Below are 137,703 nucleotides of genomic sequence, written 5' to 3'. Positions count from 1 at the left end.
AAACCCTTCAGTGCTATCGGTACATGTTTCATCCGTTAGGGCATCATGACTACCGGGATAAAGCTAATGAGTTGCCATTAGTTCCGGATCAAAGGCGTATTAGGAAGAAAGGAAGGCCTCGTGCATCTCGGATACGTAATGAGATGGACCGGAGAACCCCGAGCAAGAGCGATTCGCGTAACCATTGCACGAACTGCGGGAAATCAGGGCACAACAGGCAAACATGTGCGCACGGATCGGCTCGGGATTAGATGCCGGTTAGTGCCAATTATGTAAAATAGTTTGTCGACACTTTTGTAATAGATCGCGTAACCATGTGTAATTTTTTTTTGTGACATTACCATATCTCAATTGCGCGATATTTCATCATTTATGTGTACATATAATTACTTAATTAATATACGGCCAATAGTTTCCTACTTTGTGCACATATAATTGCTACATGTAATTGCACACATACACGTCGTCGGAGTATCCCTTCCCACCTCGTATGGAGCCAAAAAACTTGGGCATCATGGACTTTTCAAATGCAAAAAGAGAATACTTCAAACTAAATTACTCAAACCCGTGAATGGCGCCGCAACGCCCCCGGTGTGCGACGCAATGCGAAAGCTACGTGCCCGCACACAATAAGGTGTAGGGCGGGCCTCCCATAAGTCTTTGCAGTGCCATTGCCGGCACCGCAACGTACTACCTTTTTTGTTTATTTTTTCATGCGGTGCCATTATTGGCACTGCAACGTACTTGGTTGAGGGAGGCTCCCCCAACCAAGTACTCGGTTTTGTGCCAATAATGTAGCATGACCTCTCCCTCTCACTCTCCCTCTCTCTCTCTCTCTCTCTCTCACTCTCTCAAATTTGAAGTGACATGACCTCTCACTCTCACTCACTCTCTCTCTCTCTCTCTCTCTCTCTCTCTCTCTCGCCCGTATTTGGAGGAGGGCCCCCCCGCCGCGGCGCCCGCAGCCCGTGGGGGTGCCGCAGGCGGGCCCGCCCCGCAGCACCCCAAGTCTGCAGGGCGCCGCGGGGGGGGGGGCCTCCCCCAAATACGGGCTGCAAAGCCGGGAGGGCCTCCCCCAAATCTCGCAAGATAAAGTGGATGGGAAGGAATTCAAAGTTGGAGCGCAAAAACGAAGTTAGTCCCAGTTATTTTTCTCTCATTCTTAAGTGCTTCGTGAAAAAAAGGAAGGATAGGATGGATTCTCTCGTCCAACAAGACCGACCCGCCGAGCGTGGCGAGTACCCCTCCCGCCACGGCCAGGACGGGGATTCTACGTTCGTGGCGGTGAATCCAAATAAGGAAATGGTACGCATACTCCGGCCGTCCTAGACTTTTCGTCGTTAATTTCTCGTAAAGGTTCATTCATTATCGCTGTTTTTCACAACCATCACAATTTTGGTTTCCATTTTGTGTGAATTAGGTTGATCGGTTTTAAAGGCCGTACATTTTTAAATGCCTAAAATTCCAAATAAGGTTTGAGGTCTACCCTGATTTTATGTTCGTGCGGGCGATTGTGCGCCTCCAATGCGGAGATACCGGTTTTGAGGAAACTTTGATCTACCGTAACGACCGTAAGGAATACGCTGTCCACCGGTAAGTTCGCCCCTCACACCCTCTATAATTACATCACATAATGATACATGTGCATTCTCGTATGCATGCATGCAAGAGAATGTTCGCTGTTATAAATTTGGAATGTCGGCCTCATTTTTTTTTATCTGTTTTTCAGTTATTGCCTAGAGACCGTAGTTTTCCATGGGGACGTTCTTTGGTTCTGCGAGGATTGTCAACCCGAGATTGGAAAACCCGACACGAATGGGGAAGGCTTTACTCCCACGGGGCAGAAGAAGAAGAGGAGGACTAAGAACCAGAAGTGGACGAGGGTGAAGAATGGAAGAAATAAGAAAATGCTCAAACCATGAGCATAAAAGGGATGAGCAAAGAGACGACCTCAATAGCCCCAAATCATTATTGTCTATCTACCTCGGGACTTTTCTTGTCCCCGCTTTCATATATTCCAACCATTAACTGAAAGCATTTATCTAACAATTTCTCTAACAACATCTATTTTGTTCTACCCACCCTACGCTTTCTAATCAATTTTAAGTGGGAAGAAGAGCGGTTCTAGTCGTTCCGCGGTCACTAATCTCCTCAAGATTCTTCCTAAAACGTAGCAAACATCGTATTCGGAATCCATCTTATATCGCTCCACACCCCGATCTGTTGTTTAATACGAGATTACTCCAATCCACGTAAGCTAGACAATGACTTGAACCCTAATGAGCTTTATGGTCTACTCAAAAAGTCAACATCGGCTCGCGAAATTTGCCTCTTTCCAAGTACTAAAATGAACTTCGACCAACCCCCCAAAAAGATAAAAGACTGCCTTAATGTCCTTTCGATGTAAATTAATCTCTTCAATATCATGTACATTGAACTTTTCGGTTTGTTCACCAGCCATGTTTTTTTTGCTCCACTTACACAAGAAAGTACTTCGGTAACTATTGATTGACAAAACATGATTAAAATAAAATAAAAAAATTGCAAATTGCATGTTCTGAAGAAGCCATTCTTTGAATAGCCTAAGAGGCATCTTTTTTTTTCTTTTTCCTTTTTTTTTGGGTAATCCTTTGCTTGGTTTCTCGGAGGCTCGTGCAAGTGATGAGAGTCTCATTCGACAAGAGAATGCCTTTTTATTTTTTTATTTTTTGCGCCCCTCCTCATTCAAACATGAGGCATGAATATCATATGCTTTCGTGTGATATCGGTGGCTACATACACATACATAATTATAAGAATTCTCGCGACGCGCCGAAATCGCTATCCCCTTAATCCACGGGTTGTTAAATCAGCCGATTGCTTATGAGACTTCTTAGTTTGTCGCGTGATTTTTTTTTTTGTTCAAATGAATTCAAGCTTCATCCCTAGCTAAGAGTTTGGTTCCCTAAGATTAGTCAATTACACGTGAATTTTCGTAATCACCTAGCCCTTTGGAGTGCCAGGATACCCCCGACCCAGCCAAATGCATGCACATACGAAAATTACCTTTTTGCCCATTTAGCTTCCATCATTCACATATCAACCCAAGCTCACTTCTCGGGAATGACCCCATTTTCGTCTTTTTACTCTCGAATCATTCCCTCTCTGTGAGAGAGACGTTTTCCGTAAACGGGGGATATTTCCATATCATCCACTGTCAAGACAATTGCACCCCCTAAAATTTGTCCCAAAGCACCAACATATGTTACGTTGTGTGCCCAATGTGTGGGGTGGGGTGGGGTGGGTGGGGGGTGGATTGGGCACCCGCTCGGCACCAAAAATGCCGAGCGGCGGCCGTTCGGCATCGACAATGCCGAGCGGGAGCGGCTCGGCATTTTTGGTGCCGACCAGCACACCCGCTCGGCACTATAAGTGCCGAGCGGGTGGCGGGCCACCACTGCTCCCGCCGATCGGCGGTGGGACTGCCGAGACGGGTGTCGCTCGGCATTATGACCGCCGAGCGACACCTGATTTGGTAAATAAAAAAAGTCAACACCCGATTTGGTATTTACTTTGTTTTGGCCACCTGGTTTGGAAAAAAGCCCCATTTCTGCTCGGATTGACTTCGAAAGCTTAAAACCACAATCCACATGTATAGTAACATCACTTTTCTTAAACAAACTCTTGGTGTAATCGAAGTAAGTCGTGGCAATACTCGTATATTCATAATTTGCACCCATGACGAGAAACAACTCATTTTTTTCATGCCAAAGCAAACAATTGACATATATTATAAATCGTCATTTGAGCGGAAATTATCCAATTGGTCCTAATCTTATTGTGTTGGGGTGTGATTCATATTCCCTAACGACAGGAAAGCACGTGGTTCATACTCCCCAACACCAGAGGGCTTTTACGATTTAAGCCCCGTATTTTTTCCATTAGTAGTTTGAGTTTGGGCTTATGAATAGCTGCTACTATATATATTGTTTTTCTATTGTAATTGAGGGATGTAACGAGAGGTGCGATGTGCTAATTATAGTGAAATCATCTGTTGAACGTAACTCTAGTTTAAGGGTGAACCATGATAAAATCTTGTGTTTCGATTTCTCTTTCTCGTTTTTACACTTTACTTTGTTGCAATTGTGCTCCAAATCCTAACACATTGTATGAGTGTCAATTGAGAAAATTACTAAAATAATCGTAAACCTATTGCAATTCCGCCAATTCAATCCTAAACTTTTTTTGTTTTGCGAGTTGAACCTTTTGCAATATAAGTAGCACCAACTAGACATGGCCAAATGGAACCATGGACCCGGAACCGACCCGTTGACCGGGCCCACGGTTCCAACTGTTTAAAAAAAAAAAAAAAGGGAGGAGGCCCGGGGAAAAAGAGACTTGGGCCTAGGAACCGGCGGTTCCGAACGGGAACCGGAACGGGAACCAGCGGTTCCACCTTTTATAGGAACCGGAACCGCCGGTTCTCGAACTGGAACCGGCCACCTCGAGCACCAACATCGACACGCGACAAGACACGATACATCGACACGTCATTTTCTAAAAATAACGAATTTCGAAATGTTGGAACACGTTATATATTAAATGTGCGTTTTTATATAAAACTATCAATGGTGAGTTTCTTTTTCTTCTTCTGTAAGGGATTCACAATTAGGTTTTTTTTTTTTTGCTGGCTAGGTATAGTAATTTTGGCGTGGCTAGGTATGGGAGTTAAGTATATATATTTTGTTAAATTTACATTTTGACCCCTAATTTAATACTCAAAATTGACCTCGTATTTGTCGAAATAGCGTATCGAGATGCTAGACTTGCATGTTACCGGTATGTCCGGAGTGCCGACCACGTATCGATCGTATATAAGAGAGTGTCAAACACAGCACACATTGTGCCAATTCAGTCCACTTTATCGGGCGGTGCTACATGGCGTCACTCTTTTTTTTTAAGTGGCGTCGCCCTTTTTTTTATAATAAAAAATAAGAAAGAGAAAATTAAAAAATATTCACGTTAGTGCTAGCCGACAAAGTAGACCGAATGTAAAAGGTTTAAAACTCAACTGACAAAAAAAATTAGAACTGAATTGGCATAATTACAATAGGTTTAGAACTGTTTTGGTAATTATCCCGTGTCAATTCAATCATAAACTTTTCAAATTTGTCAACTTAGCCCTAAAAAGCTTTTCGAGAAATTTCAATGTATTCCTTCAAGCCAATTCTCCCCAGAAATTGCTAACCTTGCAGTTTGTCACGTAGGATAGATGGCGATGACTACACTGCCACGTTTGTGATCTCCTGCGAAAATTGACCAGAATGATTGTATTGAAATTTCGTGTAGAGGTTTAGAACTAAATTGGCAAAACTGAAAAATTTAGGGCTGAATCGACACTCATACAATTAGTCTAGAACTAATTCAATAATTTTCTCCGTAATATGACAATCCTCGTGCTCATTGACAACTCATTTGTACATCGACCCTCTAACTTGCTTATGTTTTTATCCATGAGTTGATTAAACTTGCAGCTAATCCTCCAGTGAGAGCATCCTAGAGGTGTCCAAACTTGACATCTCCATGCAAACAAATATCTGTGGAACTACTACGACACAAAATTTATGTTTATAATGAAGAAGATATGGGATCTTTGCATCAATTGGGACATATTACCACGCGATTCAGTATTTTAATCCTGGGAACATGCAAAATGGTACGGTAGAAATGAGCCTGGACTTGGAGAAAGAGAGATCCTCCAACCCCAGTGAAAATGAGAGATTGCATCAGAAGGGGAGTAGGTTTGTGGGGTTTAGACAAGCAACAGGAAGATCAGTCGGTCCAACCAGGCTGTCCATTTCCTATGTATCGTGGCGATCCATGAAAGCAAAGTGAGACCTCCTTCTTCTCCATGCCAAACAATGCTTTTTGTCTGCAGATTTATGAAGTATATGATACCCTTGGCATGTAAGCTACAGTAGTTCGCTCGTTTGCTTGAACTAAACTTGCGTCCGCTTAGGTGTTCCCACTATTCATCCTTGACCTGTTACCCTATGAAGACGAGAATAGACTACACAGAAACCTCCCAGCTAACTATTAAAACGACAGCTTTGATGGTTTCAATCTTATAATTTCTTTGTGACCAAGTTAAGCCGCCCCTTGAACTCCAAAAATAAAAAAGTAAATGTTAGTACATGTCCCAATCCGATGACCTGCCGGTGCCATGCATGCTTCAATCTTGATCCACTGAGTTACATTGAGTAAACAGGCTGGACTATCCACATTACCCCTCGAAGATAATGACGGCGGTAAAAAAGAAAATCTGGTCGTAACTATGTCGACGTGAGGTCGGTTTTGGCATCTCGTGCGCAGGTTATGTTCGTTCTCGACGTGGGATTTGTGCCGTTATGTCAAATTTTCTCTTGATGTTGATCTTCACCATCATCCCCACCTTAAGATTTTCATCTTTGTGGTTCTTTTATGGTGTAATATAGCAAGTTTCTTTAATCTCAAGAAATGTCTAATTAATAAACATTGTATAATACTATTTATGTAACTAAGAAAACATTTTTAAAAACATTTCTTACCCCAAGAAAGAAACTTCCTACTGATCAACTAAAGAGAATATCTCTTGAGAGTGAGTTTTCTGCTGCAACACATGGACTTTGGAAGGAGATATGACAACAATAAGAACCTTCTACAGAAAACAAAGCAGCAACCTCAACTTTACTAGTTAGATTCAATTGGGTGCATAATAATATTTGCTCACTGGCTCTTGCTAAACATGAGACTGAATAAATTTGATTGTTTTCATCACAACTCAAAAATGTAATAAATAAATAAGAGTGCTCTTATTAGAAATGCCCCGTGATCTTCGATCAATTTTGCGCTTCAATATAATTAACAGGAGTAAACGCTATAACTTGTTTCCAATACTTTTAGTAACGCCACAATGTGATTGAGCATAAGACGAGAGTAACATTACTTTGCCCAACATGGGAAGCTCGACTTGAAGGGGAAGGAGGTCAAAAGTGGATTGTCTTTGACATTACTCTAAAGTTGTTCTAACAACCGATGATATGGAGCTGTTCCAGCTTCTCTATGCAATAAACTATGCATTTTCACTTCCACATTAGATAGGAACACTTGCTTATATATACTCTAGGAGATTGGTCATGCTGCATCCACAAGCAGTTCAAACTACATCCACAAGTTTTCTCAACCTTTACACCCATCTGTCTCCTCTGTTCTGCTAAAAGAGAAGTGAGGTTGAGCAGAGAGAAAATGGGTGCTTCTTTCCTCCAGTCATGTCCGCTCGCCAGTTTCTTTCTGGTCGCAATTTTCGCCTCATGCTTCTTTCCTGAGCCTGCTTTTGTCGCCAGTGAAGGCGTGACCAGGCATTACAAGTTCAATGTATGCACATGTGGCATCCCTGAAACCATTTTTGAAATGAGATTGGATTCCACACATGAACCATGTATACGATCTGTACATGGACTCGCGCGATGATTATTCCTGTGGAGGTTCTTTCTTTCTAACCACGTGAAAATGTGTTTGGCAGGTCGTGTTGCAAAACGTGACGCGTCTGTGCCACACCAGAAGTATGGTCACTGTGAATGGGAAATATCCAGGCCCTCCAGTCTTTGCCAGGGAAGGTGACCAACTTCTAATTGAAGTAGTTAACCGCGTCCCAAACAACATCTCAATTCACTGGTATGACAAATTGCACTGAGTCGATAGCCTACAAGCCATTATTAATTGATGTAGTCAAAAGAGAGGCAATTTCCTAGTCTCCTCCCAGGCTGTTGCTCAACTGAGAGGATTAATTTCCTTTGGTGTGTTTTCTACGCAAAACAGGCATGGAGTTCGACAACTTCGGTCAGGATGGGCTGATGGTCCTGCATATGTGACTCAATGCCCGATACAAACTGGCCAGAGTTATGTGTACAACTACACCATTGTAGGCCAAAGAGGCACTCTTTGGTGGCATGCGCATATATCGTGGCTACGGTCAACTCTCCACGGTCCTCTGATCATCCTTCCCAAGCATAATGCTTCTTACCCGTTTGCCAAGCCTCACAAAGAAATCCCCATCATCTTCGGTAATGCATTAGAGATGAGACTGATCCAAGCTCCACATTACTTTCACATCGACTTTTCTGAGTACCGGGCATCTTACTAGGAGTACAAAATTTCAGGTGAATGGTTCAATACAGATCCTGAAGCAATCATCAGCCAGGCCCTGCAAACTGGCGGTGGACCTAATGTTTCCGATGCCTATACCATCAACGGACTTCCAGGACCATTGTATAACTGCTCTGCCAAAGGTATCACATCTTGCATTGTGGATTATATTTCCTGAAAATTTCATTTCCTTAGAAATCCTGGAAAACATACAATTGAGAATCGATATTCTTGCAGATACATACCGGCTCAAAGTGAAGCCAGGAAAGACTTACCTTCTTCGCCTAATCAATGCTGCACTTAATGATGAGCTCTTCTTTAGCATTGCAAACCACACACTCACTGTGGTCGAAGCAGATGCTATTTATTTGAAACCCTTCGAGACCGAGACACTCCTAATAACCCCTGGACAGACCACAAATGTACTTCTTAAGACAAAACCCCACTACCCGAAGGCCACTTTCCTCATGACTGCGAGGCCTTATGCGACTGGTCTTGGTACATTCGATAACTCTACCGTCGCCGGCATGTTACAATATGAACGACCACTTAACGAGCCTCATCAATCTTCTTCAGTTAAGCAACTTCCACTCTTTAAACCAACTCTCCCACCTTTGAACGACACAGCCTTCGCCACGAATTTCACAAATAAGCTCCGGAGTCTAGCAACTGGACAATTTCCCGCCAATGTACCTCAGAAGATTAACATGAGATTCTTCTTCACAGTCGGTCTCGGAACCAATCCATGTCAAAGCAACCAAACTTGCCAAGGGCCAAATGGGACAAGGTTCTCTGCTGCTGTTAACAATGTATCTTTTGCATTGCCGACCACTGCTCTCCTTCAGGCCCACTTCACTGGTCGATCAAACGGAGTCTACCGCCCAGACTTCCCGAGCTACCCGAAATCCATATTCAACTTTACTGGGACCCCACCCAACAATACAAATGTGGGCAATGGAACAAAGCTGGTGGTCTTGCCTTTTAACACCAGTGTTGAGCTTATTATGCAGGACACGAGCATTCTTGGTGCTGAGAGCCATCCCCTTCACTTGCATGGGTTCAACTTCTTTGTCGTGGGCCAAGGATTTGGCAATTTTGACCCAAATACGGATCCTACAAAATTCAATCTTGTTGACCCAGTTGAGAGGAACACTGTGGGTGTGCCTTCTGGGGGTTGGGTTGCCATAAGGTTTTTAGCTGATAACCCAGGTAAGAAAAACAATCTTAAGACAAAACATACATAATCATGACTAGAAAACATCTCCAGTGGCATCATTAACTGTGAAGAAACGTTGGCTCCTCCAATGTATGCAATTTGCTCTTTCATTTATTTAATCTTTTTTTGTTTTCTGAGGAACATGGTAGAATCATAAGGGGTTTGTTACTGTCTCAAGGTTTGCAGTTTGTATTTTTAATGATGGATGCTAATGAAAGTTATCATCATACAGGGGTGTGGTTCATGCATTGCCACTTGGAAGTTCACACCAGCTGGGGCTTGAAGATGGCATGGCTTGTCTTAGATGGGAAGCTACCCAATCAGAAGTTGCTTCCCCCACCTGCAGATCTTCCCAAGTGTTGAGATTGACATCTCATTCTTACTTTCGGATTCACTTTTGACTGAATGGTTTTCTTTCCTTCTTTTTGGGTTTTGCTAATTCTGTTGTGATATTGGCTTTTCTTAATGGGGTGGGTAATTGGGATAGGCCAATTCTTCAATAACTTTGGGTTTTCTTGGTGTGGGATGGAACTAAGCAAAGAGATGAGTGGAGAGGAATATTTTTTGTAACCATCCCATTTTGAAGTTGCATTGCAAAGAGGCTCAATAAGATCTTCAGATTATCAAACATTCCTGCTGCTCTCTTGCTCACAGTGAATTTCAACTATATTATGGCCCATTGGGTCAGAAAATCACAGCTGAATTTGAATAAAATTTTCAGAATCAACGCTAAACGGCAGTATCCTTTAAACCACGGACAGCCATCGATACATTAAGCCAGCACATGACCCAGCTTCATCCCAAATGGAACTGTGTTTTTCACAAGGTTTTCATAAATTATTCATAGCTCATCTTTCAGAACTTTTTGCTCAATGTTGCCCATTCAATCCATCGTATAGTTCTCCCTCCTATCTTTTCACTGACCCCTCTTAAATGTGCTCCAACTTGAACTCGGATGGATGAGAGTTCAAACACTTTTCAAGCGAGTGAAGCTCTTGTAGAACGTATCCTATAGCTTATAATCAACTTGATTTAACAAACATTAATCCACCAGATTTTCTACGCGTCACTGTACAATCTTTTGCTGCTTCCTTTTGAAGGATTCTAGACTTGGAATAATATTTCTTGTTGCATTAGGTGGGTGGTCTTGTTGACTCCCAAAGACTACATAATCCTGTGCCATTTTGAGTCGTCCGAAATAATTGGCGTTTTGCTTGTGGAACATGCCATACAAAATCTGGCCTGCAGATTCTTGGAACAACACAGCAAGACAAGACCACAGGACAAAGTCTTGAACTTTAGATCTAAAAAAGACTTTGAATTATGCATTATCGCAGTAATAAAAGAGAAAACCGTTTCTACATGTCAACAACAGATTGCATACTTTCATTTGACTAAAATGACTTGATGCACCTTTCCAAGAAGCTACATTAGCAAGCCATAACTAACACCCGTAAAAAAAGGCATCATTATCCTTATGTTCAATCCATCTTGGCCAGTCATTATGCCGAAAGGCACGAGGTTTGCTTCAAATACATGGTGCTTGCTGTCCCATAACAAGGCCCTGTGCAACACTGTTCAATCCATCTTTGCCGGTCATGATGCCGAAATGCACAAGGTTTACATCAAATACATGTTACTTGCCGTCCTATAACTAGGCCCAGTGCAATACTCTATGACTTTGTTGTTTCTTCGTCTTTCACAAAAGAGAAAATGAAATGCAGTTTCTATAAGAACAAGCATACGTCCGAAACCGAGCCCGTCCGAAAACGGCATGATTTTGGAAACAAGTGGTCAAGTTTGGCATCTATAAAAGGCTAGGGGTCCAATACAAAAATGCCAGAGAGTAGATAAAACAGAGACGAGGTACAAATATGCATTTCTCACAATCAAACATGGGAAAGAAACTCAAACAGCAAGGAAGAAATCCCTATGCGCGAAATCAATGTTGAAAGGCACAGGTGAACAACTCGATGAGAATCTAGCCGTCGAGGGGAATCCTGAATCTAGTCGTCCTATAGGCATCAAAAGACACAAGCGTGAAGACAAATCCTCCACGCCATTTTGATTGGATGAATATTCAAGAACATCAAACAGTGTTGAATGCATTGACAGACAAAATTTGGATTCTAGAGATAACAATGTGACACCACAACAAAGCCAAGAATGTATTGTTGGCAGATAATTATTCTAACCTTGCTTGTTTCTCTACATATATGCCCATCAGAAAACAGAATGGCCTCATCTGACATCCATGGAAATGGAAAAAATCCTTCTACTACCTCTCATTTTTCAAGTTTTTCTCTGCGCAATCCCAACAATCCATGCAGCCCCAGGAAACTCAAAGCTCTTCAGGGAATACATTGGAGCAGAGGGAAACAATGTCAAGTTTTCCGACGTTCCAATTAATTCTGATGTCAAATTCCACTTCATTCTCTCTTTCGCCATAGATTACGCAACCTCAGTATCCCCTACAAATGGCAACTTCAATGTCTACTGGGATAAGCAAAATCTCGGCCCTTCTGCCGTTGCCTCCATCAAGGCTCTTAAACCAAATGTCAAGGTAGCTATGAGTCTTGGAGGGGACACCTTAGGTGGCAAATTTGTTCACTTTGCTCCGAAGTCGATCAATTCATGGGTCAGCAATGCTGTAGCTTCACTCACAAGAATTTCAAAGGAGTATGATTTGGATGGCATTGACATTGACTACGAGCACTTCAGTTCAGATCCAGATACATTTGCTGAGTGTATTGGTCAACTTTTAGCCCACCTAAAACAGAACAAGATAGTGTCATTCACGTCAATAGCCCCTTATGAGGGTGACTCTGTGCAGCCATATTATCTTACTCTGTGGAAGAAGTATGGACATCTCATCGACTATGTCAACTTTCAATTCTATGCTTATGACAAAGGAACTACAGTTTCTCAGTTTATGAAGTTTTTCGAGGATCAGAGCTCCAACTACAGAGATGGAAAGGTGTTGGTGAGCTTCAGTACTGATGGAAGCGGGGGTCTATCGCCAGCAAATGGTTTCTTTGAGGCTTGTGGCCGACTTAAACGCCTCCGGAAACTTCATGGAATTTTTATATGGTCTGCAGATGACTCCAAGAAGGCTGGTTTCCGCTTTGAAGAACAATCACAGAACCTTTTGACCAGCATACAGTGAGATGGAGGAAAAAGCGAAGGGGGGAAAAGTGCTTGCTAGCTAGTAGGATAACTAATTTATGGAGATGTCGGTTTGTATTCAAGGAGAAGCTATAATGACAGGTTTGTGAAGGATGAGCCTTGGTTTCGTACCTGTTTCTCATTTTGGCCAGAAGGATAGTCTCACCCTTAGAACGTAGAATAGATGAAAAAGAAATAGAAATCAAGTCCAGATGCATGGACATAGCATATTTGTAATGAACTTATGGCCCAATGAGGTCACAAAGTTTGAATCGGATGATCAATGGCCCTCTTAGTCATGAACAACTGCATAGTTGATGATAGTCTACCAAGCAGCTTGGTCAACTTAATTAAAGCTCCGTTTGTTTCGCAAAAAATAGATGATTTAACAAATATCTTCCTAAAAGTGGTTGTTTGAATCGCTTACAAAAATAAATGAACGAAAAATACTTCTATCATCCTTGAAAATATTTAGACACAAATTATTGTCGACAATAAAGACATTTTCTGCAAAACAAACGGAGCGTCAAAGTGGCAAGAAGTGCCCTCAAAGAATGATGACAACAATTTAAGGACTGACTGAGAGAATTCAGAGAAGTGGACTAAATGAACATTGTTTGTGAACTCCAAAGATCAAGGTTGCCACTAACCCAGATTGAGGATTATAGAACTTTGATAAACCTGGCAAGCCTACTCATCTGCTATGGAGTATGCCAAGGTAAATACAGCACAACACTGTCCTTGCTTCTAAAAGATGTCTGCCAATTCAACTTCCGATGTGGTAATAATGTGAAATTATTCTCAGCATCATATGTATCTCATCTAAATCAAATTATAGGCAAAACAGACATGGACTGAAAAAATTGCATGTACAATTGATTCCCTGTGGCTTTATTCAGTTTGGGTATCCACATACAGCAATTTGCAAATGAGAATTATTCAGTTCAGGCCCATGCTGCCTTATGAAAGCTCTTCTCCACCAAATCTCAAATGCCTTCTGAATATCGGGACAATCATCTCCCTTGTTTAAGTATCTATCAAACCAATTGAGAAAAATAGCTTGCTGTTGTGGCAAGGGAAGGGTCAGAATCGTTTGCCCGAGACCATCTTCAAGTAGCTTCTTATCCATTGATCTTGAAGCCCTCCTCATCCATCCAAAATCTTCATAGAGGGCTTCAAGCCACGTAGAGAGCAAAGAAAGACGAGTGTCCTTTGGCACCAAGATAAGTCCTTTCCCCATCGCAACACAAAGTTGTGCTGTTATTCGGCTAATTTCATGTCGATAGACAGTAGGTATTTTTGAATGAAGAATGGCAAGTTCCTTCTGATCTGCCCATAACTTCACAAACTCATCTCCCATACTTTTGTCAATTAGAATTTCAACAATCCAATGCATATTGTCAGCCTCCCGGGCTATCTCTGCCATCAAAGTCCCTCTATCTCGCCTGTTTTCATCAGGCCCTGCAGCTTCAGATAGGCATAGAATAAGAGAACTAAGACATCGATGGCAAAGATGATAAAGACTGTCTCGAGAGACATCAAGACCCCTGATGCAATCAGATGCCTCTTCCCTCAGCAACCGCGAAATTATGCTCTTCATTTCTCGGCGAGCTTTATCATCCTTAGCCTGTAAAACCCCACTCAACAGTCTTAACAAGATATCATCAGCTCCTGAAGATGTGGATGGCTCAGCTGACACTCTCTGCAGAACTTCAGCCGCTGAGTCGTGAAGCTGAAGTTGCCTCAGATGAGATATAACTCTCTCTTCTTCATCATTGGACCATGGAACAGCTTCCAAATACTCCAAGCACGCACTTATCCCGATGTCAAACATAATAGCAGAAGATACCTGCAAGAGAGCAGAATATCGAAGGCAGGTTATCAGAAGAAAGAAAGAAAGAAGTGCTCGTGCCCTGCTTTAAGCATTTTAAATTGAATGAGCTGTATGAAAACAAGCCTTTTGCAACCATTCCTTTCTGGTATATTTCTTAACATCAACAACTGTCAACTCAAGTCTGGTTAGGATGGCATCAATCGAATATCAGATCTTCCGATATAGTCTTAATTGAATGAGCTGTTGAATTTACTCGCGTGTGTTTTCATTTCTTAAGACAAGCCTTTTGCAACCATTTTCTTTCCAATATATTTCTTAATATGAACAAATGCCAACTCAAGTCTGGTTAGGATGGCATCCATCGAATATCAGATCTTGGGATTGCCCCTCTCTCCCCCTCCCCCCCCCCCCAAACAAAAAAAAAAAAAAAAACAAGACACACACAATATTATAGTCTTACATAGCATAGGTATGCTTCTTCAACCACCCAACTGAACAGGATAGTTATATATGCTGTCTTGCAATACAGAAACCCGGGGATAGTCAGAACAGTCAAGGAAGAGTCAATGAAAACAACTAATGGAACTTCTTGTCTTTGAAGATGATCTCAAGGATGCATTCTTCAGCAGAAACAAAATAATACCATTCAAGCAACGGAACACAGAGAGCATGATACAAGAAAATGGGAAAAAGGAAACAATTTTTTTAAAACTACCATGGACACTAAGCCTGACACAACTAAGTGGCTCGCACCATCTCAATGGGAATCAAACCCAAGAAGCCTAATTCAAAACCACTTCACCACTTAAAATATAATCAAAGTATTCTGCACTAATCCAACATTCAAGATATTGCTAAGTGGTGAGTATGAAGGATCTCACCTTGAGCAAACCCAAAACTTTATCAACACCCTCCCCAATCAATCTCTTCTTCAAATCCTCCGAGTACATCAGAACCACTGTCTCCACATACGCCTCAAGATCATCACATTCACTAATCTCAATGTCCACCGAATGCGAAATCCCTCCGTCCCGCCTCAACTTCTCGGCGAAGTATCGGCTCTTCTCCGACAAAACCCGCCTGTGCACGTCCATGGAAACCCTAAACCCGTCCCGGGAGACAACCGTGAGCCTCACATCACCCGATCCAAACCTCAAATCGCCATCACAATCGACACTGTTTGCCACAATGTTATTGACAAACGGCGCATTGGATAGGATTTTTGATAGTCTGGACTTGAGGGCATTGGAGGACTCTAGGCGGTGCTGCTCTTGGGACATCATGTCGAAGAGAGTCGGGCGAGTTAGGACCTGTTGAGCCGTCTCGGAGGAGGAGAAGTGCGGGGGCGAAGGGGAAGAGAGGGTCTTGGAAGGAGAAGAGGAGGGAGAGTAAAAGGCTCCTCTTGCGAGAGAAGAAGCACTGGCCGTGGCCCTTGAAGGGGAGAACGAGAGAGCCTGGCTGGGGATGAAACCTTGCTTTATCATTGCAGAGACCTCTCTTGATCTCACCACATCCTCTGCTGCCATTGAAAACGCCAGACAGAGAAAGAAACAGAGAGGGGCGCTGAGACTTTCTTGGAGAGAGAAGGAAGATGAAGAATCAGTAGGACCGATCCAATCAAGAATTGACCGAGTAGAGTAAGAGGAAGATGAGTTCAGGAAAGTCGCTCCGTTGTTTCGCAAAAAAGCAAGAAACTCGGTGATGGATAGACAGTATTCTTTACCTTTTCTCTTCTCTCGTGGGCAGTGGAGAGAGACAGTGGAACTGAAAATTGAAATGTAACAATGGCAGAGGGAGGGGGAGAGAGAGGGAGAATCGAGAGAGAAAGAGAGAGTTCTTGGATCCGAAACGAAGCAGTAGACACCAGTGGAAAGGAGGAGAGAGATATGATTGCTGACACGTGCGTTGCGCGTGGGTTTCGGACTTCAGCTAAGGTGTGAGCCAAAAAAAAAAAGCGGGCGCTAAAAAAACAAACCATCGAGCTGAATTTAACCAAACCGTTTTTCATGATTCAACGAAATCTCAACTCCGGAAATTTGACTCGCCAAGCTATATCATATCACATGTTATTATGGCTTCATTATTTTCTTTGCCACTTAGGATTTTGGAGTCATGTACATATTGAGATATTTTGAAATTAATCTCAATGAAAAAATTGAAGAAATTTTCAAATAAGAGCAAAGTATAAGGGCTTAAAGTGAAATTTGTTTCAAATAAAGAATCGAAGTGATCATGTCGATCTTAAAGAAGGGTTTGACCTCTCCGACGACCAATCTTCAGACCGGTTAAGGGCATTTCATCTTTTATGTTTTTTGAATTTTTTTCTTTTTTTCCTTACTTTTTCTTCCTCTTTTTTTTTTTTTTTTTTGTATTTTGCCTCCCTTTTTGTCCGTGGCCGGTCTCGGTTGGTGAAGGATGGGTGAGGGTCATTCTTGCCTGCGATCGGCGAGGCGACCCTCGCCAGTATTTGGCAAGGGTCACCGGCTTTAACAAAGAAAAAAGAGAAATGGGAAAATAAAAAAGAAAATAAAATAAAAAAAAGTAAATGACGAAAATAGCCTAAATAAGCCGATGAGGTAATGCCCTTATTTGAAAATGGTCACTTTAGGCTATTATGGAAAATAAGGTCTACTTCAAGTTCTTATTTGAGAAAATTACAGTACTTTAAGTCCTTATTTGAAAAAATGTCAACTTCATACCCTCATTTCAAATTTTCCCAAAAGATTGCATCTCACGCTCACCTCTACTTGAACATTTTGTTCCATTTGTGAAGAGTAGACCATTCCATTCATCGGACCAAACCACCTTATAATTCAAATGCTTAGAATACTTCGGCAATTGCGGTTCGGTTTGATTCTCCGAATCTTTGGGCCCACTAATTAATCGATTATCGACATCGTTACAGACAACCCTCTACTTTTGATCCTGAAACGTGAGAGAAGATTCTCTCCGTTCATGTGATGCAAATGGTGTCTGAATGGAGCTGCGTGGCCCTAATGCTGGGAAAGAGAGACAGGTAATTCAATTCCAGTGGAACTTGTGATGACATCGAGCAATCTAATAGCCAAACTTAACCCCACGGTTCAAATGGGTGTAAAAGGTCCGGACCAAGCCCGTACACGCGCTCGGGCCAAGCACGCCCATTCGTGGGCAGAACGCCAAGCTTCGGGCCTCCCGGTCAAGGATCAGATCCATTCAGTGCAGAACCATTTCATGCAGACTCCGTTTCCAAACCCAAATGGGTCTCTCTCCAGATGCTTCGGGCCCAAGTCAAATCTCTCTCTCTCTCTCTCTCTCTCGCTCTCGCTCCCTCCCCGTGATCCGAACAATTCTCTTGACTAGGTCCAACCTCTATTCCCGCCAACTTCTCTCTCTTTCACCACCACTGAAACCATGGCGAGCGAGCAACGACATCTTCATCTCTGGTAGGCTTTACTCGTGAACAAATGAATGCCAAAGATTGATACTTTACTCATGAACAAATGAATCCCGACACCGCCCGACAACAGCATGAGACCTCTAATTGGCTTCAAGACCCTCCTCACCTCCTTCTTCCTCATGATCTCTATGCTCTACATCCTTTACTCCTCCAATCTCCTCCTCACCAACGACCACCATGGATGCTCTCTCTCCCTCGACCTCTCCTCGGATGAGAATCTCGCTGCTGTCAACAATTTCTCTTCCACTCTCCGCCTACACGAAGAAGACACAGGAGGAGGAGGAGGAGGAGGAGGAGGAGCAGAAGAAGAAGAAGAAGAATCCTCGAAAACGGTCATTAGTCTCCCCCAGAGGTCGCAATGGTCCGACACCGAGCTCAAACACATCGTCTTTGGAATCGCCGCGTCGTCGAACCTGTGGGAGAAGAGGAAGGAATACATAAAGCTATGGTGGAGGCCTAAGGAGACCAGAGGTGTGGTTTGGCTGGACAAGCGGGTCAGGACTAGGAGGAATGAGCCGCTTCCCGAGATTAGGATCTCTGGGGACACGTCCAGATTTAAGTACACGAACCGGCAGGGGCAGAGAGCTGCACTGAGGATCTCGAGGGTGGTTTCAGAGACGCTGAGGCTCGGAATGAAGGACGTGAGGTGGTTCGTGATGGGGGACGACGACACCGTTTTTATAGTGGACAATGTGGTGAGGATACTTTCAAAGTATGATCACAGGCAGTTTTATTATGTCGGGAGCTCTTCGGAGAGTCATGTCCAGAACATATATTTCTCCTACGCGATGGCCTATGGAGGGGGTGGTTTCGCAATAAGCTATCCGCTGGCGGAGGAATTGGCCAAGATGCAGGATAAGTGCATTCAGCGGTATCCCGGGTTGTATGGTAGTGATGACAGAATGCAGGCTTGTATGGCCGAGTTAGGAGTGCCGCTCACCAAAGAACCCGGATTTCACCAGGTACTTTTATTTTACTCTGATTCCATTTTTATGTAGACAACATCAATTTGCCTAGTGATTGGATCCAGGGGCCTTAAGAACCGTCTTCTCTGATGAGCTAGCCATTAGGGAATGAAATGATGTTTGAACGATGCTGAAATGAACCTCAAGGAAGGAGTGAAAAGTGGCACTGCACTATCTCTGCAGAATTGCTATTGCTGTCGTCTGTGTAAGATAGATTCAAGAATAAAATGTGCATTTCTAGGAAGAGTGATCCAGCAATCTGTTAATTTTTTGCAGTACGATGTGTATGGAGATCTTCTAGGCCTTCTGGGAGCGCATCCAGTAACACCGCTCGTGTCAATTCACCACCTCGATGTTGTAGAACCGGTATTCCCACGCATGACCCGAGTCAGAGCTCTTCGGCACCTATTCGAATCTGTCAAGCACGACTCGGCCAGCATAATGCAACAGTCCATTTGCTACGATAAGAGACGATCGTGGTCCATCTCGGTTTCATGGGGCTATGTGGTTCAAGTAATAAGGGGAGTAATTTCTCCTAGAGAGCTAGAGATGCCCACGAGGACATTCCTCAACTGGTACCGGAGAGCGGATTACACCGCATATGCTTTCAACACAAGGCCAGTGATGAAGCACCCATGTCAGAAGCCGTTCATCTATTACATGAACAGCGTTCGGTATGACAGAGCTAAGAAACAGACTTTCGGGGTTTATTCTCGACAAAGGTCACGGCAACCACATTGTAGGTGGAAGATGGATTCCCCAGAGAATGTCAATTCCATTGTAGTCCTAAAACGGCCAGATAGTAATCGTTGGCAGAAGGTAAGGCAGACTTTGTTTTTTTGGCTGTCTAAATGGAAGCATGAGTGTCTATATGGGTATCTCTAGAACTTTTATCATTGAGTTCATATGTTAATTCAGTTGTATCTTCTTGTGCAGTCACCTCGGCGGGACTGTTGTAGGATTCTGCCATCACGCAAGAGCACAGTTCTGTATATATGGGTCGGCAACTGCCGAAATGGCGAGATCAGTGGTACATAGCAGCTATTAGAGAAGAAATTGTAAACTTCTTACCTCTGCATTCACTTTCAATCCGCACAAGATTTATCGAGGCATTTGGGAATAAGATCATGGAAGACATCCCTCAAAAGCAACACCATAGCAATCATTCAATAGTCAACACAGGTTACTGCAATTTGTGTGCTGATCAGAATTCAGAAAGACCGAAAGAGCGTGAAATGAATTCAAAAAACTCTATGGTCATGTTTTTCCCTAGATGCAACATGTATACCTTTCTAGATCCTCGGTTATTTGTTTTCTGAACCAGCTCAAAGAATCACATTTGCAGGTGAATTTTGAGAGAGAGCAGTCTGATGTATTTTCCTTTGGTAGGCACAATAGCTATAGTAAGTACCTTCGGTTGGCCTTTGGAGCTTCAGTCTCGGTAGTCCTGGTAAAATTCCGAAAATTCGATGCTCTAGGCAAAGCAGCCAATGCCGGTAGTGCAGGATCTACGAGAGTGTCATTGAATCCCCGTGAAATCTCGACTCGATGCGTCAAGGCATGGCTCTTCTGTTGTTGATCACCAAATCCACTGTCGATGAGAAACCATTCAGTGGATAATAGAAAACCCATGAAAAGCAAAGGGATTTTAATGCCTCTTGAATAATCTGGAAAATATTCCTCACCAAAGAGAACAGTTTCGGATTGGGCCATTTGGTACCTAATTTGACCGAATCGATACAATGGAAAATTGGTACCTTTGGTTGGTGTTTGGAGTTTCTGTCACATCAGTCCTGATAAATTTCTGAAAGCTCCATGCTCCAGCTCCAGGAGAACTGGCTGATGCAAGCAGTGCAAGATCCATGCGAGTCTCATTGAGTTCCCGGGAAATCTCGATCCGATGTATTGCCGCGACACTCTCATCTTTGATCACCAAATGCACTGTCAATGTGAGACGTGTTAGTGGAGAAACAACTAAGTAAAGAATAGGAATATAACCCCTCTTGTTCTCATGAAAAATAAAAAATCAAGCAAACATTCCTGATCATGAAAACAAATCAGACTGAGCCATATTGGGAAAGAAAATTGACAAGAACATATTACACAGCTCTCTGTCACTACCTAGACCATTAAGATTCTTGATATATCCGTATCCTCAACGGAGTTAATTTCGGCTTCTCTTCAGTTGCATATCAATAGAGGAAGAAGAAACCTGCCCCGAACGTTTCGCAGGAAACATGGAGAAGCAAATGAAATCGTTTGCGGCAACTGAATATGGGAAAATTTTGGGAAATAGAATGAAAGGCATATTCCTTCGGAAAGTGAGACAAAGCAATTGCCTTATCACAAGAAATGCGACATAGCGACACAAGAAACTGACGAGATCGACACCTAAACAGATCAAGAAAATCTCTAGATATAAAAGTCCAAGGTTAAAGAACCCAACATTATGAATATCCAAAGGGATTAGAATACTGGACCAGTTCTTGAAATTCGCGCTGAGATTTGAAAGCTTACCAGGGTAACTGAACCACCAGAGAATGAAGAAGCAGAGCAACACAAACAGAGGAATCACATGGAGCCAGTTCTCTGCGAACCGGGATTTGGCGGTCTCCCTCTTGCCGATGTTGTGAGGGTCGCGATCTGAAATGGGAAGTCCGTGCAGGTTTATGTTTTCCATTCTTCTCCTCCAAGAAGACTGACTTTGCTTCGCTTCTGGTTGTGCCTCGACATCGATGAAGCTGTCGTCCCAATCAGGTCCTCGAGACGAGCCCATGGTTCTCTGCTGCATTTTCTAGAGAGAGAGAGAAGCTTAAACAGTGGATATGGAATGTGGACTCAGGTGTTGGCGCGACTTCTTTGAGAACTGTGGTCAGGTAGGTAAGTTGGTTTCAGTTCGTTGCTTTCATAAAGCGTTCCTCTGGCGGGAAAGCTCTTGAGCGTGCCGTGCACGTGATCTTGAACAGTATTTGAGCTTTGAAGGTTACTTTCTGTTTTTCCTTCGTTGGTTGGAATGAGAATTTATCTGCAACGTATCTACATTTTCGTGGGCTTCTATTCCGGACAAATTTCAATTCAATCGGTGAGATAATGAACTGATTATTCTCAGTAAATTAGATAAAAAACGACATCTAGTGTGAATTTTTGTAGTTATCTTCCAAATTTTTTTTTTTAATTCCCACATTTAGCAATAGTTGGAATCATGGAATGCGACTTGAAACATGAAAAACATTTGCTTGGAAACAGAGTTGCGCGTGTGAACTCGTTAGCTTGAGTTAGCTCTGAATTGCTTGTCCACTTCGATTTAACACGTAGCAATAGCATTAACATCAGTTGACTTTTAATGGTGTAAAAATTTACTCACAAGTGATTTCAAGCCTCTCTGATTATGATTGGACCCTCTAGTTGCTTGCTTCCAGACTGCAGGATGCCTTGATTTGATTGGAGCATAGGTTTGACCGTGTCATGGCGGAGGATCACTCCTGCTCTACTTTCACTAACACCGTAATGGGCTCACTCAGAATGAGCAGTAATTATGGCTTAAGTCGAATATTCGATCACGAATGTAAAGCTCTTACGGTAACATTCAGAGATTTATCAATGTCGATCGCCTCTTTCAGCTCTTTTCCCAATAGAAAAAGAACAATGTTGATGATTCCCACAGGACTAATCATCGGCATCTGCAATCCGAAAGTTTCTCCTGATCAAGAGGCACTTGAAAGGGCTCAATGCCTTCTCAAATTGAAGATAAAAGTACCAGAAGGATAGAAGTGAATTCATAATGAATTAACATAGGAACCTGTTGTTACCATAAGGCGTCTTTAGACAAAACCGAACTCGACTCAATCTACATTGGATGCGAAGCCGAAGGGAAACAATTCCCTTGAACCTAAACAACAAATAATTATGATATTGTTACCACCTGTTATCTGCACAACTGAAAATCGATAACCGGGTAGTTTTCTCATATGGACATCTCCAAAGTTTATGCATTTATTTTCTTGCTTCCACCACCTTCTTCATCCCTCCATGGGCCCTCTGTGACCTGTGCTTATGTCCTCGCTGCTCTTGGTCATTATTTTTGAAGAATGAGGATTCTTGCAAGTGTTTTGGATGTTGCGGCTACTAGGATCATATTGCTGGGACGAAAGGTAGCTTAAAGCAGTTACAACATCAGCTATGGCAGGTCGCATAGTAGGCTGTTCTTGGACACACATTGCAGCAATAGCCAGCACTTGGTACAATCCTCTCACGGGATACCTGCCTTCAAGCATTGGGTCAGCCATCAGCGAGAATTTCTTCCTGTCTCTGAACAGGGGGCGCGCCTGCAAACATTTGCAAACGTAGCGTATTAGTATTCTTGCCTTATCCGTCTTCCTAGAACAGACTTATACAGATGAAAACTGAGGAAAGCCATGATTATTCCATGAGGATGCAGATATTTCCAACAGTACAAGTGTGTTGCCAGCATCATGATACTTCTTCTTCCAATAAGAATCAGATTTAGTCCCTGAAGTTATAATGAGTGAACTTTAGCAAACATCTTCTCTGCTGGATTCTTTTTCACAAATCAAACATACATAAAAAAGGCAAAAATAACATTCCATGTTTTCTTGTTTTGACTAGTGTAATATTGACCTGGTGCACATCCAGTGGGAAAAGGGTGAGATGAAGATGAAATTACAGAAATGATGCATGGTTAGCTGATTAATGAGAATAAAAGAAGAAATCTGCAGGCACACATTTCCAGACTGGGGCTACTAAGAAGAGGGGGCTGCAGTACCTGAAATGCTTAGAAGATGCTCTGAGTATGGACAAGAGGTACTGTGGGAATTCTAGAAGTGTGAAGGTTCAAAGTTGGCTACTGACGGCAAAGGCTTACCTCTATTTAGACAAGGACACCAATTAATAGAAAAGACATGTTATCGACACGACGAGCAAAGGAGACATCATTGTTCGACAGGAAAGTCAAGTCGTAAGAAGGAAGTTGTTTGTGCTATTAGGGATGGAATAATGCTTTCGATATTGCACCAGCAGAAAGTAAAGTTTTCCACGCAGTTTAAGTAAAACAATAATGACAGTGTTATCTCACCCATGCAACAAGGTTTTGCTCCTTGGGATCTTTAGTTGGATCAAATGCTTTTCTCCCCGTGATGAGCTCCAAAAGAACAACCCCAAAGCTGTAGATATCTGACTTGAATGTCAATTGGCCTGTCATGGCATAGTCCGGTGCGCAGTATCCGTATGTCCCCATAACCCTCGTAGAAACATGGGTTTTGTCCCCACTTGGACCCACTTTAGCTAAGCCAAAATCCGATAATTTAGGATGATAGTCCTCGCCCAGTAAGATATTCGAGCATTTTAAATCACGGTATATGATAGGCGGTTTCAACTTGTCATGCAAATACTCAAGACCTCTTGCTGCACCGGCTGCAATTTTCATCCTCGTATTCCAATCAAGTCTCTTTCTATTGGGTGGAAGGTCTGTAAAATATTAATCGAAATTGGAAGAAAAAGGTCGTTCGTAAAATACTAAGATAGCTGGTTAGATAGAAAGCACAAGTTTCGCGTCATGGAACATTTACCAAAGCAAAGAGGTGATGTGCAAGCTCTTACCATGCAAATGTTTGTCCAACGATCCTAATGGCATGTATTCATAAACCAATAGCCTCTGATCCCTCTCAGCACAAAAGCCGATCAATTTAACAAGATTAGGGTGGTCGACTAGACTTAACATTGCCACTTCCACAACAAATTCCTTGGTGCCTTGAAGTCCATTTCTGTCAAGTTGTTTGATTGCTACAATCTGCATCAACAGATTAAATTGACCAAATTCTCATTTTTGCAGAATACACCCATAAAGCTCCAGCTTAGTCAAAGAGGTATTAAACTTCAAAATCTTTCTCAAACAACATTCTGCACATGATGCGTGATAAACATGAGATCAGTGACCCTATCGAATGCAACAAAAAAAAAGATGGCATGGACATCATTCTTTGTCCAATTATGAACCGTGATAAAATCTCAGTACCGACCTGATTAATTTTCTCCAAATGCCCTTTGTAAACTTTGCCAAAGCCTCCTTCCCCAATAAAGCAGTCCGACCTAAAATTGCCAGTCGCAGCGGCGAGCTCATTGAAAGTAAACGTTTGAGCCTGTGTGCTGCTGGTTTTCTCATCCTTACTGATATCACTTGAATCCAATCCATCTGTCTCTGAATTTGACTGTTTTCTCTTAGTGACGTCCTCATTCTTGACATCCAAAACCTTTCTGCTTCCACGAGGACTGCTTTTGGCTTTTCCTGCCAACCCAATAGACAAGCATAAATCAGAGAGAAAGGGTTGGAGGGAAGTGAGAAGATAAACCAAAAAGGAGACAGAAGCAAATTACAGAGTACTAGACAAAAAAAATCATGCTGGAGATATTCGAGTATTGAGGAACGGTAAGCAATTAAAGGACAAAATGCAGTATGATAAAAGATCAATGACAATTTCTATAACTTTTAAAAGAAGGATATCTCTACGAGATTGCTTTATAAACACAATAAGCAGTAAGCACCCAGTGAAAAAACTAAGAAATGGAGATTCCAATAAGTAAAACTCAGCCAAATTCGGGTATGAGTGTACCATTCGATGACTTTAGGTTTAGCAGGACGATCAATCGCTATCTGGACCAGGAAATGACCACTTCTTGATCAATTAACAACACCACAGCTCGATAAACAATCAAAACAGGACATTGAATTACTGATCAAGACAATGCCAAGCCCAAGAACGCAAATTCATAACGGAAAATCGAAACAAAAGCTTCAATAACTCAGACAGAGGTTGAACTAGAGCAGAAGGATCGCCGAAATACGTCAATGCCGGCGATCAATGCCGACGAAATTGAATTAGATCGTCGCCGGAAACAAAAGAATGATACCTGGACGAGGTTGATCATTTGCTTTTGTGAAATTGTTGTCGGTGTTTTCCTCCAGAACCGTTGTCCCATTGCAGCTAAAACAACCCATCAGCGAAATTGGAACAGAACAAGGACCCCCCCCCCAAAAAAAAACCAGGTAGAAACACAGGGAGAGAGAGAGAGAGAGAGAGAGAGTCAAAGAAGATTTCGGGCTGGCTTTGTGGTTTTTATGTTCATTCACGTATTGCTGATTTCATTTGGGGTTTTCGCGGGGTGCTACACGGAAACAGGATTACCTCATTGGGCAGCCACTGAGACCGAGCCACGTCAGACCCGTGTCCCCGATCAACAACTGTGGACGACGTGGCTCGAAATGATTGCATCGTCATTGTCCTCCCGCGAGATAGTCGGCACCAGACCTTTGTCCCTTGCGAAGCTTCCGTCTCCAGGTTTTGCCCCCAAGTGACGAACGTGCTGGACATAAATCGCCCCGCCGCTCGATTTTAAACAAAGGGCTCATCGCTGTCGCCCGCTAAACGACCCGCGTCTCGCTTGATGAATAGAATTAAGCAGCATCTACGAAGGCGAGGGGATGTTCGCGATCCTTTCGATGGACTCGCGAAGCAGGGGATCCAGTCCTGAGAAAACTGCCGTTTCATTTTTTTGTTGTATTTTCGCTTTCCTCCTAACAATTGTCCGTTCGATTCTTTGACCAAACGCGCTTGCGCGGGCAAGTTTTAACAGCTGAACTAGACTTTCGGTGGATCTCTTTCAGGTTGTTGCCTCTTAAATCAGCCTCTTTGCATCGAGAACCAAAATTCTGAATAAAGCAAATATGAGATTTAGCCTTGAAAATGATTCGAGCTAAATATTGTTGCTTTTCATAATTTTAAATGGATTTCATTGAACAAATATGAAACTGGGCCTGTGTGTCACTCTTACAAATAACACGATACGATGTCATTTTATAGAATCATTGTTTTATTTCAAAATCCTTATTTCGCAAGAATTGACCCTACAAGAAATATTTTTTTAAAGATTTTTCGAACTGCTTCATAGCACTTGCAATAGAAAGAACATAAATTATCTCATGCCACATCAACTTGAATGGCCTAGTCAATTTTCAGAAAGTAGTTATTACTGAGTTCATATTCTAGGTCACAGTTGGGATTTAAAGAGAGACTTCGGCTTTCATTCGTTCGCGGAAAATAATTTTCAGGAAAATATTTTCTGGATTTGCTGACGTCCCGTCCAAACGAGTCAAGGGAAATATTTTCCTCTCATAGAAAAACATTCGATAGTGGGGAAAATAATTTTCTCTCTTTAAGAAAAGTAAAATATTTTCCCTCATCTTTCCTTCCTCCATTGTTTCATATTTCCTTTCTTTTAAATTATTTTTTATCTTCTTTTAATTACTAAAAAAATCAAAATTCATATTTTTCTATTTTTCTTTTTTGTTTTTGTTTTTGTTTTTGTTTTTGTTTTAATTTTTTTCTTTCTCTTTTTTTTTTCCCTCCTTCTTCGGCCACACCCACAAAAGACGACCGCCGCAAGAAAGAGAGGCCAACGAGCTCGACCTCACCGGCTTGTGGGCCGTGGCGAGGTGAGGCCACGTGTGACCGGCCACGCCGGATCTAGTAAGGTCGACAAGCTCGATATCACCTGCTTGTGGCGAGACTCAAGCTCTCTTACATCCACGACTTGTAGAAGAGGGGAACAAGAGAGAAAAAATAATAATATCATAATTTAAAAAATGGAAACTAAAAAAAATTAAATAAAGATAAAAATTAAATTTACTAAAAGAAGTGCATGATGGAAAATTAAATATGATTTTCCATCCCGAGCGATGGAAAATATTTCTCAGATTATTTTCAGGTTTTAGTCTAACACCAAAAATATTATCATTTTCTTGAAAAAATAACTATCTAGAAAACAGTTTTCAAAAACGTCTTATTTTCCATACCAAGGGCCGTGGTCCTCGCCCAACCTCGCCTAGATCCGGATGAGACCATCGTGGCCATAGGCAAGGCTGCGATGGTCTAGGCGAGTGCCGCAAACATCGCCCGCGGACGATGAGGGCGTCGCGGCCCTTGCCCCCGATTGACGAGGGCCAAGCAACCCTCGCCCAACAGCCGATGAGGGCTTGATAACCCTCGCCAACCATTGAGAAAAAGAAAATAGAAAAAAAAAACAAAGGAAGAAAAGGAATAAAGTAATAAATTAATTAGAAATTCGAATAAATATTAAAATTGTCCACATTTGCACTAATCGTGCTACGTAAAACATCCACGACTACATTAATGATTTTCGATTAAAATTGACCGGACGAATTCGATTGGCAAAAAGTGAAAAGGTTAAAGACCAATTTGACAATTTTATAAAGTTTAAAACTAAATTGACAAAAGTGCATTAGATTTATGATTTTTTGGATAATTTTCCCACATAGAGATGGTCGTAGAATTTTATCATCCAAGTGTTATGTTTCATATGATTTTACAACATTTAAATCTAAATGAAAAATGGATTAATGTGGATCGAAAGAACAGCCTTGGATTTGACGTCTGGCGCAAGGGGGTTAAACATCGTTACATTGGTGGTCATGAATTTTCGCAGTTACTTATGATCTTTTCCTAATCTGTACACTTGACAGTTCGATTGCACTATAATTGACACGTGGTGTCTATTATTATCATTAGCTTGTCGGCCTCGCCAACTGTCGGAAGCCGGCGAGAGCTTCTGCTGATTGGGTCCAACAAATCTTAGCCCAACAAATCTTAGCCCGTCTGCACCACATATCTGTGGCCCATTGCAAGAGAACAGCGAACCATGTTGCTGATTGGGTCTCAAAGACGCACCGTTGATTTGGTATTCCGACCCACTGGTGCTCTTCCCCACCTCAACCCTTATGGGATTTATTATGTGTTGATGCTCCTCGTTTAGCCTCTTATGTACGAGACTCTATTTAGTAGCAATGCCAGTCTTTTTCCGACACAAAAAAAAAAAAAAAAAAAACTGTCGGAAGCCGGCGATCGATTTTGCGCGGGGAATTTTCGAATATGCGTCGTCTGTCGTCTCTCTACTTCTGTCGGATCAATTGTGGGACGGGCCGGGTTCACGGGCCGAAAGGAGGCCTTAGGCTCCCCAAGAATGCTAGCTCACGAGTCACGAGGTCATCAACATATTATTAAGTTTTGACCAAAAAAAAAAACAAAATATATTAAGTTCGACCCAAAAAAAAAAAAATATATATATATATATATATATATATATTAAATTACCCTTAAAATTGTGGACTTAGTTTTTGGGAGACAATATTGGGTATGATAATTGTGCAACTCGCATTTAAAATAGTCCATTCAAAGCAGGACATGTATTACGTCGAGCCCACCTCATAGAAATTTTGAGATCAGTTCTCTCTTAATCTCCTTCTCTCTAGGTGTGTACATGTTTAGCAGTCTCTTTTCCCTCATCTTCTTCACTGCGTTTTTTCAAGGAGCATCCATAGTCACATGCCCGAAGCTCAAGCGGCCATGGCTTTTGCGAGTTTTAGCTCAAGTGACACCATTGCGGCAAAATGTCAAAGCTCGACCACGGCGGTAAACTCAAGAAATGGCAGCCATATTCACGACCTCGTGATCAAGCGTCCATGAACTTTGGGTTCAAGTTCGAACTTCGTGGCCATGGCAGCTGCGGGTTTCCTTATTAAGTGTCTGTATCCACGAGCGTCTTGATCTAGTAACTATGGACGGGAGTTTAAACCTTGGACCACCATGGTCACGAGCTTGAGGCAAAACTCGAGCAACTAAGGCTACTCTAATGCTTTGTTTGTTTCGTGAAAAGTATAATCTTTCCGAAAAATATTTCCCGGGAAGTCATTTTCCAAAAAAATGACTTCCTTTTTCGATGGTTGGCAAATACTTGAAAAAGTTTCGAAAAATGTTTTCCGCCGTTTGGTAAGGAAATTGACAAAATTAGAGTAAAAGCAAGCTATATACTTCAGGTCATATAGCCTGGTCCTTGACGGTGTTAGAGGATTTTCCTAATTTGTATCATCGATGACAAATTCCATGAAGCAATAGCACTACAAGTGCATTCTCAAGATAAGTTTCTGTACTTTCAAACCTTCCTCGTAGTTCTCTCGTAAGAGAACATGAGAATAGCCTAGCCTACGGTGATATCACAAGAATCATGTTGCGAGGAACACTTTTTGTCCCCGTCGACGGTGCTCGGAGCTCTGGCGCCGCCCTGGCCCATGATGCTGCCAACATTCACTAGGAAGCGGGTGGTCCCCATCGACTATGCCGCGGAGGTCTCGTAGCGCCTCTTGGAGGCCATCCTCGGTGGCAACTTGCAATCGGCCATCGAGTGCCTCGCCGACCCACTCGTCGACGTCAACTATGTTGGAGTGGTGAGCCTCAAGACCGAGAAGGCCGACGTCGTCTTGTGTAGCAAGTCCGCCGCCGAGCTCTACGTGGAGCACGAGGAGTTCGGGATGGACGGCACGGCTACGATACTCGCTATAGCTTTCCTTGCTCTAGGCGGGAGCCACCAGCTTGAGCCATGGCCGGTGACCGGCCAAGGGAGAAGAAGGAATACTAAAAAAAAATAAAGAAAAAAAGACAAAAAAAGAAAATAACAAAGAAAGTAATTAAAAAATAAATTTTATCCGAAAAATAAAAAATAATTCTTTTGAATTTTTGAAAAAATAAATAAAAAAGAAAAGAAAGCAAAAAAATAATTAAAAATGAAAAATAGTTGAAAGAGATGATGAATGAAAAGTGTGAAAAATGTTTTCTTCTTCTTAAAATGAAGAAATCATTTTTTTTAGTTTTAGAAGGTTTTTTTTGTTGATCGGAAAATATTTTTTATTGACCGTTCATTTTCTGCCTCTCAAATATCGAAAATTGAAAAAAATATTTTTTACGAAATAAACGAATCCTAAATTTCGGATTCAAGGTCGAGCCCCATTGCCAAAGCGGCCACAAGCCTTGGGCTCGAGCTCAAGCTAGAGTTGACGCAAGAGGAAAGAAGAAAAGTAAGTGATTCTGCAAGGTAGGCTCGACGCGACAATTGTCTTAATTTGGATGGACCATTTTAATTACGACAGAGCACAATAGTTAAACCCAATAATTTCTCGTGGAATTCAAATGGATATTGCCATTTACAAATATCTAAATTTGAGTAAGTAGAAACACTGCCGTCGCTCGAGTAATTAGTTCTGGAACTCCAGGGCGGTTCCGACCGACCGAAACCCCGCGCCAAATGGACACTTCTGGAATTTGATAAGGGACGTTACATCTGATATCCTCCTCTTCCTCCTCCTCCTCCTCCTCCTCCTCCGTTCTCGTTGATGTTGCGAGGACTGGTACAGACAGCGAGCGAGTTGATCTGGAATAGCGAGCGAGAGAGTGGGTTGATCAGTGATAGCGAGCAGGAGAGCGATGGCGTTAGCGAAAGCTATAGTGTCTTCGAGAACGCTGGCTAAATCACTGCCCCTGCTCAGTCACCTTCCAAAGCTCTCCGATGCTCCGCCTTATTCGGCCCGAACCCTAGGTGTTATTAGGGCCTTCTCCGCCCTCGTCTCGCCGCCGGCCAAGGCGGTGGTTTACGAGCAGCATGGTCCCCCGGACTCCGTCACCCGGTTCGAGGGCTCTGCTAATCACCGATTGAGTGTGTGTGATTCCGATTGCGCGTGCTCGTGCATTGTGCTCGCGTTACTGAGGAGCTTCGTTTTTTTTGTTTTTTTTGTTTTTTTTGCTTTTCTGTGGCAGAGTGATCGAGCTTCCGCCAGTTTTGGTGAAGGAGAATGACGTGTGCATCAGAATGCTCGCCGCGCCTATCAATCCTTCCGATATTAACAGCATCGAAGGTTAGCGTTTCTTCGTGTTTCTGCTATTTCGCTCGTGGTTGACCTGTCTTGAGCTTCTATTTGATGGTTGGCTGGACATGTTATGGAGGAGTTCAATGTTTGGGAGACTTAAAGGCTACTGACGAATCGGTGATGGCTTCTGTGTTTTAAATTTGAATTTTACGCTTCAATTTACCCCGAGAGAGTAACCTAAATCCATGATAAAAATAAAATAAAATGATCTGCGATTAGTGTCCTATTCATGCCTTATGTGCGATCCGTGCCTTCTTACTCATTATTCACCCTTACACTCGATCTACAAGTGGATTATATGTCAGGTGAGGTGGACTTTATTGAGTTTTCCTTTGGTTGCTCACATATTATAGGAGAATAAAAGTCTAACTGCGAGTTTCCGAGGCGGCTGATGCATCTTTTCTCGCTTCACTGTTTGACTTTGACAATTGTTGCTCCAGTTTCTGAGGGATAGTAATATGTAGTCGCAAAATTAGATCATAGTTCATCCATGTACTATTTATTACTTTGTATGAGGTTCATTTGCTGATTCATGCATAAACTGTGATCAAGGTGTGTATCCGGTGAGGCCACAAGTGCCCGCTGTTGGAGGGCGTGAAGGAGTTGGCAAAGTACACTTAGTTGGCACTGCAGTGAAGGATCTTTCTCCTGGTGATTGGGTCATTCCATCTCCACTCTCTTTTGGTAAAACATTCTTTCAGTATCACCTAAGTCTTAAAATGATATCAGATTAATAGAGCACCAGCCATGCTCACCTAGTTTATGACTTCTGAACTGTTTTTTATCCAGCCAAAGGATACTCTTCTATATTTGCAGCAGTATGTTTAACATTTTCAACCTGGCAAAAATTTGGTTGGGTGCCGAAGAGAAACGAGTGAAATATCAACCAAAAGAAAATTGAAACTGTTATACCCATCTTAGTGTTCGTCATCTTAAGTAGAAGATAATTTTGCATCGTGTAACTACCGGCTTGTGCTGTTATGTGGAACATCTGTGTCTAGCACAATAGTAGCCCATTGTAAATTTGAGTCTGTTGAAAGGTGAAATATTTTTTGTGCTTAGGGACATGGCAGACTTACATAGTGAAGGATCAGAGTGTGTGGCAAAAAATTGATAACGATTCTCCTATGGAATATGCTGCAACAATTTCAATTAATCCTCCGACCGCTTTGAGAATGCTTGAAGACTTTACCTCTTTGGAACCAGGTATATAGACAGTATGGGAGTCTCTTAGCTGTCCTCCGGCTTTCACCATATGCAGTTTATTCTAAGTCATCCTAATCAGCTGTGATCACTAGGGGATTCTATTGTGCAAAATGGGGCTACAAGTATGGTGGGTCGATGCGTCATCCAAATTGCGAAATCCCGTGGCATCCGTAGCATCAACATAATCAGGGACAGGTGCTCTTTTGGAAGCTTTTAGTGACCTTAACTCCATATAACTTTTGTCAAACTATTGTTTATTAAAACTTTTGTGCAGGCTTTAGATGTGGTGAGCTCTTGTCTACTTAGCTTCTAAAGTAGCTTTTGATGCTTACACAGCCCTAATGGTATCTGACATTTAAGCTCTGTGATGACAAGTTGGAACTCTTTGCGGACTGACTTGTGGCAACTCTGCCTTTTCCTGATCTAATTATAAACGTTGCTGATGGACTAAGATTTATGAACAATTGCCAGATGCATGAATATGTTGATTATGTTTGGCTGTGGCAGTGGCATATCATTTCACAAATTGAAAATGTGCCAAAGTATTTAGCATTCTGGTATCTCGGGTTTGTTTTGTGGAAGGTGGTGTTATTGATCAAGCTCTCTTGCATCAAATAACAGGGAGAAGTTGATCTAGAGCTTGTGTTGCTGTAGCTGACCCTTTTTACCGTGAAGTAGCACAGAGTGTGATCGCTGATTCCAGGAAATAATGATCTTTGGCTAGGTGCTACTATTGGCAAGAAATAAGACAGTACTTTAGGATGGTTTAGGTACATCAACTAACATCCTTCAATCTCCCAATATAAAGATGAGGTTTTGTGATTAGGTAAACATGTATATGAAAGGGTTAGAAGGACTTGTTTTCTAATCTATTGAAGGCAAAGCTGCAAAGGCAGTTAATTGTAGTGACAAGGTGAAAAGATATGTTTCTGCATTGCTTATCAGAAATGACTTGTTATTCTACTATTTTTGCAGTCATCATGTGTTTTAGATGTTGATGCTTGTACAATTGGATCATACTGCTGGGGCATTGGTAATTCATCTTTATCGGTTGCTTGTGGAAACTTCCTTTTAGTATATCTGAGATCTCTCTCTGCTTTGCAACTTCCTTTGGAGTGAAATTTTCCTCCCTTTTTTTTTAATTCTGTGATGAGACATGAAAGAGGTCAGAAAACAGTTTGTGGTGCTTGACACATTAATTTAATAGGGCTCTCGTCTGCCAGCTCATTAATTTATGCTATGACATCTGAGGATGAATTTGGTGGAATTCTTACTTTTCTGACTCAGCAGTTAGCACTGCTTATCAGTGACTAAATTTTGGTTTTACTGTGCTTTGATGACCGTATTTTTACCGTGACAGAGCTGGCTCTGACGAAGCAAAAGATACGTTGAAGAAACTTGGTGCCGAAGAAGTGTTCACAGAGAGCCAATTAGAAGTAAAAAATGTCAAGAGTCTACTGGTATCATCCATTAACCCCTTCTACCATATCCTCATGCATGGAACACATCCATGTTTGGCCATCGGCACTTGAATTCTTTATTTTCATCTTATTGACTTGCTAATAGGGTGATCTAGAAGAACCTGCCCTTGGATTAAACTGTGTTGGTGGCAATGCTGCTTCCTTGGTGATGAAATTTTTGAGGTGCAACAAGTGTTAAATTTGTATTGAGTGCTTCCCTCGTCTTTCTGAAGAGAGCTGATTGTGTTTTGTTCTCAGGCAGGGAGGAACCATGGTGACATATGGTGGGATGTCTAAGAAACCAATTACAGTGTCAACTTCATCTTTTATCTTCAAGGTAAATTAAGAAGTGGCGAACTAAATTTTTTGTCTATGGTTACGAGGTTATTGCAATCGAGCCTTATAATTTGACTTGTCTATGTTTCGGTCTCGGTCAAGCCCCTATATTAATATTTTTGTCTAAATTGGGCCAAAAATCTCAATTTCAGTATTTGACGCAACCAAATTTGAAGTATATGGCTAACCATGAGAACTGGGGGAAAAATGTAATTACCTGTTAAGAAAAATTATCTGTTCTCCTTTTTGTAGTTCATTTGCTAGAAACGAAGCGAACTATGCATCTGTGAGAAAATTGTGCTCATGCAATCAAGAGATCATCGCACGAATTTCTTAGGGCCTAAGAATCAATGTCACTTGATCCCCAAAATCATGCTCATGTAATCGAGAGATCATCCACTTGAATTTCTTAGGGCCTAAGACTCCATGTCACTTGATCCCCTAGTCCAAAATAGTAATTGTGGCACAGCTCAGGCATCTTTAAGCATGCAGTAGGTGCTGAACATTGAAAGAGAAACTTGTATCCATAGGAGGTGTTTTAGTAAGATCTAGAGTAAAGAGGAGGGCATAGAAGCAATGGTTCTACTATTGTGTCCTAATCGATTTCACTGTGATGTGTCATGCTGCAGTTCGATTATTATTATTTTTTTTTTTGGGTCGAAATGCTGCAGTTCGATTGAACAGCCAGTATTGCTGACTTCCAAAATTAATTCCTAAATTGTGGCACACGGCTGGACTGTACGGTAATGGTTGTTGTGATTTGCAGGATCTTGCTTTGAGGGGATTTTGGCTGCATAAATGGATGAGTTCAAATGATGTAGGAGAGTCCAGAAGAATGATAGATCACTTGCTGGGACTAGTGCGTGGTGGGAAGTTAAAATACGAGTATGTCTTCCGTAACCACTACTCAAATTCCCATATTTAGGTCTCCACATCTTTTACGTATCTATCAACATTATTTATCTTCAAGATAGTGTATTTGGATTGTGGATGCATGAATTTCCCCAAAACTGCAGGATGGAACTGGTTCCTTTTAGTGATTTCCACATTGCACTGGACAAATCACTTGGAAAACTTGGAAGCCATCCCAAGCAAGTCCTAAAGTTCTAAGGCAACTGAATATTTTGGGGAGGCAAAAAATTGGAATAGTTATGCGTCAAATGCTTCAGACGATTAGTTTGTTCTGAAATTCATATGCTTCAGACGATCAGTTTGTTCTGAAGTTCCGATGCGCATGTTCAACCGGACACATATTTATGCATCTTTCCCATCATGTCATGCTGTTCTTTAGAGGTCCCCTTTTCTTTTCCTGCTTATTTCAGCATTTTCCATTCCATTCTGAATTTGTCTTGCATCAGCATTATCCATTCTGAATTTGTTTTGCATCATACCGTCCAATATAAAACTAATCCCATGCTCTGCCAAAACATGAGGTCCGTCTACTATGGCTGAATTTGGAGATCCAAATCGGTCCCATTTGATTAGAAGAGTCCGTAAAGTTTTCAGATTTGTCAATTTTAATACTCATACACATGTAAGAAGGAATTTTGGGACATTTCCGAAAGTCAAGTACGTCATCAAGATCGGATGCGCTGAGAAAAGCGCAAGAAGAACCATGGATTGTTTAATTTGATTCTACCTTATCCAAAAGGGCATGGTGACCGCCTTTGGGGAACGTCTACATGAAACACCATAAGCAAAATAATACATAAACGACTAGCAAATGGCAATTACTTTTTTAAGATAGGGAAAACACGAGATGGAAAGATTGTATCAGCTTCCAAAGAATTGACGATCCTTGAGGTACCACAGAAAGAAAAGGCATCTTTTCATCTAGGCAATGTCAAGAACGGCATTCCTTTCTCAAGATGAAGTCGACAGCGTCCTCAACAGTATCCACCACCTGCATAGGTAAACATATAAGAGTTCAACTAGGATGAGATAATTTCGCACTCATTCGAAAATTTAGAGAGAAGACAAATTCCCCACAAAATGGCTTTCAGTTATGCACGGTTTTGAAATACTGACATTTTGCTAGGCTGTAGAGGGAAAGGGTTCGCTCAGACACGTTTCATCCAACCAAGTTGGAATTCCCACATCACCCAGAGCATAGCAAATCAAGGTACATAAGTATGGGAGGATTATCCAGGCTGACACCTCCAACACTTGAGTTCATGGCCATGGAATCATGAAAAGGAATCCTAATCTAGACAATCAAATTCCTCGAAGTGGGATTCTTTGTGTTTTTTTAATTGTTTGGTTTCAAATTATTAATGAAGAAAGAAATCTCCAATGGGAGTTGCAAAATGACGTAAAAGCACGTAAGAAATGGAATACGTCTCCTATCAACATATACAAAGCAGATAACGAAAAACTAGGGATGGAAACAGAATGAAGAAACACATCAGATCCCTCAGCAATTTCCTGATTATTGTCCTCTAAGCGATATTACAGTTCACACAAGCATTTTGGCACACCCATTATATACAACTCGTCAAAATGTCACATGTCAAGCATTTCACACAAAATCTGCAGCGATGAAGGCCATTCCCATGTAACTTCAAACTACTACACCAGCAGTTACCTCAAGCAATTGTGATATTCTTATATCCTCGTTGTGTTTTGAGTCAAAGACCCAATCACGAGAACAAATGGAGTAAGCAGCTGAGCCGAGTTTGTAGACGGAATTTTATGTCCCCACCCAAGCCAATGTGATGCTCATAGCTGACGTCTCCATAAAGAATCCAAACAAGTTTCACAATGTCGAGAGAGAAATGATTTCACCTAGTAGAGGAATGTGAGGTCTATGGAATCAAGAGGCAGGTGAAATTCACGTGACAAGGATTTGAAGATGATGAATGGGGAGAGAGAGGGAGAGAGAGACAGAGACAGAGAGGTCTGGTTTGTAGGATTTGAAGATGATGAAGCGCAGACAAATGAGTGGATTGGGATCACGAATATTTTTCTTTTCTAGGAATTCCAGTCCCACCTCTACCTGAGCAATCCAATTCTGCATTTTTCGGAGAATTCCTTTACCTAGGCACTTTGATTCTGCGATCATAAATCCATCCAAAGATGAGTTGCAATGGGATTCCATTTCCTGTTTTTTACTCCAAGGCGAGCCAAACAAGGACTAAGTGATTACATGGTGTACTCCCGAATCCTTTCCTGGTGGAATCAAAGATTTGCAGTCTCCACCATGACTTTCCACTAGCATCACAGATATAAAATCTCTAAACCAAAGAAGTGGACATGCTGGAATGCACACAATCCGCGTACTTAGGAAACTATCATCAACTTGCCCGAACATACATTGTTACATACGAGGAGAGAAAAGAGATAGAGAGATGTCTGAATTTTGATTAAGAGTACAACTACCTACCAAGTCTGCAGGGAACTCTGAATGATTGTCTTTTCCCTTGAATACCCCTGTCCTTGTTAATATGGAAAACCAACGATCTCCTGCCTGAAGGGGTTGTTAGCAGTATAGGTAATGATGTTCTGAAATAAAATTACTGATATGATAAAGTACGATTTTTAGTATCAAATATACCCGTTGTGCGCCTCTAATGTCGATTTTTGGATTATCTCCTATCATGTATAGTGTTTTGAACCAACCAAGTCTATGGTTTATAGAATTCTCCCCGTATTTGTTAAGCAGCATAAGATTCCTTAACAAGGTCTCAGCTATGGCCTCAGCATTTGCATAGACAAACGGATTTGGCTTCCCATATGATGTATATGCCAGTGGAATGGGATTTATTCTGCAGAACAGGGACAAGTAAACAATGCACAACATAAGATTGAAGATTAATGCATGTCGCTATGCTGCAGGGAGTCAAAAGAGGCCTACATAAGGATCTTATAGGCCACTCTTTAATTTTTCTGTCGAGAATATTTAGATCAAATCAATGCAGAACGAAACATTGAGAAGCTGAAACCTCACTATCTTACCTATTATAGATTGCTTCTAACGCAATCCTGAAAGCTCCCATACCCAGACGTTCAGCAGGAAAAGTGGCCTGCCTTTACACTTTGTCAGCTAGTCATCAGCCAGTCTTTAGTTCCACTAAGGCTTCAAAAACTCAAGATTGCAGCTAGTAACACAAATGGCATAGCTTACCTGGTATTCGAGGTCATCATTTGCAAAAAACAGGAGAGGTTGTTTTCCAGACTCCCTTCCAGGAAGCCCTCCAGTTCTCAATATGTCACAGAGCACCTAAACCCAAACTTGGGTATCACGGAATTATTTTATTGTACACAGACAGATAGCTAAATGATAACACTCCATTTATTACTTATTTCAGACTATATTTCAGCGCCCACTAGAATTCTAAAAAGATGACGACTAAAGTTGCAGAGCACTTACTGAACAAACAAGCAAAGCCTAGTCTCTTGATAATCAGTTCAAAGATTTAGAACTTGCATTAGTAAAAGCCCACTATGGACTCAACAGCCGAATTAGATAATCTAAGAAAGGACAAGATCCATTACAGTGGTCACGACCTGAATATCTCTGCTCCAGTCAACAGGATCACTGACTATGAATGCTGCCTGAACTCTCTGTGTTTGTACAGAAATTTTTCTCTTCGCCGTCTCCTTAGAAGTGCTATTCTGGTCAATGTCTGGCTTAGTTGTCCATTTCTTGTACGGTGCCAGTGGATCAATGGCATCGAAGTAGCTAGTGTACTCATCAATTGACAGAACGTTTCTGCATAGAAAAGATATAAGCAGAAAGAGGGTCAACTGGAGAAAAAGAGAGAGAGAGAGAATCAAGTTATTGGAGTTCTCAGTGCAGGTGACAGTACTGAACACAGGCAACTGATGATTTATGGAGAGGACTCCTCTGTGATTAATCAAGTCCCTGAGAACTTGAGTGATTTTTATTGACTATGCTTGCTCCTATGTATTACATAGACATTATAGTAATATCCGTCAATATCAGTTTTATTAAAGAAATGTATTCATCCCTATAGCCTCTCTCTTCCCCCCAGCCCCCCACCCACACACCTGCATGCACAAGCAATTGAGACATTGCCGGGTACATTCGCAAACCTAGAGAAGTGGTCAAAATATTTACTTGTATCCATATTCAGACATCACAGCAGCAGGTTCTCCTTTGCCTACAGCAACGACAAGTTCGTTCTCAAATCTGTGCAAAAACCTCAATTAGGAAACAAACGAATAAAATAGAGAAGCATATTCGTGAGTAAAATAGAGGAGCCTATGCAGAATTCTTTTATAGTTAGAACATGCATTGGCACTCCTGTGTGTCTTTCTATTCAAATAATATAGTATAGGCAGTGCATTTCCCTTGTTTCCAAGAACAAAGCACGTGAGATGAAGAAATGAGACATGTTCTCTGATATTCACATACAAAATTTATGTACATTCAATAAAATCTATTTGCACAGTTTGGAACCTACTAATTTGTGTGCTCATACTTTTACATGGGAATTTTTATTAAACTAATAATACACAAACACAATGTTCTATTGTGTGATCATAGATTTTCCTAATCATGGTTGAGATACATGAAAAAAGTAAATGCTATAGAAAATGCTCGGTTCTGATTTACATTAGCATGCCGCATTTCTCGTCGGAAATTGGTCATGGAGACAATCCAACAAATCCATACCTATTCACCAGTTGTTTAAAAGGTGTGTGGCCTTGTATGACCTGCAAAGTATCGTGGTCAAAATATGAGAGACAAAGGAAACACAGTAATTCTGGACCTTATAACAAGCAGAATCGTGAGGTCAAGAAGATGTCGTAACACACGAGACAAACTACCTGTGAAGGTAAAATGTTGACTCCTAATAGTTGACCTAAGTCCTGGGCTCTTTTGGATTCAGAAAAGCCACCTCCTGCATCAGCCATTTGTATTAGCCGCGTGCAGTAGAAAGTAAACGTCACTTCTTTAAGAATTAACATGCGAAATCTCTTATTTCGAGCGAGTAACATATTGAAAAATAATAGGTAAGGGCATCTCAAATTGTGTCACAGATCAAATTGCTTGAATGATTTAAACATAAGATAGCAGCACTCGCAAAATCATTGAGAAGATTACCATTGGATCTTTAAAATACCAAATTTTGCTGATAAATGAATAATCAACCACAATACGAATATGATGTCCAGCCTGCAACTCGAAAACTTTAGTTTGAACATCATATCATGGCAATTGCTGATGATGGTTCTATAGAATGGTCACCTTCGCTAACACATATCGAAAGCAAGGAACGTAATAGTAAAAGTTACTAACACATTAGAGCAAGTACTAGGACCTATTGAAGTTTACCAATCACGAACACTCACCATTTGTTAAGAACACGAAAGGTATCTTCAACTTTCCTGAAAAAATGTAGAACAGAAAGTAAGTGATAGCTGGTTCCCAAATAGCAGATACGAATCCTCGATATCCACCGCCCTCATATTCCATCAGAAAATTCGGCAGCAATCACCGAAAAAAACATGCATTCGCAGCGTAAACATTGGAAAACACGTCAAACAGCAACATCACCAGCATGACATAAGCCTCGCAGGTATATCAGCAAGCGGTAGCGATAGCTCACCAGAATCATCGTATAATCTCCTGAGCGCGCGCGGAGAACCGCCGATGGGAGTATCGCCGAGGAGAACCACGCCGTCGATGTCGAAGGCAATGCCAAACGGAGGCCTGCAGTGAAACCACGATCGCCGATTCGATCACGGACGAAAAGAGAAGAAAAGATATCAGCAATCACAAGCGCCAAAGCATGGCCGAACACACCGATCCGATTGCGAGCTAAGTGGCGAGAATGAGCGCGAGACGAGCAGAGGCAGTTGCTTCCTGCTGCGACTGTGCGAGGCGACTCTAAAAAGCCGGTGCCTCATTTTCTGGTCGCAGCGAATCGCTTCGGGAGATTGGAGAGCTCGAACCACTGACAATGAAGCTCCGAGAAGAACAGAGCGAGCTTCGACTGTCCAGACTCGATCGATCGAGAGAGAGAGAGAGAGTGGCCCAATTGCTCAGAGTCTTCGTGTTCGATGTTCAGGAGCCGCGAATTAGGCCCGTTGAAATGACGGGCGGGCCTCGACGATGGATCGTCCTTTCCTTCGGATCCGAGCTCAGCTCTTACGCTGGATTTCGTTCCGGTGAATATTTTTGGGCTTTTCTTTTCTTTATTCGTTTTGTTCTTTTCTAATGTTCTCCGCTTTTTTTTTTTTCCTATTTCCTTTGAGCGTAATTCAAACGAGTTGCGCAAATACTTCCACAAATTTTTAGGCACGCCCTGACTACAGAACAAAGTCGCCTTGTCTGTTTTTACCCCTTTTCATGCTTTGGCCTCCAACTAATTTAAGGTCACGTTCCCTCGAATAGATTGCAATATGTTGCTCTTAACACGACCAAATGGACGTGAAGAACTGACATATCGAGCGCCTCCGGCACCATGGCTCTAACATGTGTTTGACGGTTCTCACGGTCTAATGGGATAAGATTTCGGGCGAAGGGCCAAGAAAAACAATCCGGCGTGAAACAAGAAATTATTGCATGCTCCATAAAGATATGTGAACCAATATGGCTTCAATCATTAATCAGGTAAATCTCGTTGTGGACCCACGCAATCAATTATTGTAACGGGGTTTTGATATAGAGCATACCGTAACACCTCTCTTTCTGAGTGGTCTAAAAACATCGGAAAATGTTCTTGACCCTCCTAAACTTGTAGTACCTGTCTATATTAGATGAACTGATCGAAACTTCTAATCTCAATGTCCTGTTGGTTTATCTTATCTAAATCTCTCTTATGGTCACGTGATCCATGTCCAAACAATGTAAAAAAATAATAAAAAACAGCCTGTCGCCAACTAATCAGAACGATGGAATCAAGCGCTTGAAGTAGAATCGTGCTCTTAGAAAGAAGGCCTAGACCGATGGCAAAAGAACTTTTTGCTTAATGGGGAAGCAATTGGGCTACGACCAACGCTGAAAACAAGAAGCGCCATGAGCATCTAAGACTAGAAGCATTAGCACGGTGAGGCAGGGTCCGAAATTCAAAGACAACGTGGAAAAAACAACTCCACTGTCTCGTCGTTGTCGGCCATTATCGTGTCCGTTAGGAATTCTAATTCCCTCTGATTTGATTTGCCGTCGCATCATTTTTTTTTTTAAAAACCCCTTTTTCTCTCTCTTTCAACCTCGTGGACTCTCGAGTCCGTCGCCGGCCACTCGCTAGTCGCCACGACGATTCCGATGGCTTGAAAAGGAGACTGCTTCTCATCGGACGGACGTGACCATCTCGGGCTTTAGGGAATTGTCCCCAATATGTCACGGAAAGCAAATGGAATGATAGGACGCCGAAGTATTCTAGGGGGAGGCATGTTGCTTCCTTCGATTTGGATTTTTCGGGGGCAAACATCGCCGCTGGGAAATTTACACCGATGCTATACATTACAAAAATCAATGAAAGTTTTTGTCTGAAGATTAATAAATAAATGAATAAAAAAACAATATTATGATCTCGACTGGCTGGGGAGTTGATTATCGAAGACGACAATTTTAGGTTGTAAAGGGAATGAAGAAGAACACAACAAGAAAATGGTGATTTGATCTGGGAACAGTGAAGAAAACAAAAGTCGGACAAATGTCGAACAAGGAAGTGGACAAACATAGCCCTCGTCCTGTTTCCTTTATTTGAGAATGTACGTCATCGATGGTAAAAATTGAGTCTAATCTGTATCTCATTTCATTTTCCTCGAGACTCGACAGGAAATGTTTTGTAAGGGCAATTTTATGCGTGCTTCGTCGATGTTTAATTTAGTTATTGAACTTTTATCTGGTTTAACTTAATGTGGTTGTACCATTCGAATCGAATCAATTGAATTCTTCCGGTCGGTTAGATCCGACTAGCATTTGATATGAGAGTATAACTCGATCACGAATCCACGTTTGCTTATATGGGTATACACATTAGTAGCGACATTGGCAAAATCTAATGAAAATGATGATCGGCTAAGTGGATGCAAAATAATAATCAGTTGAATTGGTTGATGGCACAGTTGGATTACGTTGAATTCAAGATGAGTCAGTGATTTCATTTTCATCTAATTATTTCGTACCGCACTTGTGCCAAAAAAGTGAGTTGGACTTGTTGAATGTCCAAAATCATTTGACGCATCCGCATGTTCCTTAGGTGGAGTACACCGTGGTATACCAGGAGAAGGCGGCATAGCAGATGACGGTAAAGTGCTAAAGTGAAAATGATTCTCATTGAAAGTCACGTAGTGGGAAACAACCATTTTTCTTGTCTCGGGAGGAGGAAAAAAAAGCATTAATACTTTTTGTGCTCATCAATATTTGCCTTTGGAGGTAACTTTTCGCTCGCTCTTTTATTCACATGAAGAGATAATTAGGTGACTGACCTATATCCAGACAGACAATTAGAATTCGCACTCGTTGGCAACATGTTGATCACAAAGATCGATGCACGAAAAGATTTTCCTCGACGAGTTCTTTAATGTTTCACTCCGAAATATCAAAGAAATTCCCAACTCCTTAACGAGTCTGTGCTTTTTAATAGCAACTCCCATTTGAGGAACAGTATTAAGGAATGATGAATGCTGCTTCGTTTCAATAAACGAGCAAGGTGTTGATAACGGTATGTGGAGCAGAATTCTCTGCCATTATTACTCTGGGAACCTTAATTGGTAATCAAATAGTGACGGGTCATCAAAAGTCTAAAAGGACTAAAATTAGCACAGTAGCTTTAGACCTCAAAACAGAATCCATCAACAAAGCTGGAAAGCAGCGAGACCCGGAAAGAGAAACTAGCACAGGAATCCCCAATAATCAGAGGCAAAGTACCATAAAGTACTTCCTTTATTTCTTTTCAGTGTTCTGGTGAACGAGGATCGGTTTTCCACCATAAAAAGAGCAAGCTTCGTTACCCGTCTTCCATTTAAGCCTTTGACGTTCTCTGAATTAAGTCGCCGTGATGCAGTGAAATGGAAATGGTTAGATTAACCGGCAAAAATCCTAGAAAAACAGGTCAAGTCTCGACTGAAAGGAACAGGGCAAAAGAAGAGCTGCAAACAGGCGAAAAAGATGGTAATCATCGCCCATTCACTTCAAGGTTCAGAAGTATTCGGAGCGCTCAAAACCCAGTCAGGTCCGTCTAACCTGAAGCGATTTCGCCGCCGGCAGCAGAAATTGAACCGGGAAGTGAAAGACGAGAAAACAGGGCAAGTCACGCAGAAGAGGAACAGAGCGGGACGACGCAATTACAGGATGGTCGTAAGTCGAGTATCGCACACTATATTCAATCCGAACCCGAATGCTGTACAAGGTGGTACTAGTAAGGTACACCGCCAATCCGAGTTATTCTCCTGTATACAACCCCCCGACTCCCTCAACCCACAAGACCCAATTCGAATCGATTCCCCAAACTCGGAGTTCCGACCGAAAACAGGAGAAAAAAAAAATAAACTAATTAATCAAATATAGATACCACAGGAAAGAACGAGCAGTTCTTGCAATCTCGGTCCTGTTCTCTACCCATCTGCACATCTACATCATCAGCTCAACTCGGAGACACGAATCTCTCCGCTACGAGTCCGAATTGTACCCGCTCGGGGGCGGGGTTCCGGAGCTCGCACTCACGAGACCACCATCTTCCCTCTGCTTCTCTCCGGCCGCAGCGGCCGTCGACGCGCTGCCCCTCGCCAACTTGATTAAGCTCGCTAATATCTTGATCTTGATCTGACCACGCCTGGGAGGGAGGCGCTGGTTCGATCGCTTGGGGGACTCCAGGCCTTGGTTGTTCATTGCTTTGAAGGATTCTTCGTCGATGGAAACAGAGGAATGCGAGTGAAGAAAGAGAGCAGAAACAGAGCACGAGAGAGGGGGAGCGCTTGAGACAACAGAGTATTGAGTATGAAGAGGATGAGCTGCGACAAATGAGAGCATTGGATCTCGAGCGAAGCAGGCGGGTGTAATATAGGCCCACAGGGGGAGCTACAGTGCAAAACTTGCTCCTCACGATTGTCGGGGCTACCTGAGTCGAGCGAGTCGAGCTTGCCTACAACTCGGAATTGGAATTGGAATCGGATCAGGTAGTGCGGCGATCACCGTAAGAGCGTAGTTTTGCCCTATGAGGTGCGAACCCTCTATTGCAAGAAGGAACGAAAGTTACACGTGTCCTCTTCATGTTTCTTCGATGCATCTGAGTAATTGGATTGGAGCAAATTTTTCTTGCTCTTAGAACAAGCGAATCTACAGTATTCCTATTTGTTAAATTACGTGGATGCCGCGGGATACAATGGCTAAAATCAATTACGCTTGCATCCCCCATGAGCTTGCAATTATACCTCGTTAGTTTTGTATTTCCTTTGCGAAAAACGTGTGATTTGACATCTCACCTAAATTGAGTTCACATAAATCGAAAGCATACATGAAGAGAGCTTGAAGAATTGTTTCGTTTCATTTCATTTAAATTCCTTAATGATATATCGAGTAATTAAGCTTAAATGTTTGTTCATAGTGCTATGCAATAGATTTTGTACTTAAACCACAACGATCCTCACTAAATGTCAAATTGGGGGCTGGACACTTCACTTCCCAGGCAAACGCTTCACTCCATATGAATGAGGGATGGGGTGGGTTGAGCGGAGCTACGTGCGTGGAGCGGTGCATATTAATCAAGTCGGGAATGCTTTTGTGAGCTTTAGAAAAAAATTAGCTTTTTGAATACATATTTTCACAAGCAAGTTTAGACTGGTTTTTACTTTTTATTTTTCGCTTAGCATAAATCATACACCTCGCGCATTTAGATTTTATTAGATTCGAAATTCCTGAAACTTTTACGAGTCGCAATTTTTAGGTTCAAATGATGTCCTAAATTTTGGAAGGACAAGACAGTGAATGTACATATGTTCTTTTTATAGAAAATCCAATCATTTTCCGTCGAGATGGATGAAATCGCGACGGCTATGTGGATGAGCGTGCTCTCTTCGTGGCTTCTTCCTACTTTTTCTTTGGGCTCCACTGTATCGTCTTTATCTTCACCCGATCCCTCCAATACGATGAAAAGATGCGAATCTCTCGTCGGAACAATTTAGGAAACGCCACTAATGACACCACGCGCTCCACGCGCGCTGCGAGGGCGTGGGACTTCTTACACCTTGGCAGTTTGCAAGTGGGCCCGGGACATTGGCGAGGCACAGACAGTCTACCGCCACGTGTGAACACGTTGACCGGTAGTTAAGACGGGAAGGAAAGGAGAGAGAGAGAGAGAGAGAGAGAGAGAGAGAGAGAGAGGAGAGGAGGAGGAGGGCTGGCACTCGCCACGTCAGCAGAAATTGATGATTACGTGATAGTGCCGTCGTTCCTTCCATATTCTTTTTCGGAGCTTCTAGTAACACGTGATCTTTTGCCCTTAGGAGTTTTCGAAAAGTCGGGCTGGTTCTTTGCAACTTATGGTAACTAGCCATGCTACCTTTCCTTTACAAATATATTTTCCCCTAGCAAAGGCGAGTTACTTTTAATATTAAGAGATTTTCAAAACAAATAAATGATTCAAGATAATTCTAAGTATTTAATATTTAAACGTGCTATTGAAAATCAAGTTGTTCTCTACTGAACCGAAGCCACGTTTCAAATACTTAATATAGAAATACCAAAATCAATCCATATTCACATTTATAATATCATGACAAAACTAACCATATTGAAAAGAGAGAAAGAAAGATGGAAATAGAAGGTAAATTGTGGGACTCTGCATAATTATAACCTCTACAAGGTTCCATGGAAGGAGTGCAATACCCACAGCGGGAAATTTCCTTTCAATGTCGAACTACATCGCAAGTTCGATGTTCAAAATTTATTTTGTCCTTCTTATTTGATATTGATTCGATCACACTATAAGATCATCCCCGCATCAGAATAAGAGCACGGACAAGTCTTTTTGCAAGAGCAGTAGGGTTGGTTTTCGGGAAAATCGAACTAAACTCACCGGTCAAAATAGTCCTGTCCATTCGAATTCGAAAAAGAAAACAAGTAAACATGTTTTCCTTTTAACGTGGCAAAAGCTCGAGCTGATCAATATATTTCCAGTAGAAAAACAAATAGATCTCTCGTTTCACTTTATTGCTTCACGAGAATATATATATATATATATATATATATATATATATATAAATGAAAAATTCAACGACATATTAAATAACTAAAAAAGCAAATGACATGCTAAATATGACCGGTGGGCCATCGATGACGCGAACATATATTTCATTAATCTATTTGCTGCCTCGATATTTGGCGTTTAACTTCCGGCGGGCACCTAGGGGTCAAGTCAACGGGTTCGCCGTAGCCCCTGGTTTAGCCAAAACCGCCGTTGCCTTTCAGCCTTTGGTCCATTGACCGGATCTCGTCAGTCAAGCTCCCTTTCCATGTCGAAGTTGCTTTTTGGTTTTTTTCTGACTCCCCTTTTTGCCTTCTATTTTTTGGGGAGCTTTTATGTGCGATTTCACCTACCTTTGCTTTTGCCCAAAGGGGACAAATAACTCCACGAGCAGCAACTAACACCAATATACTCTATACATAGCAGGTGGCCATCACGTACCATCTAGCAATTTCGATCCGCAATTTATCTGGGCGCCTCGAGCCGAATTTCCAAATTGCTCGTGTCCAGCACTGGTGCCTGACTTGAGGCATCGATTTTACACGTGTTAAGCTCGCACGCACGAGATGCGGGCACGATCTTCGACACGGGTTAAAGACTTGAATGGCTCTGGCTCCTACAGCTCAGGCTTTCGAGGAACCAAATTCAGAGGATTTCTAAAAGACCTGTCTATGTTAGCGTCCCAAATTATTCTTTTGTTTTCCCCCTTTTTTTTTCTAGAATTCTCTCCGATAACGTGGGATCTAGAAGCGTACAACCACATCTGTCCTGCTCATGCTTTCTTCAACGAGCAGCAGCAAGTCGCTCTCCGGGAAAAACGCGTAACTTGATAACATATGCCCCGTACCCCAAAGAATCTCGCACTTGCGACGACTTAGAAGTGAAGAAAACGAGGAATTTTGAATCGTGCGAATGTCGCGTAGCGTTTGCACACATCGTCTCAAATATCAACGAACTAAATATGTGATTAAGTGTTCAAAAGATAGCTATGATTTATGTAAGTAAATGATGGTTTATTCGCTATGTACAACATAATCACACCTTCAAATTAAGGACCATCTGTTTAAGGATTTTTTTTTTTTAATGGGGTCCAACGTAAAACCCACCAAATAAAGTTGAATGTGAGCCGAGTGCCATCAATATTTGTTCGCGTAACTTGATAACATATGCCCCGTACCCCGAAGAATCTCGCACTTGCGATGACTTAGAAGTGAAGAAAGCGAGGAATTTTGAATCGTGCGAATGTCGCGTAGCATTTGCACACATCGTCTTTAACATCAACAAACTAAATATGTGATTAAGTATTCAAAAGATAGCTATGATTTATGTAAGTAAATGATGGTTTATTCGCCACGTACAACATAATCACACCTTCAAATTAAGGACCGTCTGTTTAAGGATTTTTTTTTTTTAATGGGGTCCAACGTAAAACCCACAAAATAAAGTTGAATGTGAGCCGAGTGCCGTCAATATTTGTTCGCGTAACTTGATAACATATGCCCCGTACCCCAAAGAATCTCGCACTTGCGACGACTTAGAAGTGAAGAAAGCGAGGAATTTTGAATCGTGCGAATGTCGCGTAGCGTTTGCACACATCGTCTTTAACATCAACGAACTAAATATGTGATTAAGTATTCAAAAGATAGCTATGATTTATGTAAGTAAATGATGGTTTATTCGCCATGTACAACATAATCACACCTTCAAATTAAGGACCGTCTGTTTAAGGATTTTTTTTTTTTAATGGGGTCCAACGTAAAACCCACAAAATAAAGTTGAATGTGAGCCGAGTGCCGTCAATATTTGTTCGCGTAACTTGATAACATATGCCCCGTACCCCGAAGAATCTCGCACTTGCGATGACTTAGAAGTGAAGAAAGCGAGGAATTTTGAATCGTGCGAATGTCGCGTAGCGTTTGCACACATCGTCTTTAACATCAACGAACTAAATATGTGATTAAGTATTCAAAAGATAGCTATGATTTATGTAAGTAAATGATGGTTTATTCGCCATGTACAACATAATCACACTTTCAAATTAAGGACCGTCTGTTTAAGGATTTTTTTTTTTTAATGGGGTCCAACGTAAAACCCACAAAATAAAGTTGAATGTGAGCCGAGTGCCGTCAATATTTGTTCGCGTAACTTGATAACATATGCCCCGTACCCCGAAGAATCTCGCACTTGCGATGACTTAGAAGTGAAGAAAGCGAGGAATTTTGAATCGTGCGAATGTCGCGTAGCGTTTGCACACATCGTCTTTAACATCAACGAACTAAATATGTGATTAAGTATTCAAAAGATAGCTATGATTTATGTAAGTAAATGATGGTTTATTCGCTATGCACAACATAATCACACCTTCAAATTAAGGACCGTCTGTTTAAGGATTTTTTTTTTTTAATGGGGTCCAACGTAAAACCCACAAAATAAAGTTGAATGTGAGCCGAGTGCCGTCAATATTTGTTCGCGTAACTTGATAACATATGCCCCGTACCCCAAAGAATCTTGCACTTGCGACGACTTAGAAGTGAAGAAAGCGAGGAATTTTGAATCGTGTGAATGTCGCGTAGCGTTTGCACACATCGTCTTTAACATCAACGAACTAAATATGTGATTAAGTATTCAAAAGATAACTATGATTTATGTAAGTAAATGATGGTTTATTCGCCATGTACAACATAATCACACCTTCAAATTAAGGACCATCTGTTTAAGGATTTTTTTTTTAATGGGGTCCAACGTAAAACCCACAAAATAAAGTTGAATGTGAGCCGAGTGCCGTCAATATTTGTTCGCGTAACTTGATAACATATGCCCCGTACCCCGAAGAATCTTGCACTTGCGATGACTTAGAAGTGAAGAAAGTGAGGAATTTTGAATCGTGCGAATGTCGTGTAGCGTTTGCACACATCATCTTTAACATCAACGAACTAAATATGTGATTAAGTATTCAAAAGATAGCTATGATTTATGTAAGTAAATGATGGTTTATTCGCCATGTACAACATAATCACACCTTCAAATTAAGGACCATCTGTTTAAGGATTTTTTTTTTTAATGGGGTCCAACGTAAAACCCACAAAATAAAGTTGAATGTGAGCCGAGTGCCGTCAATATTTGTTCGCGTAACTTGATAACATATGCCCCGTACCCCGAAGAATCTCGCACTTGCGACAACTTAGAAGCGAGGAATTTTGAATCGTGTGAATGTCGCGTAGCATTTGCACACATTCTTTCACATCAACAAACTAAATATGTGATTAAGTATTCAAAAGATAGCTACTTATATCACCCAATGGGGAACTGATTTATGTAAGTAAATGATGGTTTCTTCGCTCTGTGGGACATAATCACACTGTCAAATTAAGGACCATCTGTTTAAGATTTTTTTTTTTATGGGGTCCAACCCAAAACCCACAAAATAAAGTTGAATGTGAGCCGAAAAGGTCAATATTTGTTCGCGGGTAGAACTTAGATTCAGAGAAAGAGATAGAGTTTATAGATCATTATCGGTTACTTGAAAATTTCTCAAATGAATCTTCTTAACGGATGCAAGTTAATCGTATATTGTAATCGAATGCTTCTACTTTCAATTCATTGATTACACATAACACGGGAAAGACGGTGCATTGGTTGTTTATAATTTTTTTTTTTCAGGTATTAATCATTTGTTACAAGATTTTTTGTTAAATTCACGACAAGGATGGAAGATCTCTACGTAAATAAAGGGGCGCACGAGTGGACAGCAAAATTAATGGGGAAAAGCGAGAATTCCCAACGCAAGTTTAATTAGCGAATAAAACGGGTGTCCGCCCAATTCGGGGCCAAAAAATTGAAAAAAAAAAGAAAAACGCGTTCCTCGAGGAGAGCTAGAGTTGATTTTTCCTGCGACATGAATCGAAGTTGCTTAAAAATGGAATTGTTTATCTACCGATACTACATTAGAAAAATAGAGTACTTACGTTTGGATTTTTCATACTTCAATTTTGCTTTAAAAAAATTTGGCTTGTGTCTACCGTAAATATTTGTATATTTGGCAAAAGCGATGGTAAAAAAAGTTCCGTATCGGGACATCTCTATAAATAACGTGGCCAATTCCGAGGCCGCTCTTCCTGTCATGGAATTTAATTATTAGTCGGTGAGTTTAATGAACGAGAAGGATTTCGCGATTCGGTCATAACGTGGCAAACGGCTTGTCACCAAAGGTTTTTTTTTTTTTTTTTTTTTTTGGGTTGAAAGTCCCCAACGATTTTTTTTTTTTTTTTGGTCGAACACTAAAGGATTGAAAAGCCATAAAATCAGCATCTGTCATTCCACCAAAGTTTAATTATAGGTCATGATTCATTGATCATGACCATGATAATGTCATCGTCATGATATTTTGACTTTTGAAACACTCCGGCCAATTCGCGCGAGGTTGTTATATAGCTCTCATTACATTTACATCTATGTACGTCCTCCTGATTGGCTGTCACCAAAGGAAAATCTGTTTTTTGGTTGAAGTCGCCAAAAGATTAAAAAGCCACAAAATCGGCACCTGCCATTCCCCCAAAAGTTCAATTACAGGGTCATGATCCGTTGATCATGACGATGATAATGTCATGATATCTGACTTTTGAAAGGTGGTCGAACACATAGAGAACAAATTTAGGGTTCGTCTGAAAGAGAACTGATTCTGAAAATTATTTTTCAACTTCTTATTATTTAGACAACGAAAAACTAATCGGTCGAAGAAAAATATTTTGATAGATTAAAAGCAATAAGTTTGTATTGGGAAAAACAATTCCTTTCCCAACAAGGAAAAAGTCATTTTTTTTCTACGGTACTAAATAAATGAAAACTAATCATTTGGTCAAAAGATGCAATTGTAGAAAAAAAAATTGTAAAGAAGCCAGTCGATATGGTAAAACGCGTATCTTTGGGAAGGAACTCCTGCGGGAGATATTACTTCTTTTTCGTTCGTAGATAATGTTGTCATGTGATTGTCAAGTCCTACTTTTATCGACAACCAAGGAAACGTTTCGTTATATTTATCTTTACGCCAATCTACCATCCTTGCAACAAACAAAAAAAAAAAAAATTGCACTTTAGTTCCGTTCATTTCGCGAAAAATGTGATGTTTCTGAAAAAATATTTTTCAGCAAGTCATTTTCCAGGAAAATGACAATAATTCAAGGTGTTCGATTGAAATCTGAAAATGACGTGGAAAATAGTTTATGTGATTTGGTATGAGGAATCTCATTTGATTCTCCTCCGTGCACTAAATTTAAATTTTTTCATTTTGCAATAATAAGTTTTCTATTTATTTTTTATTTGTTTTCTTTTTCCTTCTTATTCGGATGGTCATCGGCCATGGCGACGGCTAGCTACCAACCACAGGCAACGATGACCTCGCCGGCTTGTGGCAAGTTTGACCTCACCAGATCGGCGAGCTTGTCGCTCATCTATGGCCAGTCTCCCGCAATCGGCCAAAGGAAAACGAAGAAAAGAAAAGAGTAAAATAAAAAAGTAATTGAATTTTTTTTTATTTTTTAAGGATAAAAAATTTAAATAAAATAAGCAAATAAAAATAATTACATGCATGGTTTGGGTGAAAGAAAGAGGAGGAAAAATGATTTCCTCTCTTCAATAAGAGAAAATTATTTTCTCCACCTTTGAAGGTGTTTTTTCCATTAGTGAAAAATATTTTCATCAACTAATTTATTTTTTGTGAGCCGAACGTTAGAATAACCGAAAAACATGTTCCCATAAGTTTTTTTTTTTTTCGCAAAACCGAACGTAGCCTTGTATTTTTTCTTCAAAACTCACTTTCGTGCAATTTTATCTTTCTGGCACTAAGATTCACAGAATTTCGTCACTTTATCCAAACCCCATTTGTGCACTTTGTGCTCGAGTGTGGAATCGAGAAGCGATCTCGATCACTCTCCAATCGTATGAATTTCGAAGATATCTTGCATTACGTCAATTATTGTCAACATCTCTTTGGCACGGTTGCCGATCGATTTTACCTTATAACATGTGAACGCATTCCTTAAAGATAGTCATATTAATTGAGTGACTTTTGCTTTGTATAATTGACCCGATAACACTAGCAAAATTGAGAGCGATCTCTTTTCCTAGAAACCTCCAAAACAAGGGACCACTTCGGGCCTGTTTGATTTGGTTTCGGGGAAATGTCTTTGGAGAATACAAAGGACTTTGGGCTAAAGGGATTTTTCGAAATATAAATAATGTTTGGTAAATCGTATTTTAGAAATATATTGGGAAGCAACTTTGACCTAAACAACGTTTGGTAAAAACCACACTTTGTAAAGCACTTTTGCTAATATATTTTTTTTAAAAATAAATCTCAAATTATTTGCCAGCAAAACTTAGCCGTTGACGAGCCAAATCGGCCACCAATCGACCTCGGGCGGGGTCACCTTGGGTTGTGCAACTCTAGGCAAAGGTGGCGGCGATTCATCGGAGGCTCGCCAACAGCTGACGCCTTCGTCAAGAAATTAGGATTTTTCGAGGGCAATCCCATAATCACAAAAGTTGAGCGAGGCCAAAGTTGGAAGGGGAAAAAAATCTATTTGCATTTTGAGAATGTTATTTTCCAAAGTACTTTCGGACCCGCCTTGGTCTAAAGGCCTTAGAAATGCAATTATATTTCCCCAAAGTTCTCCAAAAAATGAATCAAACGTTATTTTCATTTGGCCAAAGGACTTTATAACCCCAAAATACATTTCAAATATCGAACCAAACAGACCCTTCCCCTAAAACTATACCTCGTGTCGATCTCCTTTGTAAGTCAAGAAGTCATGTCATTTGCTCTTTCTATTTACGAGACCAGATTCGTTTTCAATTTACATGACAAGGGGTAAATCTATTCCGATTGTCGCCGTCGTAATCTTTTTTTTTTTTAATGAGATATCGTCCGAACAGATGCTTCCGACAGATGCTGTCGATCTAACAAGATCTTATCATAGATGCTGTCCTCAACCCCATTTTCAAGAGCGAGGGTCGGGATGGAGTAAACAAATTTTCGGTTTTAGACTAAATTTGATTGGCCATTGACACAAGGCCAAAAATCTTATTTTAAATCACAGGACCCGCTATATGGGATGGTCCGGCGTGCAGCAGGCTCGCTTTGACCTCGTTTTCGTCCCGGTCGCCGTGCCAAGATGCGCATGTGGTTTTTAAAAATTAGTTAAACTTGAGGGACTAGTGCGCAAGAAAAGCGTCAAGAATAGCCGCCACATCTCAGCTTTTTGCCCGGAAAATCAAGATTTGCTCGTACTCTCACGTCTCTCCTTCTCTCTTTGGTTGAGTCAAGAAGGAAAGCCACCCCACTTTCCTTCCCCTTCCCGTCGTCACCATCAATAATGTGAATAAAATATTCGAAAGCTTATCTCGTCCCAAATGGCAGAAGCTCCGGAGCTTGCCATTTTGTCATGCATTGCGTCATCAAGCTCAATGCTGCTGACGATTCGTCACTCCCATGGCGGATACAGAAGAAATATTAAAAGAATTCACAAACCAAAACCCAAAAAAAAAAAAAAATAAGAAAGAAAAACACAAAAAAAACTAAGCGACGACGATGACTAAAGAGCAAACACGCAATAGGAGTTCGATAAAGACTAAATTAGGACGCGTTAAAGTGAGCCACATCCATGTCACGCATTTTTGGATGGATGGCGAGAGTTGGTCCATTTATTATTTAACTAACTGGTAAGCCATAAGAAAGGTACTTTGTCTTTTTTTTTTGTCTGTTTAAATGACACGTAATGTAGTGCATAATTGTTTTTTATTTTTTGGTCAGATAATGCATAATTGTTAATTAAGTGCTTGTCCGCTATTGGTCACCTTCCGCTTTCCCCCGCTAGAGAAGAGGTGCACTTTTGCACATCTTGCTACGTAATGTGAATCCGGCTTAAGCTATCCACTTTCGTGCATCCATGAAGAATATTATCGCGCTAATAGAGCTAGTTCGTCTGATGGCATAATTATTAACGATTGAATCTAGATGTCATAAATTTCTCAAAAGTCACGTAACTAGCGTAATTTCGATTAGCTATCCACGCGTAAGTCCAAAGATGGTGGTACGATGACGTAGAGGAGGGCTAGAGAGAGGGAGGTGGTAATCGAGATAGGCGACACATGGTCATGAGGAGAAGCCGCAAATGGGTCAGCCATGGCGACGGACCTCAAGAAAATGCACACGCAACTAGAATGGCATGAAACCGTGGAGCAGAGAAGTTCGACGAGTGGTTCCGGGGGGCCATGGTGGCTAGGGCTTTCCAACAGGAAGAATTCTAGAATGTCAAGAAAGCAGTCCGCGGCTCCGTGCGAACCTTTCTTGATCGATTGACCCGAAGCCACTAGCCCAGCAAAGGGGCGAATGTCGTTGTAGCCTAAGCCACATCAACAAGGAAGCCGCCAGGGGACTCCAGCTGTGACCCGTCGCAGTCATAAAGACAGCTTTAATAACGTTGTGGCCGCCCAAAACTGGGATGACGGTCAACCTGTGGGCCCGAAAAGCAATGCCCTGCGGGATTAAGAAAAATACCTTTTCATTACCGAGTCACGGATGTTCGGCACTATCATCGAAACTGTATGGCCCCTCGCCGGGAGACTTCCATAGGCCGATGATGATTCGATGGATTCTTAGATGCCTCCCCCGTCAATTTCTCGTACCCAGGTTCCAGTAACTTTGGGGTTTTCTAACGAAATCAGTTTGCCCTGATTCTTTCCTCCAGTTTGCTGGTCTGCTTGATTATGGAACTTTTTTCTTCACACCCTATAGCCTAAACAGATCCCACCCAAGACTACTGGTTGGTTCGTCGCACTGACTCGTTCAGAAATCGCTACTGAGTCCGAATTCGCCGGCTCGTTAATGAGCGAGTAGCAAGTAAACCCCGCACCCCTTCTTTCGGCGGTCGAAACAACACACATGCTGATCCACAACAATCCACCAACAATTTGGTGGGCATTAATTACAGGGCCGAAAAGGTCCTCGGAGCAGTTTATTGTCCTTTGCTCCTTTCCGGCAATAAAGAAAGAAAGACAAATTTTTTACAGGTCCACGAGTCCTGCGGCTCACTTGCAAAGGTAGAATTCAATCTTTACCATAACAATGGGCGTCGGGTTGGTTTCAAGATTCGCCAACAATGAAAATATCAAAAGGCAAAGCAGATCGCGAATAAACAATCGAGAGGCCGACAAAGGGTAAATATAATACGAAGAGTCGCTGCACTTTTTATTATAATATCCTCGGATTTTACAAAGGGAGAAGAGAAAGCTAAACGAGAACGACGGAAAGGAAAAAAATTGACCATCACGCTATCTCCGCAAGCCGTTTCCTCCCTCTAAAACTTACAGAAACGGCGACCGAAGAGGCCCTGATCTAAAAAGCACACTCAAATCCAAGACAAAGCAAACTTAAACACGCCTAAACTTAGAGCTGAGTCATGGTACTGCGACGACCGTCTAAAACCTACGGTCAACGCAGCCTCAACCCATTCTTCAAACAAGCTCGAAACAGAACACCACCAGAGCCGTGATCTGCACCTAAAACAACAGCAGATCACAGCTTCTTATTCAAACCAAGACGACACCTGGGAACAGAACTTACACACAGACCCAGACTCAAACAGTTGCAGTGCAGCGACTCGCCACGTAACCCTCCTAACGGTCTAGGAAGGGTTATTGGCATTCCCGTCGGAGTTGTATCCGCTGGGAGGAGGGGATCCGGTGCTGGAGGACCCGCCGGTGCTTCCGAGGCCAATAGCGTTACCGACCTTGGCAGCGGCGGAGGATACCGTCTTGACGAGGCCCTCGAAGATCTGGGCCTTGATCTGTCCTCGCTTCGGAGGCAGCTTCACGTTACCGTTGCCGCGAGGAGGAGAAGGAGCAGTCGCCATCTCAGGAAGAGAGCAGGTCAGAGTCTCTGTTTCAACCAAGACGTTGGAGGAAGAAGAGAGATGTTTCAGGTGAAAAATCAGAAGAACAGAGCAGATCAGGGTCTCTGTTTTAACCAAAAAGATGGAGGAAGCAGTGGGAGATTTCAGGTGAAAATCAGAGAGAGAGAGAGAGAGAGAGAGCGAGCGCTTCCAATCGAAGGATCGCAGTGGACGAAAGAACGAAAATCGTATCTGCAGCCTGCAGGTACTGAAGAGAGAGAAGGAAGGTGGTGAAGATCGGCGGCCTCCCGCCGATAGGGGAGAGGCTATCGGATAAATGTTTCGGTAAGAAAATGGAAACGGGGCAAGGGCCCCTTTATATAGGAAACGAAATCGATAAGTTCGCTCACTCTACGGAGCGCATCGAGTCCATGTGAACGAGGGTCACCCGAAATGAAGGGCCCGACCTTGGTCATGGCAGCGCGGGGTTAGCCAACTTGGGAGTGGCTTCAGCATTTCCTCTTCTTTTCCGATTAATGATGTTCATAATTAAGATTTGTTCATGTAACCCGACGTCGCATGTTCTAAGTAGATTCTTAACTAATGTGTACAGTAATAAAACCTTCTTTTTGATTTAATTGACTAATTTCGTGAATAATTTAATTGTCCGGACCCCTAGCCTACAGCATGCGGAGGGATAAGATTCGGGAGTGAGCTTGTGTCCCAAGATTCTGACTGGGTCAAACAATCTGCACTTGCATGACGTAAGAAGTAGGCAGAACAAGAGTGGTTTACGTTTTTTTTTGGTGAAGTAGAAATAGGCAACATAAACCTTAACCCTTCTTTTGGTTAACAAGAATAAATAATCTTGCTTTGTTGGGTTTACAAGCGCTTGCCATTTGATGTAGTTTTAAATGACCAGCATTCACCACATATCGTCAAGTCTTTTAAACAATCCGACCTCACATACTAATTAAAATAAAAAGGGCGAGATAATACTAAAAGTTTCGCTAAATTCGTAGATTTTCAAAATTCTCGAGTCTCAAAGGTGCTTAAATATAGGGTGGCGCGCATTCTTTTGCGAGATTTCGAACATATGTAATACTCGAATTAAGCAAGTAGTTTTTTTTTTTTTGGTTAAGATCTGGTGTTAATGAACTAAGTGTGCATGCTATGCGTGACATAGACCTATCTATGTATGTTTGTTTGTTTGTATGTATAGAAATTGTATGTTACAGGCACAAGATGCGAAATAACGTGGAAGAGAGAAATATGAAATTTTATATTTATTTCAGTGTTACTTAATAAAGAGCATACAAACCAATTTATAAACTTTTTGTTAGACTACTTACATAAGCCCTAGATGACTATTTAAAGTAATCAAATTAAGTATGATCAACTAACGATGTGCATAATCGGAAATACGGAGAATCTTTAAGATATATATGCGCGATAACAAAAAATACGAAAAAAAAAATTATATTGGAAATATCTTTAAAAAATATGGGATGTTCCGCTAACAATAAATGATGGAATGTTTATATCGTTGATCCGCGCACTTTTCCAAATAGTAATCATTAAGTGATCTTGGTGCTCGCAAAGTTAATCCTCTCCTTCGAGTGGTAGTGACCCCTGGGCCCTGGTGAGTGCACAGCCGCCCGCCACCGGCCTGGTCAGGCCGTGCCCGAGCGGGCCCCAACGCGCTGTCCCCCTTTTACCGCCATCGCAGGCACGGCTCCTGCGCTTTATTTTATTTGTACTTTTAGTATCCTGGGGCCCAATTCTTATTTTTGTATATATATATAAGAGTCTAAAATCATCATTAGGCTCGTTTTATAACATTGTTTATCCTGACAAAAAAAATGTTATTTATCCCTGCGCTAGCTTGAGTTTTGTTTTGTCTTTTCTCCACTTGTATTGGAAGATTTCGAGGCCAGTTTGGCTATATCTATTTTATAGCGTTTTCAGATTTCGTTCTCGGATTCTATTTTTTTCCCCATGAGATTAAGCTCTTGATTCTTAGAACTTGACCTATGTTTGTATTATCAAATTCTTGAAAAAATTCAAATGTCAAAGTAATAATTTCTTTTTTTGTTTTTGTTTTTTTTGGGTTTTGGTTTGTGGGGGGGGCCAAGGGGGCGGGCGATTTTAATACTACCAAAATTGATGGCCACGAAGCCAAGCCAACAAAACCTGACTCCCCATCACTTCCATGCTTGTTGGGGAGCCGACACAGACTTGACTTTTGGGTTTTAAACCAGACCGGACAAGCCGCAGCGTCGTTAGTTTCGAGCAAGCGAGCGACCGAGAGAAATATACAAAAAGCACGTGACGGAAGAAAAACACGACAAAAGCTCAACGGGATTGGCACCAAGTAGAAATAGACAAGCAGCAATCGTGCCAATTGTCAAATCAAACGACGGCGTAACTTGTTAACAATTACGACATTTTGGATGAGTCCATGATGTTAATCTCGCCAAGTCTCAACCTTTGAGTTGTTAGCACTTGTTCTTTGGCAAGTATGGAAGGCGAGAAACAATTACATCTTCGGGTCCTGGAATCCAAATCCTGAACGTAGAGTCGAGAAATCTCACTCGATGTTGAGTAATTGCTCGCGTTGGTTTCTTGGGAAGAGAAAAATCCAACCTTTAATAGTAAGCCCTGTTCGATTATGGCGACTACTGGCAAGGGATATCTTGAAAATAAATATTGAAGAAGCTTACTTGGAGGGTACGAACGAAGGAGCCATTACCGCCGTGAATCTAATAAGCCGTCTCTCAAACACATGATAGATCACGTGGGACTTGGATGTACTTATTTATGAAGCCCGACATAAGCAGAGAAGCTAATAGAGTAGCTGATTGGATTGTGAAAGCAAAAAAAAAAAAAGTATTTACTAATTAACTGGGTTCTCTATATTTTTTCGGACCTTTGGGATTTACTTTGCTCTGACTCTTACGGATTGTAATCATTGTATCCACGTACTTTATCCTAGTAAATGAATATGTTTTTTCTGACCAAAAAAATTAAGTCTCAACCCTATTTTTCAATTTTGACAGCAATAATGGTGCGACGACACCGCAGGAGCATCACGCAAGCTGACCAGGCCGAGTTCACGCGTTCTCCTCCTGCTTATCTTATCCGACCTGTCATGAGCTGGAGGATTTCGACATTCTAGAAGGGAAGTCTCGGAAATATTCTTAAAAGAGGCGACTCACGTAGGTGAAACTTCTTCTGTCCACTCCAGCTCACCAACCACTAAGGAGTGCGATATCGATCTACGTCATGGTCATGGGACATTGAGTGGGCCCAATGTCTATGAGTGGCTTGAAGCTGATGGGCTTTGCTCACGGATTTTTTGTTCCGGCTCTCGCGGACTTGGGCCTTGGGTGAATCTCTAGTTCTCGACAAACGGTGCGAGTTTTTAGGGCTTTTCTGATTTTGGCGGGAAAGAGCGTGGGGGAAGGGGAAGGGGAAGGGGAAGGGGAAGTGCGCGAGGATGGCGAACCAGCTGATCAGTGAGATGGGACTGCCTAAATCGATCGCCAACGTCTTCGCCGCTCGCAACATCAGGACCGCTAAGGTGGATTCCGGCTCCGAACGCTTTATCCTTTTTCCGTTTCGTTATGAATTGGGAGTTCGAGCTGTGGGCGGAAACTTTGGGAAGAGCTGAATCCTAACTCGATCAGTTCGCAGATGTCGTGTTTTGGATAGGGCCAAGTATTAGTCCGTCCATGTAGGTGTTGGTTTAGTATAAAGTAGCTACGATCCATTGAGCCTCATCACTGTAGAATCACAGTGGTATAACCATGGCGATCGCGTCTTCTTTTCACTGATATCTCATTGTGTTTGAACCGATATCATTGTTGTAACGCCGGGTTACTGTCCCTGTGGGACGGACGTCTTTGATGGATTCCTTTCTTCGTCCATGTTATCTGGTTGGATTGATTTGGCGCTCCTGTGAAACTACTCCTTGTTTTTTTCCTCCTTTTCTGGATTTTGGGCAAGTGGCATTTAAATTACTTGGTGTGTTTTCAGGATGCATTGTCTTTAACTGAATTCGATCTGATGGAGTTGGTGGACATGGGGTTGACAGAAGTGACATCGGTACTGGTGCACATCAGCGAGAGAGTGTCTCCTCCACATCAAACTGTATGGCTCTAAGCATTTAGCTTTGTTACATGATGAAATGTTCTATCTTGGCTTTGAGACTTTCGCCTCACTTTTCATTTCAGTTAATGTATTGGTCTCGTTTCTGTGATTGTAGGCACGGTCACTTTTACAGCAACGTATTCAAAATGAGCAATTGGCTGGTCATCTTCCAACAGGACTCAAAGGTTTGGATGAAGCCTTATTTGGTGGAATTCCTTTTGGAGTTATAACAGAGTTGGTCGGTCCTGCTGGAATCGGCAAAACTCAAGTATGATTACTTGAATGGATGTGGAACTTCATTCATCTTCTCATTTTTTCTCTTTTAGTCCCTCCTTTTTGGAATTAAGAAGGGAAAAAACCAGTTCGGTGCGGTGTTATATCCGTCTACATGTAATTCTAAACCAGCCATCTAATGAGAACTTGCTGTCTTCTCTTCGGAGCAGAATGACTTTCCATCCCATGAGAATGTTTTTATGCTTCTTGTTAACATTATCTGCTATTTTTAACAGGTAGAGAATTTTGCACCGGTTCATAATTAATGAGAAACTTGCTAAACTTTTCTTCTAAACTGGCTTATAAAGTTGGTAGAGAGAATAGGAAGTGTCTAGCTATTGCCTATTGGTATGACTTGCTTAATTTGACTTCCCCTTTTGTCTCTTTTTCTCTCTTAGTTTTGCCTGAAGCTCTCATTATTGGCATCTCTGCCAACGCGTCATGGAGGTCTAGATGCCCAAGTTATATACATTGACGTGGAGTCCAAATTTAGTTCAAAAAGGTAATTTAACGATTTCTTTGTTTGACTTGGGGATTTATAGGACCTGTATCTTCTCTAGAATGTGAGATATGATCATAATTGTGAAACTCACTTTTCTCAGGCTGATAGAAATTGGTGCACAGAGTTTTCCTGAGATTTTTCACATGAGCGGAATGGCACAGGAGGTATGCCTCATCATGCAGCCAATTTCTCTTCCCCTTTTCAATTAGTTGCTTAATGTAACTATTGTAGGTTTTCGGAACATAATGTTCTTAAAAATTCAGCAGATGGCTGGTCGGATTCTTGTCTTGCGGCCAGCATCCCTCGCTGAATTTACTGAAAGGTGCAAACTTAAGCAGCATGGAAATGAGATGCAAGAGTAGTTGTTTTCTTGCAATGGCTATGAAGTGTATCACAAGGCAGTGGGTGGTAATATGCAGTGAATCAGAGAGAGTCAGATGAAATACGTGCTTACAAATATGAAGACCAAGAAAGATGTCTCATATTATTAACTGTTAGCGACGAAGTTCTTGCAGATTTTATCCAAAAATAGAATAAAATAAAGAATGTCAATTCATAGCTTGAGTACTTTCTTTTACATTGAAATGAGCTATTTGGATGTTCCTGGAAATCAAAGTAATGGTTCTCGATTTTGTCCACCAATGTTGAAAAATTCTTATGTTGTCACTGTGAGAATTCACATCTGATCGATGATCTAGCTTCTCATATTTCTTCAACCAATATCTTTTTCATTTCATTTCTTTTGGGTCCTTTTCTTTTTCGAGGAATGAGCCGTTTTAAATATTGTTGCGTTTTTATTTGCTTCTCCCTTCAAATCTCTGAAGAGACTTCTAATAATCAATCTAATATTCCATTGCCAGTCTTCAACAAATTAAAATTTTGCTGCTGGAGCGCCGTGTGAAGCTGCTAGTTATTGATAGCATGGCAGCTCTCACTTCAGGGTAAATATTTTTCCCTTCGGCAGGATAGACTATGGAATTCATCCAAGACAATCGTCTTTCTTTTGTCATGCATCCTTAAACCAGGTTTTGGGTTTCAGTATCCTATGAAGTTTCTGAATTCTGATGCTCTGGTGTCCAGAACTTGTTGCACCCCTAAGGGATTGTGGAGGAGGATGGAGGATTTTAGTCTGTAATTATTTTTCCAAAATGCGATTTTATAGGATGAAGAACTATGTGGAGCTTAATGTTGCTTGAGTCCTATAGCCGTCTCAGGATCGCCAAAATGCAGAAAAACTAAGCATTGGGGACTTCATTTAATTGTCCAGCATTATTAGAGCGCCTTTTTGTCTCTATAGTTTATTATGTATTGGCGTTCGATTGAGGCAAGCGCTGTTAATTCATTCAGGGAATTAGAGCATGGAGCTTCCAAGATAAACCCATTGGGATGGCACATATCTTTTCTTAAGTGAGTTTTTCTGCGCTGGTTTCATTTCATAATTTCTGGTCAAAATTCTGCTTAGTTGCTAGTTGTCTTTCACATGATCACTTTAGGTCAGTGGCTGAATTGTCGAGAATTCCAATTGTAGTTACAAACCAAGTCAAATCTCAAAGCAGTGATGAAGCCTGGCGCTATAATTTTCAAGGTATAATGATAATTTAGTACATGAAACTACCGCATAAGTCTTTTTATAACTAGAGCCGCTGGGTGTATTATGTGCAGTGGGGACCAGACGCCAAGATTTAGAGGACACTTCTAAGTATGATTCCCACCTAATTGCTGCTTTGGGTATTCACTGGGCACATGCTGTGACCATTCGTCTCATACTTGAAACAATATCAGGTTTGCCCAACACTTGATTATCGAGTGCTAGCCTACGGTGCCAGGAGTCCCTGGTCCCTCTCTTTTGATGAGTACTCATAAAAGTTGCTGCAGTGGCTGTATTTTCTGAAGGACTTTTTTTTTTGGTTGGACTGGAGGACTATGTCGATATGCTAATAATGTGAGAATTAGGTTTGAAAACCTTGTCGTGTTCTGCTGATAAAATTTTTGTGTGGACAAGATCTTCGTTGAGATCCTTCTGCCAACTGTGAGGAGCAGACACCTCAGAGTCTTTGAATTGATTAAAAGTCGCTCAATTCCACCCATCTATTGCTAAAATGTTTATCCTTGTTTTGTCATGGAGGCGAAAGGTTTATAAAGGTGGCTAAATCTCCGATGTCCCCAGCGCTGGCTTTCCCGTTTAGCATAACTTCATCCGGGATCTCATTACTGAATGATGATGGAATAGAAGTGGTGGGGCAAGAGATAAGCACAATACATTGCCATGGTGAGTAACCATGACTTATTTCTACCTTTCAAAACCATCCTATGTAAGAGGCTCTAGGTCCATGGTGAGTCACCTTTACTTATTTCTCCGTATAGACGTTTGCATGCTTTAAGAGCTTGCAGTTACTTGAAAATAAAACTTGATCCTCAAATGTTACAAGAACGTAAAGCGAAAGGTAAAATAGAAGTTGTCATCTTCTTAACAGTTGAATGCACATTTGAACCATTCTGCAGGCCACAGTGAGATTATCCATTCCGATACTCTGCAATTTCACAGACAGTGATGGATGTACATTGGAAGCTGACGATTGGTCTGCAGTCTGCAGGCATGTCTAACAAGAAGATGTCTGTGCTCTTTGCTATACTGTTGATGTGATTTGCTATCCATGTTGACTTAACAGCTGTGTAAAACCAATTGATATCTGGGAGCAGCATTTTTTCTCATCTCCTTATAACCTTATTTACTTGAACCTAAGTTAAGGGAACAGCATGACAAAGAAAATCAACTCTCATGTAGAGGCATATTAGCTAGCTCTATGGTAAATTTGTGTTCCTAACAAAAAGGGGTAGCAGTTTGTTTCTCAAGATTAGCTTGGAAAGGACTCTAGCTTCCTGGCTATGAAGCATTATCATGTTTCGATTTATAATGTGTAGATATTTGGTAGTAACTGGATACAAATTTGATATCCTTAACTTCTATCCTTTGCAATCTCATCCTACTCGTATTTGGTCATTTGTGACACCATGCTCTAGAAGCATGGCTATGAAGTGTTTGGAGCTTGAGATTGTCTTTGTGTAGACCTAGTTTATGGCATGTCATATCAGTCTGCAGTTTCACCATCCATACTGAATACAGCAGTGCAGATACAATGCGTATGTACCTGATGGCGCATAAGGATCTTGACATATTTGCTAGCTCAATGGTAAATTTGTGTTCCTAACAAACAAGGGTAGCAGTTTGTTTCTGAAGATTAGCTTGGAAAGGACACTAGCTTCCTGGCTATGAAGCATTATCATGTTTTGATTTATAATGTGTAGGTATTTGGTAGTAACTGGATACAAGTTTGATATCCTTAACTTCTATCCTTTGCAATCTCATCCTACTCATATTTGGTTATTTGTGACATCATGCTCTAGAAGCATGGCTATGAAGCGTTTGGAACTTGAGATGGTCCTTGTGTTGGGCCTAATTTATGGCATGTTGTATCAGTCTGCAGTTTCACCATCCTTAATGAATGCGACAGTGCAGATAGAATGCATATATACCTGATGATGCAGAAGAATCTTGATGTTGGTATTTGTTTTGTGACAACCATTCTTCATTAATATGTGGTCGTCTGTTGGACTCCAATCCCACAGCTTTATCGCTTTCTCAAGATCTGTATGCTACTTAATTGATTAGGTATAACTTTGTTATCGTGTATTTGTTCTGTTGCCGCTTGTGCATGGATTGAATGTAGACCTAATATTGGTTGCAATACATGGTTGTATGTTTGTCATGTTCATTTGGGCAAAGATTGAGGACTTTCATGCCCATTGTTGTCATCATGCTGTTTTGGGGCAAGTCTCCCTTTTTAGTTTCATTTTCACTTGAAATTTGAGATCTCTTGTGCCAACGAGAACAATTATATGTTTTCTGTTCTATGCGAGAGTTGGAAAACCTAGGTGCGGTTGAAGCCTGTTTAGCATCGTCCTTTTTGGTGCTTTATAGTGCTGTATCCGTGTGCTGCTATCTCCTGCTTGTCTTGTTTACCGGCCAAGCGTTGGGCACACGCGAGCATCGAGGCCCAGTCCAATGACCTTTTACCATTTCTTGACTTCAGCCTGTCGATGTGTCGTGGCCCTAGGTACGGCAACTAATTGTTGACAAAACCAAGGCCTGTTATACGTCCCAAGCATTCAAATTTTTTATACGATCTCTTGATCTATTAGCAATGTTACCTCGGCATGTTCTCCACCTAGATTCAGCATGAGCCAGCACTTTAATTTGTTGTTTGTGGACACCAAGGAATGTGAGCTTCACATCGTATTCCATTGTTGTCTACTGAAGGAGCGAAGGAAATAGTCAACCTTCTCTTAAACAAGCACGAATACAAAGAGAAGCAGCCAGGCATGACTAGCTTCTTGAGGGTTTTTAGTCAGCATTTGGGTACGTTCTGTGGATTTTCTTGCCGGTGCCACATTAGGCAACTTGGAACCATTTATTGTCTTGGTGAACCATCGATTTGCCAATAAGCCAGGCCTTTTCTAAGGTAAAGGACAAAGGAGAAGCAACACTAGACCTTGGATACAGTCGAGACAATCTAGGATTAAATAATCGAACCATGTGCTGACTCGACTCTAACCAATCGGTCTCATTCTGTTCATCGTCTAGCGTTGGCATCTTAATCTTCTCGAACTTCTTGTGCTTTTTATATACAGCTGGAAAAAAAAGTTGGTCGCTTGCCCCCACTTATGCCATTTATAAAATATTAGCTTGTGTGCTTGGCACCTCGCCAAATCGCATGATATGATGTTTTTCTCCAGACCCTTTTCATGGTAAACCACGACATTATTATGTTGTTGCCTTTTCCTTTAATGTGACTTTGTTGTGATGGCAAGTGGAATCGATGTTCCGTTGATTTTTACACCCTCTTCCCCTCCGGATCCCCATTCTTCTAATTGATTTTAGCAGTGTGGATCCGGTTTTGCACGCGAGACTCGGAAACGAAAATGCTGGAGATATGAACGTATGCCAAAAGCGATCATGCAAAGGTCTAAATGAAATTCTTATACTGAAATCTTGTTGCCAAAATTAACACTATACAGTCGATCCATCGAAAGGTGGACTCGAAGTCATGGCCACGCGATGATGTACCGTTCTAGTAGCCTCTATTCTCAAGAGTTGAATTGAACGAAGTGCTAGGACCCAGCCTAACATTGTTCTTTTTCGTGCCATTGGACAAATCCTTTATTTTATTTTATTTTCGGCCCCCTCCCACTTCTTTTCGGCCATTTCTTTTTCCAACTTTAATTGCTCGCATTATTTTAGTTCTCTCGAGAGCATGTCTTTCTCCCAAGTAACGTCACTCCTTTGGTCACTGGCTTTGATGTTACGTGTTCGGAGTGATCTTCGTGAATTCCGACTTTACAAAGGTTTCTTGAAATGCATTCCTAGGTAGGGCATGCGAGAACAGTGATAAAAAGGAGGTCCTGTTTGGTTTTATTTGGAAACGCATCGCACAAGACAACGGCCCGAGATCTTCTTTGTTTCCCTTTCAACAAATTTGACTCTACCAAGACGGCAATGCTCGGTATAACTTACTTTAATGTTCTTATTCATTTCACCTCTTACAATATTAGTTTTTTTTTTTTGTTCAGACCTCTTACAACATAGTTAACCTCGTTTAAAATGACCATCTTTGAGACGATAAGAAATATCCACAATTCACGTGAACTTTCGAGTACATCAATTAAAGTATAAAATCTTAATGTGGACTTTCAAAGGCATTAATTCGAATGGGTTAGTTGCGTAAAACGAAAATTAAAACCCTGCACCTCAAGAAGCGTAAGGTCTCTAGCTTTCGAGATTAACTAGATCCAATCAGTCAGAGTTGGAAGAAAGTAATTTTCTTGCAAGTCTATCATCCCAAAATCCATGGCTCGCCTCGATTGGACCGAAGAAATGAAATTAATCTCGAAAGTAATTTTCTTGCAAGTCTATCATCCCAACACCCATGGCTCGCCTCGATTGAACCGAAGAAATGAAATTAGTTTGCGCAAAAGCCGGCAAAGAGTACTACTCGATTGTCCTCCCAGGAGAGCAACTTGCAAAGGATGGAAATTTCGCCTATATTTCTCAAAGCAAGGAATCAGCAGATTATTAATGGAGATAGAATATAACTTTTAATAAACCATGGGCGTTGAGTGCAATGGAGTCCAACCAAACAAATGGACCGCTCCTCAACCCGTCTTTGCACGGCATTACTCCGAAAAGCAATAATTGCAGTCGAAGGAAGAGGAAAATCCCTTCAAAGAGAAACTCCAACCACCTTAATAATTTACAAATATAATATAGTGCTAAAAATGGAGTGCTGGGGGGAAAGGACAGAGATAAGTTTATTGAGGGACGACTTTCTATGAATGGAGGTGGATCGTCCACGTCTCCCTAGGCAGGAAAAACCTCGTACACAGTTGCCGACAGTGGATGTACCAGATAAGGGAGAGAGGAAAAAAATAAAATAAAATTGGCGACTCGTCTAAATTAAATCAACTTGCATGGATTTATCCACTATAATAATGCGCCTCGTGGGATCCACGTAGGAACACAAACCATGATTAGCTATGATTTAAGGCAGATTAATCATGTCGCATGTTGAATGAGTTGAATCATAGGACAAGGTCAGGTCCTGCCCTTCTGGTTTGACTTGCCAACCCAAAAGCATCCGCATTTAACACCCCAACCTTGCCATTGGTTTATCTCGTCTTTTGCTTTCTACCCTTTGCCATCTTTGTCTGTCAAAAGGGAATGAGCGAATTTGACATGAAATGAGGACTTCCGCTCCAGATTTTGGATTGTTTACCGTCGCTTTCTCTTTAACGAATTATCTTTCAACTCTCGAATCGTAACTTTCGAATCGTAATAAGGACGTCTTTAGATGACATTGTATCGTACTATCGTAAGACTAAACATTTATTAATTTTTCATTCGTCTTTGAAGCGTTAATCCAATATGAAGCTTCGATTTTTATTGATTGTGCATTTTGATCTCATTTCGACCTTTAGGATATTTTATGACCAAATTTTTTTTTCAAAATGAAAACTGCTGAAGATTGTGTGAATCAACACCAAACGAAAGAACTACACTTCTTCTTTTGAAACGGACATGCGTTTGTAATTTAATCAAATGGGTCTTTCGTAAAAATTGTTCATATAAATTTCATCACAGTAATATAAAAAAAAGAGTTAAATGTTATATAGAAACTTCTCGTTTCATTAGTATATTGGTTTTTGTATTTCGTTTTAGACCACTCAACTTTAGAAAAGTATGAATTTCGACAAGTTCTCAATGCATACTAAATTTTAGGTTCTCAAATCATATTCTTTGGACCTTGATTCATTTTGTATGGTCACCTGAGGTGTCTAGGAAGCCAAGGATTCGAAAGGTGATAATCTCATGCAGGGACTCCTCAAAGAACAGATGAAAGAAGGCCAACATGTGAAGGCAACTGGCAATTTGCAAAGAAACAAACATAAGCGAATTTCGGGAAAAAATTTCAAAAAAATTTAAACTTATTGCATTGTTATCATCTTAGTCTTAAACATTTTAATTGTGCAAATTAAGTCCTAAGCCTTTTTAAGTTTTGCCAATTGAATCTATTCGGCAAATTTTGATAAAAAATAGCTGAGGTGGGTGTTGGCCATCTTCCAGTCAAAATTGAGAAAGGTTAAACGACTAAATTGTCACAATTAAAATATTTATGATTGAATCGACGAAAGTGTCACAAACTTAGCACTTTTTGAATAATTTTTCCAGTGATTTTCTCCCCTAGAATGCTTGTAATTATTACCTCCGTTGGATGATATATTACTCATTTAGTGCTCCATCCCAATACTTGGTCGAGGCTATATTCATTAATTATGGTAATCACAATTCCGTGATCCATTTTTTTTTTTTGTTGCTTAATTTGGCTTTCAAAACATGCTTAAATCATTGGGTTTCACGCAATTGAATTTTATGTAAGCGTGAGAAGGGACTCTTCATTAATACAATTCCCAATCTCTCATATTTAGTTGGATAAATTTTGTTTATGAGGATTATCGTACATATTAACCAATGACCATTCGTGTCGACTTCCCCAAATTATCTTTGATTTTGTCGTCTTTGGCTTTTAGTGAAAACCGATATTCACAAATATAAGTAGGAACATGGGATATAAACAGGATTTGATTGACGTTTATTTGTATAATTATTATATATATGAATTTCCAGCTTTAATTGCACAAAATCTCAAATGCAAATGTCATTTTTCGCATTTGATAAGATACAACAACAACGCACTCATGGGATAAGAACATGACATAGTGGACAAACTCTTTCGATCATAACCTTTTTGAATGAACACATCGAGACATATTTTAAGCAATTAAATAAATGAAGCTTCCACTTATCAATACATGATTTTCGTTGATTGATTGTTCTTCTCCCCATTTATGAGATGATTTTTCTATTCACGGTGGACAGGACCTCTGCTTCGGGAAAGTAATTCCAATTAAAATATGGATTAGTGTTCTCCTCAGGATAATCCGAAGCAACAAGAGACGTTGGATCAGAATAACGACATCAGCGACGTTGACCGTGGGGAGTAGGTGGACGGGTCGGATGGGAGTTCTCAAAAGGCGGAAGACGCAAGTACGTGGCCGGTGAGAATTGGCAGGTGAGCTGGCCAATCGGAAGAAAGCTCCTCCGAGGAGCGAGGTGGCTGGTGCGACCGGCTGCAGCCGGTTGCCAGGCGTCCCAACCTTAAATCATGGTATTGGTGGTGGGGTTAGTGAGAGAAGTAGTTAGGTCTGATGTTACCAGAAGCGGAAAAATATGGGTTTGGCAATAGCTTTTTAAGGTAGGAGGATTACCTAAATAGGTAAATACTAAATGAATTCAAATCTCTCCCACTCTCCCTCCACAATTTTTTTAATTGGAGATAATAGCGGACGGCTTATGGGTAATACTTGTAATTTTTGTTACGTAACGGTCCATAACATAGATTCCCGTTTATTGTGGATTGGATGTTGGTAATAGCACGTGTTCAAAGTGACTAAATGCATTTGTAATTGTATCTCCCTCATTCTATTCTCACTTTGTCTCAGCATCTTTTTCACGCAAAGTATATAGCCAATGCCTTATTAGGTTGCGCTTATATCTTTGTGGCCTTACGACGCATAACATAGCTAGTAACAAAAGTCTCATTTATCGTGGCTCGAATGCTAGTAAACCGCACGTGCTCAAGCGATCTCAACGGTTAATTGATCCGATGTCAAACATAAACACGTTATACGGATATACATGATATGCTTTACCACATCATACAATATTTGGGATGATTGTTCAAAAAATCCTAAACTTATTGTATGGCGGCTAATTCGGTCACAAACCTTTCAATTAAGCCAATTTAGCCCAAAACCTTTTGACTATTTGTCAATTTAGTCATAAACCTTTAAATTGTGTTAATTTAGTCTTAAACCTTTTGAAATTTTTTCAATTTAGTTCCAAACATATTATTTAGATAACTGGTTAAAAGGACTTTGGTGAAAAATTGTTAAAAATGTTTATGACTAAATTGACAAATATGTTGGAATATATAAATATTAAACCACGTTTTTTCTATCATCTTAAACTTTTAGAGCAGTTAGCTGTGGTTCTATCAAATCTTTCATGGTATCAAAATATGAGGTTCTGAGTTCAAATCTTTCCAGGTCCCTATTTGCCTCATCAAATGAATATGTCCACGCTTAGTACTAGGCAAAAGACCAGAGTAAGCGTGAGAGGGAGTGTTGGAATGTATAAAAATTAAACCACGACTCTTTTATCAGCTTAAACTTTTAGAGCGGTTGGTCGTGATCCTATCAAATCTTTCAAAATCAACAAAATGTTTTGGATTAAATTGACTCAATTGAAAGGTTTGAGACCGAATGGACTGCCGTATAATAGATATAGGACTTTTTGTACAATTTTCCCGATAATATTTAGTTATGTAATCTTGTTGGTTGACAAAAAAGATAAAGCATACTCAGGAAAACAAAAGGGTAGTTGGGTTGGAACTTGGCAATGGTGGGATATCGTGCCCCCTTTTTCACATGCTCCTATGCCTCGACAACAATGAGAAGATGTATGTACATAAGATGATGAAACAACTCATTAGAAGAGGCGTTATAATTAAGGAACATCTGGGCTATCATCGATCAATTCATGAGAGAGAGAGAGAGAGAGAGAGAGAGAGAGAGAGAGAGAGAGAGAGAGAGAGAGAGAGAGAGATTATGATTATGATTATGATTATGTCTGAACAAGATTGATTCTCTTCGGTTGTATTGTTTAAGTTTGGAAACTCATGATTCATGTCATACAAGCATGAAGATCTCTCTCTCTCTCTCTCTCTCTCTCTCTCTCTCTCTATATATATATATATATATTTGCCTCTTTTGGCCGAGCAATTCGAAGCAATGCGATTCGAAAAGAATAACAAATTGCTCGGTACAAAGCTGTAAACAAGCAACGAAAGTTTTTTTTTTTCTAGTTATTATATTGAAGTCGGCAATGAGAAAATGACCACCTGTTGTCGCACGATTCTGGTCGGCAGGAACGTGAATATCGTGGAGTGTCGGTTATGCATGGAGCCAGTGTTTTTCTTCACACGTGTAGTAAAGCAGCGAAAGGCTTGCATAACACTGGCATCTTCCTTCACTTATTTAAAGCTCGCAAATCATCGTGTGAACATATGATCAAAACGTTTGAATCATTCTTCTTCATTCAAATATTTCCATGCTTCTAAATAGCGAGATGATACCAATCACCGATTGATCGGGTTGTTTCGACGAGGCTTTCTACGTAGAAGTGAAAGCAAATGCGAAGTTATTAAATGCAATGGGAGATTTTTTTGGGAAAAAATATCCAAAAAAGTCATAAATCTATTGTAATTATGTCAATTCAATCCTAAACCCTTTTGTATTTGTACTAATTCAGTTTTTCCGGCCAACTTTGCCGGAAATCACCGACGTTATCAATTTTTAATAGTATCTTAATATTTTTTGAATTTTTTATTTATGTTTTTCTCTTCTTCTTTTTTTCTTCCCTTCTTCTTCCTCCAGCCAATAGCAAAGGTCCGGCGATCGGCCAAAATGCTGAGATCCGGCAGCAGGCCGGAAGAAGAAGAAGGGAAGGGAAAAAAAGAAAAAAAAGATTTAGAACTGAATTGGCTCAATTATAATAAATTTAAAACCTTTTTTTTTTTTGTAATTTTTCTGATTTTTCGGTCAAAGCGAGTTCTTTGCTCGGTGTCTACACACGAACAAGATAACGAAATAAAGTCTCTCGAACAGATGATTGCGATGTCACGTTCTTTAACAAGATGCTGCGTTTTGCCAGAATCTCCTGTTTTTTTCCCAAAGCACGACATCGATGAGACAGTTCAAATCTCGGACAAGGCCGAAAGGGGAAGAAGCAGGAATCTCTCGGTTATGGCAGCCAACTAATTCGAGGATTTTTCCGAAGAATAATGTTATTAAAATAATCAATATTCCGTCCTCGGTTCAAAAAAGAAAAAGGAAAGGACAAAAAAAAAAAAACCCCCCACCTTTTATTTTGGACAAAGCAGGCGCAAAATGTCACGTTCTTCGATAGATTCTATGGGTCGAGAAAATCCCAGAATGGTCAAAATTTGCGACAGCTATGTTCCCTTGGGATTTCATTCATCCGAGGAGAACCACAATGTTTTCCACGGTGCCTTTTTCGCGCCCCTTACGTAGCTCGTGCTTAACGAGGTTGGCGCCTAGGATAGAAACATCGTATCCACCTAATTTGTTTTGTCCAAGGTTTGATTTTGGTTATCTCTTCTTCCTCATCTTTGACTTCACCCACTTCTTGTTTCTGTTCATCCGTCGAACATAAATAAATACACATACGGATTAGTTTCGGGGGGCCTCGTGGAAAATGTTGTGGAGGTAATTCCAGGGCCAAATTGAGGGAAGAAACACAAAAACGCATGGCGAAGCTTGCTCTATTGATTCAATGATAGAATGACAGGACTTAGGTTTGAAGATGTGATTTGTCGGTAGTGAACAACTCATGAACTTTAGGCTCTGTTTTTAGAAAAATATTTTTCAGATTATTCATTTTTCGTGAAATAACTGTCCCCTATTCTCATAAGGAAGATAGAACTAAAGGATGCAGTATCGACTCTAACTCATACATCTCCCTCGTGTCATGGTGTTGAATGTTGGAAGTCTGTTTCTTTCGTAGCTATTCTCGGGACACAATCAAGCCAATGAGTGACTTTTAAGTTGCATAAAGGTGTTATAAACTCGAATTGCTTTAAATGATCTGAACTTTGCTCACCATAATCGGGATGGAGATCCCTTGACGTCTCAATCCGTGTGATTTATGCGAGATACTTATTTAGGATGATGACATATGTCACTGATTTTTTGATAGACATTAGTTGAGAAACTAAATAAGGAAGCGTTATAATTTTCATTACACCCCATTGATCTTGTGTTATGCTCAATCGATGCCTTAGAAATCGGATGTTTTCACATTAAACGTGTTTAGCAAGTACACTTGAGGCACTAGTTAACAAGATCTTTTTCTTTTGGAAAAACAAAATCGATGTGAAATTGAGTAAATCTTGAGATGCGAAAAGAAGATAGGAAATCCGTATCCGTATTAACATGTAAGCCTCGAGGGCATTAACGAATAAATGTGTAATGAAGTTTGTTCTGATTGGAGAAATAGGTTCCCTAAAAGAAAGTGGTTCATCTCACTTGAGGATGCCATTGAAATTAAAGCAGTCGGGATCTATGCATTCAGATAAGCCGTTCATAAGGCGGTCCATCTAGTCAAACAAATAGGGCTAACAAATCGTAGGCGGCCATGAAAACTTTGGACTCTACAACCCTTTTGTTTCTATATTTCTACCATGCCTAGGACCGCCCTACCTTGAAAGTCGAAATGGTGGGACAAGAAAAAGAGAACATAGAACTTTCTTTGATTGTTCTCATGCCAACAACACCCAGCAAAAAAAAAAAAAAACAACAACAACAACAACAAAAACAAAAACTATCGCATTTTTTCGCCCTATTCTACAAGTTGACATTTTATTCCTGCCCAAGATAACTCATTTGGTTGGGTTTAACCTCCACATCAATGGGGTTTCCCTTTTGCATTTTATCTTAGCCAAGTTACTTGACCTGGATCCATGTCTTAGCCTCCCGTTCTTGTTTACTTCGTTATCTAGAGCATACAAATATTGTAAACAAGTGATGCGAGATACTTTGGCACCCTCTCTCAAAAGCCGAATGAAGAATTATAAGTGGAATTCGACGAACGGGAGATTGCACACTCGAAGAAGTTAGAGCAAAACCCAACTATAAAGCTATGCTAGAAAACTCGACCCAAAAAGCAAGGTTTACAGAATGAGAAGGGCCTATGTAGATAAAAATAAATAAACCTCGTTAACAAGCGAGGTGTGATACTTTAATATATGAAAAATTTTCAAATGAGGGCTCCAAGTGTTCTCATTTTCTCAAATAAAGGTCCGAAGTGGACATTGGTTCAAATAAAAGCCTGAAGTGACTATATTAGTCTCAAAAAGGGTCTGGATCACTTTAGTTAAGGGCATTTTGGTCATTTACTATTTTATTTTATCTTTTCCTTTTCTATTTTTAAGAGATTTTGAAAAAAAAGTAAATAAATAAAGAAACACAAATGGGAGGATTGAACTCCCGTTTGTGGCCATTGCCCCACTATCGGGGTCGCCGGCACCTCAACGAGGGCTTGTTGGCATTCACCCGAGCTAGGAGAGGGTCGCGGCCATCGACCGAGACCGGGGTTGACGGAGGGCTCGGTCCGTGGCTCTGTCAAACTCGGTCCCGACCGACCTCCCTCTGTCAACCCCGGTCCCGATCAATGGCCGAGGCCCTCGGCCAGACTTGGGCAAGGGTCGTCGACCCTCTCCTAAGTCAAGCCCTCGCCTGCGGTTGGCGAGGTGGCCCTCGACCGGTTGTGAGGCGGCGGCCACAGGCCAGAGGTCCGACCTCCCGCATGATTTTTTTTTTCTATTTTTTAAATTTTTTAAATTTTATCTAACAACAAATTATATTAAATTTATATTTTGAAATTTTTCCTTAGTATATTGTCACGACAAAAAGAAAAAAAAAAGACTAGCCAGTAGCAATCTAGTTCTAGACAATAATAAGGTGTGGTGACTCACTAAGCACCACAGAAAAATTAAAGAAAATTAAAAACCGTCGAATGGACGCTACATTGCTGTTCTGCTTTTGCTTGAGGGGGTGCAAAAGGAAAAATATCATCGGACCAATCGGCTGCTAATTGGTCCGCTTAAAATTAAAAAAAAAAAAGGGCATCCATAATGATTAAAAAAAAAAAGGATTGAGGAGGAGGAGGAGGAGGAGGAGGACAACATGCAAAACATGATGCCTCCTATGTGGGTGGGGCCCACCCATGGATCTACAGTAAGTGTTTTAACCTTTTCCTCTGTTGTTTTGTTCTCTGCACTTGCCTCGCTACAGTACGCATAAATATACAGGAGCAAATCTTCGGTACGGTACCGTTTTTCCCTTCTTCTTTTTTTTTTTTTACTTTACATTTTATTTTGTCGGCTATGTTTGGATTTCCGGTTGAGTAACGAGGGTTAGCTCGGTTCGTGTGAAGAAGATGAAATCGTAAAACTACTAGTTACACAACTTATTACCAGATCAATTCCCGAGTTTAAGCATCGTTTTATCGAATAGCATCGATCCGATTGTGAAAATTACGTGTCGAGCCCAAAACAAAGAGGATAAAATAGCTATTATCACGGTTCTATATATAGCCGGCCTATGTTAAATTCATGGGTACACGGGAAAAAAGGCCTCGTCAAAAAATTAGGCTTGTTTATTTGTGCATCCTTGTAGCTCTTTGTAACATGTGCTGTACTTTTTTTTAGTCGATAAGTAGATACTTATACATCAGCTCAGATTTCAGTTTTTCAAAACTAGAACCTCTATGGTTAATTCCATATTCCGACCTCGAAACCGACTCACCTTAATTCGTGCACTCCTACCGTCCACTTATGCATAATCACATTTTACTTTTTACCTCATGTTCTATCGAATACAAATGCGTCAGAACTAATCTTAAAAGAGGCAAGACCGATGAGTTGTATCCTAATTTGAATTAAAACAATCACACAGATAATAGAAATATAGATGAAGCACGGTTTACTCGGGTTCATCTCAGAATAGGACTACGTCCCGCAAAGAGATTTTACTATGATTTAGGTTTTCAGCCGTACAACTCATTACAATGATATCTCATACGAGCATAATATTTATGATCTAAAAATGGATCTAAAATCTAAACCTATCCAAATCCCTTTGATCCCACAACAAACGGGCCAACTTAAATTCAAGCCTAAATTCGTTGTTCATATTTCAATTTTTCTAAACTCATGTGGGTGTGTCCGGTATGAGAAACAAGGGATTCCGAAGTATTCGCCAACTCCAATAAAGACAAACGAAAAATCAACAATCAAATTCTCTTGAGAAAATCGATATGGTATGGACAACGAACACATGAAGAATTTACGAGTATTATTATTTTTTTTAGGAAAGAATTTACGAGTATGTTGAGTCGAGAATAAACGCGCAAATAGCCATTGAAACAGCTCGTTGGGGAACTTTCCTTATGCGGAGTCATACCAAAATACATGGGACGTACGGTTTGGAGCTCACAAAATTAACGTGAAAGCTCGCCATGATTGGCATTGACCGGGACTTGCCTTTTTCAGAACATCGTACGGCCGCGCCCGCACTAGCCCTGCGATCTGTCCTGAACGGACGGTCTGTATCTTTCCCCGAATTCGGTACTCGGGTAACAGCGGGAAGTAGCGGTGATTGTACAAAAGGGGAAAGAACATAATAGCATGATGGGTCGGTGTGATTGTGAAGGGAGCGACCGGCCACCGCCCAAGCCGGTTTCGTGCAAGAGAGAGAAAATCGCTTATATATTCTTCTCTCTCTCTCTCTCTCTGTAAAATCAGAGTCCGAGTTGTTCCTTCCTCACGTCGCATCCATTTCTCTCTCCCTCCCCACCTCTCTCTCTCACTCTCTCTCTCTCTCTTCCCGACGATCATTGCCGTCGGGGAGTGATCGGGGAATGCAATTAGTTGGAAGTCATCGACTCTTCTTCCGCAGCTATTCGCCCTGTGAGCTCGCTTCCTCTTGCATCCTCTGGCCGCCGGGAAGTATCTCCGGCTGTTCGACTGACAGGAAGAAGCGGCAGAGAATCGGCGACCTGTCTTCCTTTCTCCGGTCATCTCCCTCTCTCTCTCTCTCTCTCTCTGTGTGTTTGCTTTCGAACTCCAGTACATTTAGGTACAGGTGATCCTTACATGTTCGCCGTTGAATCGATCGACTATCAGATGATTAGCATGAGCTGTTGAAGCAAAAGCCAGTTCGAGAGTACAGGAGGAGACTGCCTCTGCGGTTGTGGACGATCGATTGGAGCAGCGATGCTGGATCTCAACCTCAATGTCCTCTCCACGGAGAGCTCTTATCAGGACGAGAAGCTTTCCGACATCTCGGCGAATCAAATGGACGAATCGGGGACATCGAACTCATCGATCGTCAATGCCGACGCCGGCGACGACGAGTCGTCCTCTGCACGAGCCGGCGACTTGTACACCTTCCAGTTCGGCATCATGAAGGTCGACGGAGGACAGAACGACTCCGTCGAGACGAAGGAGTTGTTTCCTCTGAAAGGAGAAGAGTGCGCTCCTCTAGAGAAGCCGATGGAGCTCTCCTTTGGTAATGGCGGCAGTGGACGTGAAGGGAGTCATGCGCGTGTAATGCCGCAACAGCAATCGCAGCAAGTGAAAAAGAGCAGGAGAGGTCCGAAGTCGAAGAGCTCGGAGTTTAGAGGAGTCACGTTTTACCGGAGGACTGGACGATGGGAATCGCATATTTGGTTGGTCGATTCACTTGTATTTTGTTTCACTAAATTGACTCTGCTAATTTTCTTTGGACTTGATCCACATTGAATCCGGAATTTCATGGAACCACTGGCTTCTGTAACTGGAAGCTCCTTATTGTTCTTGAATCACTGAGGGGATGGATGGAGTTTCTAATTGGGGGAATTCTCTGTGCTACGTGGCTTTCTTGTGCCGGTTTGGAGCGAGGCTTTTGATGCGTTTAATGCTTATTTCCGTTCCTGAACTTTTGGAAGTTTCTCTACATTTTGTTATCTTGAATTTTTCTTTGCGAGAATTTGTGAAAAGAGCGAATATGGCCATTTTAGTTGCTTCAGTTGAAATCTTCGGTTTGATTTTATTGTTGACTTTTGGTTTTTGCCTGTTTCTTTCGGTGCAGGGACTGTGGAAAACAGGTATATTTAGGTAAGTACGTGATATGTTATCAGATGTCTATGAGTTTGACTTCTTTCCCGTTAGAGATGTACTTTGCTTCTACTTTAATTTGCTGGATGATTGAGTGATACGAGATGGTTTTTCTTTAGGTGGATTTGACACAGCTCAGGCTGCAGCCAGGTATTTAGTGTGTTATGTATAGAAGGTATTGCCGTTTCAGTTTGTTAATTTAACATTATCTCATTTTCATGCATTCAGAGCCTATGATCGGGCTGCCATTAAATTCAGAGGAGTTGAGGCAGACATCAACTTCCATATGAGTGACTATGAGGAGGATCTGAAGCAGGTATTCACAGTTTTATCCGTTTCATTTGACAAATCTGTTTATTCGTGTTCTTTGTTTGCCTTTTTCCTTTCTTCAAAGATATTATGTATTTGCTTAGGGTCTTTCCTTGATTGTTGTATCGGCACAGATGAAGACTCTATCCAAGGAAGAATTTGTCCACATTCTTCGTAGACAGAGCACTGGCTTTTCAAGAGGGAGTTCCAAATATCGAGGCGTTACATTGCACAAGTGTGGTCGGTGGGAGGCGAGGATGGGACAATTTCTTGGCAAGAAGTAAGATGCTGGCTTATGCTGTTTTACCTTGCCTTTACTTTTATCAGATAAGCGTCTGCTTCGACTTTTATCTTCTAACTGCTATTTCTCAGTGGACATGCTTGATCCTGTCCTTGAGAAATAGTTGAAAATCCTATGTCAAATAAAAATGATTGGATGGGGTTCTTTTTATGCTTATCTAGAGAAAGACATGGCATTTTCATTTTGGAGATTGCAATGCTTGCATGCAGGTATATATACCTTGGGCTATTCGACAGCGAAGTAGAAGCTGCAAGGTCTTAAAGATCATGAATTACCTGATCCGAAATTTGTTAATAGAAAAATCTCAACCTCATTACAATTCCTAATTCTATCCAACATGTCTGTGGTCTGATATTCTGGACATCAGGGCTTATGACAAGGCAGCAATCAGATGTAATGGAACAGAAGCTGTCACCAACTTTGAAACAAGTTCTTATGAAGGGCAGATGATTCCTGTGGCCATGAATGAAGGTATTATCTGATACTATCATTTCCTTTTTAGCTTGATTTGAATAGAAAGTGCCGTCTTTCCAAGTGATGGACTGTTAAATCTTAAAACATCTAACGCAGACAGTGACCACAATCTGGAACTGAACTTGGGAATATCAGCCCCTTCTTTTGGAAGTTCACTGAAGGATACTGATGAGCACCTACCATTCCATGCTGATACATTTTCAGGGGTAATCTTATGAGCAACATGATTTTTTTCCCTTTTTTCACTTAACCATAATTGATCCTCTTGTTAGTAGGTGCTCCCATTGAAATTAATCCCTCGGCTCTGCAAACCTTGTTGGATGTTGACAAAGAGGGATTATCTTGTGGTGTGACAGCTTTTATGTAGCATGCTAACTTGTTTGCCATACTTCTGCTGGACGATGGAAATTTCATGGTTGCCAGTATCAAGAGTTGCTCATATTCGTAATATACTTTTTGGCAGATCCCTAATTTTGCTTCAACAAAACTTGGTGACCCGCCACTCAAAGGGTTAGCAATGACATCCCACCATCCTTCTTCACGGAACTTTGTATACCCTCGTTTCTTCTCAAATGAGGTAAAGATTCTGTTTGACTTCTCTAGAAAATATCTAAGGATTGACTCTCTGAAAAGATCTACTGCGTGTTTCGTTCTCCGAAATACCATCACATTTGTTGTGACCAAAGTTGTGCAGATAGCAATAGGACCTTGTGCTACTTGTCAGGTTGCAAATTTCAGGTTTTTTTAATGTTTGGCCATTGATCTAATTGAACTGCTCGACAGTGCATTCAGTATACAAGAGACTATTCCCAATTTTTGTCCATTCATGAGCTCAGATCTTCTGGTGGTAAACCTGGATATCTGAGTACTTGGAATGATGCCATGAGATAACAAATTGCAGAGTCAAGGACCAATGGTGATGAAAAGGCTTCTCGAAATTTCTGTCTAGTCCTAATCATGATGGAATTTGCACTGGTCATGCAGGATAGAGATATTGAGCAGAGAAATGAAGTCCCTTCCTCACAAGGATTGCACTGGGTCTGGCCAATGCGTGACCAAGTCAGTACCAGTGCCGCTCCAATGCCACCGTGCTCGACTGCAGCATCATCAGGATTCCCATATTCAGTCCCTCCTTGCTCCGCTGCCATGCTTGCATCACCACTGTCTCGTCTCCCTGCTTCCGATACAGTCGCCTCCAATTCCTCTCGATGCAACTATCAGCTGACGTCTCCATGGCCACCGACATAAGTTTCTTCTCTATGATGAACCTAGGGCAAAAACAACTAATATCCCGGTCTTCATAGTTTCCTCTATCGTTTGGGTTGACTTCGCACTCATGGGATTTGTATTCTGACTCCTTAACACGCAATTGTTTTGCGAAGATATAGTGACACGAAAGGCAAAAATCATTTTGATTCCCCTCGTAATATCATTCATGCTTAGACGTACTATTTGCTCCCCATGTTGGACCAAGTTGATGTCGCCCCGCTGGTCTCTATCTGGAGAGTCAGATAATTACTGTTCCACTTTAGTTGCAAGCAGTGTGCCACGTTACGATTTAATCAACTTACTACAGGAGTGGACGCCTACAAAAACCAGAGTGCAATTTTTTAAAGCTATTAGGCGGGAATATTTTCGGTCCTCATTTCCTGGAGGTACTTATTAGGCGGGAGAGAAAGAACAGCGCATACTCGTACCTACCCTCTCGAAGAGTTTTAAAGCTATCGTTCGCCAGAAAGAGCGATTATAGGCCGGATTTGACTTGATAACTGGGTCTAACGAAGGAGTCACGAATATATATGCACACACATTAGCGTGGTCACTCACTCCCAGTTGAACTGAACATTCCACACGCTATTGTTGTATTAGTGGCCGATGACTGAAATGTAAAGGTGGGCCACCGTTTATGGGCCCAAGAGAATTGTAGAAAACGGCCAGGACATGAAATGGCTCAGCCCAACAGGGCCCATTAACAAAAATGGGCCGCGGCCGGCTTGTTTGACATCTCTGGTCCAGATGTACGACTCAAGCACGAAAGTTCATTTTATAACTAAAACGAGATCAGGTCCTAGGCCATTATTGTTTAAGATCACGAACTCAGGGCCTCCGGAACCTCGTTTGTTGCTGAACTCTCACAGAAACCTCGTACTTACTAGGTACTGTCATCACTCGACATTTTTGCTTTTGCTAAAATACGAATTTCCAATTGCCACGTAAAAGGATGGTCGAAAGATGATTCCTGATATATCGAAGCGAAGAAAATGTTTTAAAGACTGATTCCGCAACATATTGATGTCAGCAATACAACAAAGTGAACTCAACTGGTACTGAATCGGTCTTTACAATGAGGTTAATGAATTTAACATAAACGTGAACAAACTGACAAGAATTTCCATCCGTTCCACTGGTATAACAAGGAGCTAATAGCAAAAACTGAACTGCAGCGCATCACTCCCTAAGACTGCAGAACCAAGAAGTAGCTTGGGCATGAACTACCATCAGAAATCCAGATTAACTGATGACGGTGATAAGAAGGCCAAGAGGAAGTGCTCAAGCCGGCCAATCGAAGTAAAAATCGAACACCAACGAGAACACTCATTCTCAGTCCATTTCCTACTCGATATTTCCTGTTGCATTATTGCTCCAAATAAAATGTTACCCGAGACAAGATTGAGATCAATATCTGCGTCTATTGACAGAGTGATGAGCAGCAGGGCACTCGTGAACTAACCTGCCAGGTTGATCACACAGCGCACTGCACTGCTTAATCTGTGTTTGGCACATATTCCACAACAGAAATCACCTGCAATCACCCAACCAAAAAAAAAGGGGGGGAAAGAAACAGGTTATTGGGGGTGGAAAAGACAACATACCAATAGAAAATGCATTTGGATTCCAGGAAGAAGATATATGCATATGTGCCTCATAACAAGGAAGAAAAGATTACATATATGCTAAGAAAATATACATTTGGATGCAAGGAAAAACATTTTTTGCAACTTATGAGTCCTCACTCCTCAGAAGCATGCGCACATAAAGTCCAACACTCCAACAGTATTGGGTCCAAAGAATAATTCTTGTTCAAATGCTGTACATTTATTTACCTCCAGAGAATGAAGACCACCAAACATCTAAAGTTCAATCCCTCGATAAGCCCAGCGAGAGCAGTCGAGATTCGGTCCCATCTCAAGTAAGGTACTATCTTGCACAAAATGGATAAATAACAGCCCTCACAAACAATCAGCAAACATTGCGCCTGATGGAAATCACATCCCAAATGATCTGTTATACAGATCCCCTGAACTAGGCATGCAATACTTCTGATTCTCAAGATTGTCGTAGATCTTATTGATTCCAAGCCTCTCATTTCTAAGCAGCTCAGCCACAACCAGACCATCTCCACCAGGAATGGTGTTCCAACCACTCCAGTGGCCATTAGACATACCCCTTTCCAGAGAAAGCTGTGTGTAAGATGATACATTTCCCATTTGCGACTGATCAAAAAACCTCGAAGCAATGTCAAAGGAATCATTAAGGGAAGTATAACCAGCGCTCATCTCATATCGTAAATTCGAGTGTGCAGGAAAAGATCTTTTCATCAATAAATTATGTCCAGAATCACCGTCAAAAGTATTCGGTTGTTGAGATAATGACCCGAGATCGAATGCTGGGCTGCTGAAACCACCTTGAATCATCCCTCTGCCAACAGCTAAAATAGCAGGATCCATGAACTCAATGTCGCCTGTACTGCTGACACTTGCGTTTGGTTGTGACTGACATGAATTTCTCAACAAGTTGATGTCAGGCGAATGGTTCACTGAGAAAGAAAAATATATGGCAGTTATTTCAAGCACAAAAGTGCTAAAAGGAACTCGCTGAATCACATAATAACTCACCCAAAAAAGGGTTGAAATTTCTATCAGTTCTCTCGTGAGAAGAAAACCCTGGAGGAGGTGCTTTATTGGGAACTGTGAAACCAGGCGGAGCTGAAATCTGAGATCTTGAACCTACTAGTAGTAAAACGAGAAAGTCAGGAAGCTACTAAGCACCCAAAAAGCACTACAGCAACAAAACATATTTATAGCAGAAGATATAAACAAGTGGAACCTTTTGAATTCAGGAAATAAACAGTCAACATAAAATTATGTTTGTAGAGGCATCCTATGCATAGTGTAGCACATACAACCAAATTTATCTTTCTTAAGCATCATCAACCAGACACCAGCAGAAATCACAAGAACTCATATAATTCAAGTAAACCAACACCAGGGAAACTGGCCGTAACTCTTTAGTCGTTGACAGAAAGTAATTGTACAATTTAAGCCATCTTCAAAAAGTTCTACAAAAAGGTTTTTGCACAACCATGAACCTCAGCTTGCAATAGCAAAAATTTGTCTAGGATAATGACAGCAGTTGAGTTAATTAGAGAGCTAAGACCATATCACATGCAGTATGGAAAATGTCTTCCACATGATGAACTTAAAGTCAAAAGCATGAAATTCAGGAAGTGAGAATGGGCATGATTGGTTAATCATTAAAAAAAAAAAAGCTTCACTAGCTATATGAAAACCTAATAACCAGTAACAGACAACTTGAAATTTTTGAAGCCATGAACATGCAAGGGAACACAAACAGATTAAAGAACAACGTGAAGCAAAGCCATGGAATAAGTGGAAGCAATGATAAATGCGTGCTTTAAGCAATTAAACTTGAATCTTGGACAACAACTATTGATTTTGCCTTCACAATGCTGTAAAGCTATTGCCTTCATGACCACAGAGAGCCAAACATAATATAAGGAGAAACTAAGCGAGCATATACAAAGAAACTAGATAAAAAGAGGACCTGTCTGAAAGGAGAAAATGGAGGACCAACCTAAGCAGTGACATGAACGGACCAAACCGAACAGGAAAAACAGAATCTGACCACTTTTTATGAATAAAGAAATGTTTCTAACAAATAAAACTTACAAAAGAACCTTTTAATGCAAAGGAGAACCAATTAAGTACACCCATAAAAAGGAACCCAACAAAGCCTCACTGGAAAAAGCACCAAATTGATCTAACTCATAAACAATCCCAGAATTTAGCATCCTACATTTCATTTCTCCAAATTCATGCAATATTTCCAGCTATATGCTCCCTAGGACATTCTTGAGATCATAATCACTATCTGCATCTCTAGAATGTGAACATTGACACTGCAGGAACAATCTTGAAATGAAATAGTAGTTTCATGTATCACAATAGGTTTTTCCAGTTGGGCTTACTATTTGAAGTGGGAAAATCATAAGTACAAGATATAAGAAGCGCAAGCAAGCTCTAAGAAAATTTTCATGATTAATTAATGGCCTATCCTATCGGCATACAACGACAATAATAACATACGCAATCTCACTAAATGGGGTTGGCAATCTGAATCCATTAAACCACTGTTCTCATAAGCTCTAAATACTCCACATCTTTCCTCATCGTCTCCTCACATGGATTTAGGTTCTATTGGCATGTCACAGCACAATATGCATCCAAATAGAGTGACCATGGACTCATCAAGGCAGACAATAACCTCCTAAGCTTCAGGAAAGATCACAAGTATTGCGCAGGGACATCAGTAAGTTCGTATAGCAAACTAATATGGCAAAATTCATAATACAGAAATGAAATTTATATATTTATATATATAAATTAAAAAAAAACACTTTCAAATGGAACAGGAGCAATCAGAACTCACCAGGAGTCTTACCAGGTGAAAGAACTGATTGAGAGGTAGCACGATTGCCTAGCTCCTCAAATCTCAAAAGAGACCCACTACCAACCACAGGATTATGCAAGTATGACCGACAATTTTTGCCAAAATCTTCATCAAGAGATCTGTTTTCAGGAATCTGCTCAGTGATAGTAAAAGGGAGGTCAACATCGAATGCATGAGTAATTGACTCCTCTTGTCCAGCAAAAGAGAACCTGGACTGGTTGCTGTTTTGAACTTTTCGGTAACTCGAAGATCTAACAGAACCTTCATGCTTGTCCGATTCACCCAATAGATTAGCCAAATGCTGAGGTGAGGTCAACGAGTCACTCCACGAATCAAAATCGAGAGACAAGATATTGGAGATTATACTGCCTTCACCTGCTTTTAAAGAATCATGCATCTCAACTTTAGATCCATCGCCTTGCAACATTTCAATTTGCCTCTCTCTAACTCCAGATATTCTATCCAAATCAGCACAATCATTTACCATCTTTTCAAGGTATCGAGTAGATATTGCTGAACCTCTTCCTTTTATATTACTATCTATAGGTATTTGACCGGCACTTAAATTATTGATGTCAAACACCTCACCATGCTGTGAAGAATGAGATGTGGCACAATTTGACACATGAGACAGATTTCCAGAACTAGAGAAAGAAGTTGAGTAATCAAAGACTTCTGGATCTTCAAGTCTTTGATTATTTTGATTATTGAAGCACAATACATCTTCTTCAACTTGAGAATGCAAAGTTGGCAATTGATCAGTCTGTACAAAGACCTCCCTGTCCCTATTGGATACAACATTGCTGACCACTGTCGAAGGCGAAGACTCTTTATAGTTCCCCACACATGATCGTTCCAGTAAATCCTGACACCCCGTTGATCCCATCCATCCTGGATCAGAGATGCAAAAAGTAGACACTGGAGCACCCGATGACTTGCCCTGGAGTGTTCCATGCACACTCAATGACGATACACCAGAGCACAATTTCTGAATCTTGCCATTAATTTGAGCATGTTCTTCCTTTTCTGCATGAGTACTAGCTGATTCCCAAGTGCTGCCAGCAGATTTTACACTGTTCTGGGGCATGCTAATGATTTTTCTACCTTCCTTGCTACTTATTAAATTGGATAACCTGCCACCTGTAATATTAGTAGCCGGAGTCCCATCTGCCCCATCATGTTTAACTGACGAAGAGAAGTTGGATTCTGTACAATCGTGATGCTTTGAACAACTTGACGAAGCCAATATAATGTCAGTTGCCATACGATTTTGATCATTCAAGGGTGGCTTTTTCACCCCATCAACATGCAATTTAGAATGTGGAGCTGCATCTGCACCTACTACAGTTGTGGGTACACCACTTGCCATCTCAGACTTCTCTTTGTAAGGTCTATCAGAGCATTCTGGAATTGCAGCTTGAGCACACTGTCCCCTAATTTACATATCAAAGAAGGTTACAAATAAAAGGTAGCACAACTAAATGACAGTAAATAGTTATCACATAACCCTCCCTTCAGCCCCTGTACCAAGCATTTAAAAGAACTAATGGAGCTGTTTGTTTTAACTATCTCAAAATGAAAAGGCTGATAGGAAATGACATATTCTATGATTATCCAGTCAAGATAAGTTCATTGAGAAACAGACAACAAAATTTCTGTATTTTTAAACTTATAATGACCACATTACCATGAAGCTGCAGCAGGAAGAGTAGCCAACCTAGCGGTGGTTCCATTTGGAAGAGAAACTTTGACCACGTTTGTCAAATCCTACATAAAAAAAAAAGGTCAATAAGGGAAATCAATAAACATCTATAAAAGTCAAGCATCTGAACGACATCCACATAAAGACAGTGATTAAGCTAGTTTAAAACACACCCGCAAATTAATCAGTTAAACACAAATAACAAAACCCCCATTTAAAGAAATGCCTCTGGAATGTTTACCACAGTATAATAGAAGCAAAAGGAAGCCGTAACTATTCCTCGACAGTGAGAAGCTCGACATACAACTGGCATACTAAAATCTTACATTTGAAGCATTATTGATATTTGGTTTTGTGGCAGAAGGCAAGCTGATGTTACAATTATCATCAAATGGAGGTGGCAATACACTTCCAATGCGCCTTTGCATACAGCGGCCGTTGCCTGTCATTTGCTGGACTCTAGTCCTTTAAAGCAGCAAGATAGTTTAGGACAATAATATGTGATCACATTCTATTCAAGCAGCTAAAAGCTAGCAGCAAGGGACCAAAATGCACCAATTTCTGAACTGTATCTCTCACAAAATGTTAAATCCTATAGATACACATAAATATAGGTTAAAGCACACTAGAAGTGCCAAAACTTGTGTACGGAACCCACTTTGGTGCCAAAATTTTCAAACGATCACTTAAGTGCCAAATTTTTTGGAAAACGCTCACTTCAGTGCCAACTCTGATTTGAACCGACGTGGCTCGCCAGAAATCCGATGTGCCCTAGTTTTTATTAATATTTGAACCGACGTGGCTCGACGGAATTGACACCGAAGTGAGCGTTTTCCAAAAAATTTGGCACTTCAAGAATCGTTTTGAAAGTTTTGGCACCGAAATGCTCATTTTTCAAAAAATTTGGCACTTAAGTGATCGTTTTGAAAGTTTTAGCCCTAAAGTAAGCGCCATACACAAGTTTTGGCACTTATAGTGTACTTTAGCTCATAAATATGCTCGTATACATCCAGTGCATTGCCACAAGTAAACCACAACTATGCTTCCCTACATACCCAAGACAAATGTTTACAAGTATATAGACAAGATAGAGATAGTACCACAATCTATCTAAAAGATGCAGGACGGCAAATCAACAACTTGGGGTGTTTTGACCTAGTTCAGCAAATGATGATAAACTCCATAATTTGTAGGCCAGTAAAAACATGAGTTCATGCATGTATGACAATTCCTATTGCCTGTTTTACATGATCATAGAACTGATCCTAGTCACTAAAAAGAAAGGAGGTAGTGCAAAACAAGATAACATCTTCTTCTGACATAAGAAGAGGCCAGCTCCACAAAAGAAACTTGATTTCATGGAAATGGACAGCATCTTTGTGTTATTCCCCTCAAAAGAGGAACAAATAAAAAGGATGAGACAATGCCAGCTCTAAAAAATAACCCAACCTTGTGTATGCTGAAATTATTTCATCCTTGGTGAAGCTATCCTCCTGAGACCCAGTCTCATGCAGATACAGACAATCTGGGTTGGTGCAGGGCTGGAAAGGAAAAACTCATTAGCTTAATTAAGTTTAAAGAACCTAAATAAATCTATCTATCCCATAGCATAAAATGGAACAGACCAACGATATCTTATTTGTTGTTCATACCGCATTTCTAAGCCATGCATGACAGTACTTAGTGGTTCCAAAGCATGCCCTGAAATGGGGCATCCAAAATCATCAAATTGATCTGCCTTATGCAGCAAACACTTGGAGAAAAATAACGGATATCCAAAAATGAGAAATACCTTAATGGTCTACCATCCAACACATACCCATGAACAGACTGTATACAGCAGACTGCTTCCTCCTCTTTTGAGAAAGTAATATATCTAAGGGAAAGCACACAGTGCATCTGTAAGCAATTATCTACATAAGACCATACGTTTTTGCGAGAAATATAAAGTGCAAAAGAAATCAAAGACCTGGAATATAATCCAGGCAATAGGCATAAAGATTGGAAGACAGAAGAGGCCAAACAACCACATAACCAAAAAACTGAAGGTGCTTGACCAAACAGCTATCTAGAGAAGAAAAAAGGGCTCTCCACTTAAAACTCATGCAAATTAAAAAAGAACAATCAGGAAACCAAACGGTTCCAAGAACAACGCTCTGTCCAGTTAAAAACAGATTAAGAATGATGACATTTCTTCAGACCAGACTCTTGGAAACTTGTCAACTCACACACTACAGGTATTGTTTGGAAACTGCTGAATGGCACCAGTAGCCGTCCGAGACATAGACACTTTAAGAACCTTCCCATATTGACCGAAGTACTCTCTTCGTTGAAGAATCTGCATATATATGATATATATTACTAGTCTGAATCAGTAAAAATCAATGACTCCACCCATAAGTTGGTATATGTGAGTGAACAAATGCCTGATTTTACTTAGGGGGTATGCATGAGTAGGAAATAGTTTCCATGTTGCACAAGAGAGGGAAGGAAAACAGAGAGATACACACATCTTCATCTGCTAAGTTAAGAGGCAAGCCGACTATGTACACGAGGTTCCGCTGTATCACCCGAACGCTACCCAATTGCTTTCTCCCCTCTGAAGATTTTATCTTTGCCTTTTGAGACCTTGTTTTTCTCTCTGTATTAATTTCGGCCACCAATCTGACAGAAAAGAAACTATCACCTAAAGATAATGATGTGGAAGCCAAATCAGCATCGCACACATCAGAAAATCACCTCTCGCAGTTTGTAGCCATCCCTACAATCTTCTCCTTGTCATAAGGGGCTCGACATGCCGGACAACGCCCCTCTGTTTCATCCTTCTCTGCCATGTCCATTATGTGATGCCAACACCAAACACATATCTAAAATAGACACAGAAATTAATGAGAGACAGAGGCATACATAATAGGCAATAGTTGGCAAGAATGAGGCAAATATCAAGCGCTGGCTTAATATTTCGAGGACCAAGATCCTCGATTTGTAACTAGTTTAAAGACTCTCGCTAAACATGGGCTTTAGAATGGTAATTTCAAAGGATACCATGAGCTTTGTATATCTAAATCAACTACTTTGCACACAACACACAACAGGAAAGAAAAAAAAGGGCAAGGAATGAAATGAGAAACTGAGACTTCCCAACAGCACAACAAACACATAATGAAAGTGAGGAGCTAAGAGAAGTTAATATTTAACTTTCAGACCTCGTATCCACATTTGCAAGGTTTCAATTGCTGATCCGTCAAATCCATCTCCTCAGCGCAAAGAGGACAGGTCTTTTCTCCCTCATCGCACATCGTTTCCCTGAATTCAAAGGGAATTCATGAAGCACAATGAGCCGGCAGAAATTTCAGAGGGAACAATTGAGTCCAATTTCACTGTTATTAACTCGTCAAGGTCGCACAAGAGGAATAGAAAGGAAGACAAACAAGGTGTTAACACATCAAACTGAGCATAATAATTGGAAAACGGCCACTTGCGAAACAATTTCACAATTTCAGATTTCTTCATCTTTTGCCTCGACTGGACCAATTCAAGATGAAAAAAAAAAAAGAATGGCTCAAGCTCACGGTCAGAAGGAAAAACATGTTAACCACCAGGCAGGAGTACATTCAGTCAAATCATGCATCAATTCCAGTATCGCCCTTACTTTACATGTCCTACGTCCATAATTTTGCACTGCCATCACTCGATAATCCAGATTTCGATAAACGATCATTCACAGTGAGAAATAAACCCAAAAAATCACAATTAAGTCCATATTATCAAATGCACAATCCAGCCTTGCTCCAACTATCGCTACTCAAACCCTCAATCCCAACTCAATCAACGCTTCACAAGCACACAATGCAAAACATCAATCAATCTCAAGCCGCCCGCAGAATAAAAAACAACGTCGCCTGACCATGACCTCGCAGATCAGATGAATCACGAGAGACGATATCGCCACAACCTCGACAGAACACAAACAACGGACGGACTGCACGTCTCCCAACTCAATCGGGCGCAATCGCACGGAATGCATGAATCGACCTGCATCTGAGCTGGCATGCCGCGGAAATGCAAAATCGCGACAACGCCGACGAAAAAACGATGAGATGACGCGCGCGCGAGAGAGAGAGAGAGAGAGAGAGAGCACAGGATCTTAAGGAGAGAGAAGCAGCTAGGGTTTGAGATGAGGGCTTAAGGAAACTTACGGATTCGGGAAAGAGAGAGCGGCGGAGGTTTCGGCGAGGATGAGAATGTAGAGACGACGCGCCACCCGGCGAGAACGAGAGAGAGGAGCGCGCGAGAGAGAGAGAAACCACAAAGCGAGGCCTTTTCCAGAGAGAGAGAGAGAAGACTCTGTGTGGGTGTGTGACGGTGGCGAATTTGGCTGCTGGTTTCCTTCTCTGCGCGTCGCTGTCAATAAAATAATTGGGGTGGACTTCCATATTGTGCCCTCCATTTCGTTTATTTTTCTAATTTATTTTTTCTAGAAGAGAAGGACGCGCATGGCAACACTTCTACTTCTGAAATACCATCAGAAGCACAAGTTGATTTTTCTATTTCTGTTTCAAAAGTTGATTTCTGATAAAAAAAGACGTTTGATAAAATTTCTACTTCTGAAAATTCTACTTTTAATCAAATACCGGCGGCAGCGAGCGGCGAGTGGCCGACGAGCTGCTGCGCCGACGGCCGGCGAGCAACGGCGGCGGCCGGCAGGTAGGCATTGGTCAATGGAGTCGAAGAAGTGATTTACGAAGTTGAGAAGTAAAAATTTTTTACTTCTCAAAGTTGGCCAAAAATCCAATCAGAAGTAGAAATTCCTACCATAAGTCAATATTTTTACCAAACGATTTTCGGTTTCAGAAGCACTTTTGAAGTGTCTTTACCAAACGGATTTCGGTTTCAGAAGCACTTCTGAAGCAGAAATTATGCTTCTGAAGTGTTATCATGCGCGCCCTAATTTTCCGATTAATTTAACTACGGCTTGATTCTAACCCAAAAAAAAAAAAAAACGGCTCGATTGGTTGGCCACCATTCCACCGGCCCGCTCCGCTCCGTCTGATGCCTATGTAACACCGACATGACCCGACATGACACTACACGATAGATCGATTCCTAAAAAAATAAAAAATTCGGACTCATTGAAATGCGTTGTATATTAAATATATATTTATTGTATGTATAAAAATATTAATGGTGAATTTATTTTTCTTTTATTAGAAATTCATGTTAGTTTTTATTGGATTGGCTGGGTATATTAATTTTGGAATGACTAGATATATGGCTTAAGTATGTATATTTTTTATAAATTTATATTTTGACCTATAATTTATTGAAAATGTTCAAAATTGACTCGTGTGTGCCGAAATTGTGTGTCGAGATGCGGGACTCAAGTGTCGCCGGCGTATTTAGAGTGCTGGCCACGTGTTGGTTGCATGTCAAAATGTGTCCAAGAGTGTTGGAGAGTGTCGGTGCTACATAAACCGATTCTCGAGCTGTCGAATGTTGTTCCTCTTCGTCCTGTGTGGATTTTTTTCCTCAAGCAGGATTTATTTTAATTTTTTCTTATATATAGAGAGAGTTAAAATAAAAAATGAAAGTATATTCGCTCATTTGACGTCACCTAACACTACCACTGTGATTACCACATGACAAGTCACTTGGCGCTATCGGATCATATCATATTGATTAGCATTTGTTTAGTGACTTGTCATCATCAAACTTCTATCACTCGTTAAATTAGAAAATGAAATGGGTAAAATGAAAGTACTTTCATATTAATGTCTAATCACTATGATATAATAATCCATAATCATTCTCAAACATTAATGGCGCAAGGGGCACGACGACTTTACATCATCTTCATCTTCTTTGGGCTTATCACCGGCAAACCGGTCAAGGTTCCAAACTCAACCATGACAATTAGACACAAAGGCTGAACTCGTTGCATGACTTAACCCAACACCTTATAACACTAGGTGACAATAGCCATGCGCCACATGTGTACCTGTTCTTGGCTCTCTTTTCTAAGGGTGTGCAAAAGAATCGAAATCCACCCGAACTAGATCGAATCGATCTATTTCGGGTAGTTCCCTATTCTAATTTGTTTGAATCGGCGAGTATCGGTCCGATTTCCGGTTTAAGGTGAAAAGCACCTACTCGGACCAATAGGACAGGACTTATCAAATATACGTATATGTTTATATAAATATATATTTGCCATGAAAGGACATTATGTGATCACAACAAGAAAAGGTGCTCTCCATGTTGATCGGCAAAATTCTGCCGTGTCATGTTATGCTGATGATGAAGATGCCAATAGGAATTAGTACAATCCAAGAGGTGTGGCAAATGCGGATCACATAAGTTATCCATTCGTGTCTTGTGTTTCACCTTTCAAAGTTCGGTTTTTTTTTAATCTGAATTAGTGAAGTTGTGAGTTCGACACAGCAAGAGAAGGAGATTAAGAACATGTGAATATACTCGGACGGGAGGTACCCAAGAAAGATGTTTTTATATATCCGGGATCAATATTGCAAAAGGGGGGAGAGATTGATGAGGATGTAAGCCATAGAATCGGAGCGGGTTAGATGAAATGGCGCGGTGCATCGGGGTTTTTGTGTGATTGCAAAATCCCTCTTAGGCTAAAAGAAAAATTTAATAGAACAAATGTAAGGCCTACAATGCTATACGGAGCTGAATGTTGGCTAGTATAGAGGCAACATGAGCATAAAATGGGAGTACCGAAAATGAGGATGTTAAGGTAGGTGTGCGGTCATACAAGGATAGATAACATAAGAAATGATAATATTCGATGAAAAGTTGGAGTAGTACCGGTGGCGAAAAGGAAGAGAGAATATAGATTGAGATGGTTTGGGCATTGTTGATACCTAAAACAATCCAAGAAGGCTCGTGATAAGCACGTGAGGGAGGCGACGATCGGCTACAAGAAAGAACAACGAGGCAAGGTACGTACCAAATAAAAGGGTAAGCTCCGGCGCCATTTCCTTCCCGAGCAAAAAGGGCGCGAGAAGGAGGGCCACGATCGAAGCGGTTGCTAAAAGATTGGCGGTAATCCCCACGAGGTAAAAAGAAAAGGCGCGAAAACTGGGAATCCGTCATCCACGTAGCTTATGGAAAGAGATGAAGCGTGAGGCCAAAGGAAGAAACCGCCCGACGGTTACCAAAGAGTCTCGCCTATAAATACCTGCAGAGGCGAAGCACAAACAACAAACCCAAAACACTTGCATTTTCAACTAGCTCTTAGCCTTTAGCCTAGCCTAGCTATAGTTTTTTCAGATTCCCGTCGTCGATTCAATTCCGGCGAGTTTCATATCCAGAGTTAGGTGTCGTCAATTAAATTCCGACGTTTGCTCACTAGGTTCAGTATCGTCGATTCAATTCCGGTGTTGCACCCTTCATCCATTTTGTCCAAGACCGTCGATTCAATTCCGGTATTGTGTCATATAATCCCCCGTCCAATGCTGTTGATTGAATTCCAAGATCGTGTCCTACATCATTGTCTCAATCCTATCGATTTAATTCCAGAATTGTGTCAAAATTTGCTACATACTTCTACTATTGCACATATTGGGTCATCGAAGTTGTTGAAAGTTTGTAACGCGCCTCTTGTGTCAATCTACCGCATTTGACACTCTCTCGTCCAAAATCGACCCGAACTCCTTTTTCGGAAAACGAACGGGTTAAATTCGATAAAAAGTTCTCGCGTTAGCAATCCTTTTTGGGCTATAGTCATTTTGGGCCCGTAACCCGTAACCAAGAAAGCCCCGTCGAAGGATTTTGACGCGCAACAGGCATATTCTTCGAAGATCCTTGGATGCTCCGATAAAAATAGAAGCTTGTCACCGAGAGTATGATATTACGAAAGGAAAAGGTCGACCGAAACTTACATGGAAAAAAGTAGTAAAATAAGATTTAATTAAGCGGGAAATAGATTGGTATATAGTTTGTCTTAGAACGAAGTAGAGGAAAGCTATTAGCATAGTGGAAGAGTAAAATTCTTATGTTCCGGATCGTCTTTTTTAGTTTTTTTTCCCTATACATATTTATATATTATATATTTTTATATAATTATTTTTTTCCCTCAATCGGTCTTGTTTTTATTTTATTTATTTTCCGGGTTCATCGACCGCCGACTCTAACTAGTTTGGAATAAAGGTGATCTTGATGTTAATGTTAATGTATTCATATTTATAAGTAATATCAACGATATTTTTTAGAAAATTAATTTTAAATTAATTTTTCGTGAAATAAAGGAGATCTAATATCATTTTAAGCCGGAACGTGGATTTATAGAGAGAAGGGAATCTCCGGAAGCAGAAGGTGTTCATACTACGCGTGGCCTGTCCAGAGACTCCACGAGTCTCGTCCCGCGCAAAGCCAAATTGTGCAGACGCTTTTGCAGCCCCCTAAAATGACGCAAATGCCCTCGTAAGGCTCCGAACCTTCCATTTTCCAGAATTTTACTAAAAAAAATCTACCAAAAATAAACCCGCCAAAAATCCAGTAGTACTACTTATTAGTCGTCAGCCCGCACTCATAAAGTTTGAAGACTATATTAAACACGCATTAAAATGCAAATATTAAATTAAATAAATTAAAATTTAAAAGATCATATTACTTATTAGACTAAAATTTAAGAATCACATTGAATAAATTAAAAATTTAACGATCACATTATATATTTAATTAAAATGATCGATTTATTCGTGTCATTTTTCCAATCGTTTAAAGACATATGATTAGCCAACGACGGCCGTGACTTTCAATTTTAATCCCATTTATTTCTACGACTATAATCATCGCACGTCTCTCCTGCAACTTCCAGATAAGACAAAATAAGGGCAATTCGGTCAATCGGCTATAAAGTACTTTGGGGCGTGGCGGGCATCCTTTTTTTGTTTTTGGACATCGGGACAATACAAAGCGCAAACAACAATTTCAAAGTAGTTTTCTCCAATCCAGAAGTAGACACGCACTCACTCCATTTTTCCCTATTTTCTATTTGTCATTTTTTCGCTCTTCCATTTATTTCCCGCACCAACCCCGCCCGCATAAACCCCCAAATCTGGACCGTACATCTGGCAAAATCAACGTCACCACGCCCATCAGACGACCGGGAATAGTCTCTAGAATCTTCCGTTCCCTCGCAGCCTCGCAGGTCCATTATATATCCTGTCGACGAGGAGTGCCGAGCCCGAAGCTTGTGCTCGCCTCGTGTCGCTTCACTGTGCTTCTCCTCTCTTGCGCACTCTCTCTGCTTCTTCTGGTACGTCCAACGCGAGATGGTCGAAGCTCGTTCGAACTTTCTTGCGCTCTATTTCGAAGTCTGATCGTTGTCGAGCTCTGAAGTTGTCGATTCGCGCGCGTGTTCGCGTTGTTTCACTGTGCTTTCTGTGTGCGAGCATGATCGCGATTGTAAGTTAGGAGTAGCTCGACGTGTGCGGTCTCCGGCGTTCTTGGATTGTGCGTTCGAATCTTGTCTGTATTGTGGGATTTTCCGATGGATCGTTTGATTGACGAGTCTATGTCTCGATGTGCGGATTTGTTTGAGGTAGTCGCGGGAACGGCTGGTCTAATGGGGAAGTGTTATCCGACCGTGAGCGAGGAGTACGAGAAGGCCGTTGGGAAGTGCAAGAAGAAGCTCCGAGGTCTCATCGCCGAGAAAAACTGTGCTCCGCTCATGCTTCGTCTCGCGTATCTCTCTCTCTCTCTCTCTCTCTCTCTCTCTATGTACTTGCGAGCACACGTGTTGCGAATCTGACACTGTTACGACGGACACCAGCTTAAACATGGTGCAGCGATCGACTGAAGCTCTGGTCGTATGAATCAACCTTGTTGTATTTGTTGGTGCAGATGGCACTCTGCGGGTACTTACGATGTGAAGACGAAAACAGGCGGTCCGTTTGGAACCATGAAGCATGCAGCTGAGCTCGCTCATGAGGCCAATAATGGTCTTGACATAGCCGTTAGGTTGTTGGAGCCCATCAAGGAGCAGTTTCCTATTCTCTCTTACGCTGACTTTTATCAGGTAGATTATTTGCGGCCTGTAACTGAAGATGCTACCTAGATCTGGATATGCTGCTTCCAACTTGGTTTTTCAAAGTCGGGATGCTGTGCCAACTGGGAATCATGCACATTAGTTAGACTAATTACATGCTGATACGTTGCAGTTGGCTGGTGTTGTTGCCGTGGAAGTCACTGGCGGACCTGAAATTCCGTTCCACCCAGGAAGAGAGGTCAGTGGAATTTTTGTTTTGATTAGCTTGATATTCTGGGGATGCTGACACTGTATCGTTTATTTGTGGACGATAATTTCAGTAGGAAATGTGAAGAGCAATGGTGCAAATTCTCAGATTTGGTTAATTATCCACGCCATTTGATGTGGAAAAGGTGGAAATTAAAGTGGAATGGGTGGCTTAGATAGAAGTTCTTTAGCAACGCATTGTGTAATTTAGTCGCTTGTTGGCATGTTTGGTCCACCCTTTTAATGTACCTAGCAGTGACGTAGCATTTACATGTCATATATGCAGGACAGTAAGAGCTCAATGCTAATAATTCTGTAGGATGTGTACCCGTCTTAAACTGGACATAGGTTTCATTATCTCTCTAAATTTCCCCCCTAACCAACAAAGTGAACAGTGCTCAGTTCTTGTGTAGAGAAGGTACCGTAAATTTTTGACTGAGCAGCCAAACCCAATGAAGTTCTAGATCCCTGTTGACTGTCATTTCAACGATTAAATATTAGCGCCTTGGAGGCTTACTTGGGTTTTAGAAGTCTACAATTAGTCTTTTTTTCGAGGGCTTACTTGGTTACAGACAACAAATTGTCTATGTGAACTGATGTATCAAAGATAGGTTAATATGAGCTTTGGAGTTTAGTTTGAATGTCTTGCACTTTTGCTGTGATGCTAGGCAATGTTCTGACAGATTATCTTTTTCCCGATGCCACATGCCTCCTTGGTACCTTTTAATCCTGCCAGTTTTCACTGCAAAATATTTTTGCAATGTTTGATGCTCGAATCCAGGTTCATGTCATGATAACAGTGTTTTCATCTTAAACAACAGGATAAACCAGAACCACCTCCTGAGGGTCGTCTTCCTGATGCCACTAAGGGTTAGTTTGTCTTCCCTGCTTTAAGAGCAAATCTCCTTGTGAGTGTTGCATTTTTGCATAACAAATGCCAGATCTCGGCAGGCTCTGATCATTTGAGAGATGTGTTTGGTCACATGGGTTTGAGCGATCAGGATATTGTTGCTCTCTCTGGTGGCCATACCCTGGTTTGTATTTCATTATCTGGAACTTGGACTTCTGAGACATCGTTGCTTTGCACAAAGTAAAGCAGCGTATTGAATGCTGACTTCATATACTCATTCTTCCTTTCGCTTCCATTCAGGGAAGATGCCACAGAGAAAGATCTGGATTTGAGGGACCTTGGACTACCAATCCTCTCATTTTTGATAACTCCTATTTCAAGTGAGTTTCCTGGATTTATTTGTGTTCAATGAATTTATATGCTTAATGTGGAAGTATTTTATTTGTTCTCTTAGGGAGCTATTGACTGGTGATAAGGAAGGTCTCCTTCAGCTGCCATCTGACAAGGCTCTTCTCACCGATCCTGTTTTCCGTCCACTCGTTGAAAAATATGCTGCAGTGCGTACTTTTTCTTTCTTTGGTTGCTTAGACATAATATAAACGAATCATCCTGGTCACATGTTATCCTTTCAATCAGCAACTGCATCAACATATGTATTTTGTTTGAACATTGTTTTGCTCTTCCAGGATGAAGATGCCTTCTTCGCTGACTACGCGGAAGCTCACCTAAAACTCTCTGAACTTGGGTAATTATTATATCTCCCTTCGGTCCTTTACAACATGAAATGAAAACCATGCTTTTGAGAACATTGCTACATGTTGAAGTAAGATGGAGCAAAATCATTTACTGAGTTCCGGTCCTCTGGAACTTTCTTGCAGATTTGCGGATGCCTAAGCAGCTGGTATTGGGATTCCATGTTTAGGTTGATGGTGCTTGATCCATCCTTGTTCTGATTTGTCAGACGCAAACATTCACTGCGATGCGGCTAAAATTCGATGGATACGTTCCTTGGTGTGATCTTTGCTATGGACATGTTACATTAATGGAAAAACTTAGGTGGTATGATGTGAGCGTGCCTTTGATTTGAAAAACTCAAAGCTTTCTAAATCTGGATCTTTTGCTTGTTCCCTCTTTTTCTGGATGTTCTGTAGTCCGTGTCTTTCATCCCATGCTATTATGGAGAACCGAAAACATGCACGTTGTGTTTGGTGAAATGTAGCTCGATTTGAGGTCAAAGGGCATTGGCCAAATGAACCTGTCGGTATAAGGAGAGAGCATGGAAAAGCAATTGGTCAAATAGTCCTGCTCCTAGCACGCGTATTTTGGGGCCCATTCCCTGTAGCTACGAGTGGTTTCAAGCGAAGGGCTGAAGTACGAAAAAGCCATATCCTATTTCGGGCGGCGGAACATTACCCTATACATGCATCGTTCCTCCTTTTCTTCCTCGTTCAACAACGCCTTTCGATGTGTCCTTTCCTTTTATCGCAATCAATGTCGGTAAATTTTGTCTGCCAAGTCAATATCATTCCTGGTGGTTCTTGTACTAAAAGTTCTACCTTGCAATACCATTTCTACTTTCACCGCAATTGTAATTGCAGATGTTATCCTTACCGGAATTATCATATCATATAAATGGGTCGTTTAATACAGATTCCAAAGGGAAAAGAAACGAAAAGGGTTTTGAACCTATTGTATTGAAATTAATTCAATTGTAAAACTTTTTGTATTGGTATTAATTGGGTTTATTCGGTCAATTTTGATTGAAAATCGCTAATATAGATGTCAATTGCATTATGTGGCACGATTGGGTTGATGTGAATATTTTAAATGTTTTTATAAAATTTTTTGGTTCTTTTTTAATTTTGTTCCCTTTTCTGTCCTTTTTTTTTTTGTCAAATTTTTTTGTGCTTTACTTCTTTCTTTTTTGGTTGTTGGTTGGCAAGGGTCGTCGGCCAACCCTCGCCGGCCTTGGGGGAGGGCCGCAACGCCCTTGTCGGCCGTTGGGGCGAGGGTGCGGCCCCGGGTGAGGGCGTCGTGGCCCTCGCCCGGTCCGGGCAAGGCTGTGACCGCCAAATTGGAGGTGAGGGTTGGCCGGCGGCCCTTTCTAGCTCACAAAATGAAGAAGAAAAAAAGCATAGAAAAAAAACGAAGAAAGAACCAAAAAAAACTACATAATATATTTGAAATGTTTACGTCGGTCTTGGCCTTACCATGTATGATGGCCGATGTCTACATCAGCAATTTCCTATCAAAATTGGTACCAATGCAAAAGAAAATTGGATTGAATTGGTACCAACCCTTGCATCATCTGATCTCGACCGGGCCCTAAATGAAGGCATGGTCTAGTCATGAGGGTAGTATTTTATCATGATGTCGGATCCTAAGGCAATATAGGTTTAGGATTTTTTTTTGTACTTTTTCCCATTCTGGAACCAAGAGTGCAACTATTAATGTGATTATTCCAACTGTATTTAGTATCACACTTTAAATGTTCACGTAGCAAATAGGAAATGGTGAAGCCAATGACAATGAGCGAGATCAGTGTATGGGACTAGGAACAGGTTTGAATGAGATCTTACTCTCAGGCAGTTTGTCACTCAATTTTCGCAATATGTGTTATAACTTTTAGGGAAAATTTCAAATAAGGGTCCGAAATGCTCTTATTTTCTCAAATAAGGGTCTGAAATGAGTTTTGTTTCAAATAAGGGCCTGAAGTGCCTAAACCGTTTCAAAAAAGGGCCTGGTGGAAGGGCATTTTAGTCTTTTAATTTTTTTTGCATTTTTCCTTTATTTCTGTTTTTCCGTCTACGTTTCTTTTTCGTTTTTTTTTCTTTCTTCTGTTCCCCTCCCCCTCCAACAGGTCTTTTCCCCTCTTCCTCCCTCTCCGGCCATCACTGGCCTCAGGCACGGGCGGCCTTCGCCTTGACCGGTGTCAGGCGACCCTTGCACTAACTTCTCAAATCCAACTTCGTCTCCATCTCCTTTTTATCTTTACTTTATCTGATCTTTCCAAAGATTTCTTGATGGAAATCTCACAGAACAGAAGTAGAAAAAAAAGTGGCGCGACTGAGAGGACGAATCTCGGGCTAATCGCAAGTTTGACAGAGAAGATAGGTGGTTGCGTGGGAACGGGAAACTTCGCAGCCCCGTCTGCGTGGATTTTGTGTCATTAAACGATGCTGGAGACAATGATGGATCGGTTAATTAAAATAATCCTTTTTGATCTACACGTTTTTCTGAAGTCTGCAAAATCTGCTCTGAATCGGTTCTTCAGCTTCGGGAGAAATTAATGCCGAGGAAGAGAGGAGGGTCTCGGCAACTTCACCTCCGGTGATAACTCGCGGGTCTTGGCTAATGAGATGAAGATTCGAGTGACAAATATTAAAAACTTCAAGGAATAAAATTACGAGAAAGAAACAGAAAATTTCCTCCGCTTAGCGTCTTGCAGATCGTGAATCATGAAGAAACACAATAAGGAACAGACGCTGGTGAGGAACGCCAGGCCAAGCGTTGGGCGAGGGTTGCTCTCGCCTGGTCGGGCGAGGGCGACCAGGCGTCGCCCGATGTTGGTCAAGGCAACGGCCGCCTGAGCCTGAGGCCGGCGATGGCCGGAGGGGGGAGGGGAAAGGACCTACTGGAGAGGGAGAGGAACAGAAGAAGGAAAAAAAAATCGAAAAGAAAAGGTAAAGGGAAAAACAAAAATAAAGGAAAAAATACAAAAAATTAAAAGACCAAAATGCCCTTTGGCCAGGCCCTTTTTTGAAACGATTTGTGCACTTCAGGCCCTTATTTGAAACGAGATCCACTTCAGACCCTTATTTGAGAAAATGAAAGTACTTTGGATCCTTATTTGGAAATTTTCCTAACTTTTAGGTCCACGAGTTATTATTTGTCTGGAGGTCTTGGTGTCTTAAAAGACATGAAAAAGAAGTTTGGAATTCGATGCGTAATGAAGGAGTTTGTGAACGAGTGGAAAGCAATGAATTGAAGGACGAGCGTATTTCCACCCTGAATATTGCTAAAAGCATTCCTTCCATTGCTAACTACAATCTTTCTGACAATAGAAGGGGCCCTGGTTATTTTTGTTTTTTTTTTTTTGGTCGAAAGCGGCCTTGGCTATCGTGTGCATAACTTATGGACGAGAGAGATTTGAATGCATAGGAGCATGTGAGTACACTTTATCTTAACTATTAAATCATGTGGGACCCACATGGATCCCACACTATTTATTTACTAATGAAAGCAAATGGATTCACATGTTTCTGACGTATATAAGATATGAATTATCTAATGAGATAAGAAATTTGATATATCTTTAGAAAGGGTGAAACATAGATAAAAAGACTATTGACAATCATCTAAGATACAACCCGGATAACCTCAACTCATATTTTTTCTCTCCTGTACATAGTTGTGTGACGTTTTCGAGTTATCTCTGACAGACTGAAACTATATGCATGCATTTCTCACTCAGTTCAGCAAATAACTGCGAGATTCATGCCACTCCTATCAATTTCAGTGGAGAGAATGTTTCATAGGTTGTGATTTGGTCAAATGAAAACTGAAACGACATAGCCTAGTATTTTCCTCCTGGCGGCAAGAAGCAGAGCCATTTCTGATTCAGAACACGAGTACATGAACTCCAAGCAGATTGTTCCTCATTACAGGTAGAGATGAACAAGAAGACAGAAAATGCACTAATCAGTAGATGAATGGGCTATTTTCCTTCCCTCACGTGGTAGGGGATGGCAATGGTTAGAGACAAAAGAATGATTAGATGACTCATGGGTCGGCTATTCGGAGCTGCATTCAGGAATGTTGTTGCAGACATTAGTGAACTTTGTACAGTCATATGGTCCAATTGCCTGATTATTTTTTCGCTTCACCTGCACAAACAAGAAAAACTTGTAATGTGAACAAATTTCATGAACTTTAATAACGGTAAAAAGAAAGTACTTTTTATAATACAATCCTAAAGGCATGAAAAACCACACAGAGAAACGTCATTGCTAGAGGAAGTAAGCCACTGAGATTTCACCGAACACGAAGTAAACTAAGTGGAAGTCTGAATAAGCGCCTCAAATGTTTTTCCCAAGTTGCCCCGGCACCCTTAAACTTACAGTTAATGGAGGTACTTGAGGGTAAACAAAAACGGTCGAGACACTGAATATTAATTACTTGCTTAATTGACTGCTTGATGTTTATCAACTATGAAATTCCAAAGGTACTTCAATCACTTCTATGCTTAGACAACGACATTCATTTGCCATTCTAGTACTGTCCCTATCTATATAAATGACAATTGAAAACCGATTAGCCTTGGATATTTGATAACTGTCTTTCCCTTCTTTATTCTTTCATGGTTACTAAATTTAAGTGTCATAATATTTTCAGTCACTAACTAATACTCTCTCTCGCATTAACACAACTTGATGTTAATCAGCTATGAAATTCCCAATGGACTTCATTCACTTCTATGATTAGACAACACAAGGATAATTTCCCATCAAAATCAGACTTAGTCACATCTATATAAAGGACAACTAAAAACCGATTAGGCATGGATATAGGATAACTATCTTATCCTTCTTTATTTTTCACGGTCATCTGAGGGTTAATATTTTAAATGTCAAAGTAATCACCAACTAATTCTATAGTCCTCTCAAATTAGGTGCAACCTTCACACAAGCCATAGCAAAATAGAAAAAGAACGAACTTTTGCTTGAGTAGGAAAGGTCATACCGGCGACCATGGACTGGGTTCAGGCAGAGTCTTGTCAGGAGGGGAATTTTGGACGGCACCGCATTTCATTGTAAGAATTTCCTGAAGTCGTGATGAACCAAATATCAAACTTTAAAGCTCAAAGTATCAGTTTACCAATAACAGATACTGTAACAAACCATCAAGCCATGACTATTGAACCACAAAATCATCGATGAGCATTAACGTTGAGTGAATGGAAGACGCTGGGTGAGATTCTTTCTGATCTAAAATAATTGCCTCTATAACATCCACAACTGGTCTTCAGGCAAGTATATGATTGGAGTCATCATAACACAAGACTTTAAGGGGTTTAGATGTTCAGATTACAGATACGGATTCATTACATCGAGTCGTCTATTTTCAATTACCTCCCCGGCAGCTTCAAATGCCGCTAACCATTCCTCAGAGAATGGAGGAGCATCTGGTGGAGGTTTCACCATGGCAGATTCTTGTTTCCCATCATTCTTGCAAATTTCCCTGCAGCAAATTACTTCCTGAATAAAGATTCTGAATGTGAATGAGGAGGCTTCTAAAACTGGAATCCAACATAGGAAAGTTAAAAAGTGCAAAAAGAGCACATATATCAAACAAAATTTGTGATTCTAACCCTTGGACTAATGTGGTCGTATCCTTGCAGGAATTCAAGGTACTACCAAATTCATGCAGCCTCTGGACGTCATAACTAAAACTTTCCCCGGGAACACTAGAGTCAACCTTTTCAGGCAAAATGCTACTTTTCAACTGACTAGCTTCTTCAGTGCATTGGTTGTTTATAGGCAGTTCTGCTTCATCATTTTTGACATCCAAAACCACTTTGTCACTTGACCGGCAAGATGAAACCATGACATTAACTCCAGCCTCAGGAAATTCCTCTATGTTCATATCCACAGCAGCATTATCTTCCAGCGATGCATTGTAAATATTTGACTGATATTTTTGCACAGAAACTGACAACACATCCTCTGCATTAGGGTCTTCGTAAATTGTTCCTATATTGCCAGAATTATCTTGCAGAACAGGTTCTACTTGGGAACAAATATCAGCCTTTGGATGTTTGCTGCCACAGACATCATCTTGACACAGACTACAACTACTGGCAAAATAGCTCTTTGGTTCTTTAAGATAGTTGTCCACAGTGGATATCTCATCATTTGAAGACAATCCTCGATGAGTGTGTGAATCAAATTCCGCTGTGAAGCAGGGATCGTGAAGCTCAGGCTGATAACAAGATTGCTCATTTCGATGAGAAGCCATGGAGAAGTTGTCGTCCCCAGCCAACCCGTTCATCTTTAGCGAGCAGTCGATAAATGAACTGCCATCCAACAGCTGCTGTTGTCCAACCACAGCAGAAGAATTCTTCATAGCATTATCAAAACTGCGCAATTCTTCATTTGTTTGATCTACGTCATCTTGCCAAGATGGATCTTCAACATGTACTGAGACATTAGGCAGGTAACAGTCCTTTAATTTCTGGTGCTGTCCAAAGGACCCACTATGTCTATCCTCATGAGATGAGTTGTCCACTTCCCTTGACAATAGCTCTGTTCCTGTCAGTGAATCAGGAAGTAGCCTACCTGTCACTAAACTGACAGAAGCATTCTTCTCTGACTGAAGTATTTGTCTTTCTTCCACATCACCGCACTCCTTCAACTCCATTAGCATATTGTCATCTCCATCTTGAACCACTGATACTAGTGCGGTTGAGACATATCTATATTCCTCTTTGACCCCGCTGTAACGATCACTTCCTAGACCAACAAAAGAAGCAGAAGTATCATCAGTTGCAGCAACCGTTTTTGGATCTCTGTTCACCATCAAAGAAGATCCCGGATTAAAAGCATCAACTTGACCAGGGAGGTACATGTTGTCAGTTGAACGTCGGTCACTAAAGGAGGCAGAATTTTCAACCATTGGTTCACTCTCTTGCTGTGCTGATTGATTTTCCTCCGCATATAGAACCACTTTTTTAGCTTTGTCAGATTGGTGAACATTCTCTGATGGAGGTTCAGGGCTAAGAGCAGTGGAGTTGTTCAATAGGACTTCCACATCATCACACTCCAACTCCATTAGCATATTGTCATCTCCATCTTCAACCACGGATACCAATGGGGTTGAGACATATCTATCTTCCTCTTTGACCCCGCTGCAACGATCACTTCCTAGACCAACAAAGGAAGCAGGAGTATCATCAGTTGCTGCAACTGTTTTTGGATCTCTGTTCACCACCAAAGAAGATCCCGTATTTAAAGCATCAACTTGACCAGGGAGGTACATGTTGTCAGTTGACTGTCGGTCACTAAAGGAGGCAGAATTTTCAACCAATGGCTCGCTCTCTTGCTGCGCCGATTTGTTTTCCTCCGCATATAGAACTACTCTTTTAGCTTTGTCAGATTGGTGAACATTCTCTGATGGAGGTTCAGGGCAAAGAGCAGTGGAGCTGTTCAATAGGACTTCCTCATCATCACACTCCAACTCCATTAGCATATTGTCATCTCCATCTTCAACCACGGATACCAGTGGGGTTGAGACATATCTATCTTCCTCTTTGACCCCGCTGCAACGATCAATTCCAAGACCAACAAAGGAAGCAGAAGTATCATCAGTTGCTGCAACTGTTTTTGGATCTCTGTTCACCATCAAAGAAGATCCCGTATTTAAAGCATCAACTTGACCAGGGAGGTACATGTTGTCAGTTGACTGTCGGTCACTAAAGGAGGCAGAATTTTCAACCAATGGCTCGCTCTCTTGCTGCGCCGATTTGTTTTCCTCCGCATATAGAACTACTCTTTTAGCTTTGTCAGATTGGTGAACATTCTCTGATGGAGGTTCAGGGCAAAGAGCAGTGGAACTGTTCAATAGGACTTCCTCATCATCACACTCCAACTCCATTAGCATATTGTCATCTCCATCTTCAACCACGGATGCCAGTGGGGTTGAGACATATCTATCTTCCTCTTTGACCCTGCTGCAACGATCAATTCCAAGACCAACAAAGGAAGCAGAAGTATCATCAGTTGCTGCAACTGTTTTCGGATCTCTGTTCACCATCAAAGAAGATCCAAGATTAAAAGCATCAACTTGACCAGGGAGGTACATGTTGTCAGTTGACTGTCGGTCACTAAAGGAGGCAGAATTCTCAACCATGGGCTCACTCTCTTGCTGTGGTGATTGATTTTCCTCCGCATATAGAATGACTCTTTTAGCTTTGTCCACATTCTCTGATGGAGGTACAGGGCTAAGAGCAGTGGAGCTGTTCAATAGCACTTCACAAGCATGCTGGCAATTGGGGGGAGAATACTCAATCATCAGAGCATTATCCTGGTGTTCGCCTCTGATGCGAAAATCAATTAGCAATATGTCATCATTTTCAGTTGCTCGTTCCTTTGCATAAGCAACTTGCTCTACAGCATGAACTTCCGGCTGTTCATCGATAGTCATCGTGCATTTAGCACCCACCAATAACTCATCATTTTCCTTTGCTCCTTTGTTTTCGCAAGTAACTTGCTCTGCAGCATGGTCGCCTGCCGGAGAAGTACCCCCATGACTAGCTGTGAGACTGCCATAAAAAACCAAGTTCTCCGAATTTTCAATGTATGATTTTGTGCTGCTGTCATGCAGCCCGCAAAAGCCATTGTCTGCTTGCTCTGCAAGTTTCAAGGGAAGCACACTAGATCTTTCTTCTTTGTTCCCGTTATCATCTTGATCATTCGAATTGTCAGTGCACTCTTCACAATTTTGCTGTAATTCTTCAGATGATCTAACCCCCATAAGCCTAGCTTGATTCTCTTGGTTCACGATGGAAGTTCGATCATTATCATAGATATGAGATTCCACTAGTTTAACTTTTTCTGAAAATTCAGAGACACCTTCAGCACAGTGTAGCCGATGATCTGGCAGTCCAAAACTACTCTGGATTCTGCCAACACTAGAATCAGCAGAAGGGGAATTGGAGAAAACAATGGCATTCCCAGCTAAAACTTTTGATGGTCCTTCGACACATTGGCTACCAATCATATGATTCTTCTTATAATTGCTCTCCTTCTCTTTCCCACAAGGTCCCACATGTGAAAATGGTGTATCATAACCAACTGACATATTTCTGTCTTCCGCTTGAGGTTTTATATCAATCTTGTGCATTTCCATATGCCTATGAAGTCCTTCACTACCATCCTCGAGAAATCCATGAATCTTTTGATGGTTTTCCAAAGTGTCAAGTTGTATTTTCACTTTCATCTTCGATATATTTTGAGATTCTGGATCTGCATTTTGCTTTTGATATTCCAGGTTGAGAGATTTAGCAGAGACTTCCGTGCTCAACCCCATGTTTGGGTTTGTGTCATCAATTCTCATCTTTTGTACTTTTTCATGCACGTGTGGGGGCTTCAGCTCACTCAGAGGGTTTACTGCTCTATGGCTCTTTGAACTACCTGTAGCAGACTGAGGGTCATAGCTTGGTTGAGTATAACTGTTCAATAGTCCCTTGGTAGAAGCTTTTCGCTGCTGAACATTATCATTAGGAATTAAAAGAGAAGATGATCATGTCAGACATTTTGAAATGCTTTCCTTTAGGAGGATGCAATTAACCTCTGAAAACTATCTGAAGGCATTATACCTGACCAAAGAATCCCAGAGATGGTGAAGGCATACGCAAACCAGATGGTTTTGCTGCCTTCAGTTGCACATGTTGAATGGACCCTCCAGTAAGACGAGCTTTTTCAGGATGAGCGGCTTCTACCTTGATAGATCTAGCGTCATTATCTAGTGCTGAAGGGTTTTTTCGACCTTCTATCTCCTGTGAACTATCATTCCCTCGAGTTAATGAAGTCAGCCTGGAAGCTGATTTTCCCTGCTCATATTTCAAAGAAAATTAATCAGATTAATAAGTTCTCTTGGTCTAGCTGATAAGGGACCTTATCCACAAAAACGAAAGACATAACATTCACAAAAGCAGTACTTATGAAATTTGCCACCAGTTCTTTACTAGGTTGACCTATGAAAGATACACCACAGGCAACATGAGGTTCTTACCAAATTTCTTTTAGATTGGGGAACAATGGATTTAGTTGTTGGAGGCTTGCTAGAAGGACCAGCTGGAGTACTAGGTTTAGAATGGATTTTATTGCTTGAAGAGATTTTCAGTCCGGCATTCTTTTTGTCAGCAGTCCCTGAAGAAGAGAGAGAATTTTGAACAAACAGTAAACTCTGAATAAACCCACTTAAGTTTTAGTCATATGCAAATTAAGCTTTTAGGCAACAGTTTATCAAAGTGCAAATGTTCAATAATATGAAAATCTCCACAGTGCCCTAACGTTTACAGATGTTACCTGATTGAGCAAGCTGACTATGCTTAGGTTGACCAACTCGCAGAGCAATCTTAGCTGTCGGAGTGCGCAAACTGGAACCTGGCTTGGTAGCTGGCTTTTTAGAGGCATTAACTTCTTTGCTGGCCACCTTTGTTGAGTTCACATTCACAGGCTTTATCAGCGTTCGGGGAAGTTAAGCTAAACTAAACTTTCCATTTGTATCATGGAGGTAAAAGCAGAATAACAAGATTTCATAAGTTGTTTGATATGTTAAAAGCTTAATCAAAAGGATATGAAGATAGGGCAGTGGATTGTGAGCTGCCATTGCGCTTGGACCTGCTGCCATTGACATCATAGTTTGACAGCACCTTCCGCTTGGTCTGTCAAAAAAGTTTCGAACGGATTAATGAAGATGACCCATCTTGGACTGACCTGGCACGTATAATTTAGCAGTACATAAACTGGGAAAGAAACACCTAAAATTACTTTCATTTTCACTGTTTCTAGGATTGCCCCAATTGATAATGTTAATTGTTTCCAGGAGAAAAAGGAAATCAATTTGCTTATTGCAGAAACTCACCGAAGAAACCAGGGCCCTGCCACATTTAGTTAATGCATCTCGCTGATGTGGTGAACTACTAGGTTTTGTTCTGCTCTCATTTGTAGTGTTTACTGGTAATTCTTTGAATAATTTCTCCTTGAGTGCAAGCACATCTCCTGAATCGCTTTGGGAGTTTGGAAACTCAGACAATGATTCACCCCCTTCTTCGTGGATTGCGGGCAACTTCTCCCCTGTGGAACTGCCACTGTTTGCGCTTATCATAGATAATTCTACGGGATCCAAGAAACCTGAAGAACAGTTCAAAAGGAGTCATCCCAATACATCATCTTTAAAATATCTGCTCGGCATTACATTAGTAAATATAAACAAGCGCACCTTCTTCAGTAAAGAAGGCTCTGTCCCATGCTAAGCTTTTCCGCAAATTGTAGCCTCCACCTTTCTTCTTCCTCTTCATATGCTGTGGCTCTAGACTGAGTTTCAGTCTATCGTACTTGTTCAAATTTACATTCTCTTTGTTGACACTATCTGTTAATGACGGAAAAAAGCTAGTCTTAGAAATCAGAATCCTTGTTGCGCATGAAACCGATTTCAATTGAACATGGCATACGGTCTAAATAACACTATGCACGGGAAAAGAAGATTAAATTGGCGGCTGCTCAAGAGCCGACTGAGGAATGAAAGGCGACGAATGCAGCAACTCAAACAACCCAAAGAAGAAGTTGAAGAACAAATGTGTCGCATCAGAGAGCGAAACAAGGCCAATCAACACCAAACTCAAAAGCGGACGCCACAGCCCCGAGTCAGGAACGCCTAGCCAATAAATCCCCCTGACATGCAAGTGAAAATTAATGAAAGAATCGGTGGAAGCGGAGGAAAAAGCCCTGACCAACAGGAGGGACACGGGGCTTGGATCCATGGATTTGAAGAGGCGAGCAAGAGAAGAAGTTCCTGGCGACGTCGTCCGTAGGAATCTGCTGTAGCAACGAATCGTCCTCTCCGGAGATCTCGATCAAAGAGGGATCGGATGCCATTTTTCAATCTCTCGCTCTCAGTCTCAGCTTCGTAAGATGATGGCTTGTTACCGTTACGCGATCGTGTATCCTGTCGCTGTTCTGTCCCTGGGCTCAATTTTGAAAAGTGCACAAGCGGGAAGGGTCAAAGATGGTGGTCACGTGGCCTGGCTTGTATTCTATTTTCGGAGTCTACGCAGAACCGAGTTCAAATGGGCCGTGGGCCACCGGCCCACTATTTCGTAGCAGTGTGAGAGAACAAAGCCAGTTTTTCACATGGAAAAAAAAAATTCTCCTTTTTCCCTCTCATCTAGCTTCATTTCATTATTTTTAAATTTATCCTTTCACTATTCTCTATTTCATTTTATTTTTTATTTTTAGTGAATTGAGCACCTTGTCTTGCTCAACCTAGAGAAGCTGTGTCTTCATAAAGCTTTGCTTCATTCGGTTAAACCATAGAACAGCTCGATTTTCCTCTCCAACTTCATCCAAGAAGCTTTCCCATCTCTCTTCCCATCTTGGTGAAGCAAGAGAATTCATTTCCATGCGAACACAGGTATCGAAATGAACCTCAACCCGCCCAACCATAGAATTATGAAATTCAAGATCCCCAAGAATACCGAGACCACCACAACTAAACCGCGCATGGGTTCAAAAGGAATACTTGTTTGGAGATGTAGACAAAGGTTCTCTATCGAGTATTACAATTTATTCCGACAAAAAGAATCTATACACTCCACCCTTAACCCAAAAAATAAAAAATCGAACATACAGACAGGGTGGCCTGAAATTCTGCAAAATCCCTCTCTGGATGTCGTATTATTTTACAACTTCGATAACCCCAAAAAAGATAGATGTATAAAGATTACCTACCTCAATTTTTTTTCCCCCTTTTAGCTTTACAAAAAATCTCAACTTCATGGGAGAAAATGAGAATAATCACCGCAAGGGCAACTGCCAACAAGTTCTAAGAATCTGAGAGAGAGCCTCCTATCACATGTGGATCACCGGAGGGAAAACATATCATCCGCCTGCAGAAGTGGGAGTGTGTCGGTGTTCAACCTTGCTTCGATGGTTAGAGATGTCGGGCCTTTCTTTGTACAATGTATATTTTGAACCAAACTCTCGGATTGATAAATTACAAAACTCTCAGATTGATGAACTATATAACTAGTCTTCCTCCTCCGTTAACAAGGAAAAAGAAAATGGTCTGAATTTGTAGCCATCACCATGGTAGAATTTGTTTTGGAATTCTACCCAGTGAAGACGCAAGGCGTGAAGAAAAGCACTGAGGGTCTCCATCATTAGCAATATGAATGCAGTGGCAAAAGCAAAAACTGCTAGTCCCACTAAACGGATGATAAGGTTGTCGTACCTGTAACAGACAGTATTAGAAAAAAAAGCATGGCATTGAGGAAATGCGATCACAAAAGATAGCCAGAGAAGTAGCCTGAGCATCTCATACAGGGGTTGCAACATTGATGGTCAATTTAATTCGAGTTGATGTAATTATCACAAGTCTATTCAGGTGAATAGGTTTACTAGGAGGATAGACATATTGCAGAGACAAAGAATGCGATTGACTCGAACAATGTAGTAGCGTATATGAGCCAGCATGAGTAGCTACAAGATATCAGACTTAGGTAAGACAAGCAGAGTGATTGATGAAGAAACAAAAGATCATGTCCGAGCACACTAGAATATAAAAATGGACGCATGCAGATGTGGTGCTGGTGAAAGAGGAGGCGGAAAATTAGAACTTGCCACACAAATGAATAAGAACTTACCCCCAGGCAAGTAATAGAACCTTCTCATAAAAAACAGTTGACAACTCCGAATGCGCCAAGCTGTAAAAGCAGCATATTTCATCACTATGAATGGTGGCAATAACGAATAATGCTGAATGATAAAGGTCAAGGCTGTACCTTAACGCCCAAAGACGAAGATATGAAGCTGTATTTGAAACTGCACCAAGGACAAACTCTATGGAATGTATCATTTGGTGCACAAAGACCTCACTAAAATTAAATTCCTCGTGATGCTGCCGCGCAGAATCAGGTTCTTTGTCTGCATCAATATCCATCTCAGTGGTGCCAAGCATCTGATAGGAACGGCCTTGAAATCTCTACAATGAATCAGAAGACAGTGAATGATACAGAATGTCTACAATCTTCATGTTTACTGCGTATAAAGAATTAAGATGCTGAATTTACGAAAAAAAAAATTAAAAGTATGTGTTGTTCTTTGAGTGGGGTGGGGATGGGAGCAAAATGTACCACTCAACTGTGTTTTATAGTTTACACTCATATCATCATCACATGGTTTAGATGGCGTTACTCTTTGACACAGTTCAGGGAATCTGATGCCACTTCATATGTTGTCTACGTCACAACTTCCATCTGCCTTTGATTTCTCTATATTTTCATTAGATAACTACTACATCAATCATCCCATCAACGCATTTCCTGATTATCTTAGCAAATAGCTAAAAACATTCTTATCATTTTGGCTGATAATTGTCTTTATAAGCTTTCTATGCATCGATACAGGGTCTTTCAATATCCTGATCGCCCAAGCATGACTTCAAAATTGGTGCTTCCAAGCTGCTCAACATTTGAGCCAGCAATGTGACTAATTGATTCATGAGAATATGGTTGTCTGTTGCTGCATCATCCCTCAACATTTTAAATCCAACGTCAACATTTACTTTATGCAGAACAGATGATTCAATAATTTACTCTCCGCACAATTGACCTAAGTTAGCTACTTGAGAGATTCAGGTATCTACCTCCTATTCAGCACTTTCTACAAGGCCCTTTTCTTGTTGTCAGACTAAATTTGGATCCATTTTATCTTGTTCCACTTAATCTAAATCCTTCAAATTGTTTCAGCTGCCTCCTGTTCTAGATAAATGTCATGTACTGATTTGATTTCACTCAAGGGGTTGGCCAAATAGATAAAACAACTAAGACCCTGTGCCTCACGAAGAGGGCCAGGTCACAAGGATCTCATTCCTTATGCATCCATGGATGGTCTGCCTTTGACACAACCCACCAAGGAGGACTTACTCCAGTCTGGGCCTCCGATGTCAGTCAGGATACCACCAGACCGCCACAAGAAAAAAAGACATTAATGTTTCATATCTTACAAGTGATAGCACAAGTTAGATGAACTCAATAATAGATGTTGCAAATTGAAAGAACCTCAACCTAGAAATTAACAAAAGAAACAGGAAAACCATAATGAGAAGCATCCAACATATTTTATGCGTCTTGGGTGGGTTAGAATTTCCAGGTTTGAACATACCTCCAAGTGAAGCTTCCTCAAAATAAAAGGTTTTGGGAATAGCATCCATGGAACAGCAATTAATGCCAAAAACAGTAAAATGATCTGCAATGATAATCAGTTGCTCTGAAAGTGAGACGTAAAACCAATGTATACCACTTCTCAATTGACAACAGTCAAAACAATCACCTGAAGTGGTTTCTGGCCCCAGAAAAGTTGGTTTTCGCCAAGATCATCGGTGGGACTCAAAAACATGTAAATCATCACATGGTAAAGGTCAGCTTGAGAACCAGTGCACCATTTGATGACAATGAGAAGTGAAAGATACCCAAACAGGCTGTTAAGAAAGATCATTTGTGGCACAAACTGGAACCTAACATGTCAAAAAGGTTCTAGTTAAAACTTCTCTCACATCTTACCAAATAAATATAGAATAGCAGTCCCTGTATGCATTGTGAGAGAGAAAACCTGATATCCAAAGTGCTCTTGAAAAAGCGTGCATTGAAGTAACTTAGTATGATACCCAGATTCATCTGCACCACACCCAACAGAATCGACATCTTCATTTTGAGAGAATTCAAGAAAGGAAGCTCTGAACGACTTCCTCGCCAACTAGGATCTACCCCAAATGGGTAAGGATCTTGGTATTTGATGAGACCGACTGAATGGGCATCACTGACCAAACAAACCAAATCAGATTAATAATTTGCATGAGTAAAGGATTTCAAGCACAATAAAGGCACAATTGATGGTAGGATGGAATTACTCAATGAAACATAAATAATGGGATTTAAGTAAAATCATTGCAAATTAAGCGCAAAAGGGCTAAACTACAGTGAATAGTTAATTTTCAAGTTCAACCTGAACAGAAAAGTAGAGAAAAATAGAAACTAAAACCATCAAGTTTCCATGAGACCATAACAGATACCTATAAATGCAACCGGACATTAGGCCAAAAAAATGCAAACTTGAAAGTGGAAACTAGCTAATATTAAACAACAGCCAATCTCTGGTAGCAAAGCTAACTAAGACAATGATAATCCTAACTACATATCATGTGCAAATATTTGCTGGAGGCACTCGCAGGATAATCCAAAATGGACTTTGGGCTTCTATGCTGATATTAAATCTAGCCATTGATTTTCATGAGATGGAGAGATTGAAGATGTGGAAGTTATATTAACATCACAAGAAGTTAAAGAGAAACGTTTTACGTAACCTTGATGCCAGTTACTTTAAGTATTACGAATTTCGTTGGATTTCTCACTTTCGTAATCACTTCAGTTATATTTTGCAGTATATGTGAACACCGAGATTATCTTGATGATGAGAGTAACATCACACATGCACAAGTGACTTTTAAGTGATCCCATCAATGGATTTTAGAAACTTATACTACCTAGCGATTAGTTTCACTATAAGCGAAAGGAGATGATGTTCTCAGGTAGTGCTTCCTTTCACTAAAGCTTCCTTCTTTCATTCTGGAAAAAAAATACAAATTATTTTCATTTGGTATTTTTGGTTAAATTCTTTTCTCAAGTAAAAGCGATGATGGGGAGGAAAACAGAAAAGCATGTGTTAGTAGACTTGTTGAAAAAGTTATAGGGTTATGAATATTCACCAGGATTTCTAACTCAAATTAAAACGCCAATTAGCTTCTTGAAGAAGTCTGTCTACGCAAAAGACTATTCTAGAATATGGCTTCGTATTATTTTGCTTCTCAAAGAAGCTAGGAAGTATAGAATTTTCCTTTTAGACTCCCAAGAAGTTAATCTCTCGATGAAGTTGGCCTTTCATGAAAAAAATATGGCCATTCATTTTCAGCCGTTCATTTTAACTCTAGCTTCTTAAGATGATTTGTGGCCAAATTTGCCAGTTCTGGGGGACTCTTATTATCATGTATTGCCATATAGCAACTAGTTTACTCTTTGTTTTGGTTCAGAACATAAGGAGAAAGAAACCTGGGGAGTCTGGTGATCTTTGTGAGCTGTGTGAGGCATGAGTTAAGTGGGCTGTGTGTGCAAGAAATGTATGAGCATCATTTCATGTATTTGTGGGTGATGTGAGAAGTGTTATGTTTTTTACGTGTACTTTCTTTCATTGAAAAATAAAATTATGTTGTTTGCTTAAGTGCCCATGAGTCTTTCAATAGACAAATGGCATCAGAGCTTTCTCGACCCAACATATTGGTACCAGAGCCATGCTTCCCTACCCAACGCTTCTCTCCAGAAAATACAAAACACCATGTTCAGGGAGGAATATCTTGAAACTAAGAGTTAAACATCGATATACTCATCAGCAGGAAGCTTTTGATGCTCGCACAAAAAGGAAACAAAAAAGACAAACCTGCAAGAAGTATCTCGGCATTTGTAAGCGGACCCACCGAATATATGGAATGGAACAGAGAAGAATTCATTGTATATCAGTCCACAGTAAATTGAAAAAAGAGACATCAAAAGGAGTACATAACGCCCGCCAAAGAGCATCTCCATAAAGCTCCCAAGTTTCTGGCACCAGTAAATACACCAATTACATATAGAAGCGTATGTCAAAGCATATAGCATCAACTTAAAGGAAAACTTTGAAAGAAATACTCTTGACTATGTTGCCTCAATCAGTCACGCTAGTGCTTCATGTATATCAACCTCACAATGAATAACATACCTGACCAGTGAGCTTCCTTTCCTGAGCGATAAGGACCAAAGCTCCAAGCAATAAGCATATTCCATGGCCCCAATCTCCAAACATAACAGCAAAAAGGAAAGGAAACGTAACGACAGTGTAGACTGCAGGATTTACTTCTTGATACCCAGCAACACTGGCCAAATGCATTATCATATCAGAATATGAAGTTCAACAGAAGTATCAAAAACATCTACATATTTTTGTCGATGATGTTTCAGACTCAAAAAATCCAAACACGTTCACTCTTAGATTAAAACAAAATCCCATAGTGGAACTGTGCAAAAAATTATGCCTATTAACTGATCATATAGTTCAAGGAGCAAAATGATTTAATCCAATCGATAAAAGTCCTAAAGTCTTTGCTGGCAATATCATTGAATTGCAGGTCCATCAGAACTATTTTTGATCTTAGAGTTACTGCGACTACATTAAGCAGATCAAGTTATAAATTTAAAGAAGTAGCTCTCTTCATGCTGTGCCCATTTCTAAAATCTATCTTATGAGTTGTTACAGAATGAAGACAATATAGGATTGTTTCAAAGTAATTAAAGCCAAACTTTTCATTTTCATTTTGCATCTTGGAAGGAAGCATTATGTTATGTACATCCAGACCACAAATAGACAAACTCATTCCCATAGCACTCAAATGACTGTCAATAAGAGGCTATTGTAACCAACACCATACGCAGCATGCTAACACTTCTGCAGAATCGGCTTCCCGTGGAAGAAGAAACTTTATAGCAGCAATTTTAGCTCACCCGTAAGCATCGACAATTTCCTGAAATGCATTTGTAAAGCGATTTGTTCTGAAAAATGTGGGAGGGGATTCTGGAGCATCCATCTCATGAAATATTATTCCAACTTGGGAGTTGCTATCATAAGTTGCACGTTGCAGAGCCTCCTGAATCTGTAAAAGAGAGAGAGAAAAAAATTGATATAAGAAAGCAGAATATGACTACAATTGAAATACATTAAGATGAATGACGAACTAGGTCACCAGATAAGACCACAATGAAGATGCTAAAAAGAACTACAAAGCAATTGACCTTAGCCTTGGCAAATATTGGACACCAACCCTCTCCAACAACACATTTTTTTGTGACATCAAAGTTCAGCATATTCAATGTGTCATATATAGCTTTCTCCCTCCTTACCTGAAAAGCATGGGAAAGATAGTCAGTTTCTTCACTAGAAATTTTTAATGAAACAAAAATTCTTCGTGACTAAGCTTTCGAGTCTGTTTCACTGGCAAATATATGGACATTATACCCACGTTTTTTCTAAGTGAAATTAAACTGCAACTTACCATGCTCATCCATTTGTTTAAGTGCAACTCAATGGAACTAAGAGCTTTGTTTCGGTGATTGTAACCAGCATCCAAGGTTGTTTCTATTTCAGAAAGCCGAGACAGAACCTGAAAGCAAGAAAAAAACACTTGCATCCAAGTACTCTCTTCAATTGAACGAGGATATAAGTTCACCAAGTTTCCAAAAATCCACCTACTTCTTGACTGATTTGTCTTTGCTTGGTTATATCTTCAGGAACAGGATAGCAGTTAGCACCAAATGCCTCACAGATCTTTAAAATTTTCATTCTAGCCTGCTCTCCAGAGAAAAAAACCACAAACACTATCTTCTCAACCTACAATAGCAAATGAAAAAAAAAAAGCAGTCAGAGACTGTTCGAGAACAAGCTTCCACAAAGCTACACAACAATAGATGAAAGTAGACGACAAATTATCGATGAAAACTTTTATCAGAATAAAAAGAGTTTAGGCAGTAAATTTGATTTTGCTGAAAAAAGTAGGTACCATTTCAGATGTAACAGGGTCTACTATATCTTCATCAGCTGGTGCCTGATTAAAAAGCATATTTCCTCTTGTGGCACGGAAAAGCATCCTCTCAAATATTTGAACTTTTGACTTACATATAATGCCACTGATAAATCTTACACATGATTGCTCCATTACTTCAGGTCTCATTTCCTGAAAGCCAACAGCAATCCACATAAGAAAAATTAAGTTCCGGAAAAACACAAGTTTTATTCACAAAGAGACAACATAGTGTCAGTTAAGCGCACGTTTTTCAACATGGAAATGCATAAAATACCTTCTCAAGTAAGGATGCCGTGTCAACATAGTCACCATTTGAGTGAATATTTTCGTCCAATTCTCTATCCTCCACAACCACAGGACTCTTTCCTGAGACAAGAAAACCACCTGCCTGGTGGTGGCCCCAAGGGACAAAATGAAACAATGAATATCCCTTCAAGGAGATTAAAGCAGGGCCAACCACATCTAAGCCTTTTTTCCTACAATTTTGTAAAGCTAGAATCATTCCAGCATTGTACTGTATTAATTGAGGAAGATTCTTAAGCCCAACATCCATTGGGGCTGAACTTCTGTCCTATAAAGCCTTTCTTTGTCCCTTCATTTGCAAAATGATATTACAGGGCAAAATTTTTCAATGCCTTTACAAGAATGACCAGCAGACTCTGAAAAATCCAACATAGTCTAACCAGAGAGAGGTTTTAACCTTTCATCCAAAGATACCAACAAAACATATTTCATCCAATCTTCAGACTTCAGATTAGCACACACTATACATTTAGTTCGTGTATGACAAATAATAGCCACATTAATACTCTAACCTACTCATTAAATTAGCCAGTAGAGCAACAATTGTATGAGGCAAAAATAGCTCGCCATCCAACTGGAACAGCCTGTAGCCTGTCCATGAAAAGAAACGATACACCAATCTACCTCCACTTAACTCCAGCCTAAATAACTTGGCAAGCAAATAATGTACCAAGGACGACATGCCTATGTCATCTTTAGTATCTTAAACCATTTATCATCTCAAGCCCACAATTAACCAAAGAAGCTAGAATACAAGATATTCTAACTTAGACTTTTAGTCAATTCTACAATACATAAGGAAGAAAGTCGATACATTGTACCTAGCTGTTCATGAAACAAAGCCAGAGTGAGGAATGAGAAAGAAGAATACCTTTTGCAAAACCATTTTAAACTCCAGGAGCTCATTATAGGCCTGTCGAAGTTTCTCGCTATTTGCATTCATCTCATTTAGCTCATGTTCATGTTCAGCCAGTTGGATCTACGGTCAAACATTACATATAGAATATCAATCGAACCATCCAATTCGTATGCAATATCTCGAGGCAAAGCCTTGCGAGCAGGAAAAGCAATGGTACAAGAAATGAACCTCTAATTCCTCCAACTCGACAGCTGATTGTGTTTCTGAATGCAGGGAAGATACTAGACTAGCCTTGCTGATCTGATCTTTGAAAAAGCGCAATTTTCTTGACATCTCTCCACACCGTTTCACCTGCCAATGGCATTCCAAAGGGAAGAAGTATCAGAGACATGTTCTCTGGATGGCAATGAAATATCTTGGCAAAATCCGAAGCCCCTTGTGCATTAGAAAAGTATGTCAACTACAGCTGCAAAGATACCTGATTAACAAACGTTCTCTGGAAAGGACTTCTATCTGCATTAAGCTGCAAAAGGGAAACATCGTTGAGCAGAAGCAGTTACATATTGCTTACCAGTATAAGTATCTTTATTCCTATACAACCACGAAACTTTGATTTCCGTTTCTTTTTCTTCATCAGTCGGTTTATGGTACTTATAACAGATCACAAAAAAAGGGAAGAAAAGGTACAATTAGATGGATAATGTTCTGACAATAATCTCTGGTACAAAGATATATCATGGTGCTTCCTTGCATCAATCTGCTTCTTACATGAAAACATTCTATATCTGGGCAATAAACATTAATTTGACATCAAAGAACACAACCTCCATAGAAATTAGCTAGGAAGGACAATTAATAAGGTTCAATCAGTGACTTCGCATTCGCCCTAGAATTTGACCAAGCAAAAGTTTTCTCAAGCTACAAGACCCCATTCTATCATTTCCCTCTTAGTTTCTCATTTTCTTTCCCTCGGAAGCTAGTGCCTAAAATGCTAGTGATGTCATGGTCGTCTGTTTCTTTTCAATTTAATGTAAGTTCACAGTTTCTTCCAATTTTCCATGCGCCTACATGGCCAAGAGTGAGTGACTGCATTGCCAATAAATTACATAAGAAGTTCGACGCCGCTTGAGAGTCGTTAACTCTCTCATCCTAATCACTAGCTTGTAGTTGGTGAGACCTCCCAATGCATTGTATTAAAACAAGGCATCTCTCATTCAGAATATCTCAGAATCCTGCCAATGAGATTCTTTATGCATTATCCCGATCCCTTCCAGGTTATTGACCTCTGTAATTTATCTGAACAGCTCTTACTCGCCTCCACTTCACTGAATTTCCCGTTTTGCACCATACTATGGCCCGAAAAGCAAAATCAATAACTACGCGATCCAATGGCAACATAACCGTCCCTAAAAGCAAATCCTACCACATCGCTTTGTAACTTGAAACGAAGAACACGATCATTCCACCCCGACTGGATCATCGATCAGTGACACCTTATCCACTTAAAGGTAGATTCATCGAATCGTCCACCATTACCCCTTCCCTCCAGCGACCAACTAAACGGCCAATTCGATCCAGAACTCGAGATCAAGGAACGAAGGAGTCGGATGCTTACATCGCGGAATTGGAGGAGGCCGAGCTCGCCGAGGTAAGTGATGGCTCGGTGAGCGGACTCGAAGGGGATGATGAGCTGAACGAAGGTCATCTTCTCGGAGCGCATCAGATCCATGGCGGGCAAGTTGTCGAAGAACTCCATTTTCCGCTCGCCCCCACCGAACGGGAAGCAACAGCTTGGCTTCGGCACAAGGGAGTGAACGTCGCCCAAACGGCGATAGGTGTCGAAGCTCCGCTAAGTTTCAGATCTGGTGGAATGAAACCGCCATCGTCGCGGCATTAGAATGAAGAATACGAATGCGCTCCGACGTGGACTGCAGCTTCGTAGCCCGCGTTTTGGTGGGCTAATTGATTTGTTTATTCTTTTCTACGAGACAACCATTCATTTTACTTCGCTTAATTTCACGTTCATTTACTTACATTTGACAAATTTTGGCGGAAATCATTACGACTCAGTTACGGGATACATTTTGATTCTTGTTAAATGATTATGTAAAGGACGTGCATAACAAACGGGATGAGTCGGTAAAGATTTACAATGGCTTTTATTTGTTAACATGGCTTTATAGACGTAGGGTGTATTTGTTTGGGGAAAAGTGTTTTCTCGGAATTAGTTTTGCTGATTTTTACCGGTTTAGTTTATCGGAAAATGATCTAGTTAATAGAAAATACTTTTTGATCGACGAAAAGTTTATGTACAACAACAGAAAAGTGAATTCCCCCTTCTTCAATAAATAAAAAAAAATCCCCCATATGAAGAGGTGAAAACACGTTCCAAAATTGCTCATCTTTAATTCGTTTCAATATTTTAACATTATTTGTTTCTTTTTCTTTTTCTGCCTTCCTCATTGCGACTGGCCGGCGATGGCCACTGGTGAGCTCGAGGCCATCTACCAAGCTTGCTGGTGGGTGCCGCAACTGTTGGCAATGGAGAAAGAAAGAAGAAGAAAAGGAAAAGAAAAAAAATTAAAAAAAAAAAATTTGCCACTGATGAAGTTATGAAATTGAAATCATTTTCCAAATGAAATTCAAACGTCGAAAAATATTTTTAGTAACATTTTTAGTGGAACAAATGCACCATTTATTGTCATCCATGAAACATCTGTAAATGGAAAAGAAGCGACTCCGTCGAACAAAAAAAGGGGAACAGTGGTTTCTTTTAGGGGAATATCTCTTCGTCGAGGAACTCGGTAATAAATTGGCAAAAAAAAAAGGCTATCCGGCAAAAATAAATGTACTGTTTAATGAAAGCACTTTGTAATGAAGGTTTTTTTTTTTTTTTTTGGGTCGGAGTTGTAATGAAGTTGAGAACGCGCAAATCATAATTTCAGAAGGTTTGATTCAATTTTGAGAATGAGTTTTGAGGCTTTAAAGATCACCGAGTAAATGCTTAATAATTTGGCAACTATTTTTGAGAGCTTATTTGGAAAATGCTACCGTTTCAAAAGTTTTACCAAAGTTCCTTAACTTAGGTGAACCTGCCTCGACCTTTCAACATTTTCAGAAAGCCACTAGAGTTTAATTTAAAAAAAAAAAAAAAGACAATGTGTCTATACATCTTGACCCAATGTGCAATGCGATCCCTAAACTTTAATTTGACCAAGATAATCCCTGAACTTTTAGAACATGTTTAACTTAATTTCTGAATTATATGAAGATTTTCAATATAGTCCTTCCATTAATTTGGGTTAAATGATAACGTTGAATTTTTTTATAGTTCAAGGACTTAGTTAAACATATTCCGAAAGTTCGGGGACCACGTTGAACAAATTGAAAGTTCGTGGGCTAGATTGCACATTGGGTAAAAGTTCAGAGCCCATATTGATCAAATTAAAATTTCAATGATCACATTGCATATTGAGTTTATGGACCATTGGTGTCATTTTACTTAAAAAAAAAAAAAATTATTCCCATCTTGTCCTCTTTAAGTTTTATAAGTTCTGGTTCTTGCCGTTACACTATCAATCTCTCTCTCCTCCACCATGTTTTTGTTTTACCTTGCCATCTCTAACGAGCCGGGTATGGTATCGGTGATCACATTGCATATTGAGTTTATGGACCATTCGTGTCATTTTACTTAAAAAAAAAAATTATTCCCATCTTGTCCTCTTTAAGTTTTATAAGTTCTAGTTCTTGCTGTTACACTATCAATCTCTCTCTCCTCCACCACGTTTTTGTTTGACCCAGCCATCTCCAATGAGCCAGGCATGAGGTGTCAAATGGGTGGGTCGAGTCGGGTTTGGATCGGGTCGAATATGGTCCGACCCATATTGACCCATATAACTCGTTTTGACCCATTTCTATACAATACAAATTTTATGAACCATACCCGACCCGACCCATACCCGACCCCGTATTTCTTAAGCGTTTCCTTTTTTTTTTTTTTTTCGTTTTCCTTTTTTATTTTTTTTTTTTTTTCCTCCTTTCTCCTCCCTCCTCCCCCTCTACGACTCCTCCTCCCTCCTCCGTCCGAGGCCGACGACCTCACACTCGAACAAGCGGCCAACACATTCACCATCGTGACCACCCGATTCGGGTTTAACTCGGACAGCAACATCCGCTCGAACGCCATCATGACATCATCGAACCTCCTAACCTTCGTGTATGCAGTGATGAGGACAGTCTACGACACGACGTCTCTTTGGGGCATTTCGTCAAACATCCGGCGGCAAAGTGTCATGTCACCGCCTCCGGACGCGTAAAGATTGAACAACGAATTCCGGACGAGCTAGATGCTCGCAGGCGGCCGTCGCGGCGGAAGTAGTCTCCGTCGAGTGATCTTCCTCTATGTTCGTTACTCTCGGACTCGGTGAAGAAGAAGGAAACAGAGATGAAGACTCCAATGGCTTCCAAAGCGTGGGGTTCGCCTTTTTCTGAGTGACGTAGAGTTGAAAAATGGGTTAAAATATGGGTCAAAAAGATAACCCATATTTTAACCTGTTTTTTGGACTTTAGTTTTTTCAACCCATTTTATCCCATTTTTAAAAAAAGTGAGTTACCCATATAGAGTGGGGTCTTCTCAAAATGAGTCAGAAAATGGGCATATGACCCATATTGCCGGCTCTAGGTACCGGTGACCCTCGCCTTAGGTCGCACGACCTTGGCTAGGCATTGCATGGGGTTGCACGATTGTGGCATTGGGTCCCCGGCTCGCACGACTCCAGGCGGCCATCATCGATATTTGGCCATCTCACTCTTTTATTATTTAAAATACATAGTAAACTTCTTTACAAGTCTATTTTTTTCAAACATCATTTAAACCAAAATTGACTCTCAAGGTGTTTTTCAATTACATTTTATTAAATACTATTTGCATTCAGAAAAAAAAAATCCTTTTAACGTAAAGTCTTTGCATTTTCTCAATAACTTTCCTAAAAAATGCTGAACCAAACGCAACCTTAATCGTATAGCGTGAATAATATCTGCAATCGAATTATCGATTTTTTCTCGCAAACCAAGTCCTCTAACTCATTTGGCTTTTCTAATCAAATCCTTTTGTAATTGTCATATGCGAATGCGACCTTTTTTTTTTATTGGTAAAGTGTGAATGCGACCTTTTGATGTGTATATTTGTGGATAATGCTCTTATAGTTCCAAAAATTTAGTCTATCAAGGGAAAAAGGGGAAAGAAACTTTTTTTTTTATGGTGCATCTATTTTGTTCTTAAATAAATCTAGACTTATAATATGTCAAACTTTCCTTTACACTAGCCAATGAGGCGTTGGCTGAGTTGGTAAGTTCCCTGGGCCTTAGACAATTAAACCGATGAGGTCTCGATTTCGAATCTCCCCGATCGCGTCTTGGAGGATTTAACTGGTGACATTAACTTTCCTTTACACTACATTTTAGAAAGTTTAAGTATGTTTTTCCTCCATCGTGCTTTAAAGTATCGAAGATGAGCACATCAAAGTCAAACAACCACGTCAACATAATTAAGTGCGATGACTGAAAATGAGGGATGACAACTGAAAAAGTCAAGCAGAGGACTCCATCTACACCAAAGGAAGTTTGAGGACCCCATTGCAAAGGCCGCATAAATTAGAGGACTAGATTGCTAAATACAAAACAATAAAAAAAATTTGCAACTTCCCAGGAAACGAGGCTTGAGCTGATCTAGTGAACAGCGACGGCCAAATCCATGTTCCAAAGATCGTAATTTGTTCATTATGGGCCGACACCGAAAAGAGTATTTGTGGATAACTCGGACCAGATGGGCTAATCTGGGCCGTCCGGCCTAATTACACCGGAGAGCGAGGTTGGGATATCTAAGAAGTTTCGCAACTTCTGCCGGCTTCACATTTTCCAAAAGCCCTTCTGTATGTGTTGATATAGCGACCAAAAGAAGAAAAAGATGGAAAATGGAAAACAACACATCCAAAGAGGGGAAGTTGTCAAACCGCTCTCAAACCTGTTGTACTCAGCGATTGTTTCGGCAAAAATTGACGGAAAGGACTACATTAAAATTTTCACATAAGGGTTTATAACTAAATTAACAAAATTGAAAAATTTATGACTGAATTGTCATCCGTACAATATGGTTATAACTAATTGAGTAATTATTTCTTGTCAAACAATTGTATCAGATTTCCCATAGCCAAAAAACAGTTCAAACTAGGTTCGAGAAAAGAAAAAAAAAACGTGAACTGCCGGGTTGTGCGGGTATCGCGTGGATTGGTGAGGCATTGGAACTTGAATTCTTCTTCCACACCCATACAATATTCAAAAGCCATTTGGTCGTGTGGTGCGTATTACAGGCTCAAGCTCAATGCATCGGTCTGCGCATGGACACAAGACAACGGCAAATTGTAGTCGTCGAAACTCCGAGGTCATGGATTCGGCTGTTTTTTTTTTTTTTTTTCAGGTCTAAGGTCAAGATTCGAGGATAACTTCATACTTGAACGGTTCTCTCGATTATCAACATTGTCCGGTGCCTAGGAGTTTTTTTTTTCCCCTTCCCCCTTCTATCCTTTTCACTCTGGAAAAGAGTGGACGAATAAGAGGGAGAAGAAAAGACGAAAATAGCTCATACTTACTGGGATAACTAAGCGCGGGTGAATTTCGAACCAAGAACTTGAAATCTGCCATATCAGAGTTGGTTCTCAATTTTCGAAAGTAGGAACTGGATCGATTGACCCTAGAACCGAATTGGCCTATTTCAGGGCCGCTTGGGGAATCGTCCGACCTTTGTATTTTCTGTTTCATGTCTCCATGTAATTGTTCAACTAGTTTATATAAGCAAATCTCTCATCTAAGCAACGAAAATTTAACATAAAGAGATGGCAGGAGACAGGCAATTACAAGACGACGATTCAAAGAATGTTTTGAAAATATCGAACAAGTTTGATGACAATTGCAAAATCGTTGAGTATTTTCATACATGTTCGTGCCAAAAGGGTTGTCCCCAGCCCACAAGGCTTATCGGCATGAGAGGGTTGGGGGATATTCCTGCATGTTAGTGTAACTTCGCAAAATTGCTTATGCTCTTTTTGCAAAACACATAGCTGAACATTTTTCACCCTTGCCAAGTTTACCCACACGAAGAACAAAGCATCAAAGTTCTACAAGTAAATGCAAGGCCAAAAGGGTCTACCACAAGTACTTCGCAAGTCCAACCCTTGGAAAGAGTCCCACCTCATTTAATGCAAATGCAGTGGCATTAGGGGGTAATCAGTCCTCGGGCGATCCGGTTTCTATTATGGAATCCGAAACCAGACCATAGGGATAGGCTCTCAATTTTCGAAATCGGAGACTGGGTCGTCGGTGCCTGATTGAGCGGTCCAATGAAATCGGTGGCAAAACAATCCAATTCAAGCCCGGACTTAATTCCCAAACTATCAATGCATCTCCCTTGAAACACTAAACCACAATGATCCCAGGAAGGAACCAAAGTCACCAGTGCGGTGGCGTGAGGACTAAAACCTCCACAAGCATTCGTATAAAGAGCTTCGGTGCTTCGACATCCATCCCCTTTGGTGAATACCCACCGATTAACGCTTTCCACGAAACGACTTCTCTCTTGGGCATACATGCTCAAAACATCTTGCCCGCATAAAAAGTCGCATCCCAATTTCATGTGCAGGTCAAGAAGAGCAGTGCTCAAGTACACGAAGTGATCGTACCAAGAAATTCGAACCTGATTCATCTCTGGTTCACTGAAACATGAGTGGAGGGACGGCGATTTAAAGCACGAGCTTTAATCAGCAAAGAGAAAGTGGGATCATTCGGCTTCAAATTCAACTGCAGTTTCGGTCTGGTTCCTGGGTGGGTGGTTCCTTCCCGGAATCGAAAATCGAAACCGCGAACCGAATCGTCTTTCTTGAAATCGGACCGAACCAATAGGTTCGGTAAATTCAAGATTCTGGGGTGGGAATCGAACCGCCCGAACCTATCACCGCTACTCAAAATTGAGGCAATGAGTCAATTCAAGGTCGAAGGACAAATTTATTAAAAAGACTATTGCTTTTTTTTTTCCCCCTGTTTTCTCTCTCTTTCCAAACAGAACAATTCTTAAATCCCTACATTTTTCTCTTCTCTATTTTTTTTCCCTCTTCCAAACAACTCCCGAGGACAATTATTTCCTTCCGGGATTCAAGTTCCGCACTTCGCATTTCTTCGCTTAGGATTCTGTTTTTTTCCCTCCTCCAAACATTAGCGTTCGTCTCTTCCTTTTCGATCTCGTACGAATCGGCCCGACCGCGGTTGGTGCGAGAAAAGACGGACGGGGGGACCAAGGACAGCGACGGGGGGCGGGAGGATTTGTGCTTTCCTTCCCCGGGGTGGGGGACGGAGAGAGAAGAGAAGCGGGCGGGGGGCCCCACCCCCGTGGAATTGGGGCAACTTCAAAAAGGGCCAACCGCCGGCCTCCGTGACGCTGATGGCAGCAGCGGCTCTCTCGAGTTATCCAATTCTCTTTATCCTCCGTTCCCTTCCACCCCAAAAACTCGCCGAGATTCGCCTCCCGGGCATCCATTTCGCGGAGCCACGTGTCGCCACACACCCGCCCCCGCATCTTTTCTGCGGCCCCCGCCTCCGCCGACCTAATCTTATCATGTCGTCCCGCCCTTCGCATTTGAAAGGAAATTCACTAGATGATATGATAGAGTGGTATGATCAATTTTCAAGAAATGTTGACTATACTTTTTCTGTTTTAGAAATTCATTTGAATGATTTCCATGTTTAAAATGTCGATGGATGGGTCGGCCCTATTATGTTTTGCATTAATTTAATGTAAATATCTCAACTAAGGGACATAACAATGGATCAATATTGGCATTAAACCTGAAAAGATCAGAAATCGATATGTACATTACCTGTCAAGGAAGCACATATACATTACGACCAGGACATTTTGGTCATCTAGTGAATTTTGTCCACATGACGTCCAAAATCGCATCCATTGGAATTTTTGTCTCGCTTTTGCATTTTTCATTAAAACCCGCGCAAACTTACTTTTCCTAAGGCAAATCAAAGAGCAAAAAAAGGTAAAATTAACCAAGAAAAAGGACAAAAAGGTAGAGCAGAGAAATAAACAAACCCACTTTATATTAAGAAAACGCTATGATGAAATTTCTTAATTATTCTTAGGACTTGCATGGCAATGGTTTTAATAAAAAAAAATGATTCTGATTAGAATTATTTTTTCTGATTCTGTTCCCTAGATGAGTTTTGAAAAATCGAAACATATTTGATAACCGTACAAAATTTATACTTTAGGTTAAGGGAAAGTGATGAGAGAATTAAAAGAGAAAATTAAGATATGTGGGATTTCATACTTTTTATGTTTTTGAAAATGATTTTTTTTCCAGAATTAACTTTTTTTTATTCTTGTTTTTGCTTCAAAATTGTTTTCGAAAACAAAATCGAAATCAGAATCATTTACGTTATCAAACATGTTTCTCATTATTTTTTGTTATGGAGAACGAAATCGGAGAATCAGAGTCGTTATCGTGCATGCCCTTATAGTGCAATCATCTTGATCCTCGAACTCCATGAGAGAAGATTATAATACTTCTCTCGTTTTCTTTTATATCTTTAAAGGAAATGTTTATTTAAAATTATTGAAACTTAACAAGATGTACGTGAAAAAAGAACTTCTATAACATTAATGAAAGAAAAATAATGTTGAGGTTTTTTTCTTATTTAATTTTCCATGCAATCAAGGTGGGCTTATAGTGTTGATTGAGGAACGAAATTGAATCGCTGCACGCGCATAATGTGTGCATGAATACCAGTACCAGTTATCGAAGAATATTACAATCGTGTATACTAAAAAATTAACCGTCATCACAATTAGTCACCAATTACACCACCTTCATCCTACAATGCATCTCTACATTGAACTTGCTTGTTCACTATCGACCAACAATAGCAAACGATGGATCCGTCAAACGATTAGATTGGTCGGGGCCGGAAAATGGTCCGATCTAAGTAGACCGATTCAAGTCATTTTTATTCATTTTTCTTGCAATACAAATATAGCGATCCATACATATATTAGATCGAACCCATATTTGCAGAACACCTCCAGAGGTGAGAGGAGCGAGTGATCGCAAGAGATAATGAAAAGATAGTCATGAAGGTAGGTTGAGACTAAATAAGTTGTAAATCTATTTACAATCTATTTAATACTCGTATCGTGTTTAAATACATTCATGACTCATTTAACAAATATAATTAATATATATAATACTTCAGCCTATCATATATGTACTAAAAAATATGTTTATGATTTATTTTAACAGGTCTTGCAAACGATAATAAGGAGGAATGGATAAATCGAACAGGCTCAACGTTCCAAAATCGATAATGTGAACCGACAGCCTGATAGTCCAAGTTCATATTGTGAACGCAGCCTTACATCGATCGTAACATGATGAAATCTCCTTTAGTAATCATTCGACCAAGACCAGACCTGCATCCAATTTAGCTAGTCGCGGGTGGGGTGGGGGAGGGGATGTGAGATTCTTTTCTTAACAGACGATGCAATCAAATCACGTGTCGGGCACGGTTCCCTATCCCACTTTGCTTTGGCCTCCCTGTGTTTCCTTTGACTGGGAAACTTTGACCAGTCAACACACTGGGCCCCGCGGATTAACGGGGTGGGACCCTCCGTCGTCAATTCTGCACTATGTGGGATTATTACTGTTGCTTTCCTTAATACTATAATTTATTAAACTCCCCACTATGAATATTATGTTATCGAGGAATTCGTGTTTTATTTTTTTGAATTTTAATATTTTTTACGAGGTGGGCCAGATCCAGGGGATCCGAGAGATCTTCGTTTACATGGGGGGAGTGGGATCAATCATTGCCACCTTATTGTTCCCGCTCCAGACGGACGGCGACAGGTTTACATTCTCGTTCGTGTCGTTGCATTTCCCCGCAATCCAAGAATCTTTGGCCTCGAAACGGTGAGATACTGGCAATTAATTAGATGAGTAAAAAGTGGCTAAATCTTGGCCGACCGATCTTGATTGATTTGGTCGGTCATCATGGCGAGGGGACACTGCCGACTAGTGACTGCTGAGGAACTGCTTTTCATGCGTCCTCCTTTGGATATGGAGTTCGCAACCTCCGACGACTCTTCTTCTTTTTCTTGCGATTCCAATAGACGATATCGCACTTCGTCAATAGTCCGATGCTGAGAATATGATCCCTACATTATTATAGAATTAATTAGTTCAATTGTGTTATTTCATATGATTCACATGAATATGAATTAAATTTTTCGAAATTCTTAAAACAGTTGACGCTAATTCCACACATTTAAAATCTATTCGATGTATAAAATTCTTTGATCCATCAATCGAAATCCAAAAACGCGCGATGCTACATGTACTTGTACCGTGCTGATCTCATCCGTCCATGTCCTTGCATTCATTCAATGTCGACAATTTTCCATCGTAGTTTGGTAGAACAAAAACGACTTCTCATCTTTGAGTTCCATATCGTAGCAGCTGCATGACCCTAGACATACCTAAGTTACGCCTGGAGCCGTCAAAAGGGACCACAAGAGCACCGAAGCGAAGCAAAATTCCATGGTGGGCTTGAAGTAATGGGGTGGGGGGATGATGCAGATCACGAAATGGAGAGAGAAGTTCAAGATCCTTTTACCTCTGTCTGTCACCACTGTCCCCTCGCATCATCACTAGTCAACATCACCAGAAGCCTCCCACCAATGAAATGATCGAGCCCTTTATTCTGGACCCACCAAAGAAGGGGCAAAAAGAAAAATTTATACTTTTGCTCGTTGCTTTATTTTTCAGAAATACACTTAGCTAAAATAAAAATGATATGATATTGAATATTATTGGAATACAGCCATCTGTAACAAGATGTAGCAACACTTGTTGCCAACAAGGACAGGAACTGACAGACACACCTACCGCTTTCTTCCATTAAGACCCGAATCTTCATGCGCAAGTTTCTTTGATTCCATTATCTCAGTAGTGGTCTCATCCCCTTGCTTTTTTTTTTTGGCGTTTATTCTAAGTTTTCTTGAACGGGAGGTTCGTGACGGGTCCTGGAGCACTTGGCGATCGACCAGGGAATGTCCCTGGTGCGTAGGAGGGGTCAATGGGGTCCACAAATGGTTGAATCCACGCGACCGAGAGAGAGAGAGAGAGAGAGAGAGGAGTAATCATTACATTTACAGTGGGAGTTCACAGATGATTCCTGTTGTGTTTAAGCTTGCTCTCGGAGAAAGCATTAGAAAATTCCAACACCTCCCATCTTCTCTCTTGCTGACAACTGTAGGACTCTCTCTCTCTCTCTCTCTCTCTCTCTCTCTGGGTTGCTTTATATATCGAGACCAGTCTGCTTACGGGTTTCCCACACAAACATTTGATTTCTCCACTCAATCAAAGGGCGCTCTCTCTCTCTCTCTCTAAAGCTTCTCCCTTGTGCTGGAATTTGCTTTGTTCAGTGCATGCACGGATCTTTCAATGGGAACAAACCAGGTATTCTAGGCAGCATGAGACATTTCTGAGCTGCTCTTGCTCTCAGCTCATCTCAAGTCAATCTCTCTTTGTTTCTTTCTTCTTCTTTTCTCTTTTCGAAATCCCTATATCTTCTATGCTTTTTATATAAAGAGAGAGCAGTGCGATCAAGAGAAACTGGATAGGTTAAAGTGCTTTAATTTATCTGCCTCCACATGGCTCAGTCACCCCTCCATGTTTTTTTTAGTCTCGAGACAGTTTTTTGTCACCTTAAAATGAAAGAGTCGTGTACCAAAAAAGACACCTCCTTTGAATCTTATGGCGATCAAGATGCTTCATTTGGATGAGAAGTGATGAAGCAAAAGGCAATGATAAGACTCCATGTGCAATAGGAAATCGAAGAGTTCTACATATTCACATTCATCCAATATTGGACTAGAAAAATTTAGATGGGTGCTTTTATCGTTTTCACGCACGAGTGAGAAAACCTACCTTCGACTTCATCCATCTGATTGGCTGTGTCTTTTGGTCATGCAGGAAATGGGAGCTCATCCATTGGAAAGCATGTTGATATGCCCTAAACCACAGCAAGATCAGAGGAAGCCAAGGCCTCAGCCAGAAGAGGCTCTCAAGTGCCCGAGGTGCGAGTCCACCAACACCAAGTTCTGTTACTACAACAACTACAGTCTCTTGCAGCCCAGGTACTTTTGCAAGTCCTGTCGAAGGTACTGGACCAAAGGAGGGACCCTGAGGAATGTACCTGTGGGTGGAGGGTGCAGGAAGAACCGTAGGTCCTCGTCCTCTTCGTCCTCATCATCAGCCAGAAGAGCCCACGACCAAGGAGGACCGATCTCCACGTTGATCAACAACAACGATGACAACACCACAAACCCATTTACTACCTTGCACTCTCTAACTTATCATCAGTCCAATGATCACATGTCCCTTCCATTCATTGGGCTCCACAAGTTCCCATTCGGTGACCAGCTCGGGCATCATGAACTGAGCCACGATATCCTTCCCTATGCCAACAGATCGAAGAACGGCCACGCCCACATGAATGGAGGTTTTCTCGATTCACTGAAGCACGGGTTTGGCTTCCTTGAGAACACCCAGAATAATGGCAATGACTGTCATCACCGTCAGGATCTGTATTATGGGTATGGATCAGATGGGATGAACAACAACATGGGAGACCCAGTGGACAGTGGTGGTGCTCCATCATCATGTGATCATGAAATGATGAGCCCTGCTGGTTCGGCAAATGAAGCTCTTGGAGCGACGTCGATGAAGCAAGAGCTGTTGTGTTCCGACAGAGAAGGCGAAAATAGGGTTTTGTGGGGGTGTCCGTGGCAGGTTAATGGAGATCAACACCACGGGAATGGTGTGATGGGTGATGTTAACTCAGGGAGGGGAAGTTGGAATGGTCTTGGTTCATCTTGGTATGGGCTTCTCAATAGCCCTCTCATGTAGTGTCGTGTCCTACAGTTTCAAATGTTTAAACCTTGAAAACAAGGGCAGTAGATTAGAATGTTCTGTCCTTGCAGTGCATGATCAGGCCCAACTGAATCATCTCGGGAATTCTTCTTCATTTGTTTTCCCTTCTTAAATTTTTTGATCTCTCCTTAAAATCTAAAATGTGCTACCGAAATGTTGAATTTGTCTGAAATCGATCAGGAAGGAGCATGTACTGTCATTCTTCAGTGAAGATTAGCAACAGTAGAGTTTTGAGAATGATTTTACATGGTCTGTTGTGCAGTCTGAGTTCTCTAACACTTCAGTTGATTAGCAGAGCTTTGAGCACTTCTTTTACATGATTGTTGCAGGTTTCAGAATATTGAACCGGTCTAACGTGTGTGTGTGTGTGTGTGTGTCTCTCTCTCTCTCTCTCTCTCTCTCTCTCTCTCTCTCTCTCTATATATATATATATATATATATATATATATATATATATATTCTGTGTATTTGATTAGTTATTAGCACCATCAAGAAATTCTATCGTCCACGGAAGAACGGATTCCCGAATTACATCAGCTTGTCACTACTTTCATTAATTCGCAATTCTCTCTTCTTTTTCTTATCGGACAATCCTCGAGGGGTTGAGAGTCTCTTTCAATGGGTTCTTTGGATATATCAGTCATTTTATTATGTGGTGGTGATTTTTGAAGCTTGAGCTAGCACAAATACCAAGGTGGATTTCACTTCTGATACCAGATATTATCTGAAATACACATGAAACAATCGTCAATGATTTTCTCCAACGTTATTTTGGATAGTTCTAGATTATTTCGTCATTTTAAAGTTCATTTGACCACTTTAGAAGAGAGAGGGTGCTCAAATATGATATAATTCTATTATTTACCAACTATATCGGATAAATTAATTAGTCTAAAAGTCATGCGACACTTTTTTTTTTTTCAATGGGCTTGTCCTTTGACGTTTTTCAAGGCAATCTTCTATATATCGATCTGATAGCGCACATGGTCCGGCTGAATTTTTCAGAGTGGATATTTCTCATTAAATGCACTAGGCAATAGGTAAGAAGAGATTTGACATTTCTCGAGAGGAACAATCTTGTCGGTCTAGTTTCAAGCATGTCAGGGCCGTACCTTAAGATATATGTGCAGATGGAACAAACGTTTGGACTCCTCGTCCGTTTTTTTTTTCCTGTCACCTTCAATTTCCACGTGATCTTTTTCTTGCTGCTTCGTCGTTTTCAAATGTACCCCACGGAGTCGACCCGGACCACCGGACCAGCAATGGCATCGAAGTATAGGTGCGAGAGAAAACGATGGGCGTAGCATCTTGGTTTTGATTCAAAGAACCTGGAGAATTGCCCCCCCCGTAAACACTGGCATCGCAAGTCCAAGATGTCGGCAACAAGCACTCTGCACGCATTTAATCGCACGGAATGCGACTCCCTTCGCCCGGTTGAATGGAGAGATTGGATGCCTCAGCCTCTCCGGTCGAGACAGGTGTCGCCGCCGCCGCGATGCCAATCCTCACTTCCATTATTTCCATTTGGCTTGAATTTTAGGTTCACCTGCCTAGACTTTAGGAGCCCAATGAGCAGGATTCTTAGAGACAGGCAGAGGAAAAAAATGGTCGCGGCCAGATGGAATGACGGGCGCTCGCGCTGTAGTTTCTTCCTGTTCGCACTTCACCATAGCTAGGAGCATTATGCATATGGCCGCGCGCTTTTGTTTAGACCTCTCCACGGCAAGCTAGCCGGCGACATATGATGAGCCAGATGAGTGATTGTGATCATCTTTCACATGATAACGGGTTTAAACCTCGATGTACGATTATGATAAGCTAGTTAAACGATTGTGATTAAGGCAGTGGAAATATCTCTACATTAATCTGCACTGATCTGCATTGTTTTCGACGTGGGGGTAAACAAATTCTCTAATGTGCGACTAATAATCCGTTACATTCTGGAGCCAAGCAATGTTCTCCTTTTGTAATGAAATGACCAACTCATTTTAGCGATTTTGGTTCAGCAAGGCTGGTGTCGAGGTTGGGTAAAGATCTCGAGAATCAATTTAGCTGACTTGGTGTCGAACGAACCAAAGGATATTGCAGCTTCAGGTGCTATTCCTCGTGGTTTTGCTTCTGGTAATACTATATGGTATTGACCATACAAACGGCGAGTCTGGCATGGGAGCTGAGTTGTTGAGTCTCGGACATGTGTGCAGCTAAGGAATCCCTCTTGCTTGAGTTGTTCACCGGGAGAAGACCGACTAGTGAATTATTCAGACACCGTTATACTGACTGCTAAGACGGCATTCCTCGATTGTGTCATTGTGTTTGTGGACCAAATGATCCTACAAGAGATCTTTGAAGAAGTTAGAAGAGGACATTTGCAAGTCCTATCTTGGTAATTCAGCGAGCAAGCAAAATCGAGTTTTCGGTCTAAAAGTTGGAGTGGCATGATCGGAAGAATCTCC

At 40.9% G+C, this 137,703-nt stretch overlaps 15 protein-coding genes across 44 annotated transcripts; 8 read left to right on the top strand and 7 right to left on the bottom strand.

The window, feature by feature from the left end:
• Nucleotides 1-5,685: 5,685 nt before the first annotated feature.
• LOC115752251 (laccase-17-like) lies at nt 5,686-10,013 on the top strand. The gene is made up of 7 exons (XM_030690350.2): nt 5,686-5,776; nt 7,145-7,392; nt 7,541-7,692; nt 7,837-8,081; nt 8,178-8,306; nt 8,401-9,372; nt 9,612-10,013. The coding sequence occupies exons 1-7, from the start codon at nt 5,686-5,688 to the stop codon at nt 9,740-9,742; spliced, it is 1,968 nt and encodes a 655-aa protein (XP_030546210.2). The 3' UTR covers nt 9,743-10,013.
• Nucleotides 10,014-11,565: 1,552 nt separating this feature from the next.
• LOC115752225 (chitinase 2-like) lies at nt 11,566-12,843 on the top strand. 2 transcript variants are annotated; one of them, XM_030690322.2, is made up of 2 exons: nt 11,566-12,362; nt 12,478-12,843. In XM_030690322.2, exons 1-2 carry the CDS (start codon nt 11,634-11,636, stop codon nt 12,529-12,531), a joined length of 783 nt encoding a protein of 260 aa, XP_030546182.1. In that variant the 5' UTR covers nt 11,566-11,633; the 3' UTR covers nt 12,532-12,843. The 2 variants fall into 2 exon arrangements, with proteins under 2 accessions (XP_030546182.1, XP_030546181.1); XM_030690321.2 differs by having other exon boundaries at nt 11,575-12,843.
• A 256-nt stretch (nt 12,844-13,099) lies between these two features.
• LOC115752219 (BTB/POZ domain-containing protein At5g60050) lies at nt 13,100-16,420 on the bottom strand. Its single transcript, XM_030690317.2, has 2 exons — nt 15,260-16,420; nt 13,100-14,393 (listed from the first exon to the last, which is right to left on the bottom strand). The coding sequence occupies exons 1-2, from the start codon at nt 15,902-15,904 to the stop codon at nt 13,440-13,442; spliced, it is 1,599 nt and encodes a 532-aa protein (XP_030546177.1). The 5' UTR covers nt 15,905-16,420; the 3' UTR covers nt 13,100-13,439.
• Nucleotides 16,421-17,814: 1,394 nt separating this feature from the next.
• Nucleotides 17,815-19,890, top strand: LOC115752199. Its single transcript, XM_030690274.2, has 3 exons — nt 17,815-18,779; nt 19,059-19,601; nt 19,719-19,890. Exons 1-3 carry the CDS (start codon nt 17,889-17,891, stop codon nt 19,818-19,820), a joined length of 1,536 nt encoding a protein of 511 aa, XP_030546134.2. The 5' UTR covers nt 17,815-17,888; the 3' UTR covers nt 19,821-19,890.
• Nucleotides 19,891-20,180: 290 nt separating this feature from the next.
• Nucleotides 20,181-21,667, bottom strand: LOC115752221. Its single transcript, XM_030690319.2, has 3 exons — nt 21,300-21,667; nt 20,540-20,723; nt 20,181-20,373 (listed from the first exon to the last, which is right to left on the bottom strand). Exons 1-3 carry the CDS (start codon nt 21,571-21,573, stop codon nt 20,181-20,183), a joined length of 651 nt encoding a protein of 216 aa, XP_030546179.1. The 5' UTR covers nt 21,574-21,667.
• Nucleotides 21,668-22,523: 856 nt separating this feature from the next.
• On the bottom strand, nt 22,524-25,903 carry LOC115752220 (probable serine/threonine-protein kinase PBL7). Its single transcript, XM_048280506.1, has 6 exons — nt 25,707-25,903; nt 24,818-25,083; nt 24,399-24,588; nt 23,875-24,266; nt 22,798-23,107; nt 22,524-22,765 (listed from the first exon to the last, which is right to left on the bottom strand). Exons 1-5 carry the CDS (start codon nt 25,792-25,794, stop codon nt 22,802-22,804), a joined length of 1,242 nt encoding a protein of 413 aa, XP_048136463.1. The 5' UTR covers nt 25,795-25,903; the 3' UTR covers nt 22,524-22,765; nt 22,798-22,801.
• Nucleotides 25,904-31,003: 5,100 nt separating this feature from the next.
• On the top strand, nt 31,004-35,925 carry LOC115752189 (enoyl-[acyl-carrier-protein] reductase, mitochondrial). 3 transcript variants are annotated; one of them, XM_048280986.1, is made up of 11 exons: nt 31,004-31,326; nt 31,457-31,554; nt 32,119-32,250; nt 32,629-32,772; nt 32,865-32,967; nt 34,133-34,232; nt 34,339-34,415; nt 34,491-34,569; nt 35,335-35,453; nt 35,585-35,727; nt 35,762-35,925. In XM_048280986.1, the coding sequence occupies exons 1-10, from the start codon at nt 31,127-31,129 to the stop codon at nt 35,676-35,678; spliced, it is 1,146 nt and encodes a 381-aa protein (XP_048136943.1). In that variant the 5' UTR covers nt 31,004-31,126; the 3' UTR covers nt 35,679-35,727; nt 35,762-35,925. The 3 variants fall into 3 exon arrangements, with proteins under 3 accessions (XP_048136943.1, XP_030546115.1, XP_030546117.1); XM_030690255.2 differs by having other exon boundaries at nt 35,585-35,925; XM_030690257.2 differs by having other exon boundaries at nt 34,339-34,418; nt 34,494-34,569; nt 35,585-35,925.
• Nucleotides 35,926-36,184: 259 nt separating this feature from the next.
• On the bottom strand, nt 36,185-41,546 carry LOC115752188 (uncharacterized protein YKR070W-like). 5 transcript variants are annotated; one of them, XM_048280982.1, is made up of 12 exons: nt 41,340-41,545; nt 41,144-41,243; nt 40,887-40,922; nt 40,362-40,435; nt 40,207-40,247; nt 39,649-39,720; nt 39,075-39,279; nt 38,692-38,787; nt 38,523-38,590; nt 38,122-38,332; nt 37,951-38,034; nt 36,185-36,471 (listed from the first exon to the last, which is right to left on the bottom strand). In XM_048280982.1, the coding sequence occupies exons 1-12, from the start codon at nt 41,442-41,444 to the stop codon at nt 36,412-36,414; spliced, it is 1,152 nt and encodes a 383-aa protein (XP_048136939.1). In that variant the 5' UTR covers nt 41,445-41,545; the 3' UTR covers nt 36,185-36,411. The 5 variants fall into 5 exon arrangements, with proteins under 5 accessions (XP_048136939.1, XP_030546113.1, XP_048136942.1 ...); XM_030690253.2 differs by having other exon boundaries at nt 41,144-41,247; nt 41,341-41,545; XM_048280985.1 differs by lacking the exon at nt 40,887-40,922 and adding an exon at nt 40,983-40,998 and having other exon boundaries at nt 41,144-41,247; nt 41,341-41,368.
• A 19,419-nt stretch (nt 41,547-60,965) lies between these two features.
• On the top strand, nt 60,966-66,950 carry LOC115752255 (DNA repair protein RAD51 homolog 2). Of its 12 annotated transcripts, none has more exons than XR_004016714.2 (13): nt 60,967-61,198; nt 61,654-61,767; nt 61,883-62,035; nt 62,439-62,542; nt 62,643-62,706; nt 62,809-62,864; nt 63,403-63,483; nt 63,890-63,949; nt 64,036-64,127; nt 64,181-64,324; nt 64,668-64,811; nt 65,994-66,212; nt 66,476-66,947. XR_004016714.2 is itself a non-coding variant. In XM_048281237.1 (13 exons), exons 1-12 carry the CDS (start codon nt 61,115-61,117, stop codon nt 64,921-64,923), a joined length of 1,113 nt encoding a protein of 370 aa, XP_048137194.1. In that variant the 5' UTR covers nt 60,969-61,114; the 3' UTR covers nt 64,924-64,939; nt 65,044-65,454. The 12 variants fall into 12 exon arrangements, 4 of the variants coding, with proteins under 4 accessions (XP_048137194.1, XP_048137192.1, XP_030546220.1 ...); XM_048281237.1 differs by lacking the exons at nt 65,994-66,212; nt 66,476-66,947 and adding exons at nt 64,907-64,939; nt 65,044-65,454 and having other exon boundaries at nt 60,969-61,198; XR_004016716.2 differs by having other exon boundaries at nt 60,970-61,198; nt 64,205-64,324; nt 66,476-66,943.
• Nucleotides 66,951-78,586: 11,636 nt separating this feature from the next.
• Nucleotides 78,587-82,462, top strand: LOC115752236 (ethylene-responsive transcription factor RAP2-7-like). Of its 5 annotated transcripts, none has more exons than XM_048281165.1 (11): nt 78,587-78,871; nt 78,982-79,526; nt 79,928-79,953; nt 80,073-80,103; nt 80,182-80,269; nt 80,367-80,542; nt 80,773-80,817; nt 80,931-81,034; nt 81,134-81,243; nt 81,501-81,614; nt 82,022-82,462. In XM_048281165.1, the coding sequence occupies exons 2-11, from the start codon at nt 79,072-79,074 to the stop codon at nt 82,283-82,285; spliced, it is 1,413 nt and encodes a 470-aa protein (XP_048137122.1). In that variant the 5' UTR covers nt 78,587-78,871; nt 78,982-79,071; the 3' UTR covers nt 82,286-82,462. The 5 variants fall into 5 exon arrangements, with proteins under 5 accessions (XP_048137122.1, XP_048137123.1, XP_030546191.1 ...); XM_030690331.2 differs by having other exon boundaries at nt 78,588-78,871; nt 80,397-80,542; XM_048281166.1 differs by having other exon boundaries at nt 78,587-79,526.
• An 822-nt stretch (nt 82,463-83,284) lies between these two features.
• LOC115752190 lies at nt 83,285-92,835 on the bottom strand. Of its 7 annotated transcripts, none has more exons than XM_030690260.2 (14): nt 92,690-92,835; nt 91,697-91,796; nt 91,230-91,357; nt 91,001-91,154; nt 90,719-90,828; nt 90,283-90,366; nt 90,143-90,191; nt 89,940-90,031; nt 88,817-88,955; nt 88,476-88,555; nt 86,768-88,221; nt 84,934-85,047; nt 84,142-84,854; nt 83,285-83,840 (listed from the first exon to the last, which is right to left on the bottom strand). In XM_030690260.2, the coding sequence occupies exons 2-13, from the start codon at nt 91,787-91,789 to the stop codon at nt 84,304-84,306; spliced, it is 3,048 nt and encodes a 1,015-aa protein (XP_030546120.1). In that variant the 5' UTR covers nt 91,790-91,796; nt 92,690-92,835; the 3' UTR covers nt 83,285-83,840; nt 84,142-84,303. The 7 variants fall into 7 exon arrangements, with proteins under 7 accessions (XP_030546120.1, XP_030546121.1, XP_048136204.1 ...); XM_030690261.2 differs by having other exon boundaries at nt 91,697-91,834; nt 92,692-92,835; XM_048280247.1 differs by having other exon boundaries at nt 84,934-85,044; nt 91,697-91,834; nt 92,692-92,835.
• Nucleotides 92,836-97,642: 4,807 nt separating this feature from the next.
• Nucleotides 97,643-100,705, top strand: LOC115752184 (L-ascorbate peroxidase, cytosolic). 2 transcript variants are annotated; one of them, XM_048280791.1, is made up of 11 exons: nt 97,643-97,770; nt 98,060-98,198; nt 98,358-98,532; nt 98,675-98,740; nt 99,570-99,618; nt 99,700-99,782; nt 99,899-99,978; nt 100,053-100,155; nt 100,285-100,343; nt 100,477-100,518; nt 100,559-100,705. In XM_048280791.1, exons 2-10 carry the CDS (start codon nt 98,080-98,082, stop codon nt 100,490-100,492), a joined length of 750 nt encoding a protein of 249 aa, XP_048136748.1. In that variant the 5' UTR covers nt 97,643-97,770; nt 98,060-98,079; the 3' UTR covers nt 100,493-100,518; nt 100,559-100,705. The 2 variants fall into 2 exon arrangements, with proteins under 2 accessions (XP_048136748.1, XP_048136749.1); XM_048280792.1 differs by lacking the exon at nt 97,643-97,770 and adding an exon at nt 97,799-97,919.
• Nucleotides 100,706-104,117: 3,412 nt separating this feature from the next.
• On the bottom strand, nt 104,118-112,361 carry LOC115752183. The gene is made up of 11 exons (XM_030690237.2): nt 112,113-112,361; nt 111,602-111,751; nt 111,245-111,513; nt 110,958-111,044; nt 110,686-110,845; nt 110,390-110,526; nt 109,974-110,207; nt 105,969-109,861; nt 105,730-105,838; nt 105,341-105,421; nt 104,118-104,484 (listed from the first exon to the last, which is right to left on the bottom strand). The coding sequence occupies exons 1-11, from the start codon at nt 112,255-112,257 to the stop codon at nt 104,392-104,394; spliced, it is 5,358 nt and encodes a 1,785-aa protein (XP_030546097.2). The 5' UTR covers nt 112,258-112,361; the 3' UTR covers nt 104,118-104,391.
• Nucleotides 112,362-112,863: 502 nt separating this feature from the next.
• On the bottom strand, nt 112,864-123,140 carry LOC115752182 (V-type proton ATPase subunit a1-like). Its single transcript, XM_030690236.2, has 18 exons — nt 122,818-123,140; nt 121,681-121,725; nt 121,431-121,553; nt 121,215-121,322; nt 120,315-120,428; nt 120,017-120,190; nt 119,710-119,847; nt 119,513-119,620; nt 119,253-119,360; nt 118,965-119,113; nt 118,186-118,339; nt 117,868-118,028; nt 115,990-116,196; nt 115,711-115,894; nt 115,543-115,626; nt 114,162-114,361; nt 114,024-114,083; nt 112,864-113,611 (listed from the first exon to the last, which is right to left on the bottom strand). Exons 1-18 carry the CDS (start codon nt 122,956-122,958, stop codon nt 113,407-113,409), a joined length of 2,463 nt encoding a protein of 820 aa, XP_030546096.1. The 5' UTR covers nt 122,959-123,140; the 3' UTR covers nt 112,864-113,406.
• Nucleotides 123,141-133,508: 10,368 nt separating this feature from the next.
• LOC115752250 (dof zinc finger protein DOF2.1-like) lies at nt 133,509-135,497 on the top strand. The gene is made up of 2 exons (XM_030690349.2): nt 133,509-133,774; nt 134,291-135,497. The coding sequence occupies exons 1-2, from the start codon at nt 133,760-133,762 to the stop codon at nt 135,224-135,226; spliced, it is 951 nt and encodes a 316-aa protein (XP_030546209.1). The 5' UTR covers nt 133,509-133,759; the 3' UTR covers nt 135,227-135,497.
• Nucleotides 135,498-137,703: the final 2,206 nt, after the last annotated feature.

This window comes from Rhodamnia argentea, chromosome 6 (assembly GCF_020921035.1).
Source record: "Rhodamnia argentea isolate NSW1041297 chromosome 6, ASM2092103v1, whole genome shotgun sequence".
In the NCBI taxonomy this organism is placed as follows: Eukaryota; Viridiplantae; Streptophyta; class Magnoliopsida; order Myrtales; family Myrtaceae; genus Rhodamnia; species Rhodamnia argentea.
Note: the sequence above shows the minus strand (reverse complement) of the source record. Positions and strands in the feature narration are given on the sequence as shown.

What these genes read in the sequence shown, in the direction of transcription:
- LOC115752251 (XM_030690350.2), top strand. Translation starts at nt 5,686, where the DNA reads ATGCAAAATGGTACGGTAGAAATGAGCCTGGACTTGGAGAAAGAGAGA. An exon ending in GTATAACTGCTCTGCCAAAG is followed by an intron (nt 8,307 to 8,400) that starts GTATCACATCTT and finishes ATATTCTTGCAG; the next exon opens with ATACATACCGGCTCAAAGTG. An exon ending in GTTTTTAGCTGATAACCCAG is followed by an intron (nt 9,373 to 9,611) that starts GTAAGAAAAACA and finishes ATCATCATACAG; the next exon opens with GGGTGTGGTTCATGCATTGC.
- LOC115752225 (XM_030690321.2), top strand. Translation starts at nt 11,634, where the DNA reads ATGGAAATGGAAAAAATCCTTCTACTACCTCTCATTTTTCAAGTTTTT.
- LOC115752219 (XM_030690317.2), bottom strand. Translation starts at nt 15,904, where the DNA reads ATGGCAGCAGAGGATGTGGTGAGATCAAGAGAGGTCTCTGCAATGATA. An exon ending in AAGTTTTGGGTTTGCTCAAG is followed by an intron (nt 14,394 to 15,259) that starts GTGAGATCCTTC and finishes GCTCTCTTGCAG; the next exon opens with GTATCTTCTGCTATTATGTT.
- LOC115752199 (XM_030690274.2), top strand. Translation starts at nt 17,889, where the DNA reads ATGAGACCTCTAATTGGCTTCAAGACCCTCCTCACCTCCTTCTTCCTC. An exon ending in AAGAACCCGGATTTCACCAG is followed by an intron (nt 18,780 to 19,058) that starts GTACTTTTATTT and finishes AATTTTTTGCAG; the next exon opens with TACGATGTGTATGGAGATCT. An exon ending in ATAGTAATCGTTGGCAGAAG is followed by an intron (nt 19,602 to 19,718) that starts GTAAGGCAGACT and finishes CTTCTTGTGCAG; the next exon opens with TCACCTCGGCGGGACTGTTG.
- LOC115752221 (XM_030690319.2), bottom strand. Translation starts at nt 21,573, where the DNA reads ATGCAGCAGAGAACCATGGGCTCGTCTCGAGGACCTGATTGGGACGAC. An exon ending in CTGGTGGTTCAGTTACCCTG is followed by an intron (nt 20,724 to 21,299) that starts GTAAGCTTTCAA and finishes TCACATTGACAG; the next exon opens with TGCATTTGGTGATCAAAGAT. An exon ending in ACTCCAAACACCAACCAAAG is followed by an intron (nt 20,374 to 20,539) that starts GTACCAATTTTC and finishes TCTCATCGACAG; the next exon opens with TGGATTTGGTGATCAACAAC.
- LOC115752220 (XM_048280506.1), bottom strand. Translation starts at nt 25,794, where the DNA reads ATGGGTTGTTTTAGCTGCAATGGGACAACGGTTCTGGAGGAAAACACC. An exon ending in AAATGATCAACCTCGTCCAG is followed by an intron (nt 25,084 to 25,706) that starts GTATCATTCTTT and finishes TTGGGTTGGCAG; the next exon opens with GAAAAGCCAAAAGCAGTCCT. An exon ending in GTTGGACAAACATTTGCATG is followed by an intron (nt 24,267 to 24,398) that starts GTAAGAGCTTGC and finishes AATATTTTACAG; the next exon opens with ACCTTCCACCCAATAGAAAG.
- LOC115752189 (XM_048280986.1), top strand. Translation starts at nt 31,127, where the DNA reads ATGGCGTTAGCGAAAGCTATAGTGTCTTCGAGAACGCTGGCTAAATCA. An exon ending in TTGGTGATGAAATTTTTGAG is followed by an intron (nt 34,416 to 34,490) that starts GTGCAACAAGTG and finishes TTTTGTTCTCAG; the next exon opens with GCAGGGAGGAACCATGGTGA. An exon ending in GGTGGGAAGTTAAAATACGA is followed by an intron (nt 35,454 to 35,584) that starts GTATGTCTTCCG and finishes CCAAAACTGCAG; the next exon opens with GATGGAACTGGTTCCTTTTA.
- LOC115752188 (XM_030690253.2), bottom strand. Translation starts at nt 41,444, where the DNA reads ATGAGGCACCGGCTTTTTAGAGTCGCCTCGCACAGTCGCAGCAGGAAG. An exon ending in ATGATGACCTCGAATACCAG is followed by an intron (nt 38,591 to 38,691) that starts GTAAGCTATGCC and finishes GTGTAAAGGCAG; the next exon opens with GCCACTTTTCCTGCTGAACG. An exon ending in CAGAGTTCCCTGCAGACTTG is followed by an intron (nt 36,472 to 37,950) that starts GTAGGTAGTTGT and finishes TTACCTATGCAG; the next exon opens with GTGGTGGATACTGTTGAGGA.
- LOC115752255 (XM_048281235.1), top strand. Translation starts at nt 61,115, where the DNA reads ATGGCGAACCAGCTGATCAGTGAGATGGGACTGCCTAAATCGATCGCC. An exon ending in CTGGAATCGGCAAAACTCAA is followed by an intron (nt 62,036 to 62,438) that starts GTATGATTACTT and finishes TTTCTCTCTTAG; the next exon opens with TTTTGCCTGAAGCTCTCATT. An exon ending in AAGCACAATACATTGCCATG is followed by an intron (nt 64,812 to 65,044) that starts GTGAGTAACCAT and finishes ACCATTCTGCAG; the next exon opens with GCCACAGTGAGATTATCCAT.
- LOC115752236 (XM_048281165.1), top strand. Translation starts at nt 79,072, where the DNA reads ATGCTGGATCTCAACCTCAATGTCCTCTCCACGGAGAGCTCTTATCAG. An exon ending in CGATGGGAATCGCATATTTG is followed by an intron (nt 79,527 to 79,927) that starts GTTGGTCGATTC and finishes CTTTCGGTGCAG; the next exon opens with GGACTGTGGAAAACAGGTAT. An exon ending in CTCGTTTCTTCTCAAATGAG is followed by an intron (nt 81,615 to 82,021) that starts GTAAAGATTCTG and finishes CTGGTCATGCAG; the next exon opens with GATAGAGATATTGAGCAGAG.
- LOC115752190 (XM_030690260.2), bottom strand. Translation starts at nt 91,789, where the DNA reads ATGTGCGATGAGGGAGAAAAGACCTGTCCTCTTTGCGCTGAGGAGATG. An exon ending in ATGCATGGCTTAGAAATGCG is followed by an intron (nt 90,032 to 90,142) that starts GTATGAACAACA and finishes TTTCCTTTCCAG; the next exon opens with CCCTGCACCAACCCAGATTG. An exon ending in AAATTTCAACCCTTTTTTGG is followed by an intron (nt 84,855 to 84,933) that starts GTGAGTTATTAT and finishes TTTCTTTCTCAG; the next exon opens with TGAACCATTCGCCTGACATC.
- LOC115752184 (XM_048280791.1), top strand. Translation starts at nt 98,080, where the DNA reads ATGGGGAAGTGTTATCCGACCGTGAGCGAGGAGTACGAGAAGGCCGTT. An exon ending in TCTTCCTGATGCCACTAAGG is followed by an intron (nt 99,619 to 99,699) that starts GTTAGTTTGTCT and finishes AGATCTCGGCAG; the next exon opens with GCTCTGATCATTTGAGAGAT. An exon ending in TTTGATAACTCCTATTTCAA is followed by an intron (nt 99,979 to 100,052) that starts GTGAGTTTCCTG and finishes TTGTTCTCTTAG; the next exon opens with GGAGCTATTGACTGGTGATA.
- LOC115752183 (XM_030690237.2), bottom strand. Translation starts at nt 112,257, where the DNA reads ATGGCATCCGATCCCTCTTTGATCGAGATCTCCGGAGAGGACGATTCG. An exon ending in ACGACCACATTAGTCCAAGG is followed by an intron (nt 105,839 to 105,968) that starts GTTAGAATCACA and finishes AATTTGCTGCAG; the next exon opens with GGAAATTTGCAAGAATGATG. An exon ending in AACCCAGTCCATGGTCGCCG is followed by an intron (nt 104,485 to 105,340) that starts GTATGACCTTTC and finishes TTGTTTGTGCAG; the next exon opens with GTGAAGCGAAAAAATAATCA.
- LOC115752182 (XM_030690236.2), bottom strand. Translation starts at nt 122,958, where the DNA reads ATGGAGTTCTTCGACAACTTGCCCGCCATGGATCTGATGCGCTCCGAG. An exon ending in AGAGAACGTTTGTTAATCAG is followed by an intron (nt 121,554 to 121,680) that starts GTATCTTTGCAG and finishes TGCCATTGGCAG; the next exon opens with GTGAAACGGTGTGGAGAGAT. An exon ending in AAAGGAAGCTCACTGGTCAG is followed by an intron (nt 118,029 to 118,185) that starts GTATGTTATTCA and finishes TACTGGTGCCAG; the next exon opens with AAACTTGGGAGCTTTATGGA.